The 144,179-nt window shown below is 45.0% G+C and overlaps 1 protein-coding gene across 3 annotated transcripts; it reads left to right on the forward strand.

Annotated features, from left to right (window-relative positions):
* The first annotated feature begins 3,040 nt into the window (after positions 1-3,040).
* Positions 3,041-91,686, forward strand: LOC128341064 (alpha-1-antitrypsin-like). 3 transcript variants are annotated; one of them, XM_053287133.1, is made up of 7 exons: positions 3,041-3,222; positions 6,045-6,193; positions 61,687-61,751; positions 67,543-68,244; positions 79,537-79,807; positions 82,062-82,209; positions 91,448-91,686. In XM_053287133.1, exons 4-7 carry the CDS (start codon positions 67,551-67,553, stop codon positions 91,646-91,648), a joined length of 1,314 nt encoding a protein of 437 aa, XP_053143108.1. In that variant the 5' UTR covers positions 3,041-3,222; positions 6,045-6,193; positions 61,687-61,751; positions 67,543-67,550; the 3' UTR covers positions 91,649-91,686. The 3 variants fall into 3 exon arrangements, with proteins under 3 accessions (XP_053143108.1, XP_053143109.1, XP_053143106.1); XM_053287134.1 differs by lacking the exons at positions 3,041-3,222; positions 6,045-6,193 and adding an exon at positions 49,377-49,472; XM_053287131.1 differs by lacking the exons at positions 3,041-3,222; positions 6,045-6,193 and adding an exon at positions 60,405-60,542.
* Positions 91,687-144,179: the final 52,493 nt, after the last annotated feature.

Below are 144,179 nucleotides of genomic sequence, written 5' to 3' on the forward strand. Positions count from 1 at the left end.
CTCCCTGAAGATTATTTTAAGTCCCAGTTTTACCATAGCTCACATTGCGACGAGCACATTTCAGGGAAGTCACGAATATGCACAAGGGCTGTTCGCAAGACTGTTAATCTTACCCAGCTTCAGGACAGGGGCTGTGTGCAATCGTGTGGAAGCAAAATCCTAGGCGGGGGGAGTGATCGTGTGCAGGACCAGCCCAGGGATTGCTGGCACCCCAGGCAAAGCATGGCTTTGGAGTCCCTGCCCACTCTGCCCACTGGGGCAGGTGCCTCCTGTTTTCCGAACAGGTGGGTGGATGGGCAGTTCCTATCGTCCAAGCGAGCGATTAGTCCTTGTTGCCCTCTTGCCTGCTCACCTGCTATTCTCACCACTCTGCTCCTTTCACCCACTGCTCCCTGCTGCTGCTGGCTACTTCTGGGCAGCTGGCCTGTTGCAGTATATTATAATGACATGGTAGCTGACAGAGGCAGGTAGAGGCATTGAGGAGAGCAAGTGGACTCCTGGGGGTGCCACAGCAATGATGAATTCTCACTGATTGATTGATTAAGTGCTGTCACGTTGGAGTCGGCTCTTAGCAACCACATAGATAGATTCTCTCCAGGATGATCTGTCTTCAACTTGGCCTTTACGGTCTCTCATTGGTGCATTCATTGCTGTCGTAATCGAGTCCATCCGCCTTGCTGCTGGTTGTCCTCTTCTTCTCTTTCCTTCAACATTTCCCAGCATTATGGACTGCTCAAGGGAGCTGGGTCTTTTCGTAATGTGTCCAAAGTATGATAGTTTGAGCCTGGTCATTTGTGCCTCGAGTGAAAAGTCTGGATTGATATGTTCTATGATCCATTTCTTTGTTTTGTGATCCGTTTGTTTTGTGATCCATTTTATGATCCATTTGTTTGTTTGGGATGAATGCTATATATATATGAATGCTCATATATCCATCTTATTTATTGTTATTTCTCTATGTAAACCACTTTGGAAATTTTTATTGAAAAGTGGTATATAAATATTTGTTGTATTCGTATTGTATATAGAAAAATTCATGGAGGAGAGGTCTCTCAATGGCTACTAGTCTGGTGGCTATAGGCCACCTCCAGCCTCAGAGGCAAGATGGCTCTAAATACCAGTTGCAGGGGAGCAAGAGCAAGAGAGAAGGCATGCCTTCAGCTCTTGCCTGTGGGCTTCTCAGAGGAATCTCATGGGCCACTATGTGAAACAGGATGCGGGACTAGTCAGTCCTTCGGCCTGATAAAGCAGGGCTGTTCTTATATTCTCATTTGTTCGCCTGCCTGCTCACTCGCTCAGATGATGGGAGGCGTTTATGTGTGCCCATGGAGGTGAAGGGGGAAGAGGGGGCAACAGTGCACCCCTTCAGATTGCCACCCCAGGGCAGGCATGGACTGGCTCACAGAGCAGCTGGGCTCTCCCCACGCCAGCTGCCCGGCTCCCCTTTCCCCCTCTCCCTGTCCGGAGAGCCCCACTTCCTCTCCTTCCGATTGGTCATGAGAAGTAGGCTCAGACTGCCCTTAGGGCAACAGGGCATATTCCTGGTGTGCCCCACCTGCCCCACCCCACCTGGTGCACCCAACCCCACCTGGTGTGCCCCACTCCACCCCTGCGCCTCAACTCCCACCCTTAATTACCCATTCTGCTCTAAACCTGGCCCCTCCCCACATACATTCCACCACCCCATCCGTGCCCCCAGTCCGGCCCTGCCTCAGGGGACCGCCTAGGTCCACCTAGTGGGCAGCTGGCCCTGCTTTTGGCTTACTGGATGGCATGTGACCTAGACCCATTGGCAGCCCTCCCCACAAGGCCTGGCTTGCCTAGTAGATGGGCCAGACCTGATTGTGTGTGAGAGGAGCTGAGTAGGACAACCTTTCCTCCTACTGTGTTGAAATGTTAGGTACAAGAGCTGGGTAAGATGGTGCCATCCTATCTTGCTCCTCTCTTACAATCACCCCTCCTTCTTCCTAGGTTTTTGCTCACACAGGATTGAAAATCAGAAGCATGCATAGCTCCCCTAGCTGGGAAGGATGCTTGTCCTAACCCATTAATGGTTTTGTGTAGAGAAATTTCTCCGAAGAGGAAACTTTCTCCTCATTTCATGTTTTTCATGATTCTCCCAAGAAGGAAGCGTCATTCTCTCTGAATGTCACAGTTCCTACAAAGGAGAAATTTTGGGGAATTTTCTCAGATTGTTTCTCCACATCCCTTTGTGTGCATATGACCATGTGTGAGGTGTTACTAGAAAGGAGGTGTATGGGATGTTGGGATGTTAGAAGATCTTCTTACATGCATTTTTGCCACTATACCACTACAAGTAGTGGTGGTGGAAGTAGTAGTAGTAGCCAGAGATCTATTCACATTTTATGTTCAACACAGATACATCTCTGTACAGTGTGCACATGTACAAATCCACACACATGAACGGTTATTTACACATTATTTTCAATGCATGTGCAGAAATATAGTACCAGTTGCAGGGGAGTAATGGCAGGAGAGAGGGCATGCCCTCAACTCCTGTCTGTGGCTTCCAGCGGCATCTGGTGGGCCACTGTGCGAAACAGGATGCTGGACTAGATGGGCCTTGGGCCTGATCCAGCAGGGCTGTTCTTATATTCTTATGTTCTTATATCATTTCTCTCTGTACCCTGCATTACAACCTATACATTATAACATTGTCTGTGTTTAGGGAGGAGGAATTCCCAAATTAACCTTCACACCCTCTCACATTAAATTGCAGTCATGGGTATTGCCTCAGAGTTGAGTGTCCACTCCTCTACCTATCAGTGGGCATAAAGGTCTGTGCTCCTTCCCGGAAGCCCACTAGACCAACAACCCCCATAGCTGTTGATTGTCTCATCTTCGGCAGCCCCTGCCTTGAATAAAGCCCTACATTTAGGACACTCCTTCCCCCTTCCAGCTTGCTCCTTCTCCCTTGGCCAGGCAAGTGAATTGGCCACCCAATTTCTGGCCTCCCAAGGGGCCTTTTCCCTCTAACTCCACCCCCCTCGCTAGCATTTCCACAAAGGGCTGCAGCTGTGGGGCCGACCTCATCATTATTCTGTCTCCACCACTCTACTGCCTCTTGGGCTGCACCAGCCCATCCCCCCAGCAGCTGTCGCTGACCTCTCTGAGCCCTTCCTATCTTCTGGGAGGGAATTGCTGGGGTTGTCCCGGCAACCAGAGTCTCCTGCCTCTCTCGACATGTCACCGTTTGACCGGGTAAACAACCCTGTTTCACGGAGGAGGGAGGGGAAGCCCGACAAACATATTGGCCACATTCACACATAATATGAAAATGGATGTGAAGGGGCCTCTAGTTTCAATTTCCGAACGTCCAAATGCGGGCAACTGCAGTTAAGAAAGAAAATGGTCCCATGGTTTCCCTCCGTGGACTGTGATTCAAACCTTTGGTTTGTAGTGGGGTCTGCCGTCTGGACCTCTGGTTCCGCGTTTTCAGTGTCACGTCCAAACACTGGCACTGCAGTCTGGTTGCTTTGCAACCAGAGTTGAGGGAAGAAGCTCCTCCCTCACTCTGGCTGCTATTGGCTTCCAGGGCTGTCCTTCAGTAAAGAAGGAGGCCCAAGCAGCCAGTTCTGCCTCCTCTCTGCAGTCAGTGAGACTGCAGAGAGGGAGCTCTCCTGAACATCCGAATTCAGACGGGAGAGTGGAGGGAGGGGGGAGAGGATGTGGGAATGTGGCCATTGTCTATATAGGGATCTGTAGACAAGGATATCACAGGAGACAGGGAAGATAATTCACTGAGTCCTGCAAGAAAAGGAAGCTGTTTACAGCTTTGTAAACATTAAGAGGGAGCTCTAAGGGGAGAAATTTGAGGACACCCTGAGCCCTTCTCTATTTTTGGGATTGGTGACTGTGAAAAAAGGTTAGTGAGTGCGGTAATGCTATCTTTCTCTTTGAAAACGCCCTCACTTGAGGATGCCCTCACTGACGTGGCCTCTGGATTCTATGGGTGGAGTCCCAGAAGTGGCAGAGTGAGCTACTTTTATTATTATTGTTGGGAATCAGAGGTGCACCTAGGTAATTTTGGAGCCTTGACCTAAATAACTTTGGAGGCCCCCCTCCCCTGCAAATTAAGCATCACCATGCTCCGCCAGGCGACCAGACCACTGAGACAGACTAAAGGGGATTTGGGGGCCCCCAGGGGCAGTGGAGGCCCTGGACTTCAGCCCTAAAGTCCAGGGGTAAGAATGCCTCTGTTGGGGATTATTAATTTCTGTGCACTCATATAACTAAGTGATGTACATAGAACAAAAGGCAGAGGTTTACAATCTAAGAGAATGGACACACATGAGAAAAGGGTTGGAGGGGGAAAATGGATTGTAGTAGGCATATTTAAATGCACCAGTAGAAGGAGCCAAATAATGGCCAGGTAGTAAAGTGTAATAAATGGTAGGGACTAACAAGGATCCAATCAGAGGAATGGGAAATATAATTTGGCTTTATGGAGTACAAGGATACCAGCGGATACTCACAGGATACCCACAATGACTCCATAGTATCTGCAATCTGCCATGTTGTTTGTCCTGGGATCTGCACAGGATCAGAAAAGGTCCCAGTGGATTGCTAGTCTCAGGTGCTTTGAATAGGAGGACCAAAACCTGGGAAGCAGCCCTGAGAACAACCCACTGAGAAGTTCTCCCATACAAATTCACTGAAATGAATGAGAGGTGTGCAAGAGTACGACCATGCACACAAATGTTCTTCCACTATTCCTGTGCATTTAAATTGGGCTTGCATAGGAAAATTTCCTTGTGAATTGTACACCCTTTGTGTGAACATGCCCTGTGCCTCTTAAAATCAGAGAGTTTTAGAGTGGGAAAGGATCTTGGAGGACCTCCACTCCAATCTCCTGCTCAGTACAAGAAATGTTTACCACAGCTGAATAATGGACTACTTACCTGCATAAACAGGGGAATTAATGGTTGCACTTGGTGATCCATGGAAAATGTAAACAGCAGAGATGTTCTGTGTAACAAATTTCAGCACCCCCTGAACTTATGGGATGTGAAATTCCATTTCCAAAGGCAATTCAAGACTCAGAAAAATAAGTCCTATTTGCTTTTAATGAGCCTTAACTTTCAAAGAGGTATACTGCCAAGATACAATTTAGGCCCCAAAATTCCATTGAAAGTTAATGACAGGAAGGAGCTGAAGCAGCCTTTTTACACTGGAATTTCCACTGCCTTATGTTATGTTCCCAAAATGGAGGCACTTCTGATAATTTTATGCTTAGAAGCTTAGAATGAGAAAAGCAGTCCCTCTTCAGGTGTCCACTGGAAATGAATGATGTTTCCTGAAGTAATTTGAAATCTTAGACCTGACCATGTGCCTCCAATTATTCCTAAGAAACATAGGAACATAGGATGCTGCCTTACAGTATACCAAGTCAGACCATGGGTACATCTAGTTCAGTATTGTCTACACAGATTGGCAGTGGCTTCTCCAAGGTTGCAGGCAGGAATCTCTCTCAGCCCTGTTTTGGAGATGCTGCCAGGGAGGGAACTTGGAACTTCAGATGCTCTTCCAAGAGTGGCCCCATCCCCTAAGGGGAATATGTAGTCACATGTTGTCTCCCATTCAAATGCAAACTAGGGCAGACCCTGAGGCAATTCTCACGATCGCCCAAAAGCGGGCTAAGGGAGCTACAGTGAAGTAGAGAGCTGGTCTTGTGGTAGCAAGCATGGATTGTCCCCTTTGCTAAGCAAAGCCCATGCTGGTTTGCATTTGAATGGGATACGACATGAGTGAGCACTGTAAGATAGGGGATGGAGCCACTCTGGGAAGAGCATCTGGATGCTTGCATGCAGAAGGTTCCAAGTTCCCTCTCTGGCATCTCCAAGATAGAGCTGAGAGATACTCCTGCCTGCAACCTTGGAGAAGCTGCTGCCAGTCTGGGTAGACAATACTGAGCTAGATGGACCAAAGGCAGCTTCCTATGTTCTTATAGCATCTTCCTGGATGAGCTTGCTCACAAACAATAGATTTGACTCTCAAACACTAGATTTGGCTTTGCATTCTAGATTTGGATTTGCATCCCATCTGGTCAGCGATGAAGTGGGAGCAGCCAATGCCACTTACCCCACTGAGACATCAACTCCAAATTGAGACATCAACTGCAGAGTCATGGGATTTCACCACAGGGAAGATGGCCTTGTGGTGCTAGAGGCAGGTATTGATGGTACTATAGTTCTATTGAGATCAATTGAGAGCTACATCATCATAATGTGGGTACTTAGGATGTTGCTTGTTGGATTACTTATTTAAACTTGATGGTGTTGGCAATGCACAAGGTTTATTAAACAGGATTGTATCCAGCTTTATGGCAAGGCAAGCCTGCAGCAGGGTTTCTACTAGTCCAAGGTAGGGATGTGCAGGCTGGCTCAGCTCAGTGCTCACTCTTGCAGTGGACTGGGGGGAGCCAGTCCAGGTGGGGGGAAGCCGAGCCAAGCCCCCGCCTCATGAGCCGGCTCAACAGGGATACTTGTCAAGGGGAATCCAGCAAGGATTCTCCTTTACAAGCAAAGGATTACATGCAGGGGGCGGGGAAGGGAAAGCCTTTCATTTACCTTTAAACCGAAGTTGTGGCTGCGGCAGCGGGGACAGGAGATGGCAGCAGTGGGGGCTTCTTCCATCCTACCCCCTGCCAGCCTCCCAAGTGATGCGACAGCTCAGGTGGCGGCTGCCTTTGCATATAGTCTGGAAATGACAATTCTATTTCAAGGGGCATGGCTGGTATCACAGCATGGAAGTGTTGCCCTGTCCCAGAGGTAGGTGGCAGTGGATGGTGAAGCTGAGTGCAAAGTTGGGATGGGGGCCCTCCTCCGACCTTCCGATGCCCCTGTTCGAGAGCAATGATATTCCTTTACAAGAGGGCAGTCAGCTACGTATTACTTGAAGAAATGATGATATCTATGTTATGTCAGAACTGAATCCATGTTATTGGGACATCTATAATTTTTGAAGCAAAGGGCTGGCATCTGCAGATTTAGCTCAATTTGTGCCATTTACCAGTTAGGAAATAGTAACGAAATAGCCTGAACAGATCCAGGATCCCCGTAAAAATAATTTGCTCAACCTCTTTATTGACAGAACTAGTAATTTTAAGCCCGTTAAAATAATGGGCGCTAGTACCTTCCCCCCTTTCTTCCTTCTCCCTCTCTCTCGCCCTCCTTTTCTTTCTCCCCCCCTTTTTCTCTCCCTCTCTTTCCTTTCCCGCCTTTCTTTCCCCTCTTCTCCTTCCCTTCTTTCTTTTTCCTTTCTCTTTCCCTCTTTCCTTCCTTTCTTCTCTCTCTCCCTCCATTTCTTCCTTCTCCCTCCCTCTCGCCCTCCTTTCCTTCCTTCCTTCTCTCTCCCTCTCCCTCTCTTTCCTTTCCATCGCGTCTTCCACCTCTTCTCACTCCCCTTCTTTCTGTTTCTTTCTCTTCTCCTCTTTTCTTCGTTTAACGGGCTCGCTCTTTGGGGCTGGCGGCTCCTCCCTCCCTTTCTCTTTTCTTTTATCCTTCTCCCTCACTCCTTTCTCCTGTTTCTTTCTCCTTCCTTCCTTAGATCTCTCTTTCCTTCTTTCCCTCCCTCCCTCCTTCTTTCTTTTGTCCTTTTTCCTCCCTTCTCTCTCTTTTCTTCCCCTTTTGGGTGGTCAATAGCAGCAATATTTGGGACCAACGGAAGTTCCTAAGAACTCTTCAAAGGCAGCCCTTTAGCATTTGTTTTTAAGCTGTTTGTGGCAATCTGTGTAGGGTTTAAATAAAGGGGGGAGGAGTCTGAATCAGGACCATGGCAAGAGCAAAGAGTAAAGCCTCCTCCCCTATTCTGTGATCCCGATAGCGGGATAGTGGCCAACTGGGGAACCGGGGAAGCCCGCAGTGGGGGAAAGAAGGAAACCACATATTCCCCTTGGTGTTCCCCACCAGCGCTGGGTGTTGGGGGACATGCCCCCTCTGGTTCTGAAGGGAATCAACAGCCATCCCGGTGAGTGGGCAATGACACCCGCTATCCTCCATGGACGTGTCTCCTTCTGTGGGGCTGTTAGGGAAAGGCCCCAGAGACTGGAGACTTTGCTTTCATCAATTCCCCCCCCCCCCTTGAGCAGCAGGGAGCACAGAAGACACCAGCAACGCTCTCCTCCGTTCTTGCCTGCCTTAAAGATCCACTCCAAGTAGCCGCTGAGTTCCGGGGGGAAGGGAGGGAGGGGGCAGGGGAAGGAGGGGATTCGCTGGGGAGCCTTCGCAGCTGTTCTCTCAGCCGGCCTCCGTGGCGACTACTGCCGCCCCTGACTCCGTGCACGGCCCGCAGCAGCAGCACCGCCGCCGCTTCCTTTTGTGAAGAGGCTTGCTCTTAAGGAAACAGCACTTAGCTATGTTCTCCGCGGCTGGCCTGGAGCCGCCGCTGCCGCCTCTGCCTCCCTGCGGCTGCTGGAGCCGCCGCCGCCCTCCCTGGAGCCGCCGCCGCCCTCTGCCTCCCCGTCCAGGTATCCTTCTCCTCTGGCCGAGGCGGCGGCTCTGCCGCCTCGGCCATTCTCCCCCGCCGCCTCTTCCCTGGCTTTTGGTCGTCCAACATGGCCGCCGGGTGCTGGCGGTTGTGTCTCCCTCGATCTGTTCTACGCATGCGCTCCGCGCATGCGTAGAACAGCCGAGGGAGGCACGGACACACGCTTGGTGTCCGTCCACGGACGGACACCAAGCCTTTTATTAGAGAGGATTCTAGCAGAATTCCAACATACAGCATTGGGGGTGGGGGTAGCCCTAAGCCAGGCTTCCCTGGCCAGTAGACTCATGTTTTCAAACTGTAACCTGACCAGGGTTTTGAACATCAGCTATCCCTCTGTTATGTTACAAATCAGCAGATGGAAGTGAAAGCAAACATCCAAATCCACAGCCCCCTGTTCTTTATGGGTGTGTGATATAAGCAGTGCCAGCAGATGGCAGTATATCCATACCTCACCGCAGAATAGGTAGCTCAGTTGTTTCTTTAATTTCTATTGTTCAGTTTCTTTTCATTCTAATTTCTTTGTATCTATCTAACAAAAGAAATGTAATTATGCATTACATGAGAACACATTCGCCATACAATGCACAATTGTACAATAAATACCACCATAATACATTTTCTAAAGAAACCTGAAGACTATCTGTCTCTAAATGTATTCAATAGTTGTCATCTTTCCCTTACCCTTACAAAATAACTCAATTCTTAATACATTAGTGACTATTAGAAGTATTGTTTATTTCAGCCCAAGGCCAGCATATAGTGACTATTAAGAATTGAGTTATTTTGTAGTATCACTTAGTATTAGTATCACTTGAATAATTGCTATTTCTACATCCATGTAATATAGCGTGGCTGAGATGATCCTGTCTAATAATGCATGGACACACTCCTAACGCCAGCACTTGTGCAGTGCTAGCCTCCACACTGGTCTGCCCAACTTGCAAAGCAGGGGCACTCTTCCGCTCTTGTGCAAGAGTGAAAATGCTTTTCTGAGTGTGCCCATACTCTGGAAACACTTGAGACTGAAAATGTGTCACTTGACCCTCAGTGATGAGTTTCCAGTTTCCAGTCTAACAGAGCACTCCTAGAGTGTGGGGATCTCCGAAAAGTATTTGCTCTTTTGCACAAGAGCAGGAGAGTGCCCATGCTTTGGAAGTGTGGTAGACCAGTGCAGAGCCTAGCACAGTATACGAACACAACGGATATTTATATACCGCTTTTCAACAAAAATCCCCAAAGTGGTTTACATAGATATCAATCAACCAATCAACCAATCAATCAATCAACCAATCAATCAAATGGTTCCCTGTCCCCAAAAGGCTCACAAGGAGGAGGAGGAGGAGAAAGATACCAGCAACAACCACAGGAGGGATACTGTGCTGGGGATGGATAGGGCCAGTTGCTCTCCCTCTGCTCAATAAAGAGAATCACCACTTTAAAAAGGTGCCTCTTTGCTCAGTTAGCAGGGGACATTAAGAAAACCTAAGAGCACCCATGCTTTTTTAGAATTATATTTAAGATGTCAGCCTTGTTCTCATGACATATCCAGGGTGAGTGAGCATGTGCACAGGACAGGAGTAGGCTCACTGAGGTACTGTAGCCTCTGCCCTTGATGTAAACAGATTCAGTTGAATGTGTGTATTTCTTCTTCTTCTTCTTCTTCTTCTTCTTCTTCTTCTTCTTCTTCTTCTTCTTCTTCTTCTTCTTCTTCTTCTTCTTCTTCTTCTTCATTGTTGTCATCATTGTTGTTGTTGTTTTCTGGCATGATGAGCAGATCTACACCTGCTCTATATCCCTATCAGCTCTATATCTACTCACCATTACAGAGTCATAACACTGTGCCCCTAAGCTTCTGCAAATTCAGAGCCAATCCCCAATGCTATTCAGAAGCAGCAGTTTTGCAAGCAGTTACTGCATTTATTCCACTAGATGGGAATGGAGAGAACTGCGGAAACACTGCCTGCAGAACTGCTGCTGCTGATCAGTGTCAGGGCTGGCTTCGGATTCTGCAGAAGCCCTGGGTACAGTGTTAGGGCTCTAGAACGCTGCTCATCATGTCAGCCAGTATGATTAATGTGATGAGATGAAGTCTGGTGTATGTTTCAAGGATGAGCCCATTCACATGACCATTTGGGAGGGTGGGCAGGGAGGAAGGCTGCATAACCCTACCTTCCCTGTAGACAATGAGGTGCTTCACACAATCCGTGTGAAGCGTCAGACGGGGTTTGGTGGGGAGAGTGGGATTAGCCCACTCTCCCAGCGGATGAGCAGTCGCTCATTGCTGGGCAGCCGAATCGGCCGCCCAGACAAGTGGCTGCTCCAGCTGGGGAGCCCTGTGCCCGGCCATGGCTCCGTCAGGAGCTCCAGGGGTCAGGGGAAGGGGAGCACTGCCATGCGGCCCCCTGGCCCCCTGAATGGCACTGGTGCCTTCCCGGGGTCCCCCCTCCCCTCCCCTCCCCCCACTCCGAGTGTGGGAGGCAAGCAGCCGTGGCTGACACACAACCCATAAAACAAGGTTAACAGAGCGCTCACTCCGTTAACCTCATTTAAGGGCAGGGGTAGTTAGGCAGGCTAGCTGCCAGAGAACCACCGGGCTCACCCACGAGTCCGGTGGTTCCCATGATGGATCAAAACTGGGCTGGGCTCTGTTCGCCTGGTTTTTATCAATCGTGAGAATAGCTTCATTTACTAGGATGTTGCTGGGTGCCTGGACTGCACACTCAGACAGTTCACTGCTGCCCCAGGCAGTGCGGAAGTGTTGGGATCAGGATGTGTTGTTCCGGGCCCTAGAAATCCCAGAAATGCCTGGGCAGGAAGCAGTTAAAGCCCACACTAACAAGTCAGCAGAGAAAAGCCCTGCAGCCAAGACTGGGGAACCCAGAGTGGAGTGAGGGGGGCAACTTTTAAAAGCAGCAAGAGTTTTTGGCTTTTCAAGAAGACACTCTCAAAATGTCTAGGCCTCTGGAAAAGCTGGGTTCCCAACTGCTGGATGAGAGCTCTTAGTTGTATGAAGATGTACATCATGCAGATGTGGAGCTGAACACAATAAGTCTGCCCTTCCACATTTATTCATTCACTCTGGATTTGTTGTGCAAACAAGCAGGAGAAGTTTGGTTTTTCTACACTCCCCGGGGCGATGAGCTTTGTTCTAGGGAACTCAAGGCACTTGGCTGTGAATTTGTCTTATAGGCAAATTCATGAAGGACCGGTCTATCCATGGCTACATGTCTGGTGGCTATAGGCTACATCCAGGTTGAGAGGCAGGATGCCTTTGAATACCAGTTGTAGAGGAGCAACAGCAGGAGAGCGGGCATGCCCTAACCTCTTGCCTGTGGACTTCTCAGAGGCATCTGGTGGGCCACTGTGTGAAACAAGATGCTGGACTAGATAGCCCTTTGGCCTGATCCAGCTGGGCTGTTCTTATGTTCCTAAAGGAATGAGCAAGCAGAAGTGAGGACAGTAGACCCACCTCATGCTGGAGGACCTGGATATTGCAGTGAGAGTAGCATGCAATAAAGGTGACATGGTAGCCCTAAACTCTTGCCTCAGCTGATATTAATATGCAGTACTGATATAGAACTAACCCTCCTGCGACGATGATGCCATTAGAGGCTGCACACACAGAGAAGGCTCCTCCATGCATTCAGGAACCTTGAAGCCCATATTGGCCTGTATTGGTGGAACAGGGTGGGCAGTAAACAAGATGCAGGTGTGGCTCATTTCCACTCTCCTCTCCCTGCCCTGGCTGCCTCATTTTGCCTTTCCTCCCCTGCCACCATGAGTGTGGGCTGGTCATTTGCCTGGGTTGGGGAATTGGGTGAATGGCCAGACGGTTTGCCTAGGATTAACATGGTGGTGCGAGAGGTGAGGCAGAATAAGGCAGCTGGGGCAGGGAGAGGGTATGTATGTATGTATGTATGTATCATATTTCTATACCGCCTGATAGATATATCTCTAGGCAGTGCACAAAATTTAAAATATTTAAAAGTCACAAATTAAAATACATAGCAATCAAAACAACAGACTAAAATTATTAAAACAAGTTTAAAAAATTATTAAAATTATTAAAATTAATTCTAATTAAAAGCCTAGAGAACAGGAGGTTCTTGAGGGTCTTCCTGAGGACAAACAGAGAAGGTGATGCTCTTATTTCAGCAGGGAGCATATTCCAAAGCCACAGAGAAAGCCCGGCCCTGGGTTGCCACCAAACAAGTCAGTGGCAACCACTACTGGACCTCTCCAGAAGATCGTAGCAGGCAGCTAAACTAAAAAAAAAATTTATGCCACTTACCCCTTTCGGGGGAGTTGTTGGAGGCGGCAGGGGTGGGGGTCTGCAGAGGTTCCCCCTCCCCCCACCGGCCTTCATTACAGCCCAAACCGGCCATTCGGGCCTCCCCCTTTGGCGTGGTGGGTCACGCAGAGGCCTAATTCAGGTGCAGGAGCCTCCAAAATGGCCACTTCACTGGAGGGGGAGGCCCGAACGGCTCAAAGAGCTGGCTGAATGGCCAATTTGGGCTGCAATAAAGGCCAGCGGGGCAGGGGGAACCTCTATGGAACAACCCACCACCACCACCTCCAACAACTCTTCCGATGGGGGTAAGTGACATTTTAAAAATTGTTTATTAAAAAAAATTTTTAAAGGTCTGCGAACCCCCAAACAGCTGGGTGTTCGGTCCGGGGGTGGTTCGATTCGACCATGGACCATCGAACTGAACCGGCTCGACACTGAACTGGCTTGACATCGAGTCGGTTTCCACATCCCTAGTCTACCCACCAACACCAATTGGTAGACCAGCTCTTCCTGGGGAAAAAGTGCTATTTTCAGGCTCATTTCACCAGCAAAATCGGCCTCAAAATGGTGCTCAAATCACCTGAATCAATTTGGGTCAAATTAGGGGTGATTCTCTTTGAACCCAAATTGGTCTCTCTGTGTTGAGGGCAATTTGATTTGAAGTCGAATCAGCGAATTGCCCCCAATTCAACCCGAATCAATTTCAGGTCCAAGCAAATTGCACATCCCTAGTTAAGAGTGTGTCAGCATGCAGTGGGCCTTACAGGTGCACTCTTGTAGAAGCTGTACTTGTTTAAAAGAATGCCTGAACAGGCTAGCCAGACAACTAAAAACATGCCTCATCTCATTCTAGGGTCTATTTTTAATTTGGAATCTCTAATTTAGTCTATATGGCTTCCAAGTTCACTAAAATACTGATTAAAAAAAAAAAATCAGTGTTGTATTTTAAAATTTAGCTTCAGAAGCTTTACAACAGTTTATTCCAAGACTTACTTCATTGTTGCTTTGCATTAGATAGTGCCTGCTGGCTGATGTGGGTGTTTATCTATATATTTCTCTAAGATGTACCTGTGGCTAATCCTATGCGTAGCAGCTCTTGTGAGAGTTCGTGAGCAGCTGCCGATTAGCCATGGGGACAGGGGAGAAAATGGCAATGGTGGGTGGTGGAGAGGGCAGTGCAGCCTCCCTCTCTGGCCCACCTGCTGGCCAAAAGGCAGGAGCACCAGGGGGGATGGTGGCCAGCCGGTGGGCAGCGGAAAGGGTGGCACAGGCAGGAGCTCCAGTGTGGGGGAGAAGACAATGGCAGTGGGCGTGTGCCGGAGAGAGTGGCTTAGCCCCCCTCTACAGAACACCTGCTGGCCACAAGGCAGGAGTGATGGGGTTAGGAGCGCCAGTGGGTGGGTGGGAGACAATGGGAGTGGGGGGATGGGGGAGAACTAGAGGCGCCAATGCTCTGCACCCGGCCCAGCTAGTTTCATTTATTTTCCCTTCAGCCTGTAACCCTCCTATTCCATCATCCTAATAAACAATGCAAATGATCTGAGTTCTATTCTGGCTGTCATTCAAAACAGTTGCCAAAGAACTTGTTGCTGCCAAGGACTTTCCATCTGAGATATTTGTGTTCTTGTCTTCTACACCCAGTGATTGCAGCACAAGGCACGTGTCTCACCAGGCCCTCAACAGTATCAGTCAGCATCTGACAAAATTTTACAGAACATTATTTCAGCTTTCCTTCAGGTTTGCTCGACATTTGATAGTGAGTGATAAACATCCTGCTAGAATGGCAGAAGAGATGAAGAAGAGATACATTTTAAGTGGGTTATCACCATTCTACTAGAGAAAGTTGAGGGAACACTTTACCACATAAATCACAACCGTATTGCAATTCAGTCTGTGCGTAGCCAGTCTTGCAAGCTCCAGGTTACACAAGAGAAACACCTTTAAACTGCTTTAGAGGAGATTTGCATAGTTTACATTCCTCTCAACCACATCCTTGTACACCATCTTCATTCTTGTGGCTCCACCCTGCCAATTAGTGAAGCAATTAGCACCTCCATTGGAGTGCTGCAGCAACTCCTGTTGCTGTGCTTGTTGCAGGACGTAGAGGGAGGGAAGAGAATATGGGAAGGGTAAGCTCCATGGTTTGCATCAGGTAAGGCCTGGGAATGAATCAGCCCATGATGGAAGGGCAGCTATTTGAAACTTACTGAAAAGCTCACCAATTAAAGACATCAATGAAATCAGCAACAATTTCATCCAAAGAGTATCTCAGGTCAATGTAACCAGCTAGATGGATAATTCATTAAATGTTGTAGCAGTTAATGTAGCCAGTGTTTTAAAATCCTCTATAATAAAAAGGTAAAGCGTGATCCCGTGTCTTTCTTCGGCCCGTGTCTTTCTCAGCTGTTCTGGGCATGCGCGGAGTGCATGCCCAGAACGTCCGAGAAAGATACGGCCGCCCAGACATGGGCGGCCATGTTGAGGACGTGTTGCCTATGGGCAAAAGCAACAGCAGGGGGACCGGGAGGACAGAGGCAGCAGCGGGGAAGCCGGGAGGGCTGAGGCGGCAGTGGGGGAACTGGGAGAGCAGAGGCGGCAGCGGGGAACCAAAAAAAAAAAAAAAAAGGCGGGAAGAAAAGAGAAGAGTAAAAAGACGGGCCCGCGGGGGGACCGGGGGAGCAGAGACGGCAATGGCGGGAATTAAAAACTGAAGCGGCAGGGAGAATAGAGCGGGGAGAAGAGAACGGCCCGACCAGTGGCGGAAACATAATGGCGACAAAAAGCAAAAGAAAGAGAGGTGGGGACTGGGAAGGGCAGAGGCGACAGAAGCGGAACCAGCCTGATTGAGAAGCAGCGGAGAAGCAGCGGAGTCCAGGGGAAGACATACACAAGTGTGGGTCAAAAGACAGGGAGAGAGAGTAGGGGAAAACAATCCGAAAAAGAACCCCACTCCAGACCAGAGAAGGCACTGGGCCCAGCCAAAAGGAGGAGGACACGGTGCAGCTAGAGGAAGCAGAAATAGGCGGCACCAAAATTCTACTAGCTAACATGGGCCAGGGACTGAGGGAGGAAGGCAAAGACAGAGAGAGAGAGAGAGAGAGAGAGAGAGAGAGAGAGAGAGAGGGAGACAGGACAATAGAAAGATGGAAAGAAGGAAAGAAGGAAGGAGAGAAAAGAGAGAGAAGGGAAGGAAAAGGACAAAAGAAACAAGGAGGGAGGGAGGGAAAGTAGGAAAGAGAGAAGGAAGGAAGGAAGGAAGGAAGGAAGGAAGAAGAAAGAAAGAAAAAGGAGAAAGGAATGAGGGAGAAGGACCAAAAAAAAAAAAAAAAGACAGAAGGGAGGGAGGAGCAGACAGCCCCAAAGAGCAAGCCCATTAAAGAAAGAAAAGAGGAAAAGAGCAAGAAAAACAGAAAGATGGGAGTGAGAAGAGGAAGAAGAAAGGAAGGAGAGAGAGGGAGAGGGAAAGAGAAGAAAGGAAGGAAAGGATACAGAGGAAGAGAGAGAGAAAAGGAAGGAGTGAAAGAGAGAGAGAGAAAAAGATAAAAGGAAAGGAGGTCAAAAGAGAGAGGGAGAAGGATAAAGGAAACAACCCCCCCCAAAAGGGTACTAGCGCCTGTTATTTTAATGGGCTTAAAAATACTAGTATAATATACAATAGGCCTGTTCACACAACTAGGTTTAATGTTTGCTGGTCAATGACCGAATAAACTTATATCTATCTAACTAGGTTTAATGTGGGTTACCAACATTGAAGTGATTGTGTGAACTCATGCCAAGGTGGGGATCTCAGGCCATAAGCCACCTTGGCATGGGTTCACACAATCACTTTAATGTTGGTAACCCACATTAAACCTGGATTCAAACAATTGTGTGAACAAGCTACTCTCTAGTTGATTTATCCAGTAATTCATGTAATAAATCCCAATTAGATCATAAGAAAAACCTTTAAGTAACCATCCAAGAAGTCATAAGAAATGTCCTGCTGGATCAGACGAAAGACCCATAAAGGCTAGCACCCTGCTTTATGCATTGGCCATTCAAGTGCATCTGGAAAGCCCACATGTGGGAAAAGAGGGCAACCCCCCATTGGTGTTCCATAGCACCTGGTGTTTGTGGGCATGTTCCCCTGTTCCTGGTGAAAATATAGTGTTACCAAGGCTAGTAGCCATTGATCCTCCATGAATTTTCTAATTCCTTTTTAAAACCATCTAATTGGTAGCCAACACCATATCCAGAGGAGGCAAATTGCATAGTTTAACAACTTCTACTCCTCCTCCTCCTGAATTGGGAATTGGGCTGTAGCTCAGCGGTAAAGCATTTGCTTTGCATGAGGAAGATTCAGTCCCCAGCATCTCCAGGTAAGGACTCCTGCCTGAAACCTTGGAGAGCTGCTGCCAGTCAGTGCAGACAATAGCTGGACAAACCAATGGCCTGACTCAGTATAAGGCAGCTCCCTATGTTCCTATGATTAATGATGCCAAGTGCTAATTAAGAAGCACTTTTGTTTGTTAGCCATTCTTGGAACATTTCGAGATGGGCTTTTAGCTCAGAATGGAGGATGTGCATTCTCACATTGGCCAGATTTGCGCTGAAGTCCGTGCATGATATTGAGGAGCACTTCACACACAATTCAGGTTTTTCATTGGACACTAGAGCCTAGCCCAATTTATGTCTGGGGTAAAAAAGCCCATGTTTGTGTCAAACTCGCGGTAAAGCCTTGCACTAAACCATCTAGTCAGGAGTGAAGCCTGCTGTTTGGGAAAGCTCTTGTTGTTTACAGGAGCATTATATTATCCTTCTCATGACATGAATGACAGAGAAAGGGAGAAACACCCCAAGATAGTTATCAGAGCAGAATAGGGATCATTTCATTTCCCTTTTCCTTCACTGGTTGTGCAACAGAATGGAAGGTGACAATTGTTGGGAGAGGCATGCTTTGGGGGAAAATTTGAATGGAATGAAACCAGCTGTTTTAGGGAGTTCCAAGGCACTGAAGCTTGTTGGAACTCTGGAAGCCGGCAAGGCGTAGGTGGTGACACAGAAGCATGGCATGCCAGAAGCCACGGTGACATGACAAGAGTGAGAAAGGAAGAAATGTGAGAGCAGAGAAAAGCAGAGGCCGAGTTTCTTCTTGCCACATTTTGTAGGCAAATAAAAAAATCCTTGATCTCTGGTAGACCATTAGCCTAGCTTCAGGCATGGTTCTAATTTAGGGGATTAGCTGTGCAGGACGCAAAGGCAGGGCGTGTTCTTCTGGTTCTTCTTGATCCACACTTCGCTGGCAAGAAGCAGCATTCTAGGAAGCATGAAAGCTGCCTGGTCCGTATAGCAGGAACCTCAGTTGAACTGGGGGCAGGTTCAATATCCAGCCACAGAGGTCAATAGTCAGGAATGATGGGGGTTGTAGTCTAACCGCAGCTGGAGGGCCCCAACTTGTGCAGCCCTGCTCTGTGGACCTTGGGGTGGTGTATGTGCAGGCCCAGAAGGCCCAGGGTCCGGAACACTGGGGATGTTTTTGCTGGCTCACACACAGCTGACAACATTAAGAGCTACAAAGAACTTGGCCTACTGACTGAGAAGGGACAAGGTTTATTTTCTGGCCACTATCCTTTTTTAAAATTGTTGGTCGCTGGTAGGAGGGAAAGACCCATAAATAACTAGTAATTGCTTTGATTATTATTTATTTTACATATGTCTGTACCGCCCAAACTCACATCTCTGGGCAGTTTACAACAATTAATACTTATCTTTATTGGATGGTATAATGACGATGAGATACACATCTTCTAAACTCTGCAAGCTTTCTCACAAGGTCTCTTTGATCAATAAAAAGGCATCAATAAAAATATAAAACAGATGTTCAAAGTTAGCAGACGTTGATGTGCCACATTAGCTGCGATGCTATATACACTAGTGGCTGAAATGTTCTCTTAAGGTATTGAATTTAAGAGCCTGTTTCAGCCACTAGTGTATAGCAGCAAAGCTGATGTGGCACATCAAAACACCTGCTAGCTTGGAACATCTGTTTGTATTGATGTATTAAAGAGGTCTTTGAGACAGCTTATCTTTATAATTCACTTACTGCAACAATAAAAAATGACCTCAAAGCCCCCCCCCCCCCCCCGCACACACCAAGCCATGGTTGAGTTGTGCATCTCTGCTCTAAGGGAAAGGGAAAAGTAGGGAAATGAACTTAGGTTTCCCTGGGCTAAGGTCCACTACACTACACCATTGTAGTGTATTATTTTTTACATTTTATATCCCGCTCTTCCTCCAAGGAGCCCAGAGCGGTGTACTACATACTTGAGTTTCTCCTCACAACAACCCTGTGAAGTAGGTTAGGCTGAGAGAGAAGTGACTGGCCCAAAGTCAACCCAACTAGTAGTATCATGGCTGAATGGGGATTTGAACTCGATTCTTCTCGGTCCTAGTCCAGTACTCTAAGTGGACTGCACTGAGTAGTGGACTACTCTGTCCACTACACCACACCATTGTACAGACCACACAGACATAACAAAGATGTGAGCTGCAAATTCATGTACACCATTTGCTTACTCTACACTAGATGACCTGAAGGAGAACTGGTTGAATTGGGGGGAAAATGCATGAACTGGCTCAATTATTAAGCAATTACATTTGAAGTGACAAACTATTTTGCAGAATGTGAGCTGTCTGTGTGGCTTTCAGAACAAACACCAGTGCAAGGTTTAAGACAACTTTTTATTTTTATTTATTTATTTTACATTTTATATCCTGCTCTTCCTCCAAGGAGCCCAGAGTGGTGTACTACATACTTGAGTTTCTCCTCACAACAACCCTGTGAAGTAGGTTAGGCTGAGAGAGAAGTGACTGGCCCAAAGTCAACCCAACTAGTAGTATCATGGCTGAATGGGGATTTGAACTCACGTCTCCCTGGTCCTAGTCCAGCACTCTAACCACCACACCACGATGCTTAGAGGTCAGTATAGAACTTGCTGACTCACACACAGGAACAGGAACAAGAGCAAGCGGGAACAAGGAGGAGAATAGAAACTCCTAGCTAGCCCAACCAGTACTGCGGAAGCTACAGTGCCCCCTCTGGCTGCATAGCAAATTACATGCAAACTATACACAGTAAGTTAGGCTGTGGCTGTTGCATATTCCAATACCCCTTCTCAACAGCTGAAGCATTAGCCCACTAAGTTCATTACCCTTGACAGCCTACGATGCCTCTCTCTGACCAAAGGCTTTGTAAGAATGTCTGCCAACATGTTCTCATTTGGATAATACTGCAGATCTATGAGTCCTTGATCCTGTAAGTCTTTCAGGAAGTGATACTTCACATCTATATGATTGGTTCTATGGTTAACTCTCTCAGTTTGTGCAAGTGCAATAGACCCTTGATTATCTTCCAAGATTTGTGTGGGTTCTCTTGGACATTGACCCAAGTCCATCAATAGTTGTTGTAGCCAGATTACTTCTTGAGTAGCTTGTGCGGCTGCGATGTATCCCACTCCTATAGAAGAAAGTGCTACTGAAGTTTGTTTTCTGCTGGCCCAACTGATGAGTCTACCTCCAAGCAAAAACAGATAACTGCTGGTAGATTTTCTATCAGAACTATCTCCAACCCAATCTGCATCCACATATCCAGTTAGGTTGCATTCAGAAATTGCTGGAAGTTGTAGCTTAAGGTGTAAACTTCCTTTTTGGTAACGTATAACCCTTTTCGCTGCATTCCAGTCCTTCTGACTTGGTGCTGAGACCTTCCTGCATAAGATCCCAATTGCTGCTGCAATGTCAGGTCTTGTGACAGTGGCAATGTATAACAATTTCCTAATTACTTCTCTATATTGTTTGTTGTTTGGCAACAGTGTACTCTGTTCTTTGCTCTCCTTTAAGTTACTGGTTTCCATGGGAGTGCTCACTGCCTTTGCATCTTTCATTCCAAAGTCTATTATTTCTTCTATTGTGCAGCTTTGACTAAGGAGGTAGCTAGCATCATCTTCTCTCTTTATCTGTATTCCCAAGTAGTGTGTTACATTTCCCAGATCTTTTATTTAGAATTGTTGATTTAATGCTTTCATTATTCCATTGTCATCCCCTTCTTGTTCAAAACATATGAGTAGATCATCCACGAAGACCAGAAGAAAGATCCATCGATTGTCCACTTTCTTCAAGTATAGGCAAGGCTCTGCTTCACTTCTGGTGAAGTTTTCATTTATGAGCACTTAATTTTTTCATTCCAAGCCCTTGTGACCTCTTGAAGTCCATATACTGTATGATATTGTGCAACTTGCTTACAAAGTCAGGTCTTTCTGTATTTTCAAAACCAGGAGGCTGTTCCATGTGGATTTCTTCTTTAAGCTCTCCATGCAAAAAGGCTGTTTTTACATCTAGGTATTTGACATACATTCCTCTTTTAGCTGCAACACCTAGTAATGTCTTAATCGTTGTGTGCTCAACAACTGGGGCAAATGTTTCATCATAATCCTCTCCAAACCTTTGTGAGTAGCCTTTTGCAACAAGCCGAGCCTTGTACCACTCCATTTTGCCTTCTTCATTATATTTAATCTTGAATGTCCACTTATAGCCTATAGACTTGCTATCTGGTGGTAACAGAGTAAGCGTCTAGGTAGTATTGCTGTGCAGGGACTTCATTTCCTCTTCTGCTGCCTTAGCCCATTTGTTGGCTTCCCCTTCTGGCATTTGCTGGATTTCTTCCCAGGATGATGGTTCAGGTAACCTATTGGTACTAGCTTCATGTGACAGGTCGAGAGGTGGTTTACCTTTGTCCTGGATGATCGTCTTCACTCAACATCTGTTGATTCTGCTTGCCTCTGCACTTCAGTTGGTTGTATAATAACTTCAACCGTTTGTGCAGAAAGTTCTTCTGTGTTTTGGGGTGGTAGTTCTCCTGGTTCTTGTAAAGTCTTTATATCATCAGTAGAGCTTTCCTCAAATGTCATGCTGTTACTAATAGTCACTTTATCTGTGTTTAGGTGTAGAATTCTGGATTCTTCAGAGCATTCGCTGTAGCCAACTAGAATTCCTTCCACTGCCCGGTTTTGCAGCTTGATACATTTGTCTTTTAGGATGTATATGTATGCTTTGCACCCAAATAATTTAATGTGTCCCACACTGGATTTTTCACCAAACCACAGTTCATATGGGGTTTTCTTCACCGTTGTGGAGAAGGATCAGTTTTGCAAATATGTAGCTGTGATTGCTGCTTCTCCCCAATATTTTTCAGGTAGACCCGAATCTGTCAGCATGCATCTAATCATTTCTGTTAGGGTCCTATTTTTGCATTCTGCCACTCCATTCAGTTCAGGCATGTGTGGGCCTGTTTTGTGATGCTTGACTCCATGAGCTCTTAAGAAGTCCTCAATTTTCTTTCCTGTGAACTCACCTCCATTGTCAGTCCAAAGTATAAATAGCTTGCACTGAAATCTGTTACTTGCCATGGATACATAATCTTGCAGGTTTTCCAACACTTCATCCTTGTGCTTTATGAGATAGGTGACTGTATATCTTGAGAAGTCATCTATTAAGGTCATTATGTATCTGTTGCCTCCAGCTGTTGGTACTTGCATTGGCCCACACACATCACTGTGTATGAGATCAAGTGGTTTTGATGCTCTGGTTTGGTTTGCTTTGGCAAGTGTTGCTTTTGTAGCCTTAGCTCTGATACAGCAGTTGCCCACCATAGTCACTGGACAGGCTGACATCACAAGGTATTTTGTCAGGTGCTGTTTCACGAGTCCTTTTACAGTTTCAGGGTGCCTATGGCCGAGATGCCGATGCCATAGGTGAATGGCGTTGTTGTGTTGCTTATGTGTGGAGAGCTTAACCTGCTCCATTGCTGTGCTTAAGCAATACAGGTGTTCATCTGCAGTTGCTTTGGCCAGGGTTTTTGTCCCCTCTTGGATTGTGCATTCATTGCCCTGGAATTTAATAGTAAGTCCTTTGGTTGCCAACCGCTTAACTGATAAGAGACCACCTTCCAAGTCAGGAACATATACCACATCTTTTACTGGTATAGTGAGGAGGTCCCCGCCTGTCTTGGTGCAATTTAAAAATCCTTGTCCAATTCCCTCTGCAGTTATACTGCTTCCATCTGCAAGAGAAATCTTTTTCTTATTGCTTAAGTCCAATTCTGTGAAAATGTTTTTGTTGCTGGTCATGTGACTAGTTGCACCAGAGCCAATGGACCAGCCCTGGGATGAGTTAAACTGTGTAGTTTAGAAGCATCCGCTCCATTGTTCTGTGTCACTAGTTAGGAACATAGGAAACATAGGAAACTTCCATATACTGAGTCAGACCATTGGTCTATCTAGCTCAGTATTGTCTTCACAGACTGGCAGTGGCTTCTCCAAGGTTGCAGGCAGGAATCTCTCTCAGCCCTATCTTGGAGAAGCCAGGGAGGGAACTTGAAACCTTCTGCTCTTCCCAGAGCACCCCCATCCCCTGAGGGGAATATCTTGCAGTGCTCACACATCAAGTCTCCCATTCATATGCAACCAGGGCAAACCCTGCTTAGCTATGGGGACAAGTCATGCTTGCTACCACAAGACCAGCTCTCCTCCCTAGTTGTAGCCTTTGCCTTTTGTTTAGGTGCTTGTGGAGACTTTCTTTGCAGTTTCTGTTGTTCTGCCCTCCATATGGAGCAGTCTCTCTTTTAATGTCCCTCTTTCTTGCACTGGAAACATGCTCTTGTTTCCTTCTTGTGCACCTTGCCACCTGCAATTTTCAGTGCAGCTTCACCTTCTGACTGATACTGTCCTCCAAGACTTCCTTTCTGTGCTGGAATTCATCCAGGAGTCTGCCTCTCACAAATTCCAGTGTCAGGTCTTCCTCAGGCCTTCTCTCAAGAGCATTTATAAGCACACCATAGGAATCAGGCAGGCTACAAAATAATAGGGCTGCTATGTGACTGTCTTATTTCTTCCCCAATTCCACACAATTGTGCCACCACTTCCAGCATGGTGTTTATGTGGTCTTGCATTTCTGTTCCTTTCCCAAGTCTCAGTTTGTACAGTTTCCTCAAAAGGAATAGTCTACTGTTCAAACCAGTTTTTTCATGAAAATTTCTTAATGCATTCCACATGCCCTTTGCTGTAGCCTGATTCCTTATGTGAATCAATTGGTTATCTTCTGTTAGTAGACTGATGGTTGCCCGTACTGTCTGTCTTTTCTATCCCATTCTTAGGGATTTGCTGCTGGTCTGTGCTAGTAACCTCCCACAAGTCAGAAGCATTTCTACTTTAATCTTCCATAGCTGATAATTTCCATTATTCAGCTTCCCCACAGAGAGCTTAAATTTAGAGCTGCAAGCCATTTTTCTTTTGAAAAAATCCTAGCTTTGCTTACTTGCATTCAGCAGGCTTCCTCTCAGAGGGCCTCCTTGTGGCTTCTGCTCTTTCCAGGCTGCTTCAAGGTCATTTGCCCTTCAAGGTCATTCTGGGCTGTATACTGGTTTGCTCTGAAGACGTCTGGGCACCATGACCTGCTTCAGAAGGTGAGCTGTCTGTGTGGTTTTCAGAACAAACACCAGAGCAAGGTTTAAGACAACTTTACTTGTGAGACAAATGCTTAGAAGTAAGTATAGAACTTTCTGGCTCACACACAGGAACAAGAGCAAACAGGAACAGGGAGGAGAATAGAAACTCCCAGCTAGCCCAGTATAGAGGAAACTAAAGTGCCCCCTCTGACTTCATAGCAGATTACAGTAAGTTAGGTTGCAGCTGTTGCATATCCCAACAATCGGAAACCTCTTCAAGTGGGGAACACATGGGGGTGGAACTGGAAGTGCATTGGCTAGCCACACCCTTGGTGCCAGTGCTCTTTTTGGCCATGCCCCAGTGTGGTCAGGGTTCCAGATGTGGGGAGAAACACATCCTGGGTTCAGTGTTTGCCTCTGTAGACAAGTGCTATGCTCTTGGGGTAGTCATCATCTCTTGATATCACCTGCCTCATAGGGTTCTTGTAAAGACAAAAGTGGGATAGGGGGAGACATTGCATGCTGCCTGGAGCTTCTTGAAGGAATGGTGGAATAGAAATGCAAATATAATAAAAAGAGGCTACGATAATTTAAGGACTATTAGCTCTCATATGACCATTCTGGACCATTCTCATATTAGCTCTCATCCGACCATTCTGGAGAACTTCTGGAGAGGCCCTTCTTTAGGTTCTCCCAATAGGGGCAAGCAGGAACCTGGGACTGGGCCTTTTTCATGGCGATGCCCTGCTCAGGCTTTGGAATATCCTACCCAGGAATGACATCTACTCATGAATTTTAGGTGGGAACGTGTTTGAGATGGTGATGCTTTTTTCTGCTCGTGGTTTTACTGTCATTCTCCTCCTTTCTGCTTTGAAATTATCTAATATAAAGGCTGGGTAGAAATATTTCACATAAAAACAAACAAATCTATCAGTGTACGTGTGTGTGTGTGTTGAGGAACAAATTAGCTTCCTGAAAGATCCTTTCAATAGATAGATTCCTTCTACAAACCAAATATTCCTTCAGTTCCTTTCAACAGATAGGCAGTAGACCTTGGCCACAGCTGGAGGATGAAGTCCCCCACCCCCTAGACTTTACAATTGCACATGCAAAGTTTGCGCACACTCCAAGCCATGCCCTCTGCACCTGATGTCAGATGCAAGTGGGTGGGGCCAGTACCAGGGCTGGGGCCTGTCAACCCCATTCATGGAATTGCTGACTGTGAGCTCCTTTCCCTCCCTTCTCGTGGTGGTAGGGAAAGGAGCTCCTGGTCAGTGATTCAATGAACCACTGACTGGGGAAGGGAAACTCTGCCTGGGCTGACAGGCCCTGTCCTTGGCATTGCCCCCACCCACTTGCATCTGATGTCAGATGCAGGGGGCAGGACCAATGCCCAGGAGAAGGATCTCCTATCCCTGCCAAGTCAGCATTTCATTGAAATGCTGGCTAGCTGGGCTTTACTCCCTACCACAGCCAGTGTTTCAGTGAAACACAGGCTGGGGAGGAGAGGAGCATACCTTGTGCACCCAGCCAGAGAGCTCTTCATTTGCCGGCTGGGTGCAGGAGGGGGCAACAGGGCACCCTAGCTGAGGGCGAGGGTGTGCCTTGGCAGCCCCCCCAGACCCTGGCAGCTGGGAGACAATCATCCCCCCTTGCTCCATAGTCCCTGTGCCCCTGGTTATTCTTTGCCTTTCTAGAAGCTGCATGAGATGGCAATAAAATCAAATATATTCAATACAAATACTTTTAAAAAGTTTTTTAAGTTTTTCAACTTTTGAATGTTTTTAACCTTTTAACTTTAATTGTGCATCAAAGGTCATTGAAAAAAGCTTTAAAGTGTGGAAATGTATATTTCATCACCCTTATCTCTTTACTGTTGTGTGAAAAGGGTACAGTCATTCATATGTTATGCTGAATGTAGGTACAGAAGTACACTTCCCGTGCATTTGAAGAGCCTGTATCCAGGTTCACTTTTAAAATGAACCCATGTACAGCCATTAACACAAACACATGTATTTGTACATGTATTTGTACACATGTATTTGTACAGACATCTGTACACTCATACAACATAATGTCTGAATCAGGCTATTATCTCTGGCCAGTGGTGCTACAGTCAACCTTTCACCACTTCTCCTTTCACTGCTCAGTGTGCTATTTCTTGCTGCTGGGAAGGGTTCTGGGTCAGCTGGGAAAGGGAAAAGTGAATTGCATATGTTAGGGATTCTGGGTATTGTTACTGAAGGGGAATTCGCCTAGATTTCCAAACACTTCAGATGTCTTTAACTACTGAGTCTAGATTAATAATTACTGGGTCTTTTCTGCAGCAGAGTCTGTGCTGTGGAACACATTACCAAGAACAACTTGACAAGCTTGTTCCAACAGAATATTGAGAGAGCAGATGAAAAGGTTGTTTTTTTAAAAATTATGACAGGCCTCTGAAGTTTAGAATCTATGGGTTTTTTGGTCTGGTTTTTTTTGTGGCTGGTTGTTGGCTGTAGTCTTACTACCTACCCCACTAATTGTTCTAATAGCTATTTTAATGGTGGTGGTGGCAGTGATAATGATGATGATGATGATAAACTTTATTTGTTAGCCGCCCATAACAAATTGTTCTCTGGGTGGCTTACAACACAACACTAAAACATGAGATAAAAACAAAGAACACATTAAATCATAACAGATCCCAAAAAAAGGAGGGTGGGGGAGAAAATACTTAATTTTAAAGACATTGTTAAAATCAATTAAAATCAGAGAAAATTATAAAATTTAAAAGGCCTGAGTGAACAAAAAGGTCTTCACCTGGCATCTACAAGAAAAAAGTGATGAAGCCGGGCAAACCTCAATTTCAAAACCTCAATTTTAGCTGTTTCCGAGTCTTCATGACTGTATTACTTCGCTTTACGGCAAGCTGCCTTAGGACTCTTTGTACTGAACTGGAGGAGTATAACTCTGAATGATAAATGGAAACATATTGCGAAATGCCAGTGTTAAAGAGACAATAACATCAGCCCTGGCAGACTAAAGGCTTTAGCAGAGGAATACATTTGCCTCGGAGAGGATGTTGATATTGTCACCTACACTGGTGTGGAACTGGTCCCACCTGGCGGCAGCAAGGAAACAACTAGCAAGGTAGAGTCTTTATCACAAGAACAGAAGAATAGCCTTGCTGGATCAGGCCCAAAGCTGATCTAGTCCAGCATCCTGTTTCCCACAGTGGCCCACTGGTGCCTCTGAGAAGTCCACAGGCCAAGAATGAAGGCATGCACACTCTCCTTCTGTTGCTCCCCTTTAACTGTATCCCTGATCCAGCATTCAGAGGCTGTATTGGGGAGAAACAGAGTTTCAGTGGGATATCACTGAAGAAAGAGATGCTTAGGCTTCCTATGGAATAAATTTCCACTTAGGAGAAGATAAGATAAGTGGCAGGATAAGACAGACCATATCCCATGATACCTGTGCTTATCTTTTTCTTCGGCTTCCTTTTCCTAGAAGCCACTGTCTGGTGGTTACAACATTTTCCTCCAGAAAGTCTCCTGTGAATGTTGAAATGTCATCATGCAGCATCATTTCCAGGAGGCGTCCTGTGGAGTGGGAGTGGGGGCCAATAGCAACTGCTAGCTATCATGTGCTGGAAGGACCACTGTTTTTGCAGAACAGGTTGTAATGTCACAGAGAGGCAGCCAGAGAAAAAGGAAAGCTGGCTCCACCCCGCTTTTCACTTTGAAGCTTCAAAAAATTAAAAAAAAGAGAGCTAAAAGTTATTGTCTGAGAAGTTTCATCTCAGCCCTAACTAAGATCTATTGATTTCATTGTGATGAAATTATCCCAGCAAATATAATGATGGGAACAAAGTCATATTCCTGAAGAGATCTCTCTCCTGGAAAATGGCAATAAAGCATGCTAAGAATAATAGGTGTAGACAAGGCGTAACACTTACCATAGCATGTGGGAGGGAAGGATCTGGATCTCATGATCACTGGGAACTGCATATTGTGTACAGGGTACATAAGGGAAACAGAAGGTGCCTCAAAGCTCAGATGTAAATAGATGTGATGGAGAACCATGCTAGAGAGAATGTTGGATACTTCAGTATCTTTGTAATATTTGCTTTACGTACAAATATATGAACAGAGCATAACTGGAGACAAATGGCGGACACTCATACAGGCCAGCAGCTGTCTCAGAGAACAATTTGGACAGCCCCTCTAAGCTGCACCCATCAGTCTCTGTTAACTTTAACTAGAAACTATCACTTCTCTCTTTGCTCCTGTTTCTGTCTTTTCAGAACTACCAGTTGTTTGTTCTGTTTTAACCCCAAAATAATAAAAAACACCTTTCTGTTGGTTGTTTTAAAATACATTTATAACATTAGACTATCTGTAAATCCTTTGTTCTGTTTTGTAATTGTCTTTATCTTATTGTTTTTGTTGATGGAAGCTGCTTTTGGGATTTTCTTTAATGAAAAGGTAGGGTTAAAGAGTTGGAAAATAAATATATTAAACCAGCTCAGTATCTGCTGTTATTCACTCCATTGTTTCTTACCTGGGGGAGTGTCATCTTCTCAAAGCTAGGGGTGTGCACAAAACCGGATTTGCTGGTTTGGCTCAAATCTGGATTGGATTCGAGCTGATGTAACCCGGCTTGGTTCTTGTCAATTTCACATATATAGTGATGGGGTTTGAGCTGTCGGTGACTGACCAGGAGAGAGATCTTGGGGTTGTGGTGGACAGCTCATTGAAAGTGTCAACTCAGTGCATGGCAACTGTGAAATTCCATGTGAGGGATCATTAGGAAGGGGATTGAAAATAAAAATGCTTTTATTATAAAGCCCTTATACAAATTTATGGTGCGGTCACATTTGGAGGACTGCATGCAGTTCTGGTCACCGTATTTTAAGAAGGACATTTTAAAACTGGAAAAGTTGCAGAAGAGGGCAACCAAGATGACCAGGGGCCTGGAGCACCTTCCTTATGCGGCAAGGCTACAGCATCTGAGGCTTTTTAGTTTGGAAAAGAGGCAACTACATAGAGACATGATAGAGGTTATAAAATTATGCATGGAGAAGAGAAAATAGAGAGAATTTTTTCTCCTTCTCTCACATGAGAACCAGGAGTCATGCAGTGAAACTGAAAGGCAGGAAATTTAGGACCAACGAAAAGAAGTGCTTTTCCACACAGCGCATAATTAATCTATTGAATTCTCTGTCACAGGATGTGGTGATGGCCACTAGCTAAGATGGCTTTATAAGGGGTTTGGACAAATTCATGAAGGCTATGCACATGAGCAGTCCTGCCCAGGTTAGGGAAGCTCTATCTGGTAGGGCCACTTGTGTGCAGCACTGGGATCGAGCCTGATCCTGGTGCTGCTTCCTCCACAAGCCCAGGTTTTGTAACCAGGCTCTTATCTGGCTTAAAGGGCATGAGAATGCTCCTTACCTCAGGTATGGGGTGGTGTGTATGTTCCGGCTGCATGCAGCCCGAGCATACACAGAGTCGGGCGCCTAGAGCCAGAGTAATTCCCCAATGCACTGAGCTCATTGCATGGGGACAAGTCCTGGCCTCCAGAGATCCACGCTGTTCCATGTAGTGTGGATCATGTGGTCGTGTGCCGGCACACCGAAGAGGATGTCATAGATTGCCTGGCAGGAAGGGAAGTACCATCTTGCCCCCACCCACCTGCCTGTCCGTGCAGTCATGAGAATAGCCTCATGGAGGACAGGTCTATCAATGGCTACTAGTCTGGTGGTTAATGGCTATAGGCCACTTCCAGCCTCAGATGCAAGATTTCTCTAAATACCAAATGTAGGGGAGCAGTAGCAAGAGAGAGCGCATGACCTCACCTCTTACCTGTGGGCTTCCCAGAGGCATCTGGGGAGCCACTGTGTGAAACAGGATGCTGGACCTGATAGGCCTTGGGCCTGATCCAGCAGGGCTGTTCTTATGTTCTTAGTTATTAAGTATTTTCAGTTGTATTTTTATTCTGGCATTTTGTTAGGCACCTTTTGAGGCCTTCAAGCCTAAAAGGTGGAGTAATAGACTTTTTAAATAAATAAGGGTATGTGATGTGGGTGGAGAAAGGATGCAGCACATCTCCATGGCAACATGCCTGATCACAAATAGGCCAAAGCCTGAGCAATTTTCCGTCCCTCTACCTCTCCACAACTACCACCACCACACTGCCACAGCCATCCCAACGAGAAAGCAGAAGTTGGTGGTTCTCCAGAGGAGAATACTGAGAACTAAAAAAGCAGAAGGAAAATGGCCAGATTCCTTGGTGTCCCTTGCAGGAAACACCCAAGCAGCTGCCGGGGAAGGGACTACCAAATTGCTTTGAAGCCATTCTGCTTTTTATGCTCTGCCTCTTACCCAGAATCCCACAACAGCTGCTCTGGATCAGATCGGCAGTACATGTGGGATGGCATCCAACCACACAAATCAATCAATCAATAACCACAGAAATAGGTGGTGGTTGCTGCTTCCAACAGTCAGTACAAAGTGTGGGAGAAGTGCCAAAGTGTGGGTGTGGAGACCAAAAGAGCAACATAGCCGCTCTGCATCTGAGAAAGCCAACTCTGGGCATTCTCTCACAAGGCTAATTGTGCTTCTTTCCTCACCTGCAATTTCAATTGTATATGGTTTTGGTTGGTTCATTATAGTGGTTGCATAGGTGTAATGTCCATTGGACAAAAGGGTGTGACTGGGAATGGACTGGTCAGGGGGCCCACAAGGGCCCCCGCTGGTGCCCACCGCTACCCTGTTGCCCTCCACACCGCCGCTGCCCTCCACACCCACCGCTGTCCCACTGCAGCCCCGCCATTCATATTGCCCAAGATCTTCACCCCCCATGGGGGTGGTGGTAGCAGCCGCAGCAGGCGGGCTTCTCTCCCCCACTCCTGGCTGGCCCGTGGCTTCTCTTGGACCTGTGCACCTGTGGGCTCTGATTATGGATAGTGTCACATGTCATGACATCACAATACATGATAGGAGGGCGTAGGTGCACCGGCCTGAGAGAACCTGCGTGCCAGCTGCGAGTGGGGGGCAGAAGCCCACCCACCACTGTTGGGGGGGGCTGCTCCCTCATTGATGAAGATTGTGGGTAGTATGAGTGGCAGGGCTGCAGAGGGCAGCACTGGGGTGAGTAATCCCCCCAACAAAATCAAGAGGCGCCCTTGCAGACAGAGGGGGCATGGATTGGGTGGTGTATGCCGGGGGCCTCCCAGGGAACTTTGTCCCTGGGCCGCCGGGGAGCATACTACGTGCCTGAGTGGTTGGGACCACTCCTTGCGACCACAAAGCCATGTGCTTTTCTTTGGTAGAATACAGGAGGGGTTTACCATTGCCTCCTCCTGCACTGTATGAGATGATGCCTTTCAGCACCTTCCTTTATCGCTGCTGCCCAATATAGGTGTTTCCCAAAATCTGGGAAACATACCAGCGGGGATTCGAACTAACAACCTCTTGCTCTCTAGGCAAGTCACTTCCCCACTGAGCCATTAGGTGGCTCACTTGGGGCTATTTTAGCTTGGCTATATTTGAGATCTTCTGCAAAAGATAAGTTACTTGCTGTCTGATACAGACATATTTGTGACTCTTGTATTTCACTTAAATACAAATTCCAATGAGTTTAAATAATTGTTATTAGTATTTATTGCTGTTTGCCTTTTTTAGTTTAGATAGCAGTTGGACTGTGCCTGTTTGCCCTTTTTTGTGTCCCCTAAAAGAGGCCTACTTGGTCCTACTGGTCTGAAACTTGCCAAGTGTGATCCTATAGAGGGGTCTTATTTTATGCAGATAGACTGGAAATTAACAAATCAGGGATGGGAGAAGTGGAGCTAGTTCCCCACTGAAATCAATGGGAAGCTTGGAGGATGCATGCCTTAGCAGAAGAAGTGGAAATGGTTTCCCCATTGATACTAATGGGACTGAACAAATGATTCATTCTCCTGGACCTCTCAGTGACTTTCGATACCATCAACCATGGTATCCTTCTGGGACATCTCCCTGGGTTGAGACTTGGGTGCACGGTTATACGGTGGCTCCACTCCTACTGATCATCTGAGTAGTGAGGTAAATCTTGTCTTGGACGGGGTCACACTCCCTCTGAAAGACAAAGTCCACAGCTTGGGGGTGTTTCTGGATACGATGCTATCCTTGGAGGTGCAGGTGGAGGAGGTGTGCAGAAGTGCCTTTTACCGGCTACGGCTGGTATGCCAACTGCAACCCTACTTGGAGAAGTTGGACCTGACCTCAGTCACTTATGCTTTGGACTGAGTCCAGATTGGCCTACTGCAACGTGCTCTATGTGAGGCTGCCCTTGAAGATGGTTCAGAAGCTTCAGCTGGTCCAGAATGCTACTGCAAGGATGCTCGTGGGTGCAAGTCATTCCATGAGTGTCACACCCATCCTGTGGCAGCTTCATTGGTTACCGGTCCATTTCTGGGCTACATTTAAAGCGCTGATCTTGACCAAGCTCTACATGGCTTGGGGCCAGAGTATCTGTCGGACACCATTTGCTCATATGAACCTGCCGGGGCCCTCTGCTCATCATCTCAGGCCCTGCTTGTGGCCCCACTGCTGACAGAGATCCAGTTGGTGGGGACTAGAGACAGGGCCTTTTTGGTTGTGGCCCCTCTGCTTTGGAACGCCCTCCCTGAAGAGCTGCACCATGTTTTGCACTGATTGAAGCGAAATGTTACCTTTCTGGGGTTTGCTTAAGAAATGTGGAAGCAATTCTAGGGGGGAAACCCTCAATTTTGGAAGCACAAAGGGGTTATAGAAAGGTTACTCCAGGCTTGTAGAAAATTACAATATATACAGTATCTGCAAGAGGTACTGGCAAGCTGATATTGCATGCCTCTATAAGCCCTTAAGTGTCACAGTGTGGAAATGCTTGACTAATAAGCAGAAGGTTGCCGGTTCGAATCCCCACTGGTACTATATCAGGCAGCAACGATATAGGAAGATGCTGAAAGGCATCATCTCATACTGGAGGAGGCAATGGTAACTTGACAGCATACTTTACCTTTATTCCTTTCTGTGCTGAATGAGAGTTTTGACACCTGAACAGCCGGAACTAGGAAGTTCACTAGGCTAAGTGCAAGCCTCAGGACATGTGACTCCAAATTCAAGCCTTGCGTTCTTGAAACCCACCCAAGCACACTCAGCCAGAAGGCCCCAAACTCCTCCTTGCAGCTGCAGATGCTGCAAAGTATCTTGTCACTCAGCTATGAAAGATTAATAGCTGAGCTTCTTATTTGTGCCACAGCCCTTCATTAATGGTTGGCTTGAGTGGTTGGCTCATGTGTCAAGGTGAAGGAGATGCAAGCTACAGGTGTGTGTGGGTAGGCGGTAGGTTTCGGTCTTATTATGACCTGGGGAAACAAGGCTGCTGGGTTGTGTTATTTCCTGAGAAAAGAATGCATCTACAAAGTGGGAGCTGATACAAGACAATCTTAAAAAACAAACAAACAAACAAACAAACAAACAAATCTGATCCTTTGCATTGTCTGACTGCACTCGGCAAGGTCTCCTGTTAAACTGCTCCTTGTTTGCTGAACAACTTCCCTTGACCAGGCTAGATCCCAGTCAGTAGATGTGACTAATAGGGACACTATTTTTATAGACCCAAGGTGGCTCACAGTATATCATTTAAAACAAGTCATAGCAATAACAATAGTAAAAATCAAACAACTAGAAACAAACCCGGCCCAATGAAATTGCGTGTACATCTTTGCCGCAGGATACAGTAGCGCCACACGGGCGTATGTTATACAAAACAGGTCTCCTCTGTTGTAAAACACATAAGGTGACTATAAAATATTAACAAATTAAACTAAAAACCAATTGATTTAGAAGATGTGCACTGGTATGGTGCTACTGCATCGGGGCCGTTGTGGACTCCTTAAGGCAGCCCCAATGCTGCACAGAACTAGCAGTTGTGCAGTCAGTGCTACTGCGGTCATGAATGGGAGTATCTGTGATAGCACTGATTGCTTATTCTCTGCAGTGTCTGGGCTGCCTTAGGGGTCCACTGGCTCTGTAATGCTGCTCATCATGCCAGTCAGCAAGTTTGAAATGGCATCAGCCAAAGAGAATAGTGCAACAGAAGCATTTCAGAAAAGGCAGAGGTGCTCTTACCCCTGGACTTCAGGGCCGAAGTCCAGGGCCTACACAGCCCTGCCCCCCTCAATCTTCTTTAGTCTGTCCCGGGTGCAGGACAAACCCTGCCCTGGCTTGGGTTTGGCTGCCTGTGTGCTCTGGCAGGATCAGTCCTGATCCTGGCACTGCCCTCGTAGATAGCCCAACTTTTAACTCTGGCCTTTTACCAGGGTTAAAGCTGAGAGTGTGCCCTTAAAACCAGTGCTGGGGTCATATGTATGCTCAGGCTGCACGCAGCCTGAGCATACACAGTCGAGTGCGTAGAATGCCTGACTCCTGGGGGAATCCCACAATGCATCACACTCATCATGGGGTGCATTGAGGGATTCCTGGAGGCTGGAGAAATGAGTCATGGCCACCAGAGAGTAAGCTTGACCCTAAAACATTTTGGAGGCCATTATAAAGGCCTCCAAAACGTTTCGGCTCGGGGTGCGGGGTTGGCATTTCAGCACTGGTAGGATTGGTACTTTAAGGATGGGGGAGGGTGTACTCACACCTCCTGCCGCATTTCCCCCGCTGGTGCTCCATTATTTGTAAGTCCCTCGGGGCAGCAGCGTTCCTCCCTGCTGCCTCATTTCCCTCATCAGCCGGAAGTGGCCGGAAGTAGTGACTGCATGTACGCACCCATCTGCTGTGCACGCGCACGATGGGCACATATGCTGTCGCTACTTCCTGCTACTTCCAGCCGATGAGGGAAACGGGGTGGCAGGGAGGAACGCTGCCGCCCCGAGGGGCTTACAAATAACGGAGCGCTGGCGGGGGAAATGCAGTGCACCAGTGGAGTACACCTCCCCACACCTTTAAAGTACCACCCCTGCCGGCACCGAACACATTTCGGGCACATCCCTACCAGAAAGCCACTCTGTTCTATGCAGCGTGAATTGTGTGGGTGCTTGGTGGCACATCGAAGAGGAACTTGGCAATAGTCTGGGGGGAATGTAGGTCCATCTCTGCCCACTCGCTGTTTAGGTTGTGTGAATAGCTTTATTATTATTATTATTATTATTATTACATTTATATCCCGCTCTTCCTCCAAGGAGCTCAGAGCGGTGTACTACATACTTGAGTTTCTCCTCACAACAACCCTGTGAAGTAGATTAGGCTGAGAGAGAAGTGACTGGCCCAGAGTCACCCAGCAAGTATCATGGCTGAATGGGGATTTGAACTCGGGTCTCCCCGGTCCTAGTCCAGCACTCTAACCACTACACCACACTGGCTTTAGGCAGTTTTGCAATCTGGGGGGTCACAATCAAGAAGGCCCTGTCCAGGATACCCCTCACAGAGCCTCACTTCACTGGACATGGAGCAGAACTTCCACTGCGGACTTGAGTGGGCTGGCATTATGGTGGAAAAAGTGAACCTTCAGATGTGTGGGTCTGGAAACATTTAGGGGTTTACAAGTAAAGGGGTTTACAAGTATTTACTGTAAGAGAGTAGCTTCTTTTTCAGGATCTCCACTGCTTATTAAGATCCTTTGAAGAGGTACACCTGCATTTGCCACAAACTCATCAGGTGGTGACTCAAGATTCGGCCTTTTCTATAGCCGCCCTGAGTCTCTGGCATGAACTCCCTGTGGTTGTAAAAGGACACCACCTCTAGAAGCCTTTAAAAGAATGCCCAAGAAGCATTAATTTAATCAAGACTGATTAGCTGTAAGTTGGTTTTACTGTTTTAAATGACTTTCTACTGTTTTGATTGCTTAGTTTTAACTGTGGTTTTATTGTTTTCTTCTGTAAACCACCATGAGATGCTCATTTTTGGTTGTATAAAGAGGCAATGCATACATACATACATACATACAGTACATACATTCATTCATACATACATGCTAGCACTTTGACATGGATTCAGGAACAAACTGAGAGCCCATGTAGATGGTACCATATGGAAGTACCAAGGGTTGCTGCCCGCTTGACGAGGTCATCTGAGGGGGCTCTGCTGTGGGTGCCGACAATGAGGGAGGCTCAGTTGTCGTGCACGCTGGACAAGGCCTTCTCTGTTGCTGCCCCCAGACTCTGGAATGCTCTCCCAGTGGCTATTCGCTCCTCGGTCTCCATCACAGCTTTTAGAAAGAGTGTAAAATCTTGGCTCTTTGCCCAGGCTTTTATTAGATTCTCTGCTGCTTCTCTTTGTACTCTGTATTGCTTATATGCTTTTGTTTTAAATTTTTAATCAGATTTGTTTTATATTTTTAGCTTAATATTTTAATTGTGTCTTTTCTACAATCTTGTTTAAATTTTGCTGTAAACTGCCTTGGGATTGTTTTAATGAAAGGCGGTATATAAATCTAACAACAAATAAATATAAATAAATAAGTCCCATGTTCCAAAAGGGAGGGGCCAGTCAAAACTCTAGCTACAATGTTTTATAAGAGTTTAAGATTTTAAATACTCTTTAACCTTCTCTGTTGCTGCCCCGAGACTCTGGAATGTGCTCCCTGCTGAAATAAGAGCCTCCTCATCTCGGGCAAGTTTTTAAAAGTCTCTAAAGATTTATTTTTTCACCCAAGCTTTTAAACTGTAGTGTAATTTTAAACGTTTTAATTGTTTTCAGTGGTTTTCATTTTAATCTGTTCTGTGTTGTTGTGAACAGCTCAAAGACAGATGTTAGGAGTGGTCTACAAATCTGAAAAGAAAGAAAGAAAGAAAGAAAGAAAGAAAGAAAACCAGCCCCACAAAGATGACATTGGAGTCATCCAGCCTAGATCCAAAAGCAGCAATTGTGGTTGCTACATCCAGTGTGGGATTCCTAGGGGAATCCTGCAAAGCAGTGAACTCGTCATGTGGTGCATTGAGGAATTCCTGGAGGCTGGGGAAATGAGTCCTGGCTTCTAGAAATCTGTGCTGCTCTGTGCAGCATGGGTTGTGTGGTGCATGGCGGCATGCCGAAGAGGAGCGCCCAACCGTAGTCTGGGGGGAAGTTAGGTCCATTCCTGCTTCCTCCTTCCCCTGCCCACCTGCCTGCTCTTTAGGACATGTGAGTAGCCTTAGGGAGATTCTACCAACTTCTTTCACAATGTTAGAAAGTTATTTTGACAAAGTCGATAGAATCTTGGTAACATGGTGCAGGTAATGCATTTGGGCAGCTTCAGATGTTGCGTCCACTGGGAACGTGTGCTCTCTCACATCCTGACTTTTTACTGACATGTTACTGGTTTACTGACTTGCAGTAGATTGTTTGAAGCCTCCCTATGTGAAATTCCTCCCATCTGCCTTCCTTACAAGTGCCTCCTATTGAGCAGGCTTTTGTTAGTTTGGGTAAAAAACCAAGGCTGGGGCGGGGGGAAGGTCTCATGTATCTTATAGGTGGATAATATGCATTTTAACATTATGCATTGCATTGCATCATGGCAAAATAATTTCTGAGGATTCAATCCTCATTCAAAAAACAAGAAGAAGAAAAAGAAAAAGAAATGGGCCTGAAGTGTGTATGTCTATCTGTGTGTATGTCTTAATCAACTCCTAGTTAAGCGTCTATCAACATTAAAATTGGAAAAAGTAGTGGAAGAAGAGGAAGGTTCCCACCAAGCTTAGCTTTATGGAGTCAGGAACTGATACTTCACGTTGATAAGCTGCTATCACCCCACCCTGCTGCGTATGGTAAATGGACATGCATTTTAAAATCAAGCAAAGCTTTCGATGGAAATCTATTTACTCACATGCTGGCATTTGGATTTCTGAATTAATAAAACCACCCTCTTACACTCTGATGAGGGAAATGCTGTCAGATAGATTGCATGTCACTCACACACTTCCGGCAGTGTTTGGAGGAAAGATAGAACATGGCACAGCAGGAGACTTCAGCAGTAACCTACAGACATTTGCAAGATTTTAGGAGAATTTAATGACTTCAGCCACAATCAAGTTCCCTCATGGTGCACAAACCATCATGTTAATAACACACCTAATCAAAAAATGTCTCTTTTTCTCCAGCCAACCAGCCAGAGATATGTTGGAAGTGTATTTCATCACTGCACACATTTATGAGGTGAAGAAGGTGAGGGCTAAGGGGGAAACAACCAAAAACAAAACAAAAGAGAAGCAAAGGCAGTTCACACTTTAAGAACATAGGAACAGCCCTGCTGGATCAGGCCCAAGGCCTATCTAGTCCAGCATCCTCTTTCACGCAATGGCCCACCAGATGCCTCTGGGGAGCCCACAGGCAAGAGGTATGTGCATGCCCTCTCTCCTGCTGTTGCTCCCCTGCAACTGGTATTGAGAAGCATCATGTCTCTGAGGCTGGAGGTGGCCTATAGCCACCAGACTATTAGCCAATGATAGACCTGTCTTCCATGAATTTGTCTAAGCCCCTTTTCAAAGCCATCCAAGCCTCTGAATACCATCGTGCATCGTGCCTCTCAATTTGCAGGCTCAGATATCTATTTTCATTGTAGCATATAGCAAATATTGGGGTTTCTCTTGCACTAAGAAGAATTACCTTTTCAGCAGCAGTTACAGCTTCTGACATGCAGAGCAAGGAAACACTGGTATAGCAAAAGAGCAGCAGCCTAACAGAACTTCACACTTAATTGCACCAGCACAGCAGGGAAGTGGCACGTTTTGATGGTCTTCCCTTCCTCAGGAAGCCTACTGTGCCATTCAAAAATATGTCCCTCAGGGTTGCACAGCTGTTGGGGACATATCTTCAGGGGGCATCGAAAATGGCTGCTTCCCCACAGCACCAGTGCAGTTAATTGGAAAGTAATGTTAGGCGGCTCAGCTCCCCTGTTGCACTGATGCTTCCTTGATCTGTAAATCAGCCAGTGTTGTGTGCCCCAGTCCACTTATCCAAGTGGTGAGGTTCCAGGGAATCAGCACCACTTGGTTACATTTTTTCCCTTAGAGAAGGGATAACTGGAGGCTTATGGTGACTTAATATATTTGGTTGACCATTAGCTGGAAGAGTGGCAGAGTACTCCCATAAGTCAGCAACAGGTTACATCAGCTCCCAGAGAGCAAAACACTGCACCACAAAGTGCCTCAACTGCCCTGTTAGTTTATGCAGTCCAGGCTATTAAAAAAATTGTTCTGCCTCTTTTTCAAACAAAAGCTGCTTTAGAAACTGCTGTTTCTTTACACAGACACCGACCTCTGGAGGGCAGGGAGGAGGAGTCACTGTACATCTCACCAACCTTCCCCATCCAGTTGATTCTACATGCATCATACAAGACCCTTCATGGCCTCCTGCATCCAGAATACAGTCAGAGTCATTAACCCTACATCTCCTTCAATCATTATTAGCATTCCTTTATCAGAACCAGGCATACCCTGAAAAGGCATGCTTGGAGGCAAATCGCTCACTAGGGACATTCATAATAACCAGACCCAAATCCTGGAACAATGATGTTGGGGGCGGGCGGGGCAGGGATTCTGACTTAGACATGATTAGTCACAATCTCATGAACAGTGACTTTCCCCTGATGGCTCCTTATCTGGAGCGACTTATGGGGAGGAGGAGCAGTTTTTATGAGGCATTATATTATGAGGCTTTTGAGCACAATTCAAAGGGCTGGTGCTTACCTTTAAAGCCCCATATCTTAAAGAAGGGATAGAATCTAATAAGCTAGAGAACCTCTGAGGGTGACAATACAAGGCCTGAAAGGAAATGTGTTACTAGGAACATGATGTCATCCTCCTGATCAAAACCCTGACAGTGCCTGGGAGTTGCAGAAGGAAATCAGGGAGGCATCAACGACAGACAGAGCTGTAATAATGGGTGTCACCTTAAGTGGCACAGTGGGGAAATGCTTGACTAACAAGCAGAAGGTTGCCGGTTTGAATCTCCGCTTTATGTTTCCCAGACTATGGGAAACACCTATATTGAGCAGCAGTGATATAGGAAAATGCTGAAAGGCATCATCTCATACTGCACGGGAGGAGGCAATGGTAAACCCCTCCTGTGTTCTACCAAAAGAAAACCAGAGGGCTCTGTGGTCACCAGGAGTTGAAATTGACTTGACAGCACACTTTACCTTTACAATTACCTACACATAGAATTGGTAAATTCACATTCAAGTAATGACAAAGAGGCCAAATTTCTAGATACACTGAATGACTGTGCCCTAGAAATGTTGGTCATGCAACTAACCAGAACATAGAAATATAGGAAGCTGCCATATACTGAATCAGACCATTGGTATGTCTAGCTCAGTAATGTCTATATAGACTGGCAGCGGTTTCTCCAAGGTTGCAGGCAGGAATCTCTCTCAGCCCTATCTTGGAGATGCCAGGAAGGGAACTTGGAACCTTCTGCATGCAAGCATGCAGGTGCTCTTCCCAAATTGGTTCCATCCTCTAAGGGGAATATTTTACAGTTCTCACAAATGTAGTCTCCCATTCATATGCAACCAGGGTGGACCCTGCTTAGCTAAAGGGACTCATCATGCTTGCTACTGCAAGATCAGCTCTCCTCTCCTAGAGAGAGAAGGCAACCTTGGGCTTAATCCTGAGTGGTGCATAGGACCTGGTGCAAGATATCAGTGTTGTGGAACTTTTAGGAAACAATTAGCATAGTGTGATCAAATTCAGCATATATGCGAGGAGAGAATTGCCAAGGAAGTTTAACAAAGATACTTTGAGCTCCAGAAGAGAAACTTCTCTAAAATGAGGAGTTTGGTGAGAAGAAAACTGAAAGGGAAAATCAAGAGAGCGCTCCAGAATGCATGGAGTTTATTTAAAACCACAATAATAGAAGCCTATTTAGAATACACTATATACCAGAAAAGCAGGAAAGGTACCACCAGGTACAGAAGGATGCCAGCATGGCTAAGAAGTAAAGTCATGGAAGCTATAAAGGGGAAGAAGAATCCTTCAAAAATTGGAAGTCCTGCCCAAATGAAGAGAACAGAAAGGAACACAAACTCTGGCCAACCCCCCCCCCCAAAAAAAACCACCCCACAAGGAGACAATAGGGAGGTAAAAAGAGAGTTTGAGAAGCATTTAGCTTAAAGCATGAAGGAGAATAATAAAAACTTCTTCAAATACATCAGAAGCAGGAAACTTGCTAGGGATGTGGTTGGTTCATTAGATGAGGAAGTGCAAGGGATTATTAAGGAGGATATGGAGACTGCAAAGAAGCTAAATGAGTTCTTTGCAACTGTCTTCATGGCAGAGGATACTGAGAGTATACCTGTGCCTGAAATGAGATTCTCAGGGACAGAGGCTAAGGAACTGAGTCAGATAGAGGTGATGAGAGACGACGTTCTATACTGTCTGGGGAGGGAAATTAACAAATCACCAGGGCCAGATAGCATCCACCCGAGAGTCCTAAAAGAAATCAAATGTGAAATTGCCGACCTTCTTGCAAAAAGATGTAACATATCCCTACAATCAGGCTCTGTTCCTGAGGACTGGAAAGTAGCCAATGTAACACCGGTTTTCAAAAAGAGATTCAGGGGGGATTCAGGAAATTACAGATTAGCTTAATGTCTGTTCTGGGCAAATTGATTGAAAGCATTCTCCAAGGTAAAATTGTTAAATATAAAGAACAGACCCTGCTGAGGGAGAACCAGCATGGCTTCTGCAAAGGTAAATCTTGCCTCAGCAATCTTTTGGAGTTCTTTGAGAGTGTCAACAGGTGTGTGGATAAAGGTGATCCAGTTGACATAGTATACTTGTACTTTCAAAAAGCTTTTGACAATGTTCCTCGTCAAAGATTCTTGAGGAAACTTTGCAGTCATGAGATAAGGGGACAAATTCATGTGTGGATTGGTAACTGATGGAAGGACAGGAAATGGAGGGTAGGTATAAAAGGACAATTTTCACAATGGAGGGAACTAAGAAGTGGGGTCCCCCAGGGATCTGTACTGGGACCAGTGCTCTTTAATTTGTTCATAAATTTATTTATTTATTTATTTATTTATTATTAAAACTTTTATACCACCCTTCCAAAAGGCTCAGGGCAGTTTACATTAAAACACCATTAAAATCAATTAATCATTAAAACAAAAATTATAAAACATAAAACAATAATTAACAAAAAATCATAAAACAACAATTAAATATTCAGAACTATTTAAAAACAAGTTTTAAAAAGCTGAAAAAGCCTGGTTGAAGAGGTGTGTTTTCAGGTGTTTTCTGAAAATTGCGAGAGATGGGGAGGATCGTATTTCAGCAGGGAGTGCATTCCACAATCTTGGGGCAGCAGCCGAGAAGGCCCGTCTCTGTGTAGCCACCAAACGAGTTGGTGGCAACTGGAGACGGACCTCCTCAAGTGACCTCAACAGCCGGTGGGGCTCATAGCGAAAAAGACGCTCTCTTAAATACCCAGGGCCTAAGCCGTTTAGGGCTTTATAAGTTATAACTAGCACTTTGTATTTTGCCCGGAAACCTATTGGCAGCCAGTGTAACTCCATCAACAAAGGAGTAATGTGGTCCCTCCGAGATGACCCAGAGACCAACCTGGCTGCCACATTCTGGACCAACTGAAGTTTCCGGACTATGTACAAAGGCAGCCCCACGTAGAGCACATTACAGAAGTCCAGTCTGGAGGTTACCAACAAATGTACCACTGTTTTGAGGTCATTGATCTCAAGAAACGGGTGCAGCTGGCGTATCAGCCGGAGCTGATAGAAAGCACCCCGGCCACCGCCTCAACCTGAGAAACCAAGGAGAGACGTTGATCCAGAAGTACTCCCAGACTGCGAACCTGTTCCTTTTGGGGAAGTGTGACCCCATCTAGAACAGGCAGATCAACATCGTCTCTAGAGTTCCGACCCTGCACAATAAGTACCTCCGTCTTATCTGGATTCAGCTTCAGTTTATTCTCCCTCAACCAGCCCATTACTACTTCCAGGCAGGCATTTAGGGAGGATATGCCAGCTCCTGAAGAAGTTGACATGGAGAAGTAGATCTGGGTGTCATCAGCATAGTGGTAACACCCAGCTCCAAATCCCCTGATGATCTCTCCCAGAGGTTTCATGTAGATGTTAAAAAGCATTGGAAAGAGTATGGAGCCTTGAGGGACACCATACTTAAGCTCAGATTTTGAAGAGCAACAATCTCCAATCGACACCATCTGGAACCTGTCCGAGAGGTAGGAGCGGAACCACTGTAAAACAGTCCCTCCCACCCCCAACCCCCTCAGACGTTCCAGAAGGATACTATGGTCGATAGTATCGAAAGCCACCAAGAGATCCAAGAGGACCAACAGAGTCACACTTCCTCTGTCCATTGCCAATTGGAGATCATCCATCAGGCCGACCAAGGCAGTCTCCACCCCATAGCCTGCCCGAAAACCAGTTTGAAATGGGTCTAGATCAGTGGTGGTGAACCTTGGCACTCCAGCTGTTGTTGAACTACAACTCCCATCATCCCCAGCCACAATTACTGTGGCTGGGGATGGTGGGAGTTGTAGTTCAAAAACAGCTGGAGTGCCAAGGTTCGCCACCACTGGTCTAGATAATCAGTTTCCTTCAAGACCGCCTGGAGCTGAGAGGCCACCACCCTCTCAATTACCTTGCCCAGCCACGGGAGGTTGGAAACTGGCCTATAATTGCTCAACTCTGAGGGATCTAATGCAGGCTTCTTTAGAAGAGGTCTAATAATTGCCTCCTTAAGACAAGGAGGCATCCTGCCCTGCCTCAGAGAAGCATTTATGATTTCTACCAGGCCACTTACAACAGCCTCCCTGCTAGATAGAACAAGCCATGTTGGACAAGGATCAAGAGGACAAGTGGTAGGCCTCACTGCTCCAAGCAGCTTGTCCACATCATCAGGAGTCACAAACTGAAATTGATCCAGTCGAATCGTATAAGAGGAGTTGTCGGACACCTCCAGTTCAGACATCAAATTAATTGTGGAGTCTCCATCTAAGTTGGCCCGAATCCAAGAGATTTTTTCTGCGAAAAATTCATTAAACACACCACAGCGGGTAACTGATGCCTCCAAATTCTGGTTCAAGGGAGAGGGAGCAGATACTAATCCCCTCACAACCCTGAACAACTCCGCCGGACGTGAACTCACAGAGGCAATACGGGCAGAAAAGAACCGCTTCTTTGCCGCACGTATCGCCTGAGCATAGATCTTGATCTAGAATTACTAGATTCTAATTACTAGGAGTAATTAGAATCTAGTAATTAGAATTACTAGGGGTAAGCAGCGAGGTGGCCAAATTTGCAGAAGACACCAAACTGTTTAGGGTAGTGAAATCCAGAACAGATTGTGAGGAGTTCCAAAAGAATCTCTCCAAACTGAGGGAGGGAGCAACAAAATGGCAGATGAGTTTCATGTAAAGTGATGCATATTGGGGAAAAAAACTCAACTGCACATATATACTGATGGGGTCTGAGCTGTTGGTGACTGACCAGGACAGAGATCTTGATGTCATTGTAGACAGCTCATTGAAAGTGTCAACACAACGTGTGCCAGTTGTGAAAGAGTTCAGTTACATATTTGGAACCATTAGGAAGGGGATCGAATAAAACTGCTGATACCATAATGCCCTTATACAAGTCTATGGTGCATCCACATTTGGAGTACTGTGTACAGTTAGGGCTTAGATGGAGGACAGGTCTATCAATTGCTACTAGTCTATAGTCCACCTCCAGCCTCAGATGCAAGATGCCTCTAAATACCAATTGCAGGGGAGCAACAGCAGCAGAGAGGGCATGCTCTCCAATCTTGCCTGTGGGTTTCTCAGGGGCATCTTGTAGGCCATTGTGTGAAACACAGTGCTGGACTAGATAGGCCTTGGGCTTGACCCGCAGGGCTGTTCTTCTATTAAAGCCTCGTATAGTATAGTGCCTGAGTGATCACCTGTTTTCACATCAGTCTTCCAATATACTGTTAGAGGTTCTCCACCAGGTACCCCAAGTTTCTGAAATGAGACAGGTAGCAACTGGGGAGTAGTGATTGTCAGCTGTGACACCTTGTTACTGGAATGTTCTCTGCAGGCGGGCTCACCAAGTACATACTTTGATGTCATTGTGGTGCCAGATGAAGATCTTTTCATTCTCCCAGGCATTTGAAAACATTGTTAGACTGATTTTATCTGCTTCTATCGTTGTTGTTGTCTATGAAAAGTAGTCTCGAACTAGATTTTCATCGCGCATTGACTGCTAATGGCCAATAGATGATGCTGTAAAATTTTGGAGGTTGTCTGCTTGCCATATGGCCAGCAGTGCAAAATTCCACAGGGAAATGAAGTGTGAATCTGTGGGAAGCTCTCTAGACTCTGTGAGCTCTTGCTCCCAACTTGTGGACAAGCTCTTCAGCTGGTGCAGGTTTTCTGGAGTCTGGAAGTAATTGTAGACTTAGCCCTTAAATATCTCTGAGCTCCAGCTACCCTACCCTTCCCTGCCTTTAGAGTGGAAGCCTCAAAGGGGCACACTTCTGGTCCAGAGTCTGACACTTCTTCTCTTCTCTATTAGACCCTGCCTAGTCTGTTGCTGACACTGGTATACCAATTCCAGGAAGCACAAAGTTGTGAGAGGGGCCACTTCTTGGGGTGGGGTGGGGTGGGCAGAGGCGTATCTAGGGAAAATAGCGCCTAGGGCAAGCAATTGAAATTGCACCCCCTGGCCAAACATCTGACACCCATCTTTCAGATAACTTTACCATAATATCAGATGAAAAATACAAGTCAAGCTTGTTAATCTTTTAATATTTCAAAAACTATTTAGCAATGGATGTACCCAGACCAAAAAATGCTGGAAAACTACAAATTTCAGTATGCTGGGGCTCATGAAATACCCAAATACTATGTGGAGGTGTACTTGGAAAACTAAACAGAAGTACCTGTTCTAATTCTCTACTATGCATTGTAGCATCACTATTACGTAAGTTTTAAAAATAAATGGAAAATTTGGCTTTTCCCAGCTACTCTGAAAATAATTAAAGGATATGCAGAGTAAACTGTGTCACAGCTTGTAATATATTCTAGTATTTCAGAAAGACAAAATGAGAGAAAGAGAGCAAGGAACTCCCAGTGGGCCTTAATACTAAGGATTTCACACTGATTCAAAGACAAACTCACCATTAATAGCCAAATTAGCAAGACATCACATTTAACTCACTTATCACAAGAAGCAAAGTAAGAGCAAATGAATACAATCCTAGCTCATAAGCTTCAGCTCAGTATTCACAAGCCCTGATTCTCTGTACCTAGTTCCAAACTAAATATGTGTACAGTGACTTGTATTATATTATTACTAGTATTTTTTAGCCCGTTAATAATGGGCGCTAGCCTTTTCCTCCTCTCTTTATGGGGGTCAAGCAGAGGCTGTGGAAATCTTAAATAGAAAATGCTGCCCCTGCCGTTGCCACTGAACTCCCACCCTCCCTCCCAACTTCCGACACCACCTTACCCCAGCCCATGTCAGTTGCGGGGGGAAGTCCTTAATTGAAGAGGGAGAGAGAAGCTTGCAAGCAGTGCTTCTCTCTCTGCAAAGCCTCTTCCTGAACTGGCGCTTTGGGCAGAAAGGATGTCTCTTGGGTCCTTTCTGCCCAAAGCACCAGTTCGGGCAGAGCCTTTGCTCAGAGAGGAGCACTGCTTGCGCGCTCCTCTCTCCCTCTTCAATTAAGGACTCCCCCCCCCCAACTGACATGGGCCGGGGTAAGGTGGTGTCGGAAGTTGGGAGGGAGGGTGGGAGTTCGGCGGCAACGGCGGGGGCAGCATTTTCTTTTTAAGTTTTTAATGGCCTCTGCTCGGTCCCTGGTCCCCGTCACTTCTTTGGCCGAGGCGGCGGCTCTGCCGCCGCCTCAGCCAATTTCCCCCGCCTCCTCTTCCCCGGCTTCGCGGCGGCCGCTTCTGTTCTTTCCACGGCCGGGCGAAGCCACCAAGATGGCTGCCTGGTGGCTGTGTCCGTTTTTGTCTCGGCGGAACTGGGCATGCGCGGAACAGGCCAGGGAGGCACGGACACACGCTTGGTGTCCGTCCACGGCGTTTTATTAGAGAGGATTTTTTACCTGTAGCCCCTTCGGGGTGCTTCCTAAAGGCTGGGGAGGTCTGCAAAGGTTCCCCCTCCCTGCGCTGGCCTCTAGGGCCTCGCAGGGACCATTTGAGCATGTGTTGTGGCCATTGTTTAATATTTTTTAAAATGGCCACTAAAAACAGAGGCCATTTGAGCATGTGCAGTGGCCATTTTGTTTTCGGCAACCATTTTTTATTTTTATTTTTATTTTAGAGAATGGCGCCCCCCTTCAAGTGGTGCCCGGGGCACGTGCCCTGCCTGCCCTACCCTAGATACACCCCAGGGGTGTCAGGTCTGGGGGTATACAATCTTTGGGGGTCCCAGTTCTGTAGTTCCTTCAGGCTGTGGCCTGGAGTTTAGGCCTGGGGCTGGATTTGGTTCTTGACCTGTTTGCTCAGAATCAGAGTCACTGGCTTACACACTGTCCAGTGAGCCACCGGTCTATATGACGTGTGTGCTCACTGCTTCCATGGCCCTTTAAAGCCCACCAGTGCAGCTTGCAAAGGCAGGGAGGATCCTTGGCTACTAAGCTGTGCATCCTAAATGGGAGCAGAAGCAGGAGTGTGAGGCTCCTTAGTAGCCATGAAGCCTCCCTGTTTTGGCAAGCTGCACCAATGGAATTTAAATAAATAAGAAATGAAATAAATAAGAAATTTAAGGGGCTGGGAAGCAGTGAGCTCGCTCATCACTTTTCCATTTGCCACTGTTCTGACTGCACATTTGTAATAATTCCATGGGCATAATGAGAGGCTCAAAGCATTGTCCTGAAAATGCCCCTGAGATCACTGAGTGGGTTACATACATCTCGCTGCAGATGACCACCATTTTGCTGGGCTATCAATAGACCTGGCATCTCTTTTGACAAGCAGGCCAATGCAGCTTCTGCAAACTGAAGCTTAGTGCCAGCTGCTTTGCCAGAGGCTGTTGCCTCCCTCTTTAATTAGAGCTCTGAGAAGCTGCTGTGGCTTGAGTGGGAAGGCACATAATAAGATTCTCTTTGCAAACATGTACACACTTGGTCCAGGCTTGGGCTTGGCACACTTGAAGGAGAGACTCTATATTTCATGGAACAAAATTATCTTTCCAAGATCCCCACAGTTGTAAGCTGTGGTCCAACACCACCTGTACTATCTAAGTATCCACCCCCTTGGCAAGTTCATTTTCAGCGCTCTGTCATCTAGTTCTTCCGGGTGTACAAACCCCACTGCTTGTGGTTAACCACTTTAAACTTCCTTACTCTCCCCAAAGGCTTCTAAAACTGGTGGATCTGAACTTGTTTTAGCAGGGATATCAGTATTTAAAAGTTTGGCCTTTGCCAAGGGAACTTTGGACAGGACTGTTAATAAAAGGACTGAGTCATGTTTCATTTGTCAGCATTTTTGTAAAAATCCAGTGCATTTTATATTTCTCCTTCTGAATTAAGAGGTGGGTGTAAAAGGCAAAGTACTGCCATCAAGTTGGTGTTGACTCCTGGCGACCACAGAGCCATATGGTTTTCTTTGGTAGAATACAGGAAGCGTTTACCATTGCCTTCTCCTGCACAGTATGAGATGATGCCTTTCAGCATCTTCCTATATCACTACTGCCCGATACAGGTGTTTCCATAGTCTGGGAAACATACCAGTGGGGATTCGAACCAGCGATCTCTTGCTCCCTAGGCAAGTTACTTCCCTGCTGCGCCATTACTGGGTGGGGGGATCCTTAACTTGAATCTAACATTCTCAACATTTCAACATACCATTTGTCTTTGTAGCAATAGCTTGATCTATAGCAATTAGATGGGGATAAGGAAATCATGTTTATTTCTATGATAATATAAGTTTGCTCTGCTTGCTCTCTCTGTGTGTACTAAATTTATACCCCCACCAGGCAAAGCCTAGATAGCGATGGAACAGCAGCCTGTTTTAGAGCCTCAATCTTAAATAACTCCCTTGCCCTGAAAAGCTCCAAGTCTTTAAAAAGACTCTTCACTGCCTGTGGGAGGCTCCTGGCAGCCTCTTGGTGGTGATTATCTGGCTTTCAGAAGAGCAGAAAGTGGTTAAGAGACTGTTATTCTCCAGAAACGCTGATGCCTTGGAAGAGCTCAGGATTTGGTGAAGCGGCATGATCAACACTTCCAAGATGGTGAGAGCTATCTTATCCCTTTATATCACCTATTATGGGGAATAAATGCAAATGGACAAATTCTGGGTCTCCAGGGTGCCAACAAGTGAGAAAACCCACCAAGCAGTTTAAGGTAGATGAATTTTACCCTCTTAAGGAAGATGAAAGTGATTTTTTTTTTTACAGTTACCCTATGCAATAGATAGGCTGTCCTTGAGATAAACTATCTCCTCTCTCCAGAGAGGCCAATTTCATCAGCTGATGGCTCAATTTCACCAGGAGAAATGTTAATGCCAGATGATCAGGAGCCTTTAAGGGATAAATTGTTAGCACTGGAAGAGGCTCAGAAATTAGGGCAACAGTCCACTTTTCCCACAGACTGTGTAGCAAATCAATGTGTATTGACAGCAAAAACATTGCTGTCCTCAAAGGTGATATCCTCAAAGGTATCACTTCTGGGAGTAGGAAAGTGGACCTATTAATGACATCTTTTGAAAAAATTGCTCAGAAGTACTTGACAAAGACAGACTCTGTAATGAAGTCTTCAGTGCCTAGTTTTAGTGAGGCAGCAGGCTCAGATAAGCAATGAAAGCAACTAACTGTGACCTTGGATTTCGGCTAGCCTGCAGCTAGAGCTGCAGTTACAAACTGTCATCGGACATTGCAGTTAAATCAGGACATGCTTTATGTCTGTCTGAATAATATTCACAGAAGTCATTGAAACTCTCACAGAGAAATAATTTGTTCCTTGAGCCAAATCTTGAGATGTGGGCTTCGATTTATTGCTCTCATTGCCACCAATTGGCTACCTAGCCCTCCAGCAGATAAGAGTTTTGTCAACTTTTAATCAACCCTCTATTTCACATTTGCTGTTAAAGATGAAATCCTGTTTGCTTGCTTTCCAAATCAAACAAGTTCAAGTATTCTGTGACATGATGGTAAGGCCACTCTTCCATCAAGCCAGCTCAGATTCAACACCTCTGACTATAGAGAAGCAGTCTGGCACAGACTCTGCTGTCATTTCTAATCAGTCCTCAGCCTTGTCAGAGGGTAGAGAAGAACAACATACAAAGCAATCAGCTCTGGCCCACAGCCCAAAAAAGGACTTGAACTTTTCAACAGAGAAACATCGGATTGATTCCTTGGAATATTGTCAAGAAATCAACAGGATGATATTATAGGCAGGCTAGAGGGCCTCAAGAATACACAAACCTCCCTACATTCTTTTGCTGAACCTCTCTCAGCATGTTTCTCTTCTAATGAGAGTTACACTCCAAAGAAGTGTGTTATTGATGACCTGAAATCAGTACAAGAACCAAGTGACTCTCCTGCTCTCTCTGCTCAGAACCTTGAGCTTATCTCACTTAACAGCACCTCAGCCCATGAGATGGATTTGGTTCAGAACTGCACAACATAAGGCCCAGAGGCCAGATTTGGCTCACAGGGACTATTTTATTGGTCCCCGGGTATCCTGCAGCAACACAGGAACAGGAAACTGCCTTAAAGAGCAATCCTATGCATGTTTTCTCAGAAATGTGTTCTATGGTATACCCAGTGAGGCTTACTCCCATGTAAGCATGCCTAGGCTTGCAGGCTGAAAGCAATGACAATTTAGGGAGAGGAGAGGACCTGACCTTTGTTTGGGGCTGGAATGCATTACAGGGGCCCCACTGATTGAGCAGGGAAGGGACCTGGCTCCATAAAAGCAGCCTCTTGGAATATCACTGGGTGGCAGAATAAGTTGTGGAAAATAATTTTGAACAGTATCTGTAAAATGTTGAAATCATCTTTTTGAAGGAGACATAGTGCCACGATACTTCTTTATTATATTTGCAGGGGTCCTGAGTTTTGCTCTACCAACAATCAAACAGGGTCCCCCTGGTTTCAATACTTCTCGGACACCTATGGTAGCACTCAGAATGATATCTTATGAATACCCAGTTCCTGAATCTGACTCACTTCCAGAGTGGCCTGAAATCACACCACTAGAGATTGGTGCAGTTGATTGGTGCCTTGACCCCGGGGAAAGCCCCTGGAGAAGACATGGAGGCTCTTCTCACGATCAGTGAGAAGAGCCTGGGAAGGGTTAGCGGGGAGTCTGCTCTGGGCGGCCGAAGCGGCTGCCCACATGACTGCTGGCTCCATTATAGAGCTGGCGGGGGCTGGGAGGATCAGGGGCCGTGCGGCTCCCAGAAGCTCCAGCATGCCCTGTGTGCAAGTGCACAGAGCATGCTGAAGAGACCCCCCCCAAGCTGCCTTTCAGCCTCCTGGTTGGGGGTCTACTCGTGAGTTGCTGCAGCACGGAGCCGTGCCACGGCAACTCACAATAAGAAAGCCCGGGTTAGCGGAGTGCTTGTTCCGCTAACCTGGGCTTAGGGGAGGGCTACTGAAGTGGGTGACCCGCTGTGACTCAACCGGGCTCGGCTGCAAGCCCGGTGAGTCTCACAATCGGTGGGAAGTGAGCTAAGTACCCTTAGCCCGCTTTCCACTGATCGTGAGAATAGCTTCTTGGTGTCTCCTGATGTATTTAAATGGAATGCCCACTGATGGACTCCCATGTTAGTGAGGCTTTTCTCAAAAATGTATAACACCTGTGTTGTCCCCCCCCAAAATATTATCTATCAAATATACAAAAAAGACTATAAGCAGGAGCCTTCTAATTACCATCCAGTCAGCCTCCTGGATGTATCATCCAAATTATCCACTCGACACCTTTTAAACAAGTTGGAGGATGTAGCAGATATGATGAAATTGTTTTACCTAGAGCCGGCAGGCTTCCATAGTGGTCACAGCACAATAAATCACTGTATCTCTTTGAAGGCCCTGATCCCAAAATAGGCTAATGGTAATTAAAAAACACACACCGTTATGTTGTGTTTATTGACCTATCATCAGCTTTTGACTCTATTGATAGATCTAGATTGTGGGAAAAGCTTAAGAGGACTGACATTGACAGACAGTTTCTCAAGTTACTGACTAAACAGCGCTCCAATATCATGGCCACAGTAGTCCGACAAGGATCACTATCTGACTCAATTTTATCAAACAGGAGTCAAACAGGGCTATCTATTGGCTCCATTTTTTATTTCATTTTTTATTTCATTTTTATATCACTGATATAGTGCAGGCCATGGAATCTCAGAAAATCTTCTCCCCATCACTTAATGGGTGCAAAGTCTTGATCTAGATGTATGCTGATGATATAGCATTTGTATCTTGTGTTGAGATCGGGCTTAGAAGAATGCTGGTGAGATTGGCTGATTACTGAATAGGAGAAGTTGAGGATCAACTATCCTCTATAATAAAGAGCTAAGTGAGTGTCTGTGCCTTTCGAATGTTGGGGATCTGCGGCTGTGTCTCCCTGGGCTGTTCTGGGAATGCGCGAAGCGCATGCCCAGAACAGACCAAGGGAGACATGACCGCCGACACCAGGCGGCCATGCTGGCCGGTTCTATTGCTGCCGGCTGGCACTCTGGGAGGCGGGAGGGAATAGGACACTGGGGCCGGGCGGGCAGCAATCTGGCTGGGAAAGACGGCGGGCGGGCAGCAATCTGGCTGGGAAAGATGGCGGGGTCGGTGGCAGCAATCTGGCCGGCACTCTGGGAGGTGGGAGGAAGAGGACACTGGGGCCAGGTGGGCACCAAACTAGCCGGCAGGAATGGCACTCTGGGTGGCACTCTGGGAGGTGGGAGGGATGAGAACACCGGGGCTGGGTGGGCACCAAACTGGCCGTCCAGTTACGGGTGGCCATGTTGAGTGCAAGCAGGGGGACCGGGAGGACAGAGGCAGCAGCGGGGGAACCGGGAGGGCTGAGGCGGAAGCGGGGGAACCAGGAGAGCAGCGGGGAACAAATTAAAAAAAAAACAGCGGGGAGGAAAAGAAAAAGAAAAAGACGGGCCCACAGGGGGACCGGGGGAGCAGAAACGGAGGCGGAGGAGCTCGGTGGGCAGCGCAACAAGCAGCTTCTGGGGAGGAAGAAGCAAAGAAGGAAAGGGACCCCGCCAGCAGCTCCGTGGCCACACAAAAGGAACCCGCCACGGCCTCCTGCCTTGCTTTGCTTCCCCGCGTGTGCCGCTTGCCCTGCTGAGCCGAACCCAGCCAAGCCCGGCCCCTCGCCTTACAGGAGGAGCAACGGCGGCAGTGGATCCAGCCCCACTACGGAGAGCCCAGAGGCTTAGAGGCAAGATCGACGCCCAAGACTCTGGGCGGCAAACACAAGAAACACCACACGAAGTAACACACAAGCACCCCCCCAACCAACCAAAGCTCCATACATACATGCAAAAAAGCACACACAGTGCCACAAACAAAAGTAGCGGCCATGTCCAACGTCCCCCGCCAGCCCAGCCACTCGAGAGCCAAAGGAGCGGGGGGGGGGGGGGGTAAAGCCTTTGGTTTCAGCAGACGTCGCTAGGAAGGGAAAGCTGCCGGCCGAGCCCGCGGGGGAGGGGGAGGAGGAGCAGCAGCAGCAGCAGGAGAGATGCTATTTTTAATCCAGTGGCAGCTAGAGCCGCACCGGCGGCGGCGGCGGCTGCAACAGCGGCTGCAGCCGGGAGGAAAAGGGCAGCCCAGAGGAGGAGCGCCTTCCCCGAGCGGTGCCACCGGGAGGACTCTCAAGCCCTCCATGAAACTACACCCAGAGATTGCTGAGGAAGTGTTCGCCTCCTGGGTCCCGGAGGAGGCAGGGGCACTCTGCACATGCTCGGAGGCGCCCTCAACTTTGGCGGAACAGCATGGCCCCGCCCCCCGCCGCTTTCCAAGGCCAGCAGAATTCGTATTCGCGGGGAGGAAGGAGGCCGAAAGATGAGGGAGTGAGAGTGAGGGGAGAAAAGGAAGATGGGTGGGGAGCGGAATTATGAATTCACAAGCCCAGTGAATGGGGGTGCATTGGTGAGAATTAGGAAACATCATCGCCCAGGCCTGGAGTCGAGGAGGGGTTGCGTGCCTACCCTACGGTGACCCTGTTAAGTGTGATAGTTGGAGCAAATTCCGACTATTGTGGCTCCAAAAGAAACCTGTTTTCTTTCCCATACAAAAACTGGATGCTATTCTGGGACATTTTAGCCCTTAATCATCAACCCCAGGCTCTGGTGTTTTTCTGCATTTCTTTTTTAACTTAAGGTGAAATGGGGTTTCAACGTTTTAATGAACAAAAAGGAGTTAATTATGAAAGTGACAGTACAGTAATCAGCAGATGGTGCAACCGATAGGCAAGAGATAACTAGATTATCAGAGCAGGGCAAGGCAGCTGCATTTCCGTGGCAAAGGCAGTCTACAGCTTTTGCAGGGGGGCTGCCATGAAATAATATATTGCATATTATTTTAGCAATATGAAAGCCAAACCTGACAACACTGCCTAATTTATAGGCAATTAATTGATTAAATAGTTATATTCCTTATTAACATTAATCTGATGGAATACCAGACATGGAGCACTGTGCTGGGTGTGTGTGTGTGTATATTATCAAGCTTCCAATTAGCATGTTTTCTTCATCAAGGAGGAAGGCAAAGACAGAGGGAGGAAGAAAGGAAGGAAAGGAAAGAGAGGGAGAGGGAGAGAAAAGGAAGGAATGAGAGAGAGAAAAAAGAAAAAGAAAAAAGAAGAAGGAAGGAAAGGAGGGCGAGAGAGAGGGAGAAGGAAGAAAGGGGGGAAAAAAGGTACTAGCGCCCGTTATTTCAACGGGCTTAAAAATACTAGTGATAAAATAAAATTGGTAGTTTTTGGTACTGGTAGAATCAAACACAGATGGACAATTAACACTCAGCAAATAGAGCAATGCCCCTCCTCTAAATATTTGCCCCCCCCCAAATATTTGAAAATATTAAAAGATTTTTTTTCCTTTCAGAAATCTTTATCTTGGTCAGACCATCTTAATGCACCTCATTAACTATGTGACGTATAGTGGGGGCCATGTTTAAATAAGTTTAAATTCTTCTTGGTGGGGGGGATGTGTGCCACTCAAAATATTTCAGGGCAAAGTAATTCCACAGCTTTTGTAAGGGGCTGTGATTTGTGGGTGGAATGTGAAAGTGAGTGCGAAATTAGAAACAGTCTGGAATAATTCCCTGAGGAAAATTCTGGGCCTCCCCCCAGGCACCCCTGCTGCACATCAAGGAATGGAGGCAGGGCTGCCCTCAATCTCTGTTAGAGCCCATCGGATACTCTTAAAATATTTTAAGATATTTAAAATCTTATACATATATAAATATCTTATCTCAACCTTCCAGAAGACCATCTAGTTAAATCATGCTATTGGCACTACCAAGAGGGGAATCAGTGGACAGATATGTTATTCCATATTCTACAAATGTACTCTCTGCAAGAGGGTACATATAAGAGGAACTTAAGTCCTGGGGTAGGGGAAAAATCTGGGATTGGTTCCTTGAGCAGTATGCCAGCTGAGATGCTGGTTTGGTCCAACACTCAAAGTTCTCCCTATGGTATCCTCACTTCAAGAAAAGCAGGTCCACTTCACAGTATCTACTCAACCTCACCAGTGCACCACTAAGGAAGGCATTTACCAGTTTAGGTTTTCAGCGATGCCCTCAGCATATCTTGAGGGTAGATTTCACAAAGTTCGTGGAGGATACATCTATATCTATATCTATATCAGAGAGAGAGAGAGAGAGAGAGAGAGAGAGAGAGAGAGCGAGCGAGCAATTGAGGTCCCCTGTCCCCAATGGGCTCACAATCTTAGAAAGAAGCATAAGATAGACACCCGCAAAAGCCTCAGGGGTGGATTAAGCTTTTTGCCACCCATAGGCAAAAAGGTTTTTTGCCACCCCTTTATCTTAAACAAAAATGGTTTGCCTTTTTAAAAATAAGGTAAAAGGGGGGGGGGGACTTTCTCCTCACCCACCACTCCACCCTTGATGCAGCCACCGCTGCTCACAAAGAGGGGTGTCAAAATTTGCTGCTCCTCAAATTTTGCCGCCGTAGGTGAATGCCTACTCTGCCTCTCCGTTAATCCACCACTGGTGCCAGTTGCTCCCTCCCTGCTAAATAAAGAGCATCACCACTTTTAAAAAGGTGGCTCTTAGCTCAATTAGCAGGGGACATTAAACATTACGTCCTACCCTGCATTTATGGAACAATAAGAGAAAAAACACTGGGTCCAATTATTGAGAAATTCATGGGTTCTGAAACATAATGTGTTAATTACTTGCTTGTGGGTGTGTTTCCTTATGTTAGTTATCAAGCAGTCATTTTGCTTTATTGTCTTTTAAAATTAGGAAGAGAACTGTGTCTGCTAGTCCTACTACACATCTAGCTAAGCTGTATTTCCAGCACTAGCTTTCTTATTCGGGTTGCACCCATCAGAGTAGTAACTACTGTTAGGTATTTAGGATTATTTTTATTTTCATGCATATTGTTTAGCTAATTATTGAGGTTGTTTGGACAACCAGGCAGTCAGGGAAGTGGGGGGTGAGGGAGACTTTGCTTCACTCACCTTCCCCCCAGAAGACTAACAAAACGTTGCTGAGAATGCTATCCACACTGCCACACGATCCATCTCTGGAGAGCCAGAATGATGCATTCCAGCCTCTGGGCATCCCACAATGCACCATGTGCCCCCCGGGGGGATTGTCCCAGGAGACAGGCGCTCTAAGAGCTCATCTCTGTGTCTCCTCAAGCTTCAGGAAGCCTGGGCTAGGCTGTGCGAATAGAAGCCGGGCTAAAAAGCCTGGGTTAGGCAGCGTGTTAGCCCTTGCCTGGGTTATGCTGAGTTAGCCTCTGCTGGTGAGTGTAGACAAGACTGAGCAAGATGGACCAATGGTCTGATCTGGTATAAGGCAGCTTCCTATGTAGGATTAAAATCAGAACAAAAAACAAACAATCATAAAATAAGAAAATACTATATAGGAAACAGCAGTGCATTTTTTTTTAAAAAAAATCAGTCATATGGACAAAAAAGGAATAATAATAATGATGATGATGATGATGATGATGTGGTGATTTTTTTCTATTTCTTTTTCTTCTATTCTGCCAGGGGATAGCAGAATAGAAGAAAAAGAAATAGAAAAAATCACAAAATACAAAGATCTACAAATTGAAATTGAAGGCTGTGGCAGAAAAAGACCCAAATAATCCCAGTGGTAATTGGCGCCCTGGGTGCAGTTCCAAAAGACCTTGAAGAGCACCTCAACACCATAGGGGCCACAGAAATCACCATCAGCCAATTACAAAAAGCAGCTTTACTGGGAAGAGCCTATATTCTGCAACGATATCTATAACAACTGACAATAAAATTCTGGCATCCCAGGTCATTGGGAAGGACTCGATGTCTGGATAAAACAAACCAGTCAATAACACCTGTCTGACTGTGTAAACAATAAATCATCATCATCATCATCATCATCATCATCATCATCATCATTATCATCATCATCATTTATTTATTTGATTTCTATACTGCCCTTACAAAAATGGCTCAGGGCGGGTTACACAGAGAAATAACAAATAAGATGGATCCCTGTCCCCAAAGGGCTCACAATCTAAAAAGAAACATAAGATAGATACCAGCAACAGTCACTGGAGGTACTATGCTGGGGGTGGATAGGGCCAATTACTCTCCCCCTGCGAAATAAAGAGAATCACCACATTAAAAGGTGCCTCTTTGCCAAGTTAGCAGGGGTTGAATGAATGAAAGCAATAACACAGTTATTGTTAATTAAGAGCTTTGGTGCACAGGATGGATTTAGTTTGGCACCTAAATTATAATAATGAAGCCAGGTGAACAACTCCAGGGAGGGAGTCCCAAAGGCAAGGTGCTATCACAAGGAAGGCCCTCTCTCCAGTAGACAGCTGTCTCACTACTGGAAAGTGGAAGAAACCAGAGAAGGGATTGATGATCTTAATGGTTGGAAAGCTTGGGAACAATCGATCCACATGTAGGGAGGGGAGTGGGAATCATGCTCCATGTCCCTGCTGCCAGTCTCCTCATCTTGACCTGAAGGTTTGAACAGAGCCTACACATACAGCTTGTGCTAACACACATATACCTTATTCAGAACTTTGACTCAACACATGGTGAACAGGAGTAGGTGTGATCTCAATCTCTCCTCTGCTTGTTTACTATCCATGGTTCCTAAATGGAATTCCTTTTAAGCCACTTTTTAAAAGGATTGCAGAAAGAAGACAGAAAGTCCTATGGCCAAATCTTGCTTTTTTCCTTCGGGTTCTCTCGAAGTTGACTGGCATATGCCCTGTATTATTTCTCCAGGTCAATTGCAATGGAAAGAATTCTTAGCTTCCTGGTTACCTAATGTTTGGGTGTGTCTTTCTAAACACACTGGCAAGCCAAATGCTTTCTGAGCTGAGCTCACACCAATTCCCTGTGTCAGAAGGGAACCACAGTGACACTAGTATGGGCACCACAATCCACCTAGACTCAATCATCAACCCCAGTACAAAATTATCAATCCTCTCCCCACCCCCACCCCCAGCGAGCTCATATCATCATTTGGGTCTTGTTCTATTGGCTCCTAGTCCATTGTGAAACACAATTCGAAGTGCTTACGTGCTACCTGCTAAGCCCTGAATGTCTTAGGTATCTAATACACCATCTCTCCCAGCAGGCATAGTGCATTTCGTTGGCCCTATAGACACAGGCCTCTGTAGATACAGGCCTCTCCAGACACAGTGGCCTGAATGGGAAAATAGGGACATGGCAGTTATGCATCACTGGAGATTCTCCTCCAGGTACCACCACCTTCTCAGTTGTGGCAGGTAGTGACCAGGGAGAAGACATTTCCCCCTCAGCTGTGGTACCCTGTCTGTGAACACTCTCAAAGAAGACTCATCTTGTAGCTACCCTAGCATAATTCTATAGCCAGGTGAAGACCTCTCCCCTGCTCGAAGCCCATTAAATTGCTCTTGACTCTTTCACCTGTTGTGTTTTCATCTTCTTTTATCCAGTGTTCTCTCCTGCTGTGTTTTATTGCTGCCTAGTTTTTATGTTGCTTTTGTTGTTTTATATTTTTATTTTTAAACCTTGTGAGTTGCCCCAGAGCACTTATGGATGGCAGAAGGGTGGGACACAAATCCATTAAATAAATAAATTCTAAAGATCGGAACTAGAAGCCAGAGAAATTCCCATGTAGGCACACTTGTAAATCCGCTGCTTATAATGCAATCATATGTGAAATATATTTCTGAAAGAGCAGGAAAGGTTATTAGCCTTATAGATGCATAATTGGAGCACCTGAGGGCAAGAGGGAGGTATCGTCAGACTCGGGCTGACCTACAGATACAGTGGTTCCATAAAAATCATAAGTGGTGGTGGTGGGGGGGGGAATCTAAGGAATGAGCCAAAACTGTCCTACTATAATTCAGTGGAAAGGAATATTTGCAGTCTCAGAGGGTACTTAACAGACAATCAAGTGGGTGGAGCTAATGAAGGTGTGTGTGTGTGTGGGGGGGGGAAATCTTGAATAATATCCTCTCAAGAAGTCACCATGCTGCTTTTCAAAGGGAAATGTGTCTAAATCTCTTTAGTTTTCTCACCAGCTATTTCACACATTTGTATTTCTGTGGGGAAAGGGGTTTGTCACATTTCAGCTCTTGGTGTGGGAGAGGGGGTTCCACCCTCTCCAGATAATTTAAAAACAACTGTATGTGTATGAAGCATGCTGAGGAATGGAGGGGGAAGTTGCGCACCGAACTTGTTAATCGGCTCATCACTGTATGTGAGCATGGACATACACGGACAGAGGTCGTTCACACGGCCCAATTCCCTGGAAGCTAGGGAGGGCTTGGATGGGGGGAAGCAGGAGCCTTCCTGCCTCCCCCACACAAGCAGATGGTTGCTAGAACTCTGCTGCACTGTGTGCCTTCACCACCGGTGCGACGGAGCTTACAGCACTGGGGATCAAGAGAAGGAAGCCCTCCAGTATCCCACAATGCATTGCACAGGAATCTGAGAGGCTGCCCATGGCAATGCTGAAGCTCCTGGCTTCCTGGCTGCTCTTTAAGCAGCACTCTGAGATCTGCGGGAAGCTGGGCTGCCAGGAGCTGCAGCACACAGCCCTGATCGCAACCATGATTGGGCTTTGGAGATGGGGCTTTGGCTGTTTAACTTTTGTTAAAGGGTAGGCTTAAAAACAGGGTAGCCCTGCTCTGGAGCAGCAGGGCAGGAGTGGGTTCTGAGGCTCCACAAGAGCCTCACGACCCAGTTTTTCATGCTCCTGCTCTGATGCAGCTGGTCGTGAGAACAGCCTCACAGCCACACAACAAACTTACAACATTCATCATCCCACCCACACACCAGGGATATACTGCAACGTTTTGTTGTGGATTCATACACATAGAGCCGGGTCTCACGATCAGTGAGACACGGTTTGGGGAGCTCAGTGGGGAGAGCGGGCTAAGCCCACTCTCCCCGCAGATGATCAGGGCGGGAGCCCTGGGCGGCCAGATCGGCTGCCCACACGATTGCCGGCTCCTCAGGGCAGTGCGCAGGGCATACTGGGGAGACCCCTGAGCCGGGAGGCTGCTTTTCAGCCTCCCACCAGGGGTCTACTCATGAGTAACCGCGGCACAGAGCCGCGCCGCAGCTACTCACAATTTAAAAAAACTGGGTTTGCTGAGTGCTCGCTCCGCAAACCCGGTTTAAGGGTGGGCTACTTGAGCAGCTGAGCCCGGTGGTTCTCACAATTGTAGAAAATTGGGCTAGGGAAGGCTAACCTAATTTTCTACAATCGTGTGAATAGCCCCAGCATATACTGATGCTCATACTTTGAAAGCAAATGGTTTTGAAACAGAGGACACTACCACAATGCATGCATCAGTTCTTTCACCTAGTATGACTGACCATTTCTCAAACACAAATCAACTTTCCCCTTAAAAAAAAAAAAATGGCACTAAAAGTGCTAGCTGTGTAAGGGTGGAAGTAGATGCCACTAAAAACACAGGGCTGTTGCCTCCTGGATAGAAATTGTGATTACCGACCTAATTCTTGATGCTTGGATTTAATTGACACTTGTGATCATCCCTTTTGTTTATAATCAGTTGGAAGATTACAGCAATTGAGGTGTGGATGGATTATTTATGTGCGCATTCACAAGAGATTCAGTTTGATGAAAACCAGTTCCCAAACATCAAGGAGGGAGATGGTCACATGCATGTTCAGCATAATGGGAAGTCTAGTAAAACCCGTTCCCTTTCCTGTTATGAGTCAGAACCCTGAGAGAAACAACTTAGCCAGTACCAAAGGATGCTCTTCTTTCTCTCCAGTGCGTAAAGGAAAACAAGGAGCTGTGCAGACCTGGAGAAAATTACTGGACAACACGGATTGCACAGTAAGTAAAGGTTCCCCTGGAATAGTGGGATTTGTGTTGAATGAGTTATCAACTGGTGTCTGATAAATAATAACCTGTGAAATCACTTATCTGAAAGGTAGCTTGTCTGTACATTTCAGACTGCTTTTATATGCTTGTGTGGGAGAACATCGGTATGCTAGGAGGATCTTTGCTTCTATCCCAGTATTTTGTTTTTAATTGGCTGATGTTAAAAAAAAAAATCTAAGCAAACAATACTGTATTTACTCGAATCGAAGACAACCCTGAATTTAAGATGACCCGCTTAAAAAGTAGAGGTTAAATACAGGTTATATTTGCATTTACTTGAAAGAAACAGGACTCTGAATTTAAGACAAACTCCTGATTTCTAATATCAAAAAACTTGGGGAAAATCTCTTCTTGGAGTCGGGTAAATGCAATAATGCTTTTTGAAATATGTGCTAAACAGACAGAATATATAAGAGCATTAATTAAAATTGAGTGAGGGAATGAGAAAAACAAGACTGAGGAGTAGTGAGGAAAGGTGGGCATTGACTTGGGATTTTAAGAGAGACACATAGTGAATGAAACATAAAAGCACCGGAAGATGGGAACTGTAGAGATTTTTGCAGCAATAGTGGCGAGAATATGTAAGTTAATGGGCAAAAACCAGAGCGATCCGTGACATCAAGGAATATTGTCCCATGGAATGGAATATGGACAGGAACAGATCTGCCAGAGGAGACTAGAAAAATAGATGTCTGGAGCAGCAAGTGAGATGAGGAATGACTGAAAGAGGCAGGTATGCTGAGCTTTAGAAAAAAGAAGATTAAGGAGGGGGCGTTGAGAACATCATGAGGGGTGACCAATGGGGCATGGGCCCCCAATGAATTGCTCAGAGCCCTGAATCTCATCAGCCACTTCCCTTTTCCATGAACTCTTCCAGAAAATTGCAGTCATGAAGCCACCTGCACAGAGCATGGGAGAGAGCATGGGAGAGAGTTCTTAGCTTCACATAACTCTCTGCTGCTTCCACCTTCATAGGTGCTGTATTATTATTATTTTATTTTTTATTTTATTGTTCAGTTTTATACCCTAATATTATATTTATTATGATATAATAATAATAATAATAATAATAATAGAATATATTCTATTCTATTCTATTCTATTCTATTTATTATATTGAGTTTGATGATCAAAAGTGGAGCTGTGTGCCAAGACCCCAGATCTTCTAAGTACCTGGCCACACCCCTAAGGGTGACAATTTCCTAAGACTTCAAAGATGGCCAGAGAAGGAGAGCCATTCTCCACCATCCACTGATGGCAGGACAGGAAGGAATGACTCCCATATCACACGGCATTCTTCCAAATGCCAGACACTAGAGTGCACACGTGCAAACACTGAATTCGCATGAGGGTGTTGTGTGGTGGCACAGCCATGATTTCCATTGGCATTTGCTCATGTGCACTCTAGCACCACTTGCATTTGGAAGATACAGCAGCGCTGTAGTTTGCAAAATGCCAGCAAAACTCTGCATGTTATGTGAGCCAGTGAGTTTATGTCATGGAAAGTTGGGTTAAAGGTAAAACATTACTTCCCTAATTAGAAGTTAGGTAGGTAATTTGGACTCACGGGTGATATTGTGTTACATTCTGTAAAACATGTGAACAAGTAATGTGAGGATCCAGTTTAAAAACAGCAATGGAAAGTTGACTTCTAGGCTTTCTGATCCGTTCAAATAAAAAGAACGAGTAAGCCAAGGCCATATTAAAAATTAAACCTATAGTAGGTTTAGTATTCTTTATAGAGTAATGGAATGTATGATGCTTATCTAGAACAACAGGATGCACTAGACTCTATAGGGGGAAAATGTCACTATAGATACAAGGTAATCCCAATAATATAAGCCATTAAGCAATAGAATAACTCATCTCTAGTCAAATTTATTTCCATGTAGAATTCTCAAGCAAAAGGGGGTCTAGCATCTAGCAGGTGTGCTTGTGGCACAATTATAATCACCCCCTGTTTGGGGGCATGTAACTGAATATGCAAAGTGCTGGGGGCAGTGTGAGAGGCTGGAAATGAAGGAAATGGAACTTCATGCAACGGCTGTTATTTGTGATGGAGCATTAGGGACTAGCAATACTAGTTCTGCTTGGCATTTTGGTGGAGCAGTCTTGGATAAAACACCTCTAAGGGTGCCAGACTGAATCTGAGGCAATTGCAGACTTCCCATTTCTTATCAATTTTTCATGTAAATGAGAAAAAAATCCCCTGCACTTTGAGTTAGTGCTATCCTTTTACACCGGCATAATATACTTGAATTTTTGCTGCTTTCGGGATTTTCCTTTTCCTTTTTTTAAAAGAAGAAGCTGTGTGTCATGCATCTATTTTAATGATGGGCATTGTTTCGGGCATTTGTATTTCCTTACAATTTCTTAGTGGGTTTTTTGTTTTTTAAACCCATTTATGTTCACATTTCCAGTGCCATATATTGTCCTGTAATTTTCTGTTTCCGCCTCCTAGAACTATACTCTTCACTGAAAGGCGGTCTAGGGACCACAACTAGTGGTCCCTGCTAACTTGGCAAAGAGGCACCTTTTAATGTGGTGATTCTCTTTTATTTAGCAGGGGGAGAGTAACTGGCCCTATCCACCCCCAGCACAGTACCTCCAGTGACTGTTGCTGGGGTCTATCTTGTGTTTCTTTTTATATTGTGAGCCCTTTGGGGACAGGGATCCCTCTTAGTTATTTATTATTTCTCTGTGTAAACCACCCTGAGCCATTTTTGTAAGGGCGGTATAGAAATGAATGAATGAATGAATGAATGATAATAATAGTGGTAACCCCCACCAACCCTAGGTGCCACTCCCTGACTAATTGTCTATTGGGCCTGTGTGAAACATGAATCAAAGCTGAATACTGGGCCGTATTCAGCTCCATGCCAAGACAACTATTCCCACTGTGCAGTGCTTCACTTTGCCCAGTGCTTGTGTGTGTGTGTGTGGGTTCTTTAAGAGAAATGGAGCCCTCTTGAGCCCCTGCATCATACTGAAAGGTGTGCATGGAGTGCTGAGAAGTGCGGCCCTTTTCCACAGAGCTCTTTAGCTCTGTCACTCTTAAAGGGTCCTCCCAGCAAGGAGAAAAATGCACTACTGTGTGTCAGCACAGTAGGAAATGGCTCTCACAATGAAGGTTTTTTTTACTGAGTTGGTCCCCACTTTGGGGACCAAGCTGGTGCCCTCGAATAAAAAAAGTTGTAATGTGGTCACTTCTAGGCAGGATCATCCATGCATCCTAGGGGGTGCACAAAACCACCTTTCCCATTTCAGTTCGAGTTCAAACCAGATTGGGCCAGTTTGGTTTTGCCTCCCATCAAACCCCACTATTTGTTTTGGTTTTTTGCAAGGTGATCATTGAACTTTTTTTCAAAAAAAAAAAAAAAATCTTCTTTTTTAAACTTACCCTCTCTGGGGGGCTTCTCTGAGGTGGCAGGGTGTGTGTGTCCACGGAGGTTCCCCCTCCCCCTGCCAGCCCTCCTTTATGCAAAAATCGCCCAGTTCAGGTGGTCTTCAACCCTTTCCAGTCTATTCCCTGGTGCCATTCCACCATTTTGGAGGCCACCGCATATGCACAGCAGGAGCCTGCATGGCCTGGGTCATAACTGCATGGCCTGGGTCATAACCAGGGAATAGTCCCAGAAAGGGCCAAAGACCACTTGAACTGGGTGATTTTTGCATAGAGGGGGAACCTTTGTGGACCCCCTGCCACTTCTGAGAACCCCCGCCCCCGGAGGGGGTTAGTTAAAAAAAGAATATTTTTCTTTTTTTTAAAAAAAGGCTCGTTGAAGCCCCCGAGCTGGATTTGTGTGTTCAGCCTGGGGTCAAGCCAAACTGGGGGTGGTCCGGCTTGTCCCTGAACCTTCGAACCAAATTGCTTCAGTATCAAACCTGTTTGCAAACCCCTAATGCATCCATCCTCCAAACTGAACTTGCTTCTACGTTCAAAAGCTGGCTTGGATCAAAGAATGGATTAACCCAAAACACCACACTATCCTGTCCCCACTCAGTCTTCTCTACTCCCAGCTAAAAATACCAGTTCCTTCATCCATTTCTCACAGGCTGCCCCAGGGCTTTGGAATGCATTCCCTATCAAAATATGAGCTTCTCCTTCTCTGATAGCTTTTAAAAAGATGCTTAAGACACAGAGGCGGGTCTCACGATCAATGAGACCTGCCTGGGGAGGGTGAGCGGGGAGAGCGGGCTTAGCCTGCTCTCCCAGCACACGAGCAGACAGTCTGCTCTGGGAGGCCGAAGTGGCCACCCACATGACTGCCGGCTCCGTTACGGAGCCGGTGGGTGCTGGGGGGAGCGGGGGCCAGTCGCCCCCCGGAAGCTCCAATATGCCCTGCGCAAGTGCGCAGGGCATGCTGGCGATACCCCCGGAGCCGGAAGGTGGCTTTTTGCCTCCCCTCGGGGGTCTTCTCGTGAGTAGCTACGACACGGAGCTGCCCTGTGGCTGCTCATGATTTTTAAAACCAGGTTTGCGGAGCGCTCGCTCTGCAAACCTAGTTTAAGGGCAGGAGTAGTTAGGCGGGTTACCCGCTTAGGAACCACCGGGCTCACAGCCAAGCCTGATGGTTCACACGATGCAGCAAAATCCGGCTAGCCTCCGCTAGCCCAATTTGGTCCCATCGTTTGAATAGCCTCACTGTTTTCTCAGGCATCTCTATCTCTATCTCTATCTCTATCTCTATCTCTATCTCTATCTCTCTATCTATGTATAAAGATGATAGGTAGGTAGGTAGGTCTTGTTTTCCAGACCCTTGACCATCTTTGCAAACCAGGATAGCCTGCCTCCTACCCTGATTTTGATGATTGTGTGAACCCAGCCTCTGACTTGCCCGAGGTCAATTAGACAGCTTCATGGGAATTTGAACTCCCTAGCCTTGGTCTATCTACCACACCACATTGGCTCTGAACGTCTTTTATTATATGTTTCTATACTGAGACTGAGTATTATTGCTACTGTTAGAGAGCTTCATATCCTTCCCTTCTGAACTATGAAGCTCTCTGACAGTAGTAATAATACTTAGCCTATGCTGAATCTCAGTGTTCCACCTTCTGCAAGACGATGTTGGGAGAAACAGGATAAACTACTGTGCAACAGAGCAGGGTTCAAAGGCAGGGTTCATAATGGCTTAGCACACACAGGCCATTTCCAGAGAAGGATAGATTCCATTTGAAAAGGTTGCTGCTTTGAGCAACCTGGGCTGGAGGTATTTTTGTGAGCCCACATATGCGTTTACCTGCTCTGAAGCCAGATTACATAGCTCAGTTTTGTGTAATGTTGTAAGTAAATGGGCTATTCAGATTGATTACATCCTCTGTGCACTCTTATGCAGTGCCACCTGCTGGCCATTTTTGGGAAATCCATGATGAAAATAGTCAAACTATTTTTTAAAGTAGTCTCAAAAGATCCAACGTCCATCACATATTCCCTACAAATGGCCACAAATGGCCAGCAGATGGCATTGCATAATAGCACATGCAGGAAATAATCAGACTGAACAGTCACTAATACATTGCATGAAAGGGGAGCCATGTAATCTGGAAACAGATTAACACAAACAGCTTGCTTTTTCAAATGGAATATCTTATCAAGAGATATTCCAGATAAGAATTGAAGAAATGGAATTCCTTATCTGGAAATGACCAAGTTCTTTCTAACAAGAATCTGATGAAAATGAACATATAGACTTAATTTTTTGTTGTTGGTTTTCTTTCTTTCTTTTTGGCTGTTTCTTAGGGGGGACAATGAAGGCCATTTTTCTCCTGTTCTTTCTAACTATTGGGATCTGTGCTAACCGTCCTTACCCATACCATTCTGGCTATCCCAACAATAATGACAACAGTTGTGACAACTATGGAAATGAACCATATCCACCAAATATGAACCGTCAAATCCAAGGAAGTGTCCGGATGCCAAACCCAGCATTCATCAACAGTAATTCCAACTTTGCCTTCAAGTTCTTAAGGCAGGCTTCCAATGGAGCTGAGAGGAGCAGTCTGGCAAGGGAGAACCTTGTCTTCTCTCCCATGTGCATCTCATCTGCATTTGCTATGCTGGCACTGGGTGCCAAGGCCAACACCTTAAATCAGATCCTCAGAACACTCAGCTTCACCCCAGCAGAGATCCAGGAAAGCATGATACATCAAGGTTTCCATGATGTCCTCTACAGGTTAAACAATGAGGGGAATGGTCTTCAAGTGGAAACAGGCAGTTGCCTCTTTGTCGAAAACAAGCTGCGTCCACAACAGGCATTTTTGGATGGAATTAGAAACATCTATGGAGGAGAGCTTTTCATGGAAGATTTTAAGAATGCGGCAGAAACTGAACAACACATCAATAGTTATATTGAAAAGAAAACTCATGGGATGATTCCCAAGCTGGTTGACCAAATCAATCCAATTACTGAAGTACTACTGGTGAGCTATATTTATATGAAAGGTAAGATTTCAGGGAGCATTCCCAGCATCATGCATTGGGTTTCCCGTTATTAAGGTGGGAAGAGCTGCCTATCTACTGCACACATTGCTCTTGGTCTGCAGATGGCATCCTTTAGAACAGGGCCAGCTCCTTTGAGCTCCACCTACAGACCTCAGAGCTTTCAAAATCTAGGGGGAATTTTATGGACCCTGCAGGTTTGTACACAATCACACACAGAGGTGCCACTCGATAATTTTGGAGCCTGACGCTAAAGGCCTTTGGAGGCCTCTCCACTGCAAGTTCAGCCCCTGGTGGCGCAGTGGTAAAACTGCCGCCCTGTAACCAGAAGGTTACAAGTTCGATCCTGACCAGGGGCTCAAGGTTGACTCAGCCTTCCATCCTTCCGAGGTCGGTAAAATGAGTACCCAGAATGTTGGGGGCAATATGCTAAATCATTGTAAACCGTTTAGAGAGCTCCGGCTATAAAGCGGTATATAAATGTTATTGCTATTGCTATTGCTATTGCTAAGTTAAGCACCATTTTTTTAACACGCAGGTTCTTGAGAGCACCACCCAGGACAGACTAAAGATGATTTGGGGGCCCCCAGGGGGTGTGGAGGCCCTGGACTTTGGCCCCGAAGTCCAGGGATAAGAACACCTCTGATCACACACCCGCCCTGCCTGAACCTATCCAGAAACCAAGTTGATCGCTTCCCAGCTAAGCAGGCAGCTCCCTGGGATGGAGAGCCAATCCTGCAGCAGCAAGCATATAATTACATGTACTCCCCTTTGCTAAGCAGGGTTCACCTTGGTTTGCATTTTGATGAGTGACTACATGTGAGCACTGTCTCCTCTAAGATATTCCCCTTTGGGGTTGGGGCCGTAGCTCAGTGGTAGAGCGCCTGCTTAGTATGCTGAAGACCTCAGGAGCAGTCCCTGGCAACTCCAGGTAGTGCTGGAAAATCCTTCTGCCTGAAACTTTGAAGAGCTGCTGTCAATCAGTGTAGACAAGATGGACCAATGGTCTGACTCAGTATAAGGCAGCTTCCTGTGTTCCTTTGGGTGTCCTTGGGAGTCTTGCCAAGGTCTCCATCCATAGGTTTGAGGTTCCAGCCCTGGCATCTCCAGCTAGAGATAAGAGAGCCCTCTTTCTGAAACCCCTAGAAAACTGCTATCTGGAGTAAAGGCAATGTTGAGTTAGATGGAACATAGCCTGACTCTGGATGGGGACAACCCAATACATTTTTCTGCCTGAAGAGGGAAATATGATGTCCCCTATCTGGGGGTGGGTTCCCAGCATTCTCAAGCCTTATTTATTTATTTATTTATTTATTTATTTATTTATTTATTTAGGAAGGGTGACATAGAAATCAAATAAATAAATAAATAAATAAATAAATAAATAAATAAATAAATAAATATGCTGCCAAGAGAGCAGTGGTGACCTGCAAGGGTTGTCAGAGGATGCCACCAAAGGTGTGCCCCTAACAGGGGGAAATGAGCAGTGTGCTATAGTAGGGCAAAGGAGGGCAGTAGAGGTGGATGACAGGGAAACCTTTGGGGTGGTGCCATGGTGGCTGGGCGCGAGCACGTACTGACCCTGTACCCCTCCCTGCCCTCATGCCTGAGGGGACTGCCTCACCCTGCCTCTTGGAGGGCCCACCTCTGACTCTGTCTTAGGTAGCTTTATATGCTGAAGACAAACGAATGGTCCTTTTGTGATCTCATAAAAGATGAAGTGGAATTTCTTCCTGCATAGAGAAATTATATTTTGCTTTTGGTTCAAAGAAGAGCATGTATGTATGTATCTATGTATCTATGTATGTATTTTTCAAATTTGTAGGCCGCCCCAAACCTCTGTCTCTGGGCAGTTTTCAACAACATAAAACAGATTAGAAATGAAATCCTTAGAACAATTTAAAACCACAATCCTATTAAAAAGGTTGGGTGAGGAAAAAAGTCAGTCTTTAGAGGCTTTTAAAAAGTTGTCAGAGATGGTTAGGCTCTTATTTCAGCAGGGAGAAGCACATTCCGGAATCTGTTGTTGTTTCCCCACAAATTACACACATGACAGGGGAACGATATTATGTCGCTTGGTGGAAACACCAATGTGCTGACCCTGGGCATAAATCCGTGGAAAGCCCAACCATGGAGCCCTTCCTGCTGTCCAGTCATATAAAGGAAGACACAACTCGTAGCCCGACAGATCTAGTGTCTGTCTCTGTCCATTTGATTGGATTCTTTGCAAAACCTGCAACACACACCTTGGCACGTTACCTGGCATGCAGGACATTTACTTGCAAATACCATACAAACGATTTCAACAGCTTCCATCCGGAGAAGGGGATACCTTGTGCACATGCGCAAGAAACCTTTTCATTAATAACACACCTGATCGAGTATGGCTGCCCAGCAAGGCACCCTTTCAAAGATGATGTGTGTACTGTCTGGTGGGGCAGCAGGGCATTTATTTCCCTGGATGACTGGACAGTGTCTTTATTGTTAAGTTTCCCATGGATGGTGCTGCTCCCTCCAACTGCATAGAGGGGTGCCCTCACCCGTGTGTGTGTGTGTGTGTGTGTGTGTAAATGTTTAGCCTTGACTCCCTGGCTTCGAGGTACCCCAGACTGGGACATTGAGGAGAGCTGGTCTTATGGTAGCAAGCATGACTTGACCCCTTAGTTAAGCAGGGTCTGCCCTGGTTGCATATGAATGGGAGACTAGATGTGTGAACACTGTAAGATATTCCCCTCAGGGGATGGAGCTGCTCTGGGAAGAGCAGAAGGTTCCAGGTTCCCTCCCTGGCTTCTCCAAGACAGGGCTGAGAGTGATTCCGGCCTGCAACTTTGGAGAAGCCACTGCCAGCCTGTGTAGACAATACTGAGCTAGATGGACCTATGGTCTGACTCCGTATATGGCAGCTTCCTATGTTCCCATGTTGTTCCTATGTACCATGCACACCGGCAAAGGAAAGTATACCACCAGTGGGATAACCTGAATTTGGGGTTAAAAGATAGCCCCTAGATTTTTTAAGTGGTTCTGTTCTACTTTTTGTACCCGTTTGTAGGGGAAGGGGCCCGCAGACCATTCCCCTGGGGTGCAAGCATGCAGTCTCAGCTGTAACCTACGAGCAGAACCATCTAAAGGGAAACAGGGATAAGCCCAAGATCCCAGTGTGACAACACCTGCAATAGATGCACGCTCCCTTCTCCCAAGGACCACTCTCTCATAAGAGTGCCTGGCCACAGAGACATGCATGCAGACTGGAAGGCTGTTGCTGTCCAACCCATTTCCTAGATCCATGCAAGCCCTGGGAAAGGGTACCCCAGACATACTTTCCCAGTCCCAGCGATTGTCGTGAAGCAGGAGTCCAAGCACCCCCTCTCACAATCTGGTCTCCCCGCAACACATAGCCATGCCCCTTTGCCCCGCATGGCCACCTGGCTTGCCAGGGATTGATGAATGTGAGTGCCCTGCCCCGGGTGATTTATATATGCCGCAGTGCCGGTCCTAGTCCAGCCTATCTGGCTGTGGATGTGGGATCCATCTCTCATCTTTCCCATCCGAAACCGCTTGGGCTCATGGAGTGGACTGGACTGCTTGGAAGTCTGGAAGGTTTGAATGGAGATAGACAGGTACAGAGCATGAGTTCTGTTATTTACTAGAGATACCAAGAGCCTCACATCAGTGGGGGCCCCTATAGTTGGATGGCCTACCTCAAGAGAGTACAGTAAAACACCTTTTCCCTGTCAAGGGCAGGCGATCGATGCCAAAAAGGCATGATTGCACTGGGCATACGCCTTTGAAGATTGTGGCTAATGGTTGTTGATCTACTGACATCGTGATAGTCTGGTGAAATGAGTGGTATGAAACTCTCTGGGATGGAGCTTTGGTGAACCAGGAAGAAAGAGGAGTTCCTCCTTCCAGAGGCCAGAGGTTGAGAAACCACAACAGGATGATCGTCTGTGGGATTATTCCCAGCTTCACAGATTAGCCACAGGTTCTTCTAGCCGAGGTTTCATGCTGTGTCCGAAAGGGCCACAAGTTTAACTTAGTTTGTGCTTTTTAAAACTTTAAATAAGAAAGATAATAATAAACTATGGGCCAATCACCTTCAAAATCTACACATTTGATGTAATGTACTACCACCATGAGATGTTTAAGAACGTTCTGCCCACCCATTCAGAAGCTATAACATTGAGTACCAAAAAGGGGAAGAGTACTCCTTCATATGAAGGCAGGGAATAATTTATTTGAAAATTTCTAGGCATCATGGCCATTTAAGGGGCTACCGTTCCTGCTGTTTTTATCCCATTCTGTTAAGAAATGAAGGCATTATTAGCATTTTATGCCAATATGTCCTATGGGGAAATATTTGGGTAACCAAATATTAAAATTAATATTAAAAAAATTTGAATGAATGAATTAATTAACCAAATATTTGGATCCAAACAGCCAAATACAAATAAGTGTGTGTGTGTGTGTGTGTGTGTGTGTGTGTGTGCGTGCGCGTGCGTGCACCAAATTGAATACTTGCCTGTTCACACAGGACTAATGTTTGAATGCTTTCCCAATTAAAACAAACTTCAGAGCATAGAAAACTAGCTGGCTGACATACCACACATGGGTACATCAGCCCAGTAACATTGTGAAAGTTTTGCAAAGGCAAAAAAAAAAAAAAAGGAAAAAAAAGATGTTGCACAGGAGTAAGCCCATTATTTCCAATGAGCTTACTCTGCAGAATGGCATTTGCATGCTTGCAGTGTTACTAGGCTGATGTACCCCTGCACAGTATGTCGGTTAATGAGAAAATTCAGATTAACGTCAGCCAGCCACCTCTTCTAAATCTGCTAAGGCTGGGGCCTCGGTCCGAATGTGCCTGCTCCACACCACTCATAGATGTACTGACACATTCTCGGCAAGGGTAATTACTCAAAGGTGATCAAATTGCTACTCTGCACAGGTGTAGGGGGCAATTTGGATGATCACTCCTTAAAGGATGTGTCAAGAATATGTCAGCACGTCTGTGAGTGACATAGGGATGGGGGTGTTCATGTGTAGGAGTGGCAGCAGATTGAGGTTCATCTGAACTGGCTCACTGTCTTTCTTCATCAGTGCGATCTTTCTGTGTGAAGAAAGGTCTCCCCACTCCCTGCGCTGCTGCACCCACATTGAGTAGCATTCCAACATGCCGTCCCAACTCTCACCTACACCCCGAAAGAGTATAATCCAAGAGTATAATCCAGAAATTAATTCTGAATTTATGTTTAAATACAAATGGAATCTTGTGTTTTTGAGGTGGCAAAATGAAGAGGCCTCTATCAGCAGTTCGGTTTTAAAAAAACACAATAAATTACTGAATAAACAAAGTTATAAAGGTTTATGGTTTCCTGTTAATATTCTCCTTGCAAAATGTGACTTGTATAGGCTTCTCTTCTTCTGCTTCACCTTAAATTCTTCTGGACTGGACAATTAATTTTAGTCACAATAAAACAAAATGCCCTCCCCCCCCTTTTTTTTTTTACAGAGTCATGTTGAGGACTTTAGGACTTCCAAGTTTTACTTAATGAATTCCCATAATATCCCTATTAGGCAGGAAAGCATTATTATCCCCAAATTACCAATGAGGAAACCAAGAGAGTACAGAGAGATTAAGTGACTTGCCAAAGGCCTTATAGTGATAAAACATAGAAACATAGGAAGCTGCCATATACCGAGTCAAACCATTGGTCTATCTAGCTTAGTATTGTCTACACAGACTGGCAGTGACTTCTCCAAGGTTGCAGGCAGGAATTTCTCTCAGCCCTAACTTGCAGATGCCAGGGAGAGAACTTGGAACCTTCTGCTCTTCCCAGAAAGGCTCCATCCCCTGAGAGGAATATCTTACAGTGCTCACATGTGGTCTCCCATTTATATGCAACCAGGGTAGACCCTGCTTAAGGACACAAGTCATGCTTGCTACTACAAGACCCACTCTCCTTGACAAACCAACAAGATGTGCTTAAATAAACTATTTCAATGCTTGATTTCAGGATTATACTAAGTAAGGAAAATTGCCTAGCTACATCGCTCAGATGACATAATTCAGCCCTCCATGAGTACAAAGAATATGAAATTACTGTGTCACCAGTAATTTCTGCCTTTGTGGTGATTATCAAACGTTTGGAAGAAAGTAATTGGCCCTTTTATTTATATTTATGTTTGTAATGCAGATATTTCTTAATTGTAATCTTGTAAAACATTTATTTTAATAATATCTCTCTTGTCTTGCATGATGGAATTCAAGGCAGCATTAATTGGATTCAAAAGCTCTATTTACTCTTTGGCCGCATTCACACGTAATGGCAAACTGCAGGTAGACAAACCTGAGGTTAATTTTTGTAACCTCGAATCCCATCATCCAACCACAGCCCAGCAACTTCCATCTTCGGGGAAGGGGAGCCTCTCCCTCTTCCTGATCCACCGAGGCTGTATCCCAGAAAGCTCCGTAGAGCTAAAGTCACCAGACTGTGGGCAAGGTGCCAGGACATCTGCAGGGTGGCAGCCATTGGCCATGACCTTCAAGGGGGTGTGCTGAGTACAATCATGCCTTTTTGGAATAGACTGCCTTCACTCAGCAGGGAAAGGACATTTAAATCCCTTTTAATGGCATTTAAGCCCTTCTCCTGAGAAGAGTTGCACCACCACCCTGGTAAGAGCCCCATGCACAGGCATAATTACTAGCAATGGGTGGATGCAGGAGGGCACTAATTTTCTGTCACTCCATGAAGTGATCATGATGACTTCCTAAGAGGGAATATGTATATGGGGCGAGGAAACCCTGGGGTCTGGTTCACTATAACCATGGATGCTCTTGCAATGGCTGACCCTGGCAAAGCAGTCCAGGAACACCCAAGCACACTCCTGCCCTGTATCAGCTTGCTGCCTGGGCTGCATGAGATGACCAGTCCACCGGGGAGCACTAGAGGCTCAGTGAGCTTTGGGCCTCCATTGGATTGCACTCTCATGAGGTAGGTCATCCAAATCAAGGGCCCCCCGCTTGTGTGGGGGCCCTTGTTCTCTCTGGTAAATAATAGAACAAGTACACTGTGTAAATACTTGTACACCGGTAAATAATAGAACTTGCCTCCGCTCCAGGCAACCCTTTCATACTCCCAAGGAATAATGGTCACTCCATGTGTCCAGGTTGTACAGGATGGGCAGACCAGGGAAACATTGGGACCAGGGATAAAGCTTTACACTCGTTCAAATTCCCCGGGTTTGGACCGGCATTGCAGAGTATACTGATCATCTACCATGGGGATTGATGGGAGAGGGGAGCCCAATTAGCAGCGATCTCAGCAAAGTAGGGTGGCTGGTCAAAAACATGCATGGATATGTGCCAATAGATCGAACTGGCAGAGGGACTGCTTGGACTGCTTCTTCTTGGACTGGCAGTCACCCAGACAGGGAAAGGTGTTACTGGGGTACCTGTCCCTGCAGCTTGCTTGTGTTGAGCAACCAGGCTGGGCGGCATCTGCCATCCAGCCCACATGCATCTCTCATGGGCTTTCACTCTCACACTGTGTTGTTTTGAATGGGTTCTTTGTGGACAAAATCTCTTGTATTCGGGCTGACGTGGACTCCACTGTTTTTGCAGAGTCTATTAAGTTGGTGTCCAGCAATCCCTCTTGCACTATTAGATTGGATCAGTTTCAATCTGTGATGCCTTAGGATGTGGGCAAGCTGCATGGGGCGCTGTGGCTAACCACTTGTTCTCTGGATCCTTGCCTGACTTGGCTACTTTTATCTAACAGGGAAATTGTTGGAGATGGCCTTGTTATTTATTTATTTATTTATTTATTTATTTATTTATTTATTTATTTATTTATTTATTTATTTATTATATACTGCCCTTCCAAAATGGCTCAGGGCAGTTTACAGCATGGTAAAAACAATTAAAACAAGTCAACAGTTAAAATCAAACTATAAAAACAGAATAAAAGCAAATTAACAATTCAAACAGCTAAAAAAAACCCCTGGAAAATCAGGGCAACAATTTAAAACAGTTTGTCACTCATTTAAAAGCCCTGGAAGGCCCGGCCAAACAGATAGGTTTTAAGGGCTCTCCTGAAGGATGAGATGAAGGAGGCAATGATTAGACCACTTCTTAAGAAGTCTTCCTTAGATCCCTCAGTGATGGATAGTTATAGGCCAGTCTCCAATCTACCATGGTTGGACAAGGTGATTGAAAGAGTGGTGGCTAACCAGCTCCAGGCAGTTTTGGAGGAAACTGATTATCTAGACCCATTGCAAACTGGCTTTAGAGCAGGCTATGGGGTTGAGACAGCCTTTACCAGGAAATCGACAGAGGGAGTGTGACTCTGTTGGTTCTCTTGGATACCTTGGTGGCGTTCAATACCATCAACCATGTTTTCCTTCTGGATTGCCTGGGGGAATTGGGGATAGGAGGCTCTGCTTTACAGTGGTTCCGCTCCTATCCCTCAGGCAGATTCCAGATGTTGGAGCCTGGTGACGGTTGCTCTTCGAAACAGGAGCTATTATATGGAGTCCCTCAGGGTTCCATTCTGTCTCCAATGCTTTTTAAAATTTAGATAAAACTGCTGGTGAGGTCATCAGGAGATTTGGTGCTGGGTGTTATCAGTATGCTGATGACACCCATATCTATTTCTCCTTGACATCAGGAAATGGCACCCACTCCCTAAATGCCTGCCTGCAGGCAGTAATGTGGTGGATGAGGGATAACAAATTGAAGCTGAATCCAAGCAAGATGGAGGTGCTCATTGTGGGAGATTGGAATTTGAGGGGTGAGTTAGATCTTCCTGTGCTGGTTGGGGTTACACGCCACCAAAAGGAACAGGTACACAGCTTGGGAGTGCTCTTGGATCCAGGCCTCACCCTGGTATCTCAGGTGGAAGCTATGGCCAAGAGCACTTTCCGCAAACTTCAGCTGATTCAACAGCTGCATCCATTCCTTTAAGAGAATGATCTCAAAACAGTGAAACCTCAGGTTGCTTTTTGCTGTGAAACCACAGTTTTACACATTCGGGCATACACAAATTTCAACCTCTGCCCCCTCCAATCCTGGTTTGGCATTATGTGCAAATGTGGCCTTTATGTTCAACACTCATAGAACACATGTACAGCATGCACAGGTACAGATCTTACACAGGTACAGTTATTCACATGTTATGTTGAACACAGGTACAGCAGTACACTTCCTATCTGTAACATGCATTTTAGGGGGACCTGTACCCATGTTCACTTTTAAAATGAATTCAAGTACAGACATCCAAACATAGATACAATATAATAAGGTCGTCCACACAACCGGCCCAATCAGGTACGACAAGGCTAACCCAGGTAGAAGTGGTTGTGTGCAGTGCTAGGATCACTCCCAATCCCACCAGTCCTCCCCTGGGTAGCCCTGTGTTGAAGCCAAGCTAAACATGAGGTAGGAGGATGAACGTGTGCCTCCTACCTCGCTCTCTGGTTGTCTGGGTGCTTGGGCTGCTGGCAGCTGCTCTCACCTTTTTAGAAGCAGTGATTCTCTTTATTGAGCATGGGGAGAGCAACTGGCCCTATCCATACCCAGCACAACATCCTTCCTGTGGCTGTTGCTGGTGTCTATCTTATGTTTCTTTTTTAGATTGTGAGCCCTTTGGGGACAGGTATCAATTTTATTTATTTATATCTATGTAAACTGCTTTGGAACTTTTCATTGAAAAGTGGTATATAAATATTTGTCATATTTATATTCATATTCATAAGCTGCCAGCAGCCATCATTACCATGGAGGTCAGGGAAAGAGTTTCCCTGAAGTTGGTGTCTTGTGGACTATCTCTGGCTTGGCTTTCTTCCCCCTGCCTCCTACTTGAGTGGGTGGCAGGGCCCTCTTCATGGGGGGAAGGCAGGTAGGCTCCTGCCTTCCCCATCATAAGCCGGTTTGGTCATGTGATGGACCAAATGTCTGGATAAGGCTTCTTATTAATGTCAGAATAAGGCTTTAGGTGTTCTTCCAGTCAAGCACTGGCCAGACTTGGTTTCAGCAAGAAAGCTGTCCCATGTACCTACAGACCATAACCTAATGAACTCCTGCCATTTACTTTCCCAGAGAATCAACATACTTATCTAGCTCTTCTATTTTAGGAGATTGAGCCCAGCTTTTAGGAAGAGCAACAATGGAAACATCACTCACTGATCTAGACGTTCCCTTCCCGGATGAATGGAGAGTCTCTGTAATTCCTCTGTGGTGAGGGAAATGCATCGTAGGGATGTGCCAGCCAGCTTGCATTGAGTCAGGCTCGCCATCAAGCTGGGCCAGTTTAGGCGGTCTGAGGTTGAACCGGCCTGGCCCTCCAAAGTGGGGTGCTGGTCCGAGTTATAACTGGACTGTCCTCTCAGTTGTCGGAAATGGCTCATGGGCTGGTCCAGGGTGGGGGTATACTTGTAAAGGGGATTTCCTAGCCCAGAAAGGCTTTCCTTTAATTTTAAACCAGTGGGTGTGAGTGGGCGAAACACTTTATTTTTACCTTTAGAATAAAGCCCCATTAGTGCTGGGGGCGGCTGCTGCAGTAGCCGTTGACCTGGAAATGGAAAAAGGGGCTCCTTCAACCACCCCACCAGCCTCCAAAACGATAATCCAGGCCGGCTGCAACCCGGTTCTGGCCTCTGAGCGTGCAGAATATCCACCGCCACAGCAGCTGCAATGGCAGCTGCCCACACCACCAGCAGAGCTTCATTTTAAAGGTAAAAGTAAAGCATTTTGCCTGCCCCCCACCACTTTAAAGTCAAAGGCAAGCCTTTCTAAGCTAGGAAATCTCCTCTACTTGGAAATGGGGAATCCTAGTTGGATTCTCCTTAGTATAACCCTCCCAAGCTAGTCCACGAGCTGGCTTGGCCGGCTTGTGGGCTGGCCTGGAACTGGCTGGGCTCAGTCAAGCCCAAGCCACCCGTAATGACTCAAATCTGGTCCGGATTCAAGCCGTACTAGGCTAACATCTAGCTCACATATCCCTAATGCATTGTGCCCCTGAAGGAAAAAGAGGCAAAAGGATATATCTAGACAGAGTGATAAGGATAAAAAGATGGTGGGTGGATAATATGTAAGATAAACACTATCTATGAGTCCTGGGTTGCAGGCTGGAGTTAAAAACGGAGCCTCGATCTTAACTGCCCTAAGTGATTATATTCTAAGTATACATATCTTCTTGTGCACAATAAGATGCACATAATAATAAGGTTGTTCTAATTAGTAACAATAGTTGTGCTTTCTTCTTCAAATGTCCACTAACACTTTCTTTCTTTGTTAAGCCAAGTGGAAGAAGCCTTTTAACCCAAAGTACACCGAACTGCACGACTTCTATGTGAATCCTTACACCGCTGTGAAAGTGCCAATGATGTTCCAGATGGGCATGTTTGAAAATTGTCGTGACGATGAGTGGTCTTGTACTGTTCTAAAAATGCCCTATGACGGGCATGCGGCTGCATTTTTTATCCTGCCTGACCCAGGGCAACTGGACAATGTGGTCAACAGTCTGTCATGTGAAGTTTTGCAGTCCTGGAAGAGAAAACTGAGAAAGAGGTAAAAGCTTTCAACTTTTGCCTCTGGTGCCAAGCAGTTTATAGTAAGGTTTTAAACCCACAAATTTGGGATCAGCTATGGAAAGAAAGGTTTTGCTTCCTCATATGCATGGACTAGGACTGGGGAGATCTGTGTTCAAATCCCTGTTTCATGACTGAACTCAGTGGGTGACTTATCTGTTGTCCTAACCTACCTCACAGGGTTGTTGAGATATATAAGTATGAAACCATGTGTAGTGCTCTGGGATCCTTGGAAACAACTTAAATTTATACCCCACTCCTTGGAGTGAGATATAAAGATAAAAATTATTAATTGGACAGAAATGTAGCAGACGAAGGAGGCTATTGCCTACAAAAACGTATGCCACAATACATCTAACAGTTTTTAAGGTGACACAAGACTATTTGGTTTGTTTTCATGACATGGTCTAGCACTCTTTTGGAATTAGATTAAGGCCATCGACCTCAAGACTTTGCAAAAGTCTAAAATCCAGCACATGTGTACCATGGAGCCAGTAGATATGGGCCCTGTGTTGGACATGAAGGAGGTTCTTACCCTCATCAGATACATAGAATGGACAAATATGCATCTCTTGAAGGAGGATTTCATCTACTAAAGCTTTTGCCCAATATATCTCTGTTAGACTTTATGGTACCACAATACTTTATTTTTTGCTTCCACAGACAAAGATTCTCTTAAACTGGATTTATATACATGACTAAAATCCAGTTCATATAGATTTGGGGTGTACATTTAGGATGGTACTTTCTTCTCTATAGCCAGTTCCATTAATGTGAATGGGCAATTGGCACAAAGTTCACACCTTGAATACTGCATTAGTGATGTGCAAACAGGTTTAAATTCAAACCAGTTTGAATTCGAACTGGTTCAATTCGAAGGTTTGAACTCAAACCAAACAGGGCATTGAATTGGCAATGCTGGTCCGAGTTCGAACCAAACAGAGCCTAGTTCTATTTGAAATGGTTCAAAAGTTTGAGACCCCAAAACTGGGTTGGTGTGGTAGGCATCCATGGGTGCCAACTACCATCCAAACTCCAAAGCAATCAGGCACTCCTGTGATTCTAGATGATTTTTTTTGGGGGGGGGGGGAGATTTTTTTTTTTTTTTTGCATTTTCCTATAGGGAATAATGGGGATTTGAGGATGCCCCAACTGCCCCCCTGGGGGGTGCCTGGGCACCAAAGTGGGTTTGGGTGCAAGGCAGGTATGACCACAGCTCCCCCTCGGAGTCCCAAGCCAGTGAGGTTAATAGTTTATTTTTTTTAAATCATTTTTAACATGGACAAATTTGTCCATTTGTTCAGAAAAAGAACAGTGTGTGACCTTAACTGCTGTGAACTCAGAGTCTCAGCACTCAGAACTCAGCACTCACTTTGTTGTCTGCTCCAAGGAGCAGGACTCAATGCTATTTTATGCTTCTGTAAATTCTTGTTGGACTGACACTAAGAGACACACTTCATGTGTTAAAAATGTAGATCTGTCCTTAATAACAATATGAATAACTGTTGGCCTCTTCAAAGAAGCTAACTTATGGTTTTACCATAAGACAATGGGTAAAAACTCCAAAGTTCTAATTGCTGAGAGTTACAAGGAACATCCACCTCATTTCCTTCTGTGACAATATTTTTTGTATATTAATTCTCTGAAACCTATAGGATTGTGCTTGGTCAACTATCATAACTTTGAAATCATGATAGCGATGATATTCACATAAATGTTTTCCAAGAACAGTATCCCCTGTGTTGTCTTCCAGATAGCAGGGAGACAACATTTATGTGTTTATTACTTGTTTTTTAAATGTATAATTTACCTTCCCATTCAAATTGCTTACTATGATATATCATGCTCAGTTTGGGTCTGAGCAGCAGAATAAGAGGTGAATGTGGCAGTGGAATGGGCTATACCACTTCAGACTTGAATTATCCCGGGTGGTTGTCTGATGGTTACCTATTTGCACAGATTTTAAACGTAAATATTCTGACTATTCTTTAGCTCGGTGTTAGACCATCTGCTTTGTGTGCAGAGGGTCCCAGGTTCTATCCCTGACATCCCTAGGTAGGGCTGGGAAAGACTCCTATCAGAAACCTTGGGGAACTCCTTCCAGTCAGTGCAGGCAATTCAGAGCTAGATGGACCAATGGTCTGACTGAATATAAGGCAGCTTCCTAGGTTCCTATGCATTGTATTTTCTCATACGATTGACAAATTCTCTCTTTTTGTTTTATTTCTCAATAGCCCAACAGATGTGTACATTCCAAAATGCACGGTTAGTGGAAAACTTAACCTAAAAGGGATCATGTATCCTCTGGGTATAGTCGATGTGTTCACCGATAAGGCAGATCTATCTGGAATCACAGGGAAGCCACAACACAGGCTCTCAGAAGTAAGTTGGGGCTTTTTTCCCCCCTCCATGAGAAGGGAAATGGAAATGTTGTAAACAGATGAAAGCAAAGCTACCTTTGCTTTGCTTATCCCTGTTCATGCAATCTGACAAGTGTCCTGGAAACACCCTCGTCCCTCTGCTGACGTAGCCATAGTCTTGCCCCCCTGCAGTTCATGCGTCAGAGTTTGCCTTAAGAGACAATTGCTGGGGAGGGAGAGCTCCTACCCAAGATTAGGCACACTGGGAACCCAGTGTTCCTTACTGCTGGGAGGATTCTCCTTGAGTACCACATTAGTCTCTGCAGACAAATGCTATACTCATGGTCAGAATGGGGACAAGCCTGTGGAACATGTCAGCTTGCTGGCATGCTCCAGGGGCGTAACTACCATTAGGCAAGGGGAGGCAGTCATCTTGGGGCCCCACTGCCTCGAGGGGCCCCCCAGAGGCACATCACTTGACTACCCAACCGCCCATGTTGCACCCCCTATGAATTATGTTGAGTCTCTTGGAGATCAGCAGGAGCAGAGAGTAAAAAAACTAGGTTCAATGTGAACTGGATATTCACCGTATTCATAATGGGTATGTGAGTGTGAGTGCACTATATATTGTGAAGTGTGTTTGTGTGTGTATATCAGCGAGGGACCCATTTTAAAATCTTGTCTCTGGGCCCCCTCTAACCTTGCTACGCCCCTGGCATTCTCCCATGGACATTGTAAGTGTGTACAGTGTCCACACTTCTCAAAATGCATGAATAGGGCTCTTGAAAGTTGACTTGGTGAGAATAGGCCCCCATAATAGTCCCCAAAACTTCTCAGGGGGAGAATATGAAAGGGGGAATTCTGGGAAATTTCTACTGAACTCTCAAAAATTCTCCAAAATTCTCATGAGGGTCTTTTTCTTCAACACGGCAGCTGACTTTCCAAAAATGACAACCCCACCTCCCACAGCATGATTCTAATTCAGGTGAAGAAAATCAAGGAAAAAATGATAGCGGCCAGCCACCATTGAGGGGGACAGAAAAAGCAGAGACTTCTTGGATTGTTGCTTGCTTTCAATAAAAGGGCAAGAGAATTACCCCACTAGTGGCTGGTAGAACTTGTTTAATTTTATAACCCAGTTGTTAATGATGATATAATAATAATGATAATATTACATAAAATGTAATTATTATTGTTATTATTAATAATAATACAACAAAAGGAAAAACCAAAATGGAAGGTTAGATTGGAAAGTAAGATCAGTAAGTTAAGAGCAGATTGAAGGACATGAAAGAGAAAAAGCTTAAGAATGAAAAGATCAAGGAATACTTAGTTAAAAAGTACCACTTGGATACCAGGAAGATCAAAGAAGCACTCAAAATTGTGAAACAGCAAATTACAGCAATAGCAAAGAAGATCAGCGGATACGATGCTTGTGTACTGCAATACCAACAAAGTTTCCTTTTCTATTCAAATCAATGTTGGTTTTATCAGAGTGTCAATGGAGAAAAATTGGATAACATTGTGCAACCAGAGAGGGAACAGCTACTCGGGTTTTGGAGAAACATTAGGGACAACCCTGTTGATTACAACAAGAATGCAGAATGGATAAAAAAAGTTGATGGGAAATTGTATGGAACCAAAACGGATGATTTGATAATAACACCCCAACTGGTTGAAAACCAAGCAAAAAAGATTAAGAATTGGACAGCACTGGGAATGGATGAAGTCCATGGCTTTTGGCTCAAACATCTGACCAGCTTACATAAAAGATTAGCCAAGCAATTGAATGATATACTGGAAGGTGGAGAACTTGATGAATGGATGACAACTGGCACGACTTGTCTTCTTACTATGAAAAAGGTGCCGTACCAAGTAACTATAGGCCAATAACTTGCCTTCCAATAATGTTCAAGTTTATGACAGTAATTGTAGCAAATGCCGTGCAAGACCATATAGAAAGAAACCAGTTGTAATCAATGGAACAGAAGGGAAATCGTCAGAAAACAAGAGGCACAAAAGATCAGCTTCTTATTGACAAAATGGTTTTTTGGAAAATTGTAAGTTAAGGAAGACAAATCTAAATATAGCTTGGACTGACTATAAGAAACCGTTGGACTCATTACCACATAACTGAATTTTAAAATGCCTAGATATGACTGGAGTGAATGATAACATTAAAAATTTTGTTTAAAAAGGCAATGAACACATGGAAGACTCATTTGCTAGTAAATGGAGAAGAAGTGGGAGAAGTTAACATCCGGAGAGGAATATTTCAAGCAGACTCATTGTCGCCTTTACTTTTTGTAACCTCCCTATCCCTTATCTTGAACAAAACAAACCATGGATACCAAACTTCAAAAACATCAGTTAAGTTTTCCCACCTTCTTAACATGGATGACCTAAAGCTTTACAGAAAGTCACCATCCAAGATTGAGTCATTACTCAATACAGTTAGAATTTATAGCTGTGATATCACAATGGAGTTTGGACTGGACAAATGTGCTATATTGGCAATAAATCCCTCGATGACAACTAGTGAAGGAACTGAGATGCCAAACGGAAACAACATAAAGAGTCTGTCACCTGAGAGAAGTTATAAGTATTGGGGCATTCTCCAAAGTGACAAGACCAAGCATGCTGAAGTGAAGACTAAAGTTAGTAAGGAATATATCAGGTGAGTAAGAAAGACACTGAAGTCCAAACTTAATGGTGGTAACACTATCAAAGCAATCAACACATGGGCAATTCCTGTAATCCGATATACAGCAGGTATTGTTGATTGGACACAAGCAGAATTGGTTGTACTGGATCGGAAAACCAGGAAAATAATGACCATCAATCATGCCCTGCACCCAAGAAGTGATGTTGATAGGCTGTACCTGCCAAGAAATGAAGGTGGACATGGAATGTTGCAAGTCAGACAGTCTGTTGAAGAAGAAAAATGAGCATTGACCGAATATATCAATGACAGCCAAGAAGAAATGTTACAAGAAGTGAGTAAGACAGCACTGTTGAAAATAAAGGAATCAAAGGATGAATACAAAAAACAGCAGATGAGGAATCGACAAGAAAAATGGCACAACAAACCATTGCATGGTCAGTTCTTTAATGACATACAATCAAAAGTCAATAATAGGACAACATGGCAGTGGTTAAAGAAGGGGGCACTGAAGAAAGAAATGGAAGCTCTCATTTTTGCAGCCCAGGAACAATCACTACGAACAAATGTTATAAAAGCAAAAATTGAGAAGACCCAGAAAGACAGTAAGTGTTGGTTATGCAAGGAAGTGGATGAGATGGTTGAGCACCTTGTATTCTGCTGTAAGAAAATCACAAACCTTTGTAAGAATTACAAATTGCCAGCAAGCAAGAACTGGTGGAATCATTCAATTGAGAAGGTTACAGAAAATGAGGAGGCAAAAATCCTTTGGGATTTTCTAATACAAACTGATAGGCATTTAGAGCATAATACGCCGGATCTGACAGTCATTGAGAATAATCGGGTTCTGATAATTGATTATATTGCAATCCTAGGGGATAGATGACTTGGTGAAAAACAACTGGAGAAAACAACTAAATACAAGGATCTTCAGATTGAAATTGAGCGGCTCTGGAAAAAGAAAACAGTAGTGGTGCCAATAGTTGTTGGTGCCCTTGGTGCAATACCAAAAGAACTTGAACACCATCTTGACACCTTGGGCATCGATAAAATTATAACACATCAGCTACAGAAGGCCACACTACTCGAGACAGCATGAATACTACGACACTATCTTTATTTTTTCTTTAGTTATCCTAGACCCTTGCAAAGGGCCCGATAATTAAAATACCAAATCCAGTCACTAACTTCTGGTAGACTGTGTGTAACAAGAATAATAATATGTGTGTAACTGTGTGTAACTAGAATAATAATAATAATAATAATAATAATAATAATAATAATAATAAATTCTGGCATCCCAGGTCCTTGGGAAGGACTCGATGTCTGGATAAAACAAACCAGTCAATAACACCTGCCTGACTGTGTAAAATAATAATAATTAAATAATAATAATAATAATAATAATAATAATAATAATAATAATAATAATAAATAAGATTCAGACAAACATCTGCCACACAATATGTGACATCTGCCAGACAAACATCTGCCGCACAATACACCAGATATCACTGTAGTCGAGAAGAAAGAAAAACAAGTCAAAATAATCGACATAGCAATACCAGGGGATAGCAGAATAGAAGAAAAAGAAATAGAAAAAAATCACCAAATACAAAGATCTACAAATTGAAATTGAAAGGCTGTGGCAGAAAAAGACCAAAATAATCCCAGTGGTCATTGGCGCCCTGGGTGCAGTTCCAAAAGACCTTGAAGAGCACCTCAACACCATAGGAGCCACAGAAATCACCATCAGCCAATTACAAAAAGCTGCTTTACTGGGAACAGCCTATATTCTGCAACGATATCTATAACAGCAACAACATTGACAATAAAATTCAGCCATCCCAGGTCCTTGGGAAGGACTCGATGTCTGGATAAAACAAACCAGTCAATAACACCTGTCTGACTGTGTAAACAAAATAATAATAATACACTACCAACCAACTTTATTTGTTAGCCACCCCATAACATTGTTCTCTGGGTGGCTCACAACATGAAAAAAATCTAAGAAAAACTCATAAAGTTTATGAACAAGTGTATGACTCTGCACATGTTCTGGAACTGTGGTCATAGATTAATACAAAGGAGATTGGGTTTTTACACCCAGAGCAAACACTATGCATAAATTCAGTAAGAGGCCTCACTGAATAAAGGGAGAGGTGCAAGTGGGATTGATCATATACTGAATACTTGTTAATAACTCTTCCCTTTGCTTTGCAGCTGCTTAAGTGCCTTTAGAATGGCAAATTAAATTTTTTTTTTTACTCTAGCCTACAGAAAGACAGATTTTTCAAGACAATGAGGGACTTTGTTTCTCCGGTTTGTTGTGTGGGTGGGGGGGGGGAGGGGAGATTTTGTTCATAAACTTGGTTATAATGTTACATAGATTCTATCAGCTGCTTGTGCACTCTTTAAAAAAACCACAAGTCTCAATTCATTGGTTTTTTAAAATCCTGAGTATGCTTCTTAAGGTATTCTGGAGGTCTGCTTCCACTGTCAGCCATTCCCCCAAAGAACTATCTATGAATATGCAAATTATTCCGGTATGAAGAAATTTGTGAGCTGAGAATGTGTGAAATGAAAAACAATCCTCTTTATCCTTCCCTGCAGATCAATAATATTTGGGGGTGCAGGGAAGTGATTGGAGAATATTCTCATCTGTGTCTAATTGAAAGCTTTATTTGTGTGCATATCTACACTTGTAACATATTGGTTGTATACCAGCTGAAGCATCATGACTTACCAAAGCATCCTGGGAATTGTAGTTTGTTGGAAGTGTCAATAATTCTCTAGCCTAGACTCACTCAAAGTACTCCCAGCATATAAAAAACCAACACATCTGTGAAAAGGCATAGCTAGGACTTTCCTTTTTGGTTGTTGAGATTTCTTTTATTCCAGTTTCTGAAGCTACCTTGCAAGGGAATAGAGGTGTGCACAAAATTGGAAAACCCGTTTCGGTTTGAGTAGAACTGGACTCAAACTGAACTGGGTCCAGTCCAGAGTTGTGCACAACAGAGCTGGGCCCAGTCCGGCTCAAGTCTGAACCAGTTCAGGCCCGGCTCGGAGGGATAGAAAAAAAGTTTTTAGACAAAAAATGGTGGACACTGCCATTGTGGGGCCTCAATGGGGGGGAGGGGTGCTGCTGTGGCTGCGGGGGGTGTCTTCTAAGGTTCCCCCAGCCAGCCCTCCCCAGTCTCAAAGGGCCATTTCTGGGCCTTTCTGCACTGGTGGCGGTCATTTTGGAGGCCGCTGCACATGCATACTGGCCATCTGCATGGGCAGGTCCCCAGCCACGCAGATGGCCAGTGCACATGTGCAGTGGCCTCCAAAATGGCCACCGCCAGTACAGAGAGGCCTGGAATGGGTTGTTTGAGACTGAGGTGGAGGCCAGTGGGGGGAGAGGGAACCTCGGGAGACACCTTCCCCCCACAGCTGCGGAAGCAGCCCCCATGGCCCCACAATGGTGGTAAAACAAAAAACCCAAATCTGCCCTGGACTGGCCCTGTACCAGCCTGGGGGGTTTGGGTCAAGCTCGAGCTGGGCCAGTTCAAGACCAAGCCGGCTCAACCTCAACCTCGAGCCGGCTCGCACATCCCTACAAGGGAATGTGTAGGTCTGTTACATTGGGTCACTTTTGGCATTTTTCTCACTGATGGAGGACAAGAAGATTTACGTGATCTATGGATTCCACCAACCTGCAGCAATACTGCTCCCATTATTCCCAATAGGAGCAGAATCACTGAAGCTCAGCAGCTCTGACCTACTTCTTAGGAACCATGAAGGCAGTACAAGCTTGGTAGAAGTGAGAACACAGTCTAGACTCAACATGGAGCCAGTGTGCATGCATCCCCTTTCCATGAGAAGCAGGGGAATCATTCAGGGGTGTCTCATGGGGCACTGACCCCCAACAAACCGCTTAGAGCCTTTAACTATCTTACTTTTCTGTTGACACTAAGGACCTGCTGGGTCTTGTGCGCAACTTCAGAGGCAATGATGGGGCTACTGTGGAATGGAGCCATAGCTCAGTGGTAGAGCATTCTTTGAGCTTTGTACTCAGAAGGTCCCAGGTTCAATCCCTGGCATCTCCAGGTAGAGCTGGGAAAGACTCCTATGCAAAACCTTGGAGAAGGCACTGGCAGACAGTATAGATAATACTGAGCTAGCTAGACCAGTGGTCAGACTCAGTATAAGTCAGACCTGTGACTCCTGAGGATGTAGACAAGCTGTTGGGGGCGGTGTTGCCTACCACTTGTTCTCTGGATCCTTGCCTGACTTGTCTGCTTCTGTCTAGCAGGGAGATTGTTGGAAGTGGCCTGGTTAATATCAGACATTTACCAGGGAATCAACAGAGGGAGTGTGACTCTGTTGGTTCTTTTGGATCTCTTGGAGGTGTTCGATATCATGGACCATGGTATCCTTCTGGATCTCCTGGGGGAGTTGGGGATAGCGGGGGACTGCTTTGCAGTGGTTCCACTCGTATCTTTTGGGTAGATTCCAGATGGTGGAGCTTGGTGACGGTTGCTCTTTGAAATGGGAGCTATTATATGGAGTCCCTCTGGGATCCCTTCTGTCTCCAATGCTTTTTAACATCTAGATGAAACTGCTGGTGAGATCATCAGAGATTTGGTGCTGGGTGTAATCAGTATGCTGATGACACCCATAGCTATTTCTTCTTAACATCAGGAAATGGCATCCACTCCCTAAATGCCTGCCTGCAGGATGTAATGTGCTGGATGAGGGATAACAATCTGAAGCTGAATCCAAGCAAGATGGAGGTGCTCATTATGGGAGATTGGAATTTGAGGGATAAGTTAGATCTTCCTGTGCTGGATGGGGTTACACTCCCCCAGAAGGAACAGATACACAGCTTGGGAGTACTCCTGGACTGAGACCTCACCTTGGTATCTCAGGTGGAGGCTATGGCCAGGAGTGCTTTCTATCAGCTTCTGCTGATTCAGCAGCTGCACCCATTCCTTGAAGAGGATGACCTCAAAACAGTGGTGCATCAGCTGGTAACCCCCAGCTTGACTATTGCAATGCGCTCTACGTGGGGCTTTCTTTGTACGTAGTTTGGAAACTTCAGTTAGTTCAAAATGAGGCAGCCAGATTGGTCTCTGGGGCCTGTTCTGGTCACCATATCTTAAGAAGGATATTGTAGAACTAGAAAAGGTGCAGAAGAGGGTAACCAAGATGATCAGGGGCCTGGGGCACCTTCCTTATGAGACTAGGCTACAGCATCTGGGGCTCTTTAACTTGGAAAAGAGGCGACTAAGGGGAGACGTGATCAAGGTGTCTAAAATTATGCATGGAGTGCAGAGGGTAGACAGAGATAAATTTCTCTCTCTCTCTCTCTCTCACACACACACAGGAGAGAGGGCATGCACATACCTCTTACCTGTGGGCTCCCCAGAGGCATCTGGTGGGCTATTGTGTGAAAGTGGATGCTGGACTAGATAGGCCTCCAGAAGGGCTATTCTTATGTTGGGGAGAGCCAAATTAGCCCAGCATGCACACTGCACCGACTTGGGAGGAACGGTATCCGTGAGGGAGGCATGTTGGGGCCAAACTGTGCCAAACAGAGAGCGGTGCCTGTAATTGTGACCAGGACTGGGGCCTTGGATGATCTGTGGAGACACTCACAAGATCTCAGGATGAGTTCTTGTTCCAGCCCCGAGATCTCGTGAGAATTGCCATGATTACCAAAAGCTTTATAAAGAGAGACTGGCCAGTTATGAGGGGCCAGTTACTGACGAGAGCTCGGGCTGGCAGAAGCTTAGTGAGTCAGTTAAAGACCACACCTGGGAGATTCTATGAATGAACTTAACCTCCATAGTGCTCTTTACAAATAGGGGTGTGCACGGAACCGCAGAGCTGCGGTCTGGCACCGGTGTGGGGGGTTCCTTTAAGGGTGAGGGAGGGTTTACTTACCCCTCCTGCTGCTTTCCCCCCTCCGGCACATGTATTCTCTTTAGTAATTGGGGCGTCAGGATACCTCCCTGCCGCCCCTTCCCCCTCTTGGGTGCAAAAGGCTGCAAGAAGCCTTTTGTGCATGTGCATGTCACGCACGTGCTTCATGTCTCCACGACATGCGTGTGTGTGTGTGGCTGCGCGCGCGTGCACGTCACGGAGACGTGAAGTGCGTGTGACATGTGCATGCGCAAAAGGCTTCTTGAAGCCTTTTGCAGTCAAGTGGGGGAAAGGGTGGCAGGGAGGTATCCTGCTGCCCCAATTACTAAAGAGAATATGTGCGCCGGAGGGGGGAAAGTGGTGGGAGGGGTAAGTAAACCCTCCCCGCCCTTAAAGGAGCCCCCCACCCCAATCCCTCCGAACCCTGAACCACCCATGTCCGGACCGGTCCGGAGGCCTGTAGAATGGCCTCCGGACCGGTACGGGCACATCACTATTTACAAACCCTTAGGCTGAATAGACCACAGACAAAAAGGAGACAGGAAATGACCTGGGGGCTACGAGGCTTGACAGAAGGCATATCATTAACTGTATTTACAAGACAATCTTTAATGGTCAGTTATCTAAAACCTATGTATTCACATTTTATCTATCAATAGATAGAATTACATTTTTTCTTTCTTTGTAGGCTGTTCATAAGGCTGTAATGATGATAGATGAGAGAGGAACAGAAGCCTCCGCAGCCTCTTCTATGGACATAGTGCCGATGTCTATGCCTGCCACCATCAAACTGGACAGGCCTTTCCTCATTTTGATTGCTGATGAAAAAACCAGCAGTATCCTCTTTATGTCCAAGATGTTAAACCCGAGTGAGAAGCAGACAGGCTAAAGCACCTGATTACTCAATAATAAACATGCTGACCTGAACTGACTTTCCAAGTTTCCTATTGTCTCTCCAGATGAGTTGCAGAGTGAGAAGATTGCGGGGGAGGAGAAAGGGAAGGACTTTCACCTGTGTAACATCGGCATTGCTTGAAAATTTGGAATGCTTCTCACAATACATTGCCATATGGTGGCTTTCGGTTCAACCTGTAACCTGCTCATAGGGATTAGCCCACCAGGCAGATGAGCCTCCAGTGAGGTTGTCAAGCAGCTGCCAAACACTGGATTGCAGTGTCATGTGGACAAACCACACAACTGCAGTGGCCAGTTGTTGCTTCCTTTCTAAAATGGTAACATATACCACTGGTCTTTTGGTAGGAAGCATGAACTGTCCCCTTTGCTAAGCAGGGTCAACCCTGGTTTGCATTTGAATGGGAGACTACATGTGAGCACTATGCAATATCTGCCTTAGGGGATGGGCTGTTCTGGGAAGAGCACTTGCATCCTTGCATGCAGAAGGTTCCAAGTTCCATCCCTGGCATCACCAAGATAGGGCTGAGAGAGACTCCTGGGCAGTGATCACCACTAACATGAAGGAGACATAAAATAAATAACACCCCACTAAGCATATGCCACTCTAGGGTGCTCCTTCCTTTTGTACAGTAGAGGACCATAAATCAGGGTATACTAACACAGGACAAAATCCTCATAACATGAATATGCTTGTCATTTGCCATTGTTGGTGGAATGCAATTGAAGTTTAGCACATTCAAGTCCTACTAATTGCAATTGGGACAGTTTAAAACATCCTTAAATTTGTCCTATTGATACAAACAGGACTTGAAGTGCATTTTGATGGAATTGTGCCCTTTCTAATAACACCAGTGTGATGATGTAATTAGAAAGTTTGGGCTTAGGGTACAAAGACCTGAGTTCAATTCTCTGCTCAGCCACAAAACTTACCAGTTGACCTTCAGCCACTCACCATCTCACAGCCTAACCAACGTCACAGGGCTGTTGGGGGCATAAATGTATACGCTGTCTTGATCTCTTTGAATGAAGGGTGGGATAAAAATTTAATTAATAATTATGATTGGACACAACAGAAAGTTAAATATGTCAGATATATACTAACAGTTCTGTTTCCTTTTTTTGACCAGATGATCCTGTGTAGTTCTTTACAAAAGTAGATGTGTTGCTATCTAAGCATTTTAGACTGAGTGGATAAACAAATTCCACTCCATTTTCACTTTATCACTTCCATCATTTCCTCCTCCTGTTCCACTTTCCCGCCACTGACAGCAAAGGATTTCAAATACAATTAAAGGGGGAAATGGAGCATGAGCACTTCCCCTTAAGTTCTTCCAAAGCATTAAGAACATAAGAACATAAGAATAGCCCTGCTGGATCAGGCCCAAGGCCCATCTAGTCCAGCATCCTGTTTCTCACAGTGGCCCACCAGATGCTGCTGGAAGCCACAAGCAAGAGTTGAGGGCGTGCCCTCTCTGCTGCCATTTCTCCCCTGCAACTGGTTCTCAGAGCCATCCTGCCTTTTGAGACTGGAGGTGGCCTACAGCCCTCCGACTAGTAGCCATTGATGGACCTCTCCTCCATGAAGTTATCCAAACCCCTCTTAAAGCCATCCATGGGGCCACTTGGGTGGTGGCACTTGTGCTGGTTCTTTCTGGTGCATGCCACAACCACTGCCCTCAGAGCTGGCCTGGGAAGTCCCAGGGACAGGAAACACAGGGGCTTCTTCCTGAGCCTCCTCTGCTGCAACCTTGGGGTCCCCACCTCCCACAGGGACCAGTGGGGAGGGCGACAAGGTGGATCTGGCTGGACTGGCAGCCGTCTCCACCTACACCACCTCCACATCTGCCATAGGAAGAACTTCTTCCCTGGCAGGAGAGGCTCTCCCCCCTAACTGCTGCCCGGCTGCAAGCCCTGGAGTAGGGCCAGGCAGACGAGAGAAGTCCAGCCTGCCCACTAAAGCAGGGGTGGGGTGAAATGGGGAAAAGGCCCCTGTCACCACCCCCCACGATGACCAGCAAGAAAAGCCCTCCCCCTACCTGGCACTCTCCCACCCCCTCCCAGCCTTCTCTTTTGGGGCTTCTTTTTAAAACCTTGACTAAAAAAAAACTTTTTTGAAAGAATTGGGGGGCAAGGGGAAGAAGTGCGGTGTGTGGCTCAGGGAAGATGGGCCAAGAACAGAGGATGGGCTGACTTCAGCAGAGTGTGCCCCCTGCAGTTGGGAGTTGGGGTGAGTGGTAAGGGAGGAGGCTAGAGAATGTGACCACTCAGAACCTGTAGGCTGCTGGGCTGAACACTAGACAGGGAACAGACACAATATAGGCTCCTGCTGCTGGACTACTGGCCTCGGGTGATGGCTGAAGACTTTGCTTGTTTAAAGCAAAGTTGGGGGTGGGTGGTGGGTGGTAAATGGGCACAGTGAGGAGGCTGGAGTGTGTGCCCACTGAGAGCCTATAGGCTGCTGTGCAGAGAATATTAATACTAATATATATTATGGGCACAGAGGGCTGGAGGACAGGCGTCTGTTTTTTAAAAATGCAAAAGAAAAATCTTTGGAATGGGAAAACAGACAGAATTGTTTTTTAAAATCATGAGGCTACGCTACCCTTCTAACTACCTACTAGTACTAGCTAATGGGGATCCCTACCATAGACAGAACCCCTATTTAAACTTCTGCTAAACTAGACAACACACAACTTTTAATTCAATTGCAACCCAAAACCTCCCTCCAAACAGGAAAAAGCACCCGAAGAATACACAATTCCAGAGATATGTGTGTGTTTCGTGCGTTTGTGTGCTAAATCGGTATTCACTCAGTCTAAGGCTTCACCCACGTTGCATCTAGTATTCCACTTCTGTGGTCTGGTCTCTGAGAGTCTTCTCTTTCTTCTACAATCTTCTGCAGTCTTCAGATGGGGAGGGGGCTGGGGCAAAAGGCTGGAAAATTTGTGGAGGAAAGGGGGTGGCTGGCCAAGTGGCCAGTGGCCGCAGGTGCTCTGGGGCTGGTGACTGGCACAGGCAGGCAGTGATTCTCTCAGAAGCAGGAAGGGGGTGAAAAAAGAATCAGATAGAATTCTCTTTTCTTCACTGTTCCTGAATCAGCAACATGAACAAAAATGCAATGAATGCAGCAGAGAATCTATCCCAGACTGGCACAGAAAATGGCAGGCTGGCAAGGCAGAACAATAGGCAGCAAAGCAAAGCTCTCTCTCTCTCTCTCCCCTCCCATAAGGCAGAAGGGTAGAATGGTGGCTGCTGCCTCTTTAAATTTCTTTGAAAATCCCGCCTTGAACTCACCCCCACCTTTGCCCCTTCTTCGACCTTCCCCTGGCCAATGTGGGGTCATTTAGCTCTTGCAAGAGCCAAAAGAGCCAATCTGGAACAAGGACACAATTGTCAGCAGATGAAAGGATGCTTTCGTTTACCAATCTGAAGCCTGGAAGGGAGGGAAATTCAAACCAACTTCAAACACAAAATGGAGACTACACCCAGAGATCGCCACAAAATGGAGGTCTGAAACAACAAAACATTCAGCTCCAAAATTTGGGCGATTGTTTTGGAGCTGAATCTTTCGGAACTTGCAGTTGGGTGATTTGTTTTGTGCATAAATCGCTCACAACAGGCAGATTCCGGTACAAATTGTTCTGTACCTGAAACGTTTTGCACATCCCTACTGTTAATCACATCTTAGATTGAAGTCAGGTGCAGCAGTTTGCTTCCTAGCTGACATTCAGAGCAAGGATGCACTGGTGCAGTGAGAGAGCAGCCTCAGTGAACTTCCCAACTAACTTCATGGGTGCAGTGGGGAAGCAGCCAATTTTGACCCTTTCCCTTTCTCCAGGAAGCCCTCTTTGCTACTCAAAAATATATCCCTGAGGGCTTCACAGTCCTCAGAAACATATTTTCAGGTGGCACAGATGGTTTCCTAGGGGAGGGGGAGGCATCAGCAGTTTCTGCTTCCCTGATTCACCAGTACAGTTACTTGGGACATTCTATTAGGTTGCTGTCTCACTACATCAGTGCATCCTTGCTCTGTATGTCAGCCCTATCTGTATTCTGTATTTCAGGGGGCCTGTACCCAAGTTTACTTTACAATGCATGCAGCTACAATAATGCATAGAAAAACATATATGTGTGTACAAACATATGAATGCAGGTAGAGCATAACTGAAGGAGGGCTTCTGTTGCATTCTGAAATGAAACTTGATAATCATCATTTCCATGATTGTATTGTTAAATATTCAATATACAATCTATATACGTATTTCTTGTAGATGGGCCATGTGTGGCGACGTGGTAGGAAGGAGGCGATTGGCTGAGTTTACTTACTTATTTATTTGTTTATTTAAACATTTCTATACCGCCCAAAACTTATGTCTCTGGGCAGTTTACAACAGAATAAAAACAAAGTAAAACATTTGTTAAGACAAAAATGGGGGGGGGGAGAGACAGTTTGCAAGCAGAAGCACCTGATTGGGCAGTGGGGATTCCATATGCAGAGTTTGCAAGCAGAAGCACCTGATTGGGCAGTGGGGATTCCATATGCAGATAAGGAGGAGGGGCCTGTGATGGTTAAGGTCAGTTGGAATGCAGCTGTTACAGAAGATGTTCTGGATATAAAAGGATAGCAGGCAGGGGTCTGCAAAAAGACAGGTCGTGAGGGAGGAAAGAGCCCCTTCAGGAGAAGGATGCCGTTGTGTAAATGAACAAAATCTGTTAACTCAGGGAGGGAGGAAGAAAAAACATGAAGGGAGGGGGAAGAAAGAGTGGAGAAGAGCGAGTGGAGGAGAGAAAAAGAAGGGAGGAGGAAGAGAGACAGAAGGAAGGGCAAGGGATGGGCCTGAGCCTGTCAGCAGCCTGAGGGGAATGAGTGGCCATGCTGGCACTGGCAGCAAGGAAGGGTCCAGGCAACCACTGCTGCTGTTTGGGGCTACTGAGGCCATTGTAAGAGGGGGGCAGTCAGGCAAGGGATGGGCCTGGGCCTGTCAGTGGCCTGAGGGGAACGAGTGGCCATGGTGGTGGCAGCAGCGAGAAATGGCCTGGTCAACCACTGCTGCTGCTCCTGAAGGGAGGAGCAGGAGTGGGGCTTGAGTGAGGGTGGGGAGGTCTCTGGGGATAGGGGGCTGCAGCTTGGCCAATAGGCAGCAGCAGTGCTGCAGCCACGACCAAGAAGGGTGAGGAAGATGGAAGCAACCGGATTGAGGAGGAGGAGCAGGAGTGCACCTCAGGTGAGGGTGGAGAGATCTCTGTGAGGGGGACACTCAAGTACTAGTGAGCTGCGGGAGGGAGAACGAGCGAGCTGCGGGGGGCGAGCGAGCGTGTGAGTTGCGGGGGGTGATTGCGAGCTGCGGGGGCAAGCGCGCAAGCGAGCAATCTGCAGGGCGAGCGAGCGAGTGCGCGAGCTGCGGGGGACGTCACAGGCTCAGTACACAACTGCACAGATGCTCTGTGTGGGGTCAGCTAGTTATCTTCTAAAACTCAAACATTGCACAGGCATAGAGGTGCCTGTGTATTAAGGGGCAGAGGTAAACCAGCATTCTATCATGTTATTTAACCCAACCACTCAACCGTCTGTGGCTTCTCAGAGCTTTCTGTTTACATTAGTTGTGCTAGAAAGGGCATTTCTAATGCTCAGAATTGTCAGCATAACACGGAAAATTGCCAGTATTTTACTGAATCCATGAGAAAACAGCAAAGTTATGAGAAGCAGAAGTTTAAAAGTAGACATGAAACCTCGCAAATACATTGGGACTTCCCCCTCTGTCTTTATAATGGGATATTCTGCATTCAGATAGGGAAGCACAGATGGACACAATTTCTCTGAGAAAGGTCTCTTCAGAAGATCTATCTTCAGCACAAGTCTCTGTGACAGATTTGTTGAAGTTTGTTGATGTTTTCAATTTCTACAAATTAAGAACATTGATGGCATCAAAATGTCAATTTGCATGTGACCCCTTCAGAATATTCGTGAGGAGAAAAGGGGAGGGTGGCAGGAGTAAATGGGTAGAGAAAGGATGGGGGAGTAAACAGTCCCCACCTTGTTGTCTTTAGCTCTGGAAACAGCTGTGAAAGGCCTCTGCCCGGAGTGGCTGGTGAAATCTTTGCCAGAAAAGGAAAAATGTCTTTAAAATAAATGGTAGCCATTACAGTTGAATGTTTTAACTCATGTCCCTGTGGCAAATAGGAGAAGAGGCTAAGTCACATTGACCTCAGCTGGGTGTTTCATTTTGCCTTAGAACTGGTAGGTCTCAGGGCTCCTGTCTGGCATTTGCCATTAGGGATGTGTGAATCGATTTGGGTACAAATGGATTTGTACCTAAATCTAGCTGATTTGGGTGATTTGGAGACAAAACAAATCACCCCTGTGGTCCATTCGCTAGATTTGGGTCCAAATCGAATTGCACCAGATTTGATTCAAATCGATTTGAGATTCACATCAATCCTAGTAATTTCGCCAGATCCCCAGCTTTCATTTAAAAAAGAAAGCTAAGCGCTAGCCTTTGTAGAAGTGGAGTTATGGAGCAAATACTGTGGTCACTATTTTTCAAGTGTTTGGATTCTTTAATAATAACTTTTCCTCAATGAATCCCTATGAGGATTCATTGCACACCTTCATTTCTTCTATTCATTTTGACTGTCTTTTGGGCAGTGCCAACTGTCAACTGCCATTTGTCAACTACCCCCCATTCCCACTCGCATAGTGGGGTACTAATCAGTTTATGTTCTAGGACTTTAAAAAAAGGGTTAGGCTCTTTGGTGTCTAATAACCTTTCCTCATAATGAATCTGTATGAGGATTGATTACACAACGAAGAGTCTAAACACCTCAAAAAAACCTTAAAATATAAACTGAGTATGCCAGTGGCTTCCGGGTTGGGGGTTAGTTGGCACATGGGATGCCACTAATTCCCCACCCACACCCGCAAAGCACTGGGGGTCAAAATGAAAAGATGAAATGAAGGTGTGCAATGAAGACACCAAAGAATCTAAGCACTTCAAAAAATCCTAAAAGATAAACTGAGAACCCCAGTGTGTGTGTGTGTGTGTGGGGGGAGTGTAGTCAACACATGGCAGTTACCAGTTAGCACTGTCCAATGACAGTCAAAATGAACAGAATAAATTCTGTTCAGAATTTCTGTTCAGATGTTTTTCTGTTCTGTTCAGAAGAAGAGGCTTATAATGAATCCTCATCTGGATTCATTATGAGGAGAAGTTATTATACATCAAAGAATCCAAACACTTGTAAAATAGTGGCCGCACATTTTGCTCCCTAACTCCCGTTCTACAAGGGCTAGAGCTTAGCTTCTTTTTAAATGAAAACTGAGGATCCATGTTAGGGTTAAAGTAGGGTGACTTCGAATCCACCCTATTTCCTATGGCAGAAATATACAAAATCAATAAAAACTAAAACAAAAATCATTAAAATAAACCAACCAAGTACCCCACTGCCTTGGAGTGACACAGCCGGTAGTCATGTGGGCGGCCAATCTGACTTCCCAGGGCTGCAGGCATGCAGGTGTGTGTGGAGAGAGGGCTAAGCCTGCTCTCCCCGCAGACCCACCAGAAGCTCTTCTCACTGATCATGAGAAGAGCTTCAATATGTGTTTGTATGTATTTATGTTTTGCTGTAAAGTATAAACCTTTAACAAAAAGATCCCTTATTGTACAAAAAAGAAAAACTAAACATTGGCATAAAACGTTTTGGTGTAACACACCGTCCTCAGTTAAGCAGATTTTTAAAAACCTCCTCCCTTCCCCAGCTGTTAAATTCCTTAGACGTGATAGCACTCTGTTCCATGACTGGTGGAGAGATAATAAGCAGGGGCAGGGGAGAGAAGTGGAATCACCTTTCAATGGCCTACTGGATTCCCCAATATAGAATGAAGATAGATATAAAGAACATCTAGCAGATATGACAGAGCAGATATGGTAGTCATGGACAGAGTGTTATCACGTCTAAGGAATTTAACAGCTGGGGAACGGGGGAGGTTTTTATCTGTGCTCATCTGTCTACTTAACTGAGGATGGTGTGTTAACACTGAAATGTTTTATATGTTTCAACGTTTAGTTTTTCTTTTTTGTGCAATAAAGGGTCTTTTTGTTGAGACTGAGAGCTGAGGATTTTTATGAGCATTGCATTGCCGACATATCAACTTATACATAAGGTATAAAGTTATCCTCGAAATTTTGTACAGAAAGTATGGTAGTACAAGTGGCAAAAGTATCATGATGATTGGGCAGTGGGGATTCCATATGCTGATTAGGTAAGAGAGTTTGCTACAAGTAGAGTCAGTGTGAGATGTTGGAACCTGTTGGAAGATGTATTTTATTGTAGCTCTGTATAAGGGATAAAAGTGTCATATTTATTGCAATATCCTTGGTTACTATTTATCCTGGATGGCATAGTTTTCTGTCAATTCCCACATGAAGATAGAAGGATTGTTATGCCAGGACAACACAGCTACCCTGAGATACACGAGGGCTTAGCTTGAGGTTAGCTATGAACATCTCAAAACCTCAGGGTGATGTGTCACATGGTCTACACCAGAATAGTAGTTTGTTGGCATTGGGTGGGAATGGTTCCAATTCTGTATGCACACTTGAAAGCAAGTAAGCTCCATTAAACTCAGTGGGACTTATTTCAAAATAAAGCGAGTATGCTTAAATAATTCCTGGAAAATGCTGTTGGGAGGAACTGAAAAATCCTTTTAAAATATGGATGGGAAACAAGGTAAACATCCTATATTGTAAACTCACCACCATTACCACCGCCTCAGTCAGCACACCAGTACTGACCGGTGAGGGCAGCTTCAGGGGTGGCAATGAAAGGCACCTTTAAGAATGAATCAGAAGGTGCTTACCAGCATTAGGCAGCACCTGCAAGCTGCCGGCACTCTGCCTGGTGTGGCCCTAGCCTCTGCACATGCATGGAACTTCTGCACACACGGAGAGACCAGGGCCACGCCGCAGCCCACTGGGATGCTGGGCAGAGTGCCACAGCACCTCCTCACATGGGATTGCGGGCAGAGTGCCGCTGCTTGAGGCAGCTTGCAGGTGCTGCCTAAACGCTGGTAAGCACCTGCTGATTCATTCTTAAAGGCGCCTCTCGCCATTCCTCTGGCACTGCCCTCACTGGTCTCTCCGAGATGACACAGAGACCAACCTGGCTGCTGCATTCTGAACCAGCTGTAGTTTCCTGACCACACACAAGGGCACCCCCACATAGACTACATTGTCATAATCCAGTCTGGAGGTTACCAGCATATGTACCACTGTTCTGAGGTCATTTTCCTCAAGAAACAGACGCAGCTGGCGTATCAGCCGTAGCTGATAGAAGGCACTTCTGGCCACTGTCTCAACCTGGGAGACTAGGGAAAGGCTTGGATCCAGAAGCACCCCCAGACTGCATACCTGTTCCTTCCAGGGAAGTGTGACCCCATCCAGAACAGGAAGATCAAAACTCATCTCCCGAGTTTTGATCCCGCACAATGAGTACCTCAGTCTTATCTAGATTCAGTCTCAGTTTGTTATCCCTCATCCAGCCCATTACTGCCTCCAGGTAGGCATTTAGGGAGGTTATTCTCTCTCCCAATGAAGTTGCCATGGAGAAGTAGATTTGAATGTCATCAGCATACTGATGGTACCCTACACCAAATCTCCTGATGATCTCTCCCAGCGATTTCCTGTAGATGCTAAACAACATTGGAGACAATATGGAGCCCTGAGGCACACCATACAAAAGTTCAGATTTTGAAGAACAACAGTCTCCAAGGGACACCATCTGGAACCTGCCCAAGAGGTAGGAGCAGAACCACTGCAAAGCAGTGCCTCCCACTCCCAACCCCCTCAGACGCTCCAGAAGGATACTATGGTCGATAGTATCAAAAGCCACTGAGAGGTCTAAAAGGACCAACAGAGTCACACTTCTTCTGTCCATTCCCAATTGGAGATCATCGATCAGGCCAACCAAGGCAGTCTCCACCCCAAAGCCCACCCGAAAGCCAGTTTGAAATGGGTCTAGAAAATCAGTTTCCTCCAAGACGTCAGGAGCTGGGAGGCCACCACCCTCTCAATTACCTTGCCCTGCCATGGAAGGTTGGAGACAGGCCTGTAGTTGCTCAACTCTGAGGGATCCAAGGTAGGCTTCTTCAGAAGTGGTCTAATAATTGCCTCCTTAAGATGGGAGACTTCCTGCCTTCCCTCAGATACGTATTTATAATCTCTACCAGGCCTTCTACAAAAATTCCCCTGCCAGATAATAGAAGCCATTGTTGTGTTCTCATCCACAGAAGCAGAAAATATTTCCGCAGCTGAAGCATACAAGGAAGTGATGTGGACACACCAGCTACTATTGGACTTTGAGATTTAGGAACCAAAGCCCATAACAATGTTTGAAGATAACCAAAGTTGTATCCAGATCTCCCAGATGGAGAAGATGAAGTCTCAAACTAAGCACATTCGCATAAAGTATCACTATGTTCAAGACATGCAAGAAAAAGGGGTAGTCCAGTTGGAGTACTGCCCAACAGAAGAGATGGTAGCAGATGGATTGACTAAGCCACTGCCCAGAGACAGATTTATTTATTTATTTATTTATTTATTTCTATTATATACCGCCCCATACAAAAACGTCACTGGGTGGTTCACAATATAAAACTATTATAACATTAACATAATTAAAACAATATAAAATACAATAAAAACTCTAAAACTCTTGATCTCTCAGGAGCCTTCAATACCATCAACCATGCTATCCTTCTTGAGCACTTTAGTGGGCTCGTCCTTGGGGACACTGTTGTTCAGTGGTCCCGGTCTTATCTCACTGGGCAATTCTAGTCGGTGTTGATTGGGGGTGAGTGTTCTGCGCTCTGGCCCCTTTCTTGCGGGGTCCTGCAGGGCTCGGACCTTGCTCTGATTCTTTTTAACATCTACATGAAGCCGCTGGGCCTGGTCATCCACCGGTTTTGGGTGAGTTTTCATCAACATGCTGATGATACTCAGCTTTATATCTCTACCCCTGGACAAAGAGGTGATGCCGTCTATGTGCTGGCTCAGTGCCTAGAGGCTGTCAGGACCTTACACAGTAGCTTGCATTGCTCTTGTTGTTCAGTGTGGCAACTCTGCCATCGGAACTGCAGGCGGCCAGTTAACCACTGCAGGTATTGGATATCTCTTTGGGCTTTTGAAGCCATATTTCTCCCACTTTGCAGGTTTCTCATAGGGGTGTCACACATGCATGTTATTGTTTCATCCCAAGGTTTCACTCTGCTCACGGACAGCAGCTGTTCCACCAAACCAATTCTGCACAGGAGCCAGGAAAATATCAGCAGCAGATCCTTTCTCCGCTCTGAACCATTAGAAGGAAGCTGATAGAATTCCAGTCTTCTGTAGCCATGGGCCAAGGCTACATTTTTGACAAATCTAACTTGGTTGCCTTTGTCAGCAAGCTCTATCCATCCTCCGCCTTGAATTTGCTTCAGCAGAGAATATAGTAGTTTCCAGAAGACTACACTCCAGCCAAGGTGCTGGAAAGCTGAGAACAGGGTTGTTGCTGCCAAGCCAAGGAGTGCAACTGAACCAAGGGCTCCTCGGGATCGTTTCTTGGGATCTCCTATGTAATATCCATATGCATAGAGCAATCTTCCAATGATCCATGAGACACCAAGCCCCATAGCAACACATGGGTGGTAGACTCCACTGATGGCAAGAAAGAACAGGTAGGGAGAGTACACTTCCAGCATGTTCTGGTGTGCCCTCTGAATACAGTTGAGAATGTGCCCATGTTCAGGGTCAGTACTGTACATGGTTGGGTACTCCACATTAAATTTCTTGCATGCCTTTCCCACATTTACTGCAAGGTGTGTTACTAAGACAAAACTAGCAGCACCAGTAAGAATTACATAGCCATATTCCTTGGCACCATCTTGGCATGCCGCTCCTCACGAGCTAGATGCTGAGCAGGAGCGAAGAAAGCAAAAGACGGAGATTATACTTGGCTTCCAGCAACTGAACACTTTTCTAGCAAATGGTGACTGGCTGAACCATCTGTTGGAGATGAACTTCCAGTGCATCAACCTTTTACCTATTGTGGGTAAAAATCAACAACCTCTAACAGGGTTATGGGCCCAGCAGGAGCAACAGGCTTCTAGGCACAAGCAGAGTTTATTTTATTTTTCATTTTTCATTTTTGAAAGTGCAGCTGAGTTAGTTAGAAACTGCAGCATGGATCCTGTGACTACAGCCTACTCATGAATGGCTCCTTCTTTCCCCAAATTGGATGGCAATAACTATGAAACCTGTGCCCTCAAGATGAAAGCGAACTTCATGACAAAAGGAATATTTGAAGTGCTCACGGAGGGACAGCCAGCCCAAGATGAAGCTGCTCAAGCCTCATGGGACAAGAAAAAGCCTTTTAATTTTGAGTATAAGTGATGATTTATTGATCTATGTGCAGGATACTGATTTAGCCTCAGAAGTGTGGGATAGACTGAAAAAGCAATGTGGCCAAGTCTCTTCAAACGCAGCTCTTCTCTTGTATAAAAGGCTATGTGAAAGCAAACTGCAGGAAAGGGGAGACTTTGAAGCTCACATAGCAAATATCTTAGAAATTAGCAGGCTTTTGAAGAATAACAAATGTGAATTGAATCATGTTATTCTAATTGGGGCAATCCTACAATCCCTGCCTAAAAGTTTTGAACCCCTAATTGTCGCTCTTCAACTGTCTCACTGTGAACTGAAGGTTGATCATGTTGTGTCGAGTCTGAGAAATTTTAATATAAAGTTGCAGCAGGAGAAATGTGAAAACGATGGCACTCTGGCACATTTCAGCAGGCAAAGTAATTCCTGCATTAGCAAGCGAAGTAGCCTCAGTGACTCATCAGCAAATTCAAAGAGCAGGAAACTCAGAGGGCACAGACCTGGTCACCATGGCAATAAAGTAAACACAGGGATGAGTCATGGCGACAAACAAAGAGGGGAGGAGAAGCAGAGACAAGGTGGCTTATCTGAAAGGGAGAGCAATGCCAAAAGCTACAGCATTGCCTTAAAAGAGCCAATGAGGAGTCACACTTTCATCCTGGACTCAGATGCATCCCAGAATATAATATGTGATCGCAGTCTATTTATCAAACTCGATGAAAGCCACAGATCTGATGTGATGCTAGCAGATTCAAGGAAGATAAGCGTGGCTGGAAAGGGGACAGCAAAAATACTTTGTGGCTCTGCTGCTGACGCTTATGAGGTTAAGATAAATGATGCACTTTTCGTGCAAGAGATGCAAGTCAACTTGATCTCAATTGGGCATGGACTCAAGAAGGGGTGCAAAGCAATTATTGAAAATGAAGCATGCTACAACTCCAAAGGTGATGAGTTAATCATGACTGCCCACATGCGGGATGATGGACTTTTTGAAGTAGACTGTGCTACTGCACAAGCAAATGTGGCAAGTAATTGCCAACACAAAAATTGTGATTTCTTATGGCACAGAAAATTGGGCCACCAAAGCCTAAACTTTAAAACTGACTCCCAAATAAGGGAACTAACCGCGGGATTTAATATAAGGGCATGTCCAAAAATGGCCAGCAGATGTCAGTGTTGCATTCTTAACAAGGGAGTCACGCCAACTTTTCCGGCAAAGGGAAATGTACAATCCGGGAGCATTTTGGAACTGGTTCACTCAGATGTTTGTGGGCCATTATGATGAGTTCAGGAGGAAATAGGTATGTCCCGACTTTCATTGATGATTACTCCCAATTTTGCTATGTGTACGTTCTAAGAGAGAAAAGCCAGGTGTTTGAGAAATTTAAAGAATATATTGCACTGGTGAACAACAAATTTGGAAGGAAGCCCCAGTGTTTGAGGTCAGACAATGGAGGGGAATATATGTCAAACCAGATGAAAGAATTTATGAAATCAAAAGGTATCTCTCACCAGACTACCCCTCCATTTACGGACAGCTCAACGGGATAGCTGAGAGAAAGAACAGATCTCTAGTGGAAATGACCAAATGTCTACTGCAAGATGCAAATCTAGCAGACAGGTTCTGGGGAGAAGCAGTGATGACTGCTAACAACCAAGGCAACAGATAAGACACCATTTGAACTTTGGCATGACAGAAAACATTCCCTAAGACACATCAACGTGTTTGGATCAATGGCCTATGCATATATTCCCAAAGCAAAGAGAACCAAACTCAATTGCAGATGTGAACTGGGAATTTTTGTTGGCTATGAATCCAGAGGATACAGAATCCTTGATCCAAAGAGTGGAAAGGTCAAAGTCTGCAATGCAGTGTATTTCAATGAAAGACAAAGATCAAATAAAGGTGAAGCATCAAAGATTTCCCCAGAAATCCAGATGAATGAAGAGCCATGTGATTGGGCTCAAATGGATCTGGAGTTAAGCAGCGATCATGAGGAATCAGTGCCAGATTCAGAAGGGGCTGCACAACTGGAACCCGAACTGAGGCGCTCACAGAGGCATAACAAAGGGGTTCCACCTAACAGACTCTCACTCATGGCTAAAGGAGGAGAGATGCAAGAACCCACTACATGGCAAGATATAGAAAGGTTGCCAGCAGATGAAGCTGAGAAGTGGAGAAAAGCAGCAATGGAATAAATTGATTCCTTGCACAAAAATGAGACTTGGAGACTTGTGGAATTACCCGCTGGAAGAAAGACTGTGGGATGCAAATGGGTCTTCAAAGTCAAGCAGGATGCAGAAGGGGATGTACAGCGCTACAAAGCCAGACTAGTAGCCAAAGGATACTCCCAAATCTATGGTCAGGACTATGATGAGACTTTTGCACCAGTCGTGAAATACACGTCAATTAGAACATTGCTCAGCGTGGCAGCAGCCAAAGGGATGCAAGTTGAACACTTGGATATAAAGAATGCCTTCCTACATGGGGAAATCGAGGAAGACATCTACATGCAACAACCACCAGGCTTTGAGGAACCTGGAAAGAAGGGGCTAATGTGCAAACTGCAAAAGAGCATCTATGGCTTAAAGCAGGCAGCCAGAGCATGGAATGAAAAACTGAATCAATTACTACTTAAGGAGGGGTTCACGCAAGGAAAAGCTGACCCCTACCTATATTCTAGACTCAGAGACAATAGGTGGACTTACATTCTGACTTACGTTGATGATTTGATTCTTGCACACGAGGAAAGGCAAGACAGTCATGAAATTGTTCAACACCTGAACAAGGAAATAGAGGTGAAGGAAGCATCTCATATTACCTTGGCATCCAAATAGAAAGTGAAGAGAATGGAACGTTCCTTCTCAACCAAAAATAGAAGATAAAAGATCTTCTAGAATGCCCGGGACTGACAGATGCCAATGAAGTCAGCACGCCAATGGATGCTGATTTCTGGAAGCAAGATGAGGACAGCCAGCCTTTACCAGCCAACAATCAATACAGAAAGGCAATTGGAAAACTTTTGTACATAGCCACAGTGACAAGGCCAAACATTGCCTCAGCAGTGGGAATCCTGAGCAGAAAAGTGAGTATGCCAACGAACAAGGACTGGATAGCGGTCAAAAGACTGGGAAGGTACCTGAAAGGTACTGCACATTATGTACTGGAGATTGCAGCAAACAGCAATCCCAAACTCATGGGATATGTGGATGCAGACTGGGGCGAGGACAGAACAGACCGCAAGTCCACAAGTGGACACCTGTTCCTGTATGGAGGTGGAGCCATAACTTGGAGTAGCTGCAAGCAATCACTTGTTGTGCAATCATCCACAGAAGCGGGGTACATTTCAGCAAGTGAAGCGTGCAGGGAAGCATGATGGATACACCAACTACTATCGGACTTTGGCATCGAGGAACCAAAGCCCACAGTGATGTTTGAGGACAACCAAAGTTGTATCCAGATTTCCCATATGGAGAAGATGAAATCTCGAACTAAGCATATTCCCATAAAGCACCACTATGTTTGGGACTTGTAAGAAAAGGGGGTGGTCCAGCTGAGGTACTGCCTCACAGAAGAGATGCTGGCAGGTGGATTAACCAAGCCATTATCCAAAGACAGATTCCAGATGCTTCGTGAGAAGATGGGAGTCGTGACCAGGTGCGACAGGCGATGAGAAGGGGTGTTGGAGATGGACTTCCAGTGCATCGACCTTTTGCACCAACTGTCCTAATGACCACTAGGGGCATTGGGAGTAGAGACAGTGAGCCAGGGTCTCCCTATCTGTCCCTACTTTATGACCCCTGAACTGACTCTGCAGCACTTCCTGTGCTGAGACACAATCCTTCCTTTCCTCCCAGAGAGCAGATGGAAACATCTCTCTCTCTCTATCCACTATGTAGTCCTTTAGATTAGAGATAGGTCTTTCCTATCTAAGTGTATTTAACCAATAAATGTTTAGTCATACAAAGATCTCCATGTGTTTTCTCTAAATAGCTGCAATATCCAAACCATCCTCTGCTACCTACTCTGTAACTGGAGTGTGTGCTCATTCCTTAGTGCTCTGCTGTTTTACCTATTTTGGGTAAAAATCAACAACCTCTAACACCATCCCACGCCGGGGCGGACTCAAGGGAGGACCCGTCCCAGCTGGAAATACGTTGCAGGCAGCCTTCAAGTGCCCTCCAAGTGGGCTGATTCCAGATGCCTTGTGAGAAGATGGGAGTCATGAGCTGATGCAGCAGGTGATGAGAAGGGATGTTGGATATGGAGTTCCAGTGCATCAACCTTTTGCACCGACTATCCTAATGACCACTAGGGGTATTGGGAGTAGAGGTAGTTAGTAAGGGTCTCCTTACCCATCTCTGCTTTACCTCTACTCGATGACCCCTGCCTTGACTCCTCGGGTACGTCCTGTAGTAAGTCAGTCCTCTTCCTTTCCTCTTAGAGAGAAGATGGAAAAATCTCTTTCTCTCCCTACCTATTCATTACATAGCTGATAAATAGGATAGGTCTTTCCTATCTCAAATGTATTTCAAGAACAACAAAAGGTAAACTGAGTGCTGGGTACACACTTGAATGTAAGTATCAAAAGACCTTTACAGACTTCGACATAAACAGAGCTGGTAGTGCCAGGACTGGCACACTGGGGCTGCAGCAGAGAGAGATCCTGGGCCCGTACCCCTTATAGCATGCTAAGATCCCCGCCATGGGGCACTGATGGACAGTGTTCTCTCTAATTATTTTTATCACCGATGTTCAGAATGAGGTTTGTTCTATATGGCAGTATCAAGGCAGTGTGTGCACACTTGCATTCAGAGGGGGCCTTTAGAACCTGAGTGGGATCTAAAATTAACTGAGTGGACATTAAAAAAAGTGTGAGTGCATGCACGTGTGCACACCTTACAGGGAACACTGCAGATTGCCCCTTTCATAGGCTTGCCACCTGAAGAGCTTCAAAATAAGGAACACATTGAAAGACCTTAAAAAACGGAGGAAAAGCACATTGCCAATGGTGGCGCGAGGAGTGCTCAGTGGCAAAGGCAGCATGGTGTAATTCGGCAGATGCACATCACCACTAACTTCTCAGAGTCAGCCATGTCCCAGGGCTGTGGGTTGGAGGGGGCTCATGCCCAGCTATGCTTCATTCCTGACATTACCCAGGCCCTGTCCACCCCCAGCACAGTACCTCCAGTGACTGATGCTGGTGTCTATCTTGTGTTTCTTTTTAGATTGTGAGTCCTTTGGGGACAGGGATCCATCTTATTTATTTATTATTTTTCTGTGTAAACCGCTCTGAACCATTTTTGGAAGGGCGGTATAGAAATCGAATAATAAATAAATAAATAAAGTGATTTTCCTGACAGAATCATTTATCTCATACCTAACTGGCTTGTCAAATTTTCCGAGTTTATTTTACCGTGCTGAACAGTCTCTTCTTCCTAAAGCCTTGTATGTAACAACTGGACATCAGGGGCGGAGCTAACATTGTGCAGACGGGTTCAAAGAACCGGGCCATCTGCCCCCAAGGGGCCACTGGTGCTGTGCCCCCCCACCCCCCACTTCAAAGGCCCTTCATCAAAAAGAAGGCAGCCTCAAGTCTCCACTCTTCGGTCACCATCCGCCACAGTCCTGGCAGGAGGGGAGACTGAGGGAGGATATCCGGCAGCGCGAGCCTGACCACCACTTCCTGGACTGTGCAGTGCAGCGAGAGGCAAGTAAGCGGCAGGCTGAGAGAGAGCTGAGCAACTCTTTGTCGGCCATTACTTAGGCAGCAAACAAGCCGAAGGCAGGGAGCGTCTGCTGGTCAGGCAATGGAGCAAATGGAGAAGGGGAGAGAAGGGGAGCACGGGCGGCGCTATCTCCAATCAGCAGCTGCAGCTCGTACACACTCACTCCAGTGACTCCAGAGTGAGAGTCTGACAGACTCCTCTAGCCTGCTGCTGCCGCCGCCTTAACTCTCTGTGACTCACGGTGCGTCAGCTCTGAGCTGGCTGGAGGAGCCTGGCCACAGCAGAAGTGGGGTGGGGTTGACAGTGGGGCTGTGCCGTGGGGTGGAGGGAGGGAGGGGCTCAGCTTACAGTTGCCTGCCTGCCTGTTATAAGGGAAACTCAGATTCAGAAGAGGCAGCCATAGTACAGCTTTCCAATAATTCCAAGTTTCCATTCCTGCTATGGCAGCCTCTTCTGAATTTATGTTTCCCTTATACCAGGCAGGCAGCTCAGTGAGTTGCTTGCTCCTCTCTGTCCTCCCCCGTTAACGTTTTCACTTTTTATTGCTTTTTAGTTTTTAGCTTAACAAGAAATGCTCTCCGATGACCCGGGCTGCAGTAGTAGATCATGTTACAGCACACAGCAGCCCAACCTTCCACTCAGGCAGCACTTTGAAATGTAATAAATGTTTTGTTATGCATTATTCTTGGGAAAGAGTCTGGCTGTGCCAGCTCAGCTGCTAATTTGCCTGAGGTGTCCTAATCAGCCGCGCTTAAATTGCGACCCTCCAGCAGGGAACGAGAAGGCAGTTAATTCTTTATTTCCTGGTTGTGCCCACCCCCCGCCACCCCCAGTTGGAGAACCTGTTTTAAATTCAGCAGCAGCTTGGTTAGCTGAGACCACTGCTAGTGCTGGCTGCTGCATGGCTCTGTTCAGTGTACAGAGTGGCAGACTTCACCATCAGGGGTGTAGCAAGGTTGGAGTGGGCCCAGAGATGAGATTTTAAAATGCCGCCACCCCCCACTGTTTTCCTTTCCTTCTCCTGGCCCAATGTCTCTTGAGTAAAAGCAGAATCTGAAGCTCAGCTCATGAGGTAAAGATCTTTAATGAGGCTGAATAGTGGTAACAAAAAGCATAGTTAAATAATAGTTATATACACACACACACACACACACACACACACACACACATGTTACCTGGAGTAGCCCCCAGACTCATAAACCAGAAGACCAGGATAGTTGAAGGAAGCAAACACCTTTATTTTACAGCCAGCACTGGCAGCGGACTCCCGTGCCTCACAGCGTTGCCAGAGAGTCGCGCGCAGCTGCCTTCGTCACAAGCTTTTTATACATTAGAAGGGTTGGGCGTCAACATTCAGCCCTAAAGCCAATCATAAATTTTACACATATCATACATTCTTACGCACGCGCTTTGCGGCTGAACCACCGCCCTAGGCTACGAGCAGTTTCTATCTCGGAAAATGGAGAATGGAACGATTACAAAGGCACTTGATTGTAAAGACACTTGGAGCGATCACATAGGCACTCGATTTCAAAGACATTTTCTCAATCACATAGGCACTTGATTGCAAAAGGCATTTCCTCATTTCACACACACACATATATACATACACACGTGTGTGTGTGTGTGTGTGTGTGTGTGTGTGTGATATATCTCCAGATAGATAGATAGATAGATAGATAGGAACTATGTGCCACAGTAGAACATCGTCCTAAATTATTTTTTTAAAGGTTTTGTAAATTGTGGACAATGCAAGTCATTTACTGGAACTAGAGAAAGACATGCTGTTCTGGTATTAAAAAATATTTTGTATCACTACTTCTGAACTGATAGTTGAGCAAGAGAGTCCCACTTTATGGCAGGAGAAAGTATTTATTCCTGTTAGATTTGAATTGGCATTTTGTGCAAATGAAGTATTCTTTAATAGGGTGATTTCTATAGTCAATATATGTATTCCATAAATGTATAGAAAGCAGAGATTCCCACAGAAAAAGAAACATGTTAGCCCTCTGAGTAGTAGAATGGCCATACCTTATTTCAAAATGATTAATGACCTAGGTTCGGGGGGGTCAGGCTTACGTCATAGGCGTAGGCCCCTAGACCATGTGTTTCATCCATGTGGTAGGCATGACGCGTGAGGGTTGATTTTTAATTGGGTAATGGGAGCACGTGAGAGGTGGCCGCTTATATAGGGGTAATTTTGGAGGGTCAGCACTGTGGGGAGAAAACATGGCTGTGAATTTTGAGTCTAATGTTCCAGAAGAGTCTATGGAGCAGTGTCCTTCAGCCACAGTGGAAGATTGGGAGATGTCAGAAATATGGGATGAGATGTCCATTGCAAGAGAAAGAGATCAGGTAACTTTTCTCTTCCTTACAGGGAGGCTGGTGTGTGTGGTGGATCTGGTACAAAATTAAGACTTTTTTCTTTTTTCCCCTTGCAGTTTGTACAAGCTGAAAGAAATATGTGGAAGATGGTTTCACAGCAGCAGACACCTGAATCATATGTTAACTTAAGAAAATTGTTAGGCTTATTTATTGATTATGATGATGAAGCATTTGCGATGACACCTCAGCAACAGCAAGCAGTGATGATATCTCTGGCCCACGCTACAGTCTTTGGTATTCTGAATCATTGCTACAAAGAGAAGTTGTTTTTGCTATGTGAAGGCTGCAGAATATCCGCCCCAGGCCAATCCTCCCATGAATGTTTGACATGGGAACCAGATTTTTTTGAGATCCAATTTAAAAGGATCTTAGATGTTGTATCTTATAAGGAAATTATCAATGTCATGGTTGTTTTAGGCTTTGTGCTGAAATGTTTAATACTAGACAGTGAAATTATGGACATGATTCTACTATCATTATCAAATTGTAAAAATAGTGAAGCGCCAACAAAATATTTACATCAAATGCTGAAGAATGCCTGTGATCCAGCATTTTTACTTCATGTGGAAACTATCGTTTCAAACAGACCATATACCACGTTTCTCTATTGCTAATACCCCCCACACATCTCCCAACTCCTATGTATATTTAGAATGTATCCTAACATTCAAATGTTATTGTTTTGTTGGTGCTGATGATGCCATCTGTAAAAACATGCCATGTATTATTATGTTCTGAGAAAATGGTTGCCTATGTAAAAAGTAATTTTCAACTATAGAATGCTTTGTATCTTCACATTTTTTTTAAAAAAAAGCTATATGAACTATCTGTGTCTTTAACATTTGGTATGGGATGGGGAAGAAACTACCATCTGGTTCAGATCAGGAAAATAAGTTTCCTACAAGGGCATGAAGGGTCATCTTCACAGGACCTGATGCATATCTAATTTTATGGTTCATTAATCGTTCATAAAATCGCTCATTTAAGGGGCTTGGGAAAACAATGGGAGGTATATGAACTTAGAGGGGCAAGGACCGCTTTGTTTTTGTTTTTGCTTGTGAGTTCATTTGCAGGTCATAGATGAATTCTTCTGAACTGAAGGGGAAAAAAGATGATAATAACACCAGAATATTTTTAGAGATGAGCTTCCCATAGATGTAGTTCAAACTGGGTGCCATAAATGTGGAGAAAACCGAAGAAAATGCCCAGTCAGAACCTATGCTATCATTGCAGATGTTTTTTTTCCCCCCTGCTAGGGTTTTTTTTATACACTGCTTAATTTAAGCACAAGCTATTTTCAATAGCAGAGTGCTTTGTGAAAATCACTATTACAAGTAACAGTTTTCACTTATAGAAGTATGGAGTACTCATTGTTCCTTAAAAAATTATTTAGGCCATTTCCCACATAGATAGAACATCAGCAACAAAATGGTTTGATTTTAAACTGATTCAGTGGTTAGCAGCACATGTCTAATTTCTGCCAAACTTGAGAAAAGGTTCTGAAGACTTTTCAACACAGGTATTTGCATAGGAGAAAATCTGTGGAGCATTTGGGGGGGGGGAAGCAAAAAGTTTTTTTTTTTAAAAAAATATCATCACCCATCTACACACCCCAAAAATAAAAGAGAAAAAGACAGGGCTGAGAGCTCCTTAGAGCTCTTTTTATTATAAAAACTTCATGATTCTATAACATGGCAAAATAATCAAAGTTCAATTTTCTTCTAAATATGAAACACATTGTAATGAACAATATGGTAACTAGTTCTTTAATCAAACTGATAAAATGGTTGCCCTCCTTTCAAGTAGATATAATTCCTTATATCACACTAATCAACATGAACATCTTTGAGCTTCAAGTATAAAATTAAGATTATGTGAAACAAAATAAGAAAAAAGTGATAGGGGTGTGTGGGTTCTATACCACGGTGAAGGAATTAGGAATACAACTGGGAAAAGAAATTAGACCTTGTGCAAAATTCCTTAGGCTGTCATCCCTTGGGGCCTCTAGGTTGATGTGGGTCAGAAAAATAAAATTTGAAACCGTCATGCTTCATTAGGGGGGCCTCTGTGGGGTTAAGTATTTGTGAGTGTCCAAAATTTGAGACTGTCCAAAATTTAAGACTGTCATGCACCATTAGGGGGGGTCATTTACAGGTTAAGTATTTGTGAGTGTCCAAAATTTGAGACTCTCCAAACATACAAGCCTGTGATGTCATTTAACATGAAAAAAACTACAGCCCCCCCAAACTATATATATCTTACTTACTTGCAAAAGACCATAGAAGTCAGTGTGATCCCCAAATCTTCATTCTGTCCAAGCAATTGGTAAGTACATACCATTTTATTTTTCCCCCTTTCCTCTATTCAAAGCAGAATTGTGTAGAACTTCTCAGTACAAACTTTTGTAATGTATGTCCCACTTTTCCCCCCTATTCACAGACTACAAAATATGGACCCTAATCTGAATAATGAATCAGGTCTGTGATTAATTTTAACATTTAGTTTTAGTGTGGGGTAAGGGAGAAAAATCTACAACACTAAAGATATTTTTCTTATCTTTGTCTTATTATTTTCTTAGATTACAATAATTCTCAATTAGAAGAATTGAAGGCTTTTTGCCAAGGTATTTTACATTCTTAATAAGTGAAGTATACATGTGCATGTCCAGATATTAAAATACATATTCCTGTGCAGTTTTATTCATGGAAAGATTTTAAAGATGTACTTTGCTACCATCTAGTGTCATTTTAAAGAATCACAGCTCTTTCTTTCTTGTGTTTTTTGTGGTCTCTGTGTGTATGTCTTTCCTAACTTTTTGTCAGAATGCCATTCTGTAGTGTCTCTCTGTGTTTTTTGTGGTGTGTGTGTGTGTATTTTGCTGTCCTTCAGTGTACTTCTAAAAAACTACATGTAGCCTATATGATTTCACATAACTTTGAATCCTATATGTGAACTGTGTGTGTTAAAAATAATTAATTCTTCAATTAGCTGGTAGGCTTTATGGTTTTTATTTTAACATGTGAAAATCAGACGATTACAAGCTTGTAGATATTTCTAGATGGTCCTGGCTTTTTGCCAAGGTATTTTACATTCTTAATAAGTGAAGAATACATGTGCATGTCCAGATATTAAGATACATATTCCCACGCAGTTTTATTCATGGAAAGATTTTAAAGATGTACTTTGCTACCATCTAGTGTCATTTAAACGAATCACAGCTCTTTCTTTCTTGTGTTTTTTGTGGTCTGTGTGTATGTCTTTCCTAACTTTTTGTCAGAATGCCATTCTGTAGTGTCTCTCTGTGTTTTTTGTGATGTGTGTGTATTTTGCTGTCCTTCAGTGTACTTCTAAAAAACTACATGTAGCCTATATGATTTCACATAACTTTGAATCATATATGTAAACGGTGTGTGTTAAAAATAATTAATTCTTCAATTAGCTGGTAGGCTTTATGTTTTTTTATTTTTAACATGGGAAAATCAGACCATTACAAGCTTGTAGATATTTGTAGATTTTCCAAGCCGATTTCTTAAGATAGTTTAATCCCCAACATTCTTGATTCTGTAGAAATAAAAAAGAAGAAGAAGTCTTAGCTACTAGTATACTAGTAATTCTAAAATAATAATAAATGATAATGTATTAGTAATGTTAAGATAAGTCTCTCTTACATGGTCTTGTAGTAATTGAATGATGGCTTTGCAGACAAATTGAGACATCTCTGTCTTGCTCTTCAATGGTATATGTTTTGTAACAAGAGATCCGAAGATTATTAGGGTCAAAATTCTCCCTAAATTAATCTTGTTATCTGCAAATTCTTCAGTCATCACACTGATGAAAAATCTCTGAGCATCGTGTATATTTTGCAAATCTATATTTCCTAGTGCCAGAGAAATATCATGTTCCAATTTTGACACGATCTCCTGTAGACTCTGTTTTCAGATGAATAATGCCATGTTCCATGTATTCTGTGATGATGCTGTAAATATGAGTTTCGGTTAGTTGCTCCATGAGCCAAAAATTTCAGAGTTCCTGATACGCTGGCAAGCAGACCTCTGATATAATCTGTGCTTTCCTGCAGGCTATGAGGATGCCACAACCAACTGTTCTACACAGCCTCCAAGGGCTGGTGATGAGGACTTCATTCCATTAATCACAAACGATGATCAAATTTTCAATCCTGATGTGGTCATTGTTAAAGCGGAAACACACCACCCCTCACCACGCCCTAGAAAGGCTACTGAGAGAAAAAAACCTTCATCTTCTGCTGCTGCAGCTACTGCTGCTACAGAGATAGGTACATTTTTAACCTTACATAGACAAAATATGATGTAATGCTGTGTTACACTGTATAACACTGCTTTATTTTTATTTTTATTGTAGTGAACTTTGATGATGGTGATGATGATGACATCTCACCACCTCCAAAACGATTCAAGAGGGCAAAACCAGAGATCCAACCACCTATTCCACCCGTGATCATAAAACTTGGAAAGACAACACAAGAGATGCAACCCTTTGGTACTAATTTAGGTAAACATTCAATCATACATACATTGAACATATTATGTGTTGTTGTTGTTGTTGTTGTTAGCTGTGTAACAAAGCAATGGTGTGTTTTAAATTGTAGTGAGGACTGTAGGCAGCAACCCAAGCAGCTCCAAAACAAGCCAGGAAAGGTATTAGACGTTATTTATCGTGTGTACATATACAGACTTTTTAAAAAAATGTTTTATGTTTTATCGGGGAGGGAGTTGATTTTAATAATATTTATTCTGTATGGTAGCTGATATATTGTCTCTAACATATGATAAAGAATTAGTAAGCAATTTTAATGAGTATTATACAGGGGTGTGTGTGTGTGTGTGTTGACCATTTGTATAGTCATTGCCTGGTTTTTACTGCTAGGTCAATCCTCATGGATGAAATCACTCCCAAGGCATAACAATGATGATGATGATGGAACAACACCACCACAACCAAAGCGGGGGGACACCTCAAAGCTCAACGCTTCTGAATGTGTTGCAAGTCTGCGCGACTATGCAGAGCGGGTCGCGATGATTGCAGATTGCTATGAGATGATGGATAATAAGCTCAAATCTGTTGCTAAATGTAAAGTGGCCTTGGACAAATATTGTAATGGATTAGTGGGTGGGCTATCTGGATTGGGTGAACTGCAGGACATTATTAAAAAAGAGTGCAAGTATTCACGATGTGTTAATGTTATACAAACGGGTAGAGGTAGGGGCAGGAAACCAATACCCCCCAGGTTAAGAAGCCGATATCTATATAGACGCATTAAAATGATTAAAAAGTGGCAAAAGGCCATGTCTAAACACTCAAATAAAAGGGCAAATGTTTCACAACACCCTCCTGCACAAGCAGAGGCCTTAGGCGCTCCTGCTGATGCTGGTCTCCAACAACACCCTCCTGCACAAGCAGAGCCCTTAGGCGCTCCTGCTGATGCTGGTCTTCAACAACACCCTCCTGAACAAGCAGAGACCTTAGGCGCTCCTGCTGATGCTGGTCTCCAACAACACCCTCCAGTATCACCCCCGGCCGAAACCCCCCCCCATAATGCATACGTGGAACGTGTACGCAGGTGGGAAAGAAACATCCCTGAACGCAGAGCATTAATGATCGGTGAGGAGTTCAGGTTTGTGAATTTAGATCAAATACCATCCTACCAGGAGGCTGTGAGGGTTTTATTTGAGGGTATTCTACAAATCTTTGATGAAATTAACAGGCGGGTTAATCCAGAGGATTTTGTCCAGCTTTGCCTAGAAGGTGGGGGGTTAGCAAATGCACTGTACTCGGTTAGAAGAAATAGAGATGCTCTGAATGTTGAGGACTTTTTAACACACATAAGTAACTTACTGCAAAGCATTGCAGAAATATTAGGAGATGTTACTCTGCGCTTGGTGGTTTTAATAATTAGACCACCAGAGGAAGAGCGGCCAGATCCATAAAGTCTATACCCTACAGTAAGATTATAGCCAAAAAACGGCAGCATCTGATAGATATAAATATTTTGAATGCCAAGCTCTGTTTTGCGGGAGGTTTAATCGGTGTTTTGAAAGCAGGATCTCTCACTGATGCAGAAATACTGACTGAAGCCAGAAAGCTCCATCATGAATTAGGGTGGTCAGATCAGAAGGTGGTCTGCCTCTCTGACATATCGGCAGTAGAGGCACACCTAAAAATAAACATTCAAATTTTACAATGGGGTAAAAAAATGGTTGGGTTTTTTTTAAAACTCCTGAACAGAGCTACAGTGAAACACACTTCATGCTATTACACAATGAACATTTCTATGGTATAACATGTATAAAGGCTTTCTTGGGTGCCAAAAACTTTTGCGACTTGTGTCACATACCATTTTCTCACTCACACAACTGCATGAAATTATGTAGGTTCTGTCTGAGTGAAGATTGCAGACACCACGTAGATAAAATTAATAGAGGTCCTAACTGTAAGTTCCAGTGTAGATCTACAGCATGCTTAGATAGGCACAAAAGTTTGGCTCTGGAGGGGAGGGTAGAATGTACATTAAGAACATATTGTAAGAGGTGTCGACAGTTTGTCAAATCAGATCATGAAAATGAGAGGGACTGTCTGGGAAAACAATGCAGAGTGTGTTGGACATTTATGAAAGACTTAGAGGGCCACCAATGCTATCTGGGCATCTAAAGATTTAACAGTATCAGATAAATATGTTTTTTTAAATACTGAGACTAATCAAGAATCTGGCACCCATAAGGCTGTTTACATATACGCCCGTGCTTTCAAGGGTGAAACAGTCAAAGCGTTTAAGGAAGACAAAGAGCAGACCCCGTGGAGATGGGAGGGTCATAGTTGGGAATTTAGGGGTGATTCATGCTTAGAAGAGTTTATAACAACGTTTATTGATACGCCCTTTGATGGAACAATCTTCTATGCCCACAACAGCCATGGCTTCGACGGTTTCTTGATTCTGAGCGGGCTTATCAAAGAAAAGGTCGCTGTTTCTCTGATTACTCAAGGGGGGAAATTGATGTCTATTGAGGTAAAATACTTAGATATAAAATTCATAGATTCTCTGAGCCATTTGCCGATGGCTCTGGCAAAATTGCCTAAAGCCCTAGGATTTGAAGGGTCCAAAGGATATTTCCCCCACTACTTTAATACAGCAGAAAATGAGAATTATGTGGGGAAATTGCCAGAAATAAAATATTATGGGGTAGACTCTATGATGCCAAAGGAAAAAGCAGAGTTCCTGGCATGGTATGAAGAGAACAAGTCCAAAACATTTGACATGCAGAGAGACTCGGCCCATTACTGTCAACAGGATGTTAAAATCCTGATGAAAGCCTGCAAAGAGTACCGGCATGAGATTGTAGAAATGACAGTGAAGGTAGAAGAAGTGTATCAGAATAAAAGGGGGCCTGTCTGTAAATTAGTGGCGGTGGACCCTCTACAATATTTGAACCTAGCTTCTGTTTCTATGAAAATGTACCGCTTCTTGTTCATGCCTGAATGGGCCATTGCCCTCCCACCCCAAGACCATTATCATCATCGGACTAAAAGGTTCTCATCCCCGGCAATACAGTGGTTGTCATACATAGAGCACAGAGAAAAAATTCAGGTTCAGCATGCTTTGAAGGGTGGGGAATTCGAGGTTCAAGTTGTAACCCTCTATGAGGATGAGCAGTTAGAAGTGAAAACCTACTATCTTGACGGGTATTCCATCATCGGGGGAAAGGAAACAGCCTTTGAATTTAATGGTTGTTTTTGGCACGGTTGCCCTCAGTGTTATCCTTCAGAGAATTACAATCCTCTGTTGGGGAGAACGTATGGATTTCTTCACAATGCCACACAAAGAAAGGCCGCCGTACTTAAAAGAATGGGGTATGAGGTCAGATCTATTTGGGAACATGAATGGATAAAAATGTTAAAAGCAGATGATGACCTCAAGAGTTTCCTAACTGAAGCCCAGTTTCCCGAGCCCTTGAACCCCAGAGACTCTTTATTTGGTGGTAGAACAAATGCAATTTCTCTATACCACAAGGTGACCGAGTGGCAGTCAATCTCTTATGTAGATTTTACGAGCCTCTACCCTTTCTGTAACTGGACCAAGATTTATCCGAGAAGACATCCTGAGATCATCTATGAGAACTTTGAACCTATGTCTAGTTACTTTGGTTTCGCTAAAGTTAAAGTGTACCCACCACGAGGACTCTTCTTTCCTGTGCTGCCTGTCAAAGTGTGTGTGTGTGGGGGGGAAACTCATGTTCCCTCTGTGCAGGACCTGTGCAGAAGCCCGACAGCTGGAAAAATGTATCCACACTGATCAGGAATGAGTCCTGGACGGTACGTGGTGTACAGTGGAATTGAATGCGGCCCTAGACAGAGGTTACAAACTAGCCAAAATCTATGAAGTGTGGCACTTTGAAAAATCTTCTGACATGTTTTCAGATTACATCAAATTACACCTCCGTCAAAAGCAGGAAGCATCGGGGTATCCACAATGGTGTGTTACGGCTGGTGATAAAATGAAATACATATATGAATATCAGAAAAGAGAAGGTATGGCTTTGCGCCCCGAGCAAATAGCCGTCAACCCCGCAAAGCGTCAAATTGCAAAACTATTTCTAAATTCTCTGTGGGGTAAATTCGGCCAGAGATCCAACCTCCCTAACACCACCATTTTGAGAGATCCCGATCAGCTTTTTCAGTATTTGTTTTCAGACTCTTATGATGTTTCAATGTGTGAATTTGTTGATGATGAGACGGCTTGTGTATCTTGGAAACATGCTCAAGATCAGTTAACCACATCAGGTACCACAAATGTTTTTATTGCCAGTTTTACAACGGCCTATGCCTGCTTAGAGTTATATAACCTCCTGGAGCGTCTACAAGAACGATGCCTGTACCATGACACAGATTCTGTGATATTTGTGAGTCAGCCGGGGGAGTGGAACCCTCCCCTAGATGATTATCTTGGAGGGCTCACAAGTGAACTCCCCCCCGGTGAATTTATTACAGAGTTTGTGTCAGCAGGTCCCAAAACATATGGGTACAAGCTGTCTGGAGGAGGTGTGTGCATGAAGGTCAAAGGAATCACTCTGAACGCCAACAATTGTGAGAAGATTAACTTTGACAGTCTTAAAGATCTGGTTTTTGCTTATGTCTCAGATCACGAGCCAGTGAGTGAGATTGTGGTAGAAAATTCTGGTATTGTTAGAGATAAAAAGCGCTGGACCCTTGAAATGAAAACTCTCAGAAAAACCTTGAGGGTTGTGTATGACAAGAGGGTGATTACAGAAGGCTTTAAAACTCTACCTTACGGTTTTTGAATGGATACCCGCTGGCAACACCCCTTATCTGCTATTCTAGCGGGGCCTAGTAATTGTGGCAAGAGTGTCTTCATTTAAAATATGCTGGATAATGCTCATACGGTTCTCTCTGTTGTACCTGAAAATGTTGTTTGGTGCTACAACTGTTGGCAGCCCTTATATAGAGTGCTTCTCTGTAAATACCCGTTTATTAAATTTTTAGAAGGTTTGCCTGAGAAACTTAATGATGATGAATTGTTTCCGCCAAATAAAATAAACCTTCTTATATCTGATGATCTGATGCGTGATTCATGTGGAAACCTGGAGCTAGAAAGAGCTTTCACACAATATGTTCACCATAGAAATCTGAGTATTATATTTATTACACAGAATATTTTCTGCCAAGGGAAAAGTAACCGGACCATTAGTCTTAACACCAAATATATGGTACTTTAAAAAAATCCCAGGGATACATTACAGATCGGGATCCTGGCCCGTCAAATGTTTGCCGGAGATGCACGGTATTTTATGGAGGCCTATCGAGATGCTACTCAGAATCCTTATGGCTATCTGATGGTGGATTTAAACCCTAACACACCAGAATCTTATAGGCTGAGAACGGGTCTCTTCCCACCTGATTGGCCAGTGGTGTACATTCTGAAAAAATCACAAAGCGGTTACAAAAAGCACAGTCGCTAGCCTTCTACACAATATTGATGCTGGGCTTCTCAGGAAGGGAACATGTCTGGACGCATAAGGAGAAACCTACCCCTTTTAAAACTCCTTATTAAGGCAACGCCGCACCAGCGGAGGGCTATTCTATGTGCAGCATCGAATGATTTGATTGCCGCTATAGCAGAGATTGCCCTCAATACTTTAAAGGGTAACATACCCTTATCCCCTAAGCAACTCCGCATATTAAGAAAAAAGAGGAATGTGATCAGAAATCTCAGCAGTAGGACCATCTCTCTCGGGAGAAAAAGACTGCTGATGAAACAATCCGGGGGTTTTCTTGCCCCGCTATTAAGCATTGCCATTCCTCTGATAACGGGTCTTCTGACCAGTCGATAATGGAGTATGCTAACAAGATGTATTTGATCCCTAAACATCAGATGGAACAATTAAAAGGGACGCCCCCAAAAGAGGCAGACATACGCGCAACGGCTGTAAGTTCTCTAGATGCCGAGATGATGAGCATTCTTCAAAGACTGGGGTTAACAGAATACGAGAAAGCTAAGCTTTATGATGCACTGCTTCAAAAGTATCTAACTCATGTGAGACAGGGGGCAGCCGAGAAAGAAAAACTAAACTTATTTTTACCGTTTCCTGAGCAGTCACCTGCTGAAACACCTCTAATGTCTGATAAACCTGATGCTGTCTACCATGAAGTTCTGGACAGTATGTCCGATCGATATAAGAATCAGGCTAGGACCCTGTTGAATAAATTGAAGCAGAATGAGTGTATTTCTTCGTGGGATGACAAGGGCACATTCATATACCGGGGTGAGGCTGTCAGTGGCTCTAACATGCTTGACCTAGTCAAGGGAGTTACTCAGAGCCATCTGCTGTCTGCTAAACACACACCTAGCTGTTGGGATATTTTTATGAAGGCCTTGGCCGAAGTAAATGTTTCATCTTCTGTAGTGGGCAACCCCACCAACAGGTCAATTTTAGACACCCTGAAGAACCCGGACAGCCCTGCTGCAGTTACACCATCACCATCCGCTTCTAAACAAACAAACAAACAAACAAACAAACAAACAAACAAACAAGCAAACAATCCACACAGCGGCCATTTAACTGGCTAACCATGTAATTTAAAACAAAATAAAAATGTTGATTGCAATTTAAAACCGTATTACAGACTTCTGCCTGTTGATTTATGTGGTATGGCAATAATAGGTGCACACACAAATTCTTTGAACCACACTGCAAGAGCAGGCTGTTTTATTGAGTAACAGCTTTATGGAAATCATTACATGATACACATATTTGGGTAGCCTGAAACATGCCGGGGACCCTTCTGTGCATGCATTTCTTCTTCTTCTTCTTCTTTACATATTGTTTAACCATACGATCATTTCTTTCTAAGTCATCAGAATACAACTCTCAAATCTGGTTTAAAGTCAGCCCCTCTGCTCTAAATAAAATGCACAATGGTAACCACATGAAACAGAATCAGTGGGCTGTAACTGATAAGGCTGAAATACAATCTTGGCAGCGTTTTTTCTTTAAAAAGTTATGAAAGCTTTGGGGAACAACGGGTGGGTTGGCGGGTGCCTGTAGGAATAAAAAAATTCTCCACAGTTGTCGTCTGTCAAGTAGATCACCAGCCAATGTTCTCCCAGTAGGTCGTGAGGATGAGTGTTGACAATCAATCCTAGAGGCCTCCGAGACAGCTTCTCTCTAGGGAGCCAATCACTCGGAAACACACCAAAGAATGTCTTTCTTGTGCACGGGTTTGTCATTAACAGACGTGTCAACTGATCAGTGTCCATGTTACATATAGTCAAGCAACACATTTCTCTGGCGATTTATCTCTATTACGCTGTCAAAAATGGCATACACGATCATATTGACAGTGTTTGGAAGAGCCGCTCCAAAACGTATTTCAGCCCTCAGATTCCCACTCTTGATCAGCGAGTAGTGATCTGCACATTCTTGATCGGGTGTCAGATCAAAGGCAAATAGAGTATAGCCACGGGGAAACTCCTCACGATTAACGAGCACACCTTTGTCTTTCATGTGCTTGCCAGAAGTCTGCACAATATTCATATATTCTCTTACACAGTTCCCGGTTCCAAAATTAGGCTGGAAGGGCTTCAAGGGTATGGGGGTACCCGATGCATACAGACATATAAAATTAATGTTATAATGCTTAAAATTAAATGGATTCCTAACATAGGCTCCGCTGAAAGCATCATGATCAACAAATCCTAAAACGATCTGCTTAGGTAGTGGGCCGAGAAATAAATTTTCCTGATTGCTGACTCGAGTTCCTGCAGGAATGCTGAACACCTTCACACTCACACAGTCCACAGGATATTTGGCGGTGGATGTGAGTAGTGTTTCAGCAATGGCTAACCTAACTCCTGGAGCAAGAACAACTTTCTTCACAAAAAAGGAAGATGATAAAATATGCACCTTGTACTGCGGATTAGCACCACCAGCCATCAGACAGAAAGCATCTTTGTTGCGTGTTAATTTAATTTTCACATCTACTCCATTTAACAGGAGTTTTTCTTGAAAAAATAGATCTGCATGGAGACGACCCAGCAGCTCTACTCTCCGGCTTTCAGTTGTAAATCTTGCTCTCTTAACAAAGCCCTTATTTTGGCCATCCAACACCAGGGTTTCGAATTCTCCGGCAGAATCTTTGTAGAATAAGCCGGCGGAGAACTGTGTGGCCAGAGCATCGTCACCGTAGTTCAACACGGATTCAATATAGGACCTATAGGGGTAGGTATTGCTGCTCTGACTCACCAGCTTGTCCCCTATGGTCACATCCATCTGGCTAAACAGAGATGCTATGGGGTAATTTGTCAAGGCCACTGGCGTGGCCTGTGCCAGGTTGGTTCCATTTTCATTTACAATCTTACAGCTTACATAAAGAAGCATGTTGTTCAGATCCCAATATGTCTCACCTGCCCCCGCTATGTAAAAATCCAGGGGGGCCGTGTCGGTCAGGGCTGTCAGAGGCGGAACTTCAATAAACATACTTCTCTCAATACTTGTCTGCGTAGGGCCTATATGGAATAGATCTAATTCAGATTTAGCACATTCTTCAGACCCTCCGTGAATAAAAGCCATGACCGCGTTAAAAAATTTCGTTCTGAGCCGGTGTATTCTTTCTCTTCCTCACACCCCGCTTCTTCTGAGATATCAAACCTCTCTGACATTTTCTTTTAAGGGGTCGTGGGGGTCCATGCATGAGCCAATCAGAAACTTTTCTTTTAACTCCACAGCGTCTCTTAATGTACATGAGACCCTCCCCCTCTTGAAGGGGATTAAATTTCTTCAAGACGGATGTAGAAGCTTGTCCGACTAAATCTTTAGCAATATTCCGCGCTGCTAATTTCACATGTGGTTTAATGATCTGTAGCCCCCTCTTCAAAAGGGGCACAGCTTTCCGAAAAATACTCTGAAATATACCACTGAGCCCCGTACCGTACATGACCGGTGATCCACTGTAGCGGGGAAGAGCATTCCCCGCTTGTGCTCTGTAATAATTTCTATAAATTGCAGGGTCACCATAACTTTTCAGAGCCCCCATTGTTTTGTTAAAACACTAGGGCTCTCTGTGGGCGAAAGTGTAGTTTCACTATCACCTTACCAAAACGAAATGGCATATTTCTATTCTGGTCTGTCTTTATCTCCACCGTATTGGTGTCTATATGGTCCTTATTCACAGGAATATAGTGTGGTTTGTCAAATGTAACAGTGACAAACTTGCTGGCCTCGCCGCGAACTGGAACACAGCGCAGTAGTGGTACGTGATGATCCCCCACCATCTGCTGCTCTACGATGCCTGTATAAATATACAGAGTATTAAACCCACCCGTAATATCAGCGGGATAAGGCATGTTTTTTACAGGTGTATCGGGAAGAAGGCCTAATATATGGGCCAGGTCTCCTCCAGCTGAAAAGAAGAATCCACCAGAGCTCTTGAACACGACTTTTTTGTCAACTGGATCATAATACATCTGTGCTTCTGCCGGTGCATCACCGTCCTTCATCTCCGCATTCATATGACCCAACAGTTCCATAATGCGGGCGTAATACCCTGTTCGTAAACGAAAGACCCATTTCTTCATCCCCCTAACAATATTGAATCTGGCATTCTGTGTAAGATTGTCCCAACTGTGAGGGTATTGTATTTCAACCAAACCGACTTCCCAATGTCCCTGCAGATCCAGGGGTCGTGCTAAACGGATAGTGAAGGCTGAACTCGTGTTCTGTGGGAATGTTTTTGCACTTGCATTACTAGGAAGGGTAATAATAATAATAATCTTTATTACGGTCGTTGACCAGCACAGGAAGGGTAATATAAAACCCCCTTTCCTCCATTCTACGTGGGGCTACAAAGATCAGAAGCAGACACCCAACTGTTGAACTTATCAGGCCACCCTTTCCAGCGCACTAAATGCTGCTTTGCTTTACCCCTGCCTTTTGTGGCTAGAATTTTTTTAATCCTATAGACCCTCTCCCTTTTAGTACTAACTTTCTGTAGTTCTTCAGGATAGAAGCTCCCCTCAACAGAATCCCCCATGTAATCTTTCAACAGGAATACAGGTCTCTGTGCTCTTCTGATGACTTGATCTATTATAAAAATCTCAGCCGTGAAAGTCTGCTCATAACCTTTCTCAAAAATCCCCTTTATTTTAGAAACCCTAACATGATCTCCTTTATTGAGCTTTGAAGATTCGGGTTTTCTATGAATAGTATCCCTGTAAACAGTTCTCCAGACAGCCAAATCATTGCCGCGATTGACATCCGCAGGTCTGGCCTTGATGGTTCTATGAAAACTATGATTATAACTTCGTAGAAGGTCTGGTAGCACGTCAATATACTTGAAGGTGTTAGCTGTGAAATAGTTCCACATTTTTTATTTTAAAGATCTGTTAAACCGTTCAGAAATACCGGCTTTAACCTCATTATTGGTGACAAAATGTTGAACTCCATAGTGCTTCAATAGCCTACTCATAGTCTTATTTAGAAATTCCTTTCCCCTGTCAGTCTGGAGCTTGTTGGGTTTTCTCCCTAGACTGAAAATAGCTTTAAAAGCCCCAGATACTTTTCCTGTCTTGTCTTTTAGAGCCACAGCCCAGGCATATTTAGACAGGACGTCCACCACTGTCAAAATGTACTTGTACCCCTTATTGTATTTTGAAAATTGCTGCATATCCACCAAATCGGCCTGCCACTGTGCATCCACCTCTGAAACAATGATTCTGTTCCTTTTAAACCGGACTCTAGCGGGCCTGTGCATAGTATAAGCATCTTGTTCTGAAAGCCAGTTTACTACTTGATTTTTAGTGATCTTTTTGCTGTGTCGCCTGGCCTCTTGAAATAGTGGATTCACTCCCCCGAAACTCCCTACGCAGTCAGGGGTATAATATATTTTCTTTAGAATTTTTTCAGAGTCTGCCATATCGCATGTAGACACACAAATGAACACACATGCTTAAAACAAAATGAATTTATTGATACATAGTAACAGACAAAAAATTGTGGGGTATATGTCATTTGCAATAACATTTGACAATTTTATTAGTTCTCAGCAATCATACAACTGCACGGGTCGCATATAACATGAATATCACTGTGCTTTTTCATCATCATCAATGTTCAGGTTCTCCATAGCCGGCTTGAGCTCTTCATCCACCTGAAAAAACAGACCAGAAATAAATGAATACATCTATACTTTCAGACCCTTTAGGATCACTTTCTCATTTGCAATCAATACGCTGATTTACGATCACATCTAATAATAAAAACCTTATCAATGTAACAGTTCATCTATGTGCACATCACACACACACACACCCCGCCCCCCATCTCTGTTACAACATGTCACACACACAAAATAAAAAAATAAAAATTGTGCTCTTACCCTCTTATTTTCCTTGTCCTCCTCCACCTCTTCCTTGGGGTCTGTTTCCAATTCAAATATTTTTATGAAATTTGTGACAGCCCCACCACTGTACTGTCGTCCTCCGATGAGTGGTCATCACTCCAATCGCAGCACTTATCAAGGCAGTATCCTAGCCTTGGTCTTTCTGGAGAATGCCCGCAATCACATTCCAGCTGTGCAACTGTCAGATCAACTTTGCAACAGGGTTCCTGACAGTAAAATAGCCTAGGCCTTCTCTTTTTCTTAGCAGCCCCGGTCTGCCCTTTAGGGTTTCTATAGGCAGACAACTTCTCTTCTTCTGGGCAAAAATTCGCCGCCATTGGACTAAAGGCCAGTCTCCTTGGCCGCAGATGTCTGATGCGCTCCCTCCAAGGCTTCAATTTCGATGGAGCCATCGGTAGTGAGAGCTCCACAGGCTTCAGTGGTGTTTTAGATGCGCTAGGTTGTTCCATGTTTTCTCCCAACAGTGCTGACCCTCCAATATTACCCCTATATAAGCAGCCACCTCTCATGTGCTCCCATTACCCAATTAAAAACCAACCCTCACGCGTCATGCCTACCACACGGATGAAAAACGTGGTCTAGGGGCCTACACCTATGACATAAGACTAACCCCCCCTGACCCTAGGTCATTAATCATTTTGAAATAAGGTATGGCCATTCTACTACTCCTCTGTAATATTTCAGATAAAGCCTGTCCCTTTTAGAATGATAAATATTATTGGAAATTAAATACATGCTGTGACTTATTTTAATTAATTGTTTTAAAAAACTAAAATGTGTTTTTAAAAAGGCAATAGAAAACATCTTGGTTTTCTTTTGTTGGACAAGAAAATACAGCTTGATATTGCTTAGTGATGAACTCTGTACTTCATTGTACTATTCTTTTGCAAAGAAACTGGCAGTTTCCATTGCTCAACTTTGTATGATAATTGTGACATATTTCAAATACCTTCAACTGAAAGGAGCACCTAAGAGAAAGGAGCACTATTTTTTAGTGAAGTGCTTAATAAATCACAAAATGACACTAACAAAAGCTGGTCATGTGGCTTTCTCAATATTGTTTATTGAGCATTTAGTTGTATCTTAAATATCTTGATCCTCAAGCACAACCAGAACACCCAATCCAAACTGTGACTTTAGTGGAAAACAAGAAGGTATATTGTTGGGCTGTGGGGAGGATTTTTATTAAATGTTTGTAATGGAGAGAGAGAGAGAGAGAGAGAAAATTATTATTATTACATATATAACCTGCTCTTCCTCCAAGGAGCCAGAGCAGTGTACTACATACTTAAGTTTCTCTTTCACAACAACCCGGTCAAGTAGGCTAGGCTGAGAGAGAAGTGACTGGCCCAGAGTCACCCAGCTAGTATCATGGCTGAATGGGGATTTGAACTCGGGTCTCCCTGGTCCTAGTCCGGCACTCTAACCTCTACACCATGCTGGCTCTCAGACTGGCTTTTCAAATGCAAGCAGACACACATAGTGGCTTAATGAAGGGCAACAATAAAACTAAACAGATATGGGATGAGGAACACATTTTGTTGTTGTTGTTGTTTTGTTTTCCCTTGCTTGAGAGAGGAAGTTCACAGGCCCTCCACTTCCCAACCAGCTGGGCTAAGGCTCCCTCCTTGCCTCCTGTGATTTGCTGAGAGTGACCAGGAAGAAGCTGAAGCATGCAGCCGAGGCTAGGGAGAGGGGCGGCTCTCTCAGGGTTAACCCTTTGCTAATGCTGATTATTTTGCCACTGATGTGTCACCCCCAAATCCAAGCTCCCTGCCAGGTGAGTTCTAAATTTGCATGGGGGGGTGCACGCTGGGGAGTCATGCGACTTGCCTCTGGGGGGGCCATCAAGGCAGCAGGCCCTGAGTCAACTGTCTCCCCTTGCCCTATTATAGTCATGCCCCTGTTCACCAAGATAAATGATGCAGGGAACAGACAGAGGCATAACTAGGGAAAATAGCGCCTAGGGCAAGCACTGAAATTGCGCCCCCCCCGTCCAAACATCTGACACCCATCTTTCAGATAACTATACCATAATATCAGCTCAAATATATTTATTTTACTTTACATGTTTATACCCCACTCTTCCTCCTCCTCCAAGGAGCCCAGAGCAGTGTACTACATACTTAGGTTTCTCCTCACAATAACCCTGTCAAGTAGGTTAGGCTGAGAGAGAAGTGACTGGCCCAGAGTCACGCAGCAAGTCTCATGGCTGAATGGGGACTTGAACTTGGGTCTCCCCGGTCCTAGTCCAGCACTGCGTCACATTACATGGGATATATACAATCATTCTGGTATGTTTGCCAGGAAATCTAGATTGGACCCTGCTCTCCCACCGTGCTTACTGATGTGTAAAGCCAGAAGCTGCCCTCTGCCATAGTTTCCTTATCTGATTGATGATACCCATCTACTTTTTAAAAAAAGCTTTTACAGTAGAGTTAGAAGTGGCCCCTAAATTGGTCCACAGCTTGCAGACAAGCTCTATCTCAGGAAGAAAGATGACAGACTCATTGTGTCTGCTGAGAGAACTTTTTTACTCTATACAGAATGAAAGTTGGAAAGGTCACCTCCTCTTATTGGATCAAGTTAAGGCCTTTGACAAAGTGAACCACAATTATCTGTGGACATTGTTGAAAGCTAAAGGTATAACACCCCTATTCGTTACTTGGATACAGCTGCTCCATACGAATGCAAAGGTGACACCACAGATTAATGGATGGCGGGGCGACCCGATCATTTTGCATTCGGGTGTCCGCCAAGGATGCCCACTGAGCCCATTACTTTATGTTTTTGCCCTGGATCTGATCCTGATCAGGATTCAGAGAGAACCCCATCTGCAAGGACTCTCAGTCTCTATCCCTATGCCCTGCGAGATCTTCCCGGGAGGGAGGAGGAGGGAGAGTGATGGGATAGCCGAACCACCTGTCCACTCAGAACCACATACTGAGTTTAGGGTAAAATTTGTAGCTCATGCCGATGATGTTACATTACTGTTATCGAATGAAAATGAAATCTCTGTAATACTAGACCTCTTCTGGGAATATGGCAAGATCTCGGGCTCAGAATTAAATGCTGACAAAAGTGTATTTGTTAAAATGTACCCCGGATGCCAGCAACTCTCGTGCCTACCCATCTCTGAATGTAAAAGCGAAGGGGCCCCAGAGTCCAAACTGAAGTGGGTAGATACAGTAAACATTTTGGGGATTGAATATGGGATTAAGGAAAAAGTCTGGGGGGGAAATTGGACAGATTGGGAAGAAAAAGTAATGCTTAAAATCACCATGTGGAAAAAATGGAGCCTTGCCATGTACCAGAAAGCGGTTTACATCCGGACTTACCTGATACCCCTGGTGCATAACCAGGCGGTAGTCTATCCTCCCCCGCTCGATCTCCTTCGGAGAGTTGAAAGCCAGATCTTCCCTCTAGTATGGCACACAGCGTCCTTCCCTTTGGCCCTTGCGGTAGCATTTAAGGAGGTTGAGCGGGGAGGCCTAGCCCTACCTGCCCTGCAACCCTATTTTGTAACTGAATTCATGTCCTACAATTTTGGAAACTGGATTTTTGTGGATGTCCATAATATGTCCAACCTCCTGCAAAAAACCTGGGTCTCGCTTTTCACTCTGCGTTGGCGCAAGTCAGCATGGGGCATAGCATGGTGGGGGAAAGGATCTTTCAATGGTAATATCACACAAGTAATAAAAAGAGAATACCCGGACTACTTGAGAGATTTGTTATTCACACTTAATAAATGTAAGGTTGAACCGGATCTATTTAAAGGATCCTCCTCAGTTAAACAGCTAAGGAAAACAATTTATGGAGAGATTCTAGAAGTGGGTTTCTGAAAACCTGATTTAGAACGTAAACGCTACAAACACCGCACTTCATAGTACTTGTTCCAACCCGATCACCCTATCGCTCTCTTTAAGGAGAAAAAAAGTCCCTTTCCATTTATGGGAAACAAGGTGGCGCTTATACCATCAAGTACTACCACTTAATGCGACTAAGCCATGGCTCTCAGAGGATCAGCAGCAAGAGTGCCCTAAAATCACCTGCAAACAGAAAGCTAGTAAGCTAGGTAAAACATTCAGGGAAACCCACTCACATTTCTTAAAAGAGTGTGTGGTAGGCAAAAGAGTGTGGCAGGGAGTAAGCAAGCTGTTAGAGTGGCCTGATTTGGAAAAACAGACTTGGGAAGAACTAACATCGGGTTTGAGTGATAGAACCTCCTTTCGAGGTCCCAGAAAGAAACCTTCAAGGAAACGGGACGGAACGGGTGCCCTCATACTAGGGAATTGGAACGTTCCCCTTCTCGTAATCAGGTTAGTAAACCTGTATGTCATTTATGCAATGCTCCTGCATAGGAATAGGGAGGGAAGACATGACTAAGAGGTTCACGCAGATGAGACAGTAAATCTCTTCTGGAAAAGTTTGTATGGTTATGTGCAAAAAGACAAGGGTATCTCTTCTAAACAGCAATGGGACAAATTGTGGAAATGGACGTCGGATGTAACCCCCCCGATTACCTGATGTGCCTTGAAATCCCCCACCCCTGAGTTACAGTTCTACCTGCATATCCTCTATAATAAAAGGCTTGGGTGTCCGCCCGTGTCTCTGTGCCCATGTCTTTCTTGGCCGTTCTGGGCATGCACGGAGCGCATGCCCAGAACATACGAGAAAGATATGGCCGCAGAGACACGGCGGCCATGTTGATCAGCGGCGGGCCGAGAGCGCACTACAGGGAGGAGAAGCAGGGACCAGGGAGGGCAGAGGCGGTCAGATGAGAGAGAAACAGCCGCAGCCACCAGGGCAGAAGCGGCAGCGGCAGAACTGGCCTGGAGAATGGACTCCGGGGAGGAGAAGTGGGGACCTGGGAAGGGCAGAGGCGCAGGCACCAGGTGGCCATGTTGCCTCCCGGCCCAGAAGGAGCAGAAGCGATGACCGGGGAGGGCAGAAGTGGCAGCAGCGGGACCGGCCCTGCCGCTGAAACGCCGCAGGCACCAGGGAGAAAGGAGGAGCAGAAGTGGGGACCGGGGAGGGCAGAGGCAGCAGTGCCAGCGAGGGAAAAAACCTGGAAGGCAGAGAAGCAGTGCGGCCAGGACTGGGCGGACCAGGAGAAGGGACCAGCCCGGACTAAGGCTAAACAGCGGCGGCGGCAGGGAAGGAGAACCAGCCCGGGAAAAAATAATAATAACCCAAAGCACACGCACACCAAAAAAGTTTGCACTAAGCACAATACCACCACCACCCCCAACACACCCGGAAACGAACACACACAATAAAAAAAATGAGGGCACACAGAGCAGAAAGAAGCCCCCCCCCCCACAGCCTAGGGCGGGAAAATCAGGACCGTGACTCAGGCATGCGCGCCAAAAAAAACCCCGACCAATGGTCGCTGCCGAGAGTGCCGCAAGCACACAGAGGCAGCCTCTGAGATATTAAGGAAGAAACAGTGCTTCAATTAGTTGCCCTGTTATTGACAGAGCACTACAGTTAAACTAATTGAAAACAAAGATTTGAGACTAAGTAGAAACTCAATAATCTCTCTTATCAGGGAGCGGGGAGCATATACAGAGCTGCTACTAATGGTTCAAGGAAAGACTTCTGCCACAACAACTAAAAGAACAGCTAAACACTACTGAACACTAAACATTACAACAAGAATACAGCACAAACAACCATTTTATCACCCAGCTACACCTGAAGTGTGGTAAATTTCTCCTTACCGCTTGAAAGGAACATAACAGCATACCAAGTATCTGGACACATGCCATGTAAGCTTCATTTGGTAAATGATTGCTGGCATTCAACCTTGATCTTTGGCATACAGAACAATTAAAAATCAGAGTAAGTCACTTATACAGGAGTCGCTCTGTCAAGTTCCTGAAATAAACAAATATTTAATGCTGCAAAGGCAGGACATGGGAGATGTTTGATTTACTTGGGAACTGAAGGAAATAGGACAAACAAAAGTACATAGAAGCAGTGGTTCCTTTTAGAATACCTAAATTTTAAATTTTAATCTAAAGAGCATAATTATTCAAGACAACTAGGCAGAATAAAATGTCTGGCCCAAGTACTACAGCAAAAGGGTATTAGGAAAGAAAGAAAGAAAGAAAGAAAGAAAGAAAGAAAGAAAGAAAGTCATAGAAAGGCACCATTAGTCATAGAAAGCAGACATAGAACAGACCCTTCAAAAACCCCGAATATTGAACTTAAAAAAAAGGGAATGCTACAAAGACACTGAAGAAACAGTTTTATTATTTGTGTGCTGTCAATCACAAGCAATATCTGATTATTTACAATTGTTTTTTCTAACGCTTGCCAAGTAGGCTGTTCTTACTTTTAACCTGCATCTGCACCAGAATAGAATGGCAGACTAGCAGAGTCTGCATGTTGCCAACCATCTTTGAGGGATAACCTAGAAAGAAAAATAGAAATGAGTAACCTAAAAACTTAATTTAAAAAATATAAGACAGTTCGGTCGCTGCTGAGAGTGCCGCAAGTACACAGAAAAAGCCATCCAAACCTCAGAGTGAATACGGAACACTCAGTGCCCTAATAAATTGCCCTGTGTAATTGACAGCATCAATACGGAGCACTCAGTGCCTTAATTTGTTGCCCTGTGTAATTGACAGAACACTTCGCATAAAGAGGGAAATTGAAAGGGCAGACCACCCCTATATTTCAAGAAAGTAGAAGGGGGGGGGACATAAACTGAACAAAAACAAAGACACATAAAGCAGTGCAAACAAACAAACATGGCCTCCAAAAATCAAAGAGAGAACAAAAAACCCAAACCCAGCAGAAAAGAGCAACAAAAAATAGACAGCCAACATATAGCGGCAGAGAAGACAGCTCACCAGGTGCAGTTGAACAAGAAAAAGGCCACAAGAGAAAAACAAAGAAGAGCCAATAGATCAATTGAACACAAGGAAAAAGAACATCACAGAAACACACAAAGACGCAGAGATAGAAGAGCAAAACATACTCCGGAGGAACAACAATTAGTGCGAAAACAACACGCAGACAAAGAGAGAGCCAGAAAAAGAGAGGAGGATTATGATAAGCAACAAATACAACGACACCAAGTGACCCAAAGTAAAAGAGTCCAAAACCAAACATCAGGGTCAGCAATACACACAACAACATTAATAACTGACAATGCAAACAAAGATGAGAACAACATCAGACCACACACATGTGGAAGTTCAGATCAGATGGAAGACATTAACAAAAAAACCTTGACAAAAAACACACATGAACTGGCAGAAAACACAAAACCTATGAACCAGGGCAAACAAACAAGCATGGCCTCCAAAAAAAGACAGAGAGGACAAACAAACCAAACCCACAGGACAGAGACAAACACACATAGACCGGCAGCATATAGAGGAAGAGCCAACAGGTCACAAGGCACAGTCAAACAAGAAAAAGGCTACAAGAGAGAAACAAAGATGAACAAAGAGAACAACTGAGCAGAAGAAAAATGAACAGCAAAGAAACACACAAAGACGCATAGAAAGGAGAGCAAAGCTGACTCCAGAAAAACAACAATTACAGCGAAGACAGCACGCTGAAGAGCGGAAAACCAGAAGAAGAGAACAGGCTTCTGAAAAACAGAAACTGCAATGACACCAACTGGCCCATAGAAAAAGAGTCCAAAGCCAAGCATATCAGGCAGCAATACACACAACATCAATTCTGAATGACATTACAGAGGTGAAGGAGGATGACATCGAACCACACACACATGTGGAAACTTAGATCAAAAATGTGCGTTTTGCCATGCAAAACATTTTGAGGGAGAAAAACCCACAGATCAAAAATTTTCACATTGCTGCTCAAAAGGAAAAGTAAATCTACCCCCAATAACAACAAATCCATTCATCCAGCAACTTATGACAGGTCAACATCAGCACAGAGGAAATTTCATGGAAAATATCAGATCAATAAATAGTGCCCTAGCATTTGCCTCCATGAGAGCAAACATTGCTCCACCACCTGGCCACGGCCCATACTGTTTCCGGATACACAGCTCAATTTGCCACAGAACAGGCACGCTGCACCCACAGCAGGGCCAAAACAGACAATTTGCACAATTATACGTTTTAGATCCCACTGAGGCCACACAAACAAGAATGCAAAATAAATCCAACAAAAAAATAAAACCTCAACTTATGCAAGCACTAAGTACACTTATGGCAGAAAACAATCCATTTGCACAAGCCTGCAAAATGCTACACCAGGTAGAAAAAGAGTGTCAAGAGGATGCCAACGCAACAGGCAATGCTATTAAGGAAGTGTGCATGACAATAGTGCAAGATCGTGAAAATGACCCAAGACGGTATAACACACCAAAGCATAATGAGGTGGCATTTATTTTCCTAAATAACGACGGAGAACCACCACTGGAAAGAGATCTTCTAATACACTGCAAACCAAGTGCAGGCGAACCAGACCAGAAAAAAACACAGAGGATTAGTGTCCTAGATCCCAATCTAGAGCCCATGGTGTACCCATTGCTATTCCCCTATGGAGAACAAAGCTGGGGAATTGACATTCCTTTACAACTCAGACCACAAGCCTTAATAGATTTAACAAAACAGCCACGAGCACCAAGAGTGAGAGTCAGCCAGATGCAGTACTATGGCTACCGCCTTTCCATTAGAGATGACTATAACGCCTTCTTAAATGCTGGACGGCTAACGCAACAATACATAGTAGATGCATATGTCAAAACAGAAGCCAACAGACTCAATTTTGTCTGACAAAATCAGCCCAAATTGCGAGTGGAGAAATACTCAGGATCAATGGACCATTTAAATGATGAAGCCAACGCAGCAGGCCTGATTCCTGGAAAGACCTTTATTTTGCCATCCTCATTTGCTGGCAGCCCCAGAAACATGCTCCAAAACTATCAGGACGCAATGGCAATTGTCAGAAAGTATGGTAAAACAGATCTCTTTATTACCATGACATGCAACCCCAAATGGGAAGAAATTGTTGATAACCTGCAACATGGCCAATCTGTTGCTGCACGACCTGATTTAGTGGCTAGTCTTCCACCTAAAACTAAGATCACTAATTGATGACATCTGCAAAAAGCATATTTTTGGGCCCCCCAAAGCCATTTTGTATGTCATAGAATTCCAAAAGAGAAGTTTACCACATGCACACATACTGCTCATCCTAACAGAAAACTATAAACCAAAAACTGAAGCGTCCATAGACAAAATAGTATCCGCAGAAATCCTGATCATGGAGAAAACTCCTCGACTATATGCAATCATAAAGCATATGATCCACGGACCATGCGGAACACACAATCGGAATTCACCATGTATGTCAAATGAGAAATGCACAAAGGACTTCCCAAAAGAATACCAGCAACAAACTATTGCAAATAGAAATGGCTACCCCAAATACAGAAGACGAAACACTGGCCAAAGCAAAATGGAAAACGGCAGGACAATTGATAACAGCTGGGTTGTACCATATAATCCATATCTAGCCCTGAAGTACAACTGCCACATCAACGTTGAAGTCTGTGCTTCAGTTAAGACTGTAAAATACCTATTCAAATATATATACAAGGGCCACGATTGCACAAAAGTAGTGATCCAGGAACACGACACTTTGAACCACGATGAAATAAAAACCTTCATGGATTCAAGGTATGTCAGCGCACCAGAAGCAGCATGGCGTCTGAATGGATTTGAAATGCATTACCAATCCCATTCAGTCCACAGGCTAGCAGTTCATCTCCCAAACAAACAGGCAGTAATTTTCAACCCCGATGACATTGGCGCTGCAGCCGATAGAGCTTCAAGTCGTGAAACTCATTTAACAGCATGGTTCAAATTAAATCAACAAGAAGAGAAAGCAAGAAACATATTATACTCAGACATTCCTTTACATTATGTCTTTGACTCTGCAAATTGCACTTGGAAATTACAACAACATGGTGCAGACAAAGTGATCGGGCGAATGTATTCTGTAAATTTACCATCGGACCCAGAGCGCTACTGCCTACGCCTCCTACTGCTGCATGTACCAGGTGCAACATCCTTTGAAAATCTCAGAAGCGTAAATGGTAATGTCTACCCCACTTTCCAAGAAGCTGCCAAAACAAGAGGGCTCATTAATGATGAGCAAGTGTGGGAGAGTACACTAGAAGATGCTGTCCAATACAGCATGCCCAAACAAATCAGAGAACTGTTTGCCTATATCTGTGTCCTCGCATCACTGCAAAACATGCATCAACTGTTTCAAAAATATGAACAATACCTCATTGAGGATTATGTCCATAAACATATATGACACAATGAAGAGTGCACAATATGCCGTGACCTTGCCCTTCAAGAAATATCCAACATTCTGACACTCCAGACACAGACTTTGGATTGACATACACCATGCAAAATACCGAACAGCTTACAGATGCCTACAGCCAGGCCTATGAAAAACACACAGCTGAGGAAATGGCAAGAAGCTTCAACGATGAGCAAAAAACAGCCATGGAGCAAATATTAACAGCAAGCCAGAATGATGAGCTTAGCCACCACTGTTTTTTCTTGGACGGGCCAGTAGGCAGTGGAAAAACTTACTTATACAAGACCTTACTCAGCACAGTTGGTGGCCAAGGTGAAGTCGCACTCCCTGTGGCCTCCACAGGAATAGCAGCCAATCTACTACAGGGAGGCAGAACATACCACTCACCAGTACCTATACCTGAGAACTCCATTTCAAACATGCGCCTCAATTCTACAGATGCAAAAAATATTTAAAAAGCAAAAATAATCATTTGGGACGAGTCAGCAATGGCACCCACTCTAGCACTTAAGGTAGTGGACAAACTAATGAGAGAGATCATGGAAAACAACAAACCCATGGGAGGAAAAGTATTTTTGCTGGGAGGGGATTTCTGGCAAACACTTCCGGTGGTGCCACACGGTAGCCAGACACATATTGTTGAAGCCTGCATAAAATATAATACGCTATGGCCCACATTCAAAATCCTCAAGCTACAAAACAATATCTGATCCATCAACGTGGAATTCAGCAAGTGGCTAATCAAAGTTGGCAATGGAGAAACACCACGCATTGAAGGACTTCAAGAAGACATCATAGAAATCCCAGCCAGAATAATATGCACAGGGGATATCGTCAAAGATATTTTCAGAGACAACATTCCTGTTGGCAATGTTCCCAGAATAGCAAACAGATCCATCCTTTGCCCTAAGAACTCCGATGTTGACACCATAAATGAACAGGTGCTCAACATTTTGGAAGGAGAAGAAGTCACATATCTCAACGCAGACACAATAGATGACTCCACAGAAGAGGATTCAAAAAACTACCCTATTGAATTCCTCAATGACCAAACACCAACAGGAATGCCTAACCATTACCTCACCCTGAAAGTAGGTGCAATAATTATGCTCCTTAGAAATCTAAACACCAAGAAAGGATTATGCAATGGCACCCGCCTCATCGTAAAAAACCTGGAAAAAAATCTCATCATTGCTCAAGTGATTACAGGATCGGCACAGGGAGACATGGTCTTCATCCCCCGAATTGATTTGGCACCATCCTGCACTGACTTACATTTACCTTGAGAAGGGGACAATTCCCGATAAAATTGGCTTTTGCAATGACATAAATAAATCACAGGGTCAGACCCTAGAAAAGGTAGGGATCTATTTGCCCGAGACAGTATTCAGCCACGGACAGTTATATGTGGCATTATCAAGAGTCAGAAGTTTTACAGACGTCGTGGTCAAGGTGCTAGAAGGCCCAGAACAAGGAAGACTATTAGCAAACTCAGAAAGAATTTTCACAAAGAATGTGGTGTATAAAGAAATACTATGAGGGTTGGGGGGGAAACCAAAAAAAGATTAAAATAAGTAAGTTAAGTTTAATACTGAGTTGAAAAAATAAAAAGGAGTATTTAAACAAGAAATATGCTCTAAAACTTGCCTCATAAGTAAGAAAAAACTAAATAAGGGAGAAGGAAGGGCAAAAGAAAGCGGGACAGAGTGGGGAGGAAAAAAAAAACACAGGGCCAAGGGAGAGGGAAAAGGAAAGAAGAGAGTGCAGGAGACGGAAGGGTAGAAAACAAGAGGGTGGGGTGGGAGGAAGGAAAACAGATACACAAGTGTGAGTCAAAAGACAGGGAGAGAGATTAGGGGAAAACAATCAGAAAAATAACCCCACTCCAGACCAGAGAAGGCACTGGGTCCAGCCAAAAGGAGGAGGACACGGTGCAGCCAGAGGAAGCCGAAATAGACGGAACCAAAGGTCTACTAGCTAACATGGCCCAGGGACTGAGGGAGGAAGGCAAAGAGAGGGAGGGAGGGAGGGAGACAGGACAATAGAAAGATGGAAAGAAGGAAGGAGAGAAAAGAGAGAGAAGGGAAGGAAAAGGACAAAAGAAACAAGGAGGGAGGGAGGGAAAGTAGGAAAGAGAGAAGGAAGGAAGGAAGGAAGAAGAAAGAAAAAGGAGAAAGGAATGAGGGAGAAGGACAAAAAAAACCAGGAGGGAGGGAGAAGCAGCCAGCCCCAAAGAACGAGCCCGTTAAAGAAAGAAAAGAGGAAAAGAGAAAGAAAACAGAAAGATGGGAGTGAGAAGAGGTGGAAGAAAGGAAGGAAAGGAGAGAGAGGGAGAGAGAGAAAAGGAAGGAAAGGAAACAGAGGAAGAGGGAGAGAAAAGGAAGGAGTGAAAGAAAGAGAGAGAAAAAGAAAAAAGGAAAGGAGGGCAAAAGAGAGAGGGAGAAGGAGTAAAGGAAACAACAAAAACAAAAAGGTACTAGCGCCCGTTATCTTAATGGGCTTAAAAATACTAGTACTTCATAACCTTGTGGGTTTCCAAATCCTTGTGTGTAAATCTTTGTAGATATATCATGTACAAACAACCACTTTGTATATAATTGTGCTTTGGCAACGTACTGTATGCTTTGGTAGTTTGTTGGTTCAATTAAAAAAAAAAAATCTTGTCCTAAAACTAGTAGTGTATTGATTTTGGGAGGGGTGGGTTGGGGCTTGTGTGATCTTTAAAGCTATGAAGAACATTTGCAACTTGGAGAGAGGAGGATTAGAGAGGGCACATCCAGAGAAGAATTAACATGATACTTCTTTGGAAGGAAGCTCTGGCGGTTCCATTGTTGATTCAGCCATCCCCCTTCATTTTATTATCATGCAACACAAACTAAGCCTCTCACGCCCCCCCACCCCGCCCAGCCGCGGGAGCATTCCTCTTTTGTAAAAGCTTATGTTTGAAATACAATCAGTGCAAATGGCAAACAGTTTGCAAACACTGAGGTTATATTCAAAATATGAAGTGTTGAGGACCTAAAAGCCATTTTTAAAAGGACACTTGGAGAGAGGGCACATCCATTTCGAGAGGAATTAACTTACATCATGATACTTTGTTTGGAAGGAAGCTGCTGCGGTTCCGTTTTGATAATTCACAGGCTGCTGACCATCCACCTTAATTTAGCATACATGAGTGAGCAAACAAAAGCGAACTGACTCCGGCCCCTCCCGACTCTCTCTCAACTCCCTCCAAGGGCTCTGTCTTCAGCCACGTGCAGGCAGGCAGGGCCAGGCAACAGGCTGAGGCTCACTCGCTCCTCCACTCACTCTCAACTAAAGAGAATCGCCTGGTCACTGTTACGAGGCATGCACACATTTCCACTATAGAGCATCAGCCTGTATATAGAGCGATTAGTTTGTACCTTTCTGACACTGAGTTAGCCTTCATTAACTCTCCCTCTGCAGCCCCCACCCCATCCCAGCTACTTACTTTGTAAACAACATGTGAGAGAAAGCATTTCCGGGGGATGGGGACTCTCCAGTACTGGTAGTTAACAGACTGCAATTTTCCCTCACCTGCCTTTGCCAGGGCCTTCCGCCGCCACGCTCCCTCGTGGGGCCGCTGTTCTCATCCGCCGCTGCCTCATTCTCCCACCTCCTCCTCCTCCTCCCCACCATTATTGTTATTGTTTTGCTGCCTGCCACGTGGCTGAGGGGATAGCTGCGGGCATGCCTATGTGTCCTCCTATCCCCCCCCCGCGGGGGCGGCGGCGGCCGAGGCAGAGCAATGTTGGGGCCTGCCGTCTGGCCCAGCGTTGCTTCCCAACTGTGAGATGCGCCTGCGCAGTTAAGTCTATTAACTGCGCAGGCACGCCACCTTGCAGTTGGGAACAAAGCAATGCCGGGCCAAACAGTAGGCTCCAGCATTGTTCTGCAGCTGCCGCGGGGGGGGGGGGGATAGGGGATAGAAGGACACACACAGGCACACCTGCAGCCATCTGCTCAGTGGCGCCTGCCCATAGGCAGCGGTGGGAGCACACGGGGTGCCCAGAGGCCGCGGCGGTGAGCAGCACGGGGTGCCCGCAAGCCTGCAAGCATGGTGGTGACGAGCGGGGCGTCCGCAGGTGGTGGTGGTGAGTGGCACCCGCCGCTCAGACTGCTACACCCCCACCATTGGGGGGGAAAACAATAAAAAAATTTTTTTTAAATAAAAATCTTTTTTGTGGGGGTGGGTGGGCGGGGCATGGCAGGCACATTTGCGCCCTCCTTCACCTGGCACCCAGGGCGCGTGCCCTGCCTGCCCTACCATCGTTACGCCCCTGGGAACAAAGTAAAGGGCCATGTGCCTTCACCACACAGTGCCAGAAGTACAGACTTTGGAGCAACAACAAGGCATGGTTAGAATATCACCTGGTGCTGTACAGCTGTTTTTGGCTGTCCATCCACCATTAAAACCCATTCCCTATTTCCAGTAACTCTTCGGGCACTTTCAAGAAAGGGCTGTGACACTTAATCAGCCAGCTTTATTATCAGCACAGTGGTACTGTGCTAAAGTTCAACACTGCAATATTGTATTAAGAAAAATTTCATTTACCAAAGTTCTCTTTTTATATCTAAACATTTATTAAGGGCAAAAGTGTGCATTTGGACTCTTGAGAGACAGAGTAGGGGGGAGTGAGATTTCATTGTGTGAAAATGTGAAATTGCTCCCTCTTGCCACTATAGCAGGAGAAGGCAAAAGCTTCTTTTCCCTCTAACCTCCTTTGTCTATATATGGCACCACAAAAAAGGGGGGGGGGCATCTTCAATTCTTGAACACGGGCCCCTTCAGGGCTTGCTACGCCCCTGCTGGACATACAAGGCCATATGACAATTATATTGAATTATAATAGTAGTTAAGTATTTAAGTTCATTCCTGCATATCTCTCTCTCTCTCTCTCTCTCTCTCTCTCTCTCTCTCTCTCTCTCTCTCTCTCTCTCTCAATGATGAATATTATTAATAGATCTATCATCCTTGAATGCTTGTCAATCCACATTACCTGAATCATCTGGGATTGGAAGAAATGTCTCTTGAACAACTATGGATAATTCACTATCCACTCCAGTCTTGCTCTATTGACCACATTGCAATCTGTCCGTGACGTATTTCATGAAAAATGCTATCCATCCTAAACAAAAACTACTTTGTTCCCATTCTTTAGGAATGGGATCAATATTAGCCAAGATAAAAGTAACTGGGTTTTTTTGTGGTCTAGAACGGTGCATAAATTCGGAATAACTCCTAATTGTAAGCAGGAGCACTTGGTTTTACAAGCATAGCCCTATTCACATGTTATGTTCAACACCCATACTCTGGGGCCATTCATGTGACCTACTGGGTGGACAGGCAGAATGCTTCCCAAACTTTGGCTGCCCCACAGATGATAGTTTGCTTTTGGGTGGGAATGCAGAGAGTGCTCCCACAGGAACAACCTTGCTCTGTGCAGCATGGAGCAAGGCGGATCTATCTGAAGCTGGGCCTTGTTGTTCTGGCCAACAGGAATCCCACAATGTACTATATGAGTGCATGTTGCATTGTGGAGATCCCCCCAGCGATAAGTGGGTCTTGTCAGTGTTTCAGGGCCAGCTGAAAGCAACCGATGCTCACACATGGAGGCTATTTTTCCAATCACAAAAATCGGGCTAGGAAAATCCTAGCCCGATTTTTGTGATCGT

The sequence above is a fragment of the Hemicordylus capensis genome, chromosome 1, assembly GCF_027244095.1.
Source record: "Hemicordylus capensis ecotype Gifberg chromosome 1, rHemCap1.1.pri, whole genome shotgun sequence".
Classification (NCBI taxonomy): Eukaryota; Metazoa; Chordata; class Lepidosauria; order Squamata; family Cordylidae; genus Hemicordylus; species Hemicordylus capensis.

Coding starts and splice junctions, on each gene's coding strand:
- LOC128341064 (XM_053287133.1), top strand. CDS start 67,551: ATGAAGGCCATTTTTCTCCTGTTCTTTCTAACTATTGGGATCTGTGCT. Junction 68,245..79,536: donor GAGCTATATTTATATGAAAG/GTAAGATTTCAG, acceptor TTCTTTGTTAAG/CCAAGTGGAAGAAGCCTTTT. Junction 79,808..82,061: donor AAGAGAAAACTGAGAAAGAG/GTAAAAGCTTTC, acceptor ATTTCTCAATAG/CCCAACAGATGTGTACATTC.